Source organism: Gobius niger, assembly GCF_951799975.1.
Source record: "Gobius niger genome assembly, chromosome: 10".
Classification (NCBI taxonomy): Eukaryota; Metazoa; Chordata; class Actinopteri; order Gobiiformes; family Gobiidae; genus Gobius; species Gobius niger.
Window position 1 is genome coordinate 24,645,563 of NC_136861.1, and position 104,022 is coordinate 24,749,584.

At 41.7% G+C, this 104,022-nt stretch overlaps 3 protein-coding genes across 3 annotated transcripts; 1 reads left to right on the plus strand and 2 right to left on the minus strand.

Moving 5' to 3' along the window:
* Nucleotides 1–2,766: 2,766 nt before the first annotated feature.
* mast1b (microtubule associated serine/threonine kinase 1b) lies at nucleotides 2,767–39,190 on the minus strand. Its single transcript, XM_079564050.1, has 27 exons — nucleotides 38,558–39,190; nucleotides 30,787–30,815; nucleotides 19,096–19,190; nucleotides 18,876–18,951; nucleotides 17,532–17,604; nucleotides 16,410–16,570; nucleotides 15,974–16,049; nucleotides 15,236–15,445; nucleotides 14,827–14,928; nucleotides 13,678–13,810; nucleotides 12,898–12,965; nucleotides 12,495–12,571; nucleotides 12,164–12,372; nucleotides 11,802–11,940; nucleotides 11,528–11,660; nucleotides 10,177–10,342; nucleotides 9,933–10,034; nucleotides 9,731–9,853; nucleotides 9,405–9,514; nucleotides 9,157–9,326; nucleotides 7,673–7,911; nucleotides 7,334–7,537; nucleotides 7,000–7,229; nucleotides 6,732–6,854; nucleotides 6,471–6,604; nucleotides 6,014–6,201; nucleotides 2,767–5,026 (listed from the first exon to the last, which is right to left on the minus strand). The coding sequence occupies exons 1-27, from the start codon at nucleotides 38,594–38,596 to the stop codon at nucleotides 3,159–3,161; spliced, it is 5,277 nt and encodes a 1,758-aa protein (XP_079420176.1). The 5' UTR covers nucleotides 38,597–39,190; the 3' UTR covers nucleotides 2,767–3,158.
* Nucleotides 39,191–50,812: 11,622 nt separating this feature from the next.
* rtbdn (retbindin) lies at nucleotides 50,813–60,694 on the plus strand. Its single transcript, XM_079564258.1, has 6 exons — nucleotides 50,813–51,079; nucleotides 52,400–52,576; nucleotides 52,681–52,780; nucleotides 53,035–53,163; nucleotides 54,115–54,211; nucleotides 59,938–60,694. The coding sequence occupies exons 2-6, from the start codon at nucleotides 52,411–52,413 to the stop codon at nucleotides 60,259–60,261; spliced, it is 816 nt and encodes a 271-aa protein (XP_079420384.1). The 5' UTR covers nucleotides 50,813–51,079; nucleotides 52,400–52,410; the 3' UTR covers nucleotides 60,262–60,694.
* A 6,359-nt stretch (nucleotides 60,695–67,053) lies between these two features.
* On the minus strand, nucleotides 67,054–68,727 carry junbb (JunB proto-oncogene, AP-1 transcription factor subunit b). The gene has a single exon (XM_079564171.1). It carries the CDS (start codon nucleotides 68,428–68,430, stop codon nucleotides 67,429–67,431), a length of 1,002 nt encoding a protein of 333 aa, XP_079420297.1. The 5' UTR covers nucleotides 68,431–68,727; the 3' UTR covers nucleotides 67,054–67,428.
* Nucleotides 68,728–104,022: the final 35,295 nt, after the last annotated feature.

Consider the following 104,022-nt stretch of genomic DNA (forward strand, 5'->3'; position numbering starts at 1 on the left):
TCCCTTGTATGAGAAGATAGCGATAAACAGATAGTTTTTTCGAGCTTATGTCCAAAACAAAGTAGTGATTTTGATCTTTACTCGTACAATAAAAATTAGTGATTAAAGTTGTGTCAGCGGTCCATACTCACTTCCTGTTTATAGCCGTCACGTGTCTGCTCGACCGCGATTGGTCACGAGGGGACCAATAGGGATCAGGTCATAAATAAAAAGAGCTCAGTTTTGGTTATTGTCTAATCTTGTTTAATCCAGATGTAAGCAAACCTTTTGATGCAGAGTCCACTTTTTTTTTTTAACTCATCAACAGAATTGGGTTATTTCAAAAGTAGTTTACAATTCTCATATAGACAGTAATAGGTTGCGTTCACGTTATAGAGTTCTATTTTAGTTGGAGGGCAAGTGCCAATACAACTCTATGTTAGAGAAACTCCAACAAGAAAATGTCTAAAGGGTTTCCCTGGTCTTATTTGATAGTGATTGGATTCACAAACCTGCCACATTATTCTTATGGGTGAAAGTCCTTTCTTCTGACCAACACACTCTCCTCTCCTCTCCACTTTTGGACGCCTTTATGAGGAAATAATTAGTCCATAGTTTACATGAGCTGGAAGAGAGGCCTTTGAACTTTGTGACAGTTTTTGTTTCGTGTGAATTGGCCCAGGAATTACAGAGAAATTAGCAAAAAACTAAGACTAGGAATCTGCATTTTACAGTTACCATAGTGACCATCATGGAATTTTCACTTCACATCTTTCTGAGTCAATAACGCCTGACCTGCAAACCATTTCAATTGCTGAGTGTCCCCAAAACACACAGATAGAGCAAATACGGCAACATAATCCACACCAGTTACGTGGTGCCATTGTGTCTTTACACAAATAATATTGATATATTACGACTTTCATGGGACCCAGTAAAAAGAAGTGGGTGACCATCTAAAAAGTTGCAGGGGACAAAGGCCTTAAGGGTTAGGTAAAACTAAAAGAGGGACAGGAGCTCACTCTGCTATCACATTTACCCAGTACTCTGGTATATTCACCATACACTATTCTACTCTTATTTGAGTTCTTATTTGGATGACTACTTATGCCTCTATTTGAGAAATATTATCTTAAAATGAAAGTTATCCTACATGAATAAAACCTTTAAAAATGTACTAATATTTACCTACTATAGTACTTACTACTCATCAGTTTTATATGTGAACCGAATGTGTGTTTTTTATTATTATTATAAAATGCAAGCAATTCTAAATAAGTCTTCACATGCCACAACCAGAATTTTGAAATCATTTTATTTAATTTCTCCTAAAGTTTTTTTTTTTGCATTGTATTTTTCACAAGAATGGCTAGTCATTATGCAGCAATGCATGAAAAAAAGCAGTCGGAGATAGTTGTTGATGTACTAAACACAAAACACAACTTTCAGCTTCATGGAATAAAAACTTGCACAAGTTGGATGGATCTGTTAGTCCTTGGATATGAAAACACCACAACAAAAAATGAATACATATGTGGAAAAGAATAAATACAATGTAATAAATAACATATACAAAATAGTAACCTGCATATAGGTTACAAAGCAAAAAATAAAGTGCAATTGTAATCACGTCACACAAAATGAATCAGTGCCTTAATGATGGTTTCAAGGTTCAAACCATTGCATTATTACACTATGGAAAAAATATGGAGTGTGTGGTCATATTTTTTTTTTTTTTTACGAAAAGACTGAGAAATCCACAGGCAGAAGACATCGTTTACAATTGAGAACATTTTTGTACCTCTTTTGGTCTCATATAGTCTTACACAGCTCGGAGCCACCTACAGTCGACAGTACTATAGACAAACACTAGCTCACCACTAAATGTCTAATCCAGTTATTTTATGAATCCACAACTGACCAAGGTGCTCAGTTTGGTAGAACCGGGCACTGTTGGATTGCATATTATTCTACATTATATTGTAAACAAAAATATCACAAGATTCCTAAATAAAAACACTGGCACTTTTCTTCTTTACAGATAGCAATAAAAAGTACAACATTTTAGAATGAATAGAAAAAGAGTGAGTGGTCATTTGTAGCCTATTAGCCGATAATGATTATGTTTTTGCGCACTTTCTGGATTAAAAATAACTTTAAAATCCATATTAACATTTTGCTATGTATTCACACACTAGGCTATGATATAAAATTGCACATATCATGATGGATGTGTATTTGCTCGGATTATTGCAACCCTTTTCTTTCTCATGTACCGCCTCTCAAGAGTCCACGATGTAAACGTAAAACTGGGGTCACCAAAATTGTTAGTGAATTTGCATAGTGCCCCTGTGCAAGATCATCTCATCCGCCACAGAGATACAGCCCTTTCGACAGATCCCAAAACAAACGTCATTCGTAACAATTTGGTGCCTTGGTCCATGTACTGAGTCATCTTCACTGTATGATAAGACGCTTGAAAGATTTTTGAAAATGACTTATACTGGAGCAGTTTGAACTGACGCAACATGGCACGGGATTTGCCCGTATGAAAATTGGTTTCTATTATGCTTTTTTTTTTATGAGCTCAAATCGTTTGGTGTCTGATCTTTTTAAGTTTCATTCATTTAATTGTCATGATTATATTTTTTGGGAATAGGTTGTAAGGTTGTAACAGGCATGTGTCTAAGTCAGAGGCAAAATCAGCCCAATTTGACCTATGATATACTGTATGACCAAATGTTAACAGGGAAATGCCCAGTACAAAAAAAAAATGGTGACGATGAATAATTTCTTCATCCTGGTAACAGAAACCAGTTTTCATACACTTCTGAATGGTTGTATGTGTGTTAAAATGTTCACAGTGTTTACTCCTTTAAAGTCTGCTTTGTCCTTAATTTCCCTTTTCATTGTTATTCATGTACAATGTCAAACATGCATTAAGACATACACGCTTTACTATGCAACTATACACACTGTAGTGCACAGTACATACACAGGCCAGTTAAGGTAGCACACAGTAGCTGATGCTGCTTGTTCACAACTTTTTTGTAAATGTTTTTTGGTCTTTCTTTTTTTTTTCCTCCAGATTTTGTCCATTTTGATAAATAATGATATGTCAGTATGACGCTACAGTAAAAGGCATTACATGGGAAAGTCTCTTGGAAAAGTCTTTGTCACTAGTGATGTTTGGAGCCTCGGCTGTTTGCTTTGTCAGACTGAGCCGCCTGACCGCCTCTACGTCCACCGCCCCCCGTGTCAGATTTTGCTGTGGCGTTCCCCCTTTTCTCCTCACTCACTTTTGTACCGTCTTTGCCTTTGACGCCCTCTTGTAACCCCCCCTTCATTGGTCCCAGTACAGTTTTGGCAACACTTGTAAGCTGAGTAACAAAGCTGGTTTTATCTCCAGGAGACATAGGCCTTGACTTGCTTGAAGATGGTAAGGGTGTGCAAGAACATGGCGACATTGGGTTTTCTTCTAGCGCCTCTAAGTGAGCTCTCTCCTCTTTCCCAGTGCGATAGCTGCTTGTCGGACCTGACAGCTTTTCAGACTTGGCCTTAACCGGAGCCTGTGTGATGACAGCCTGGACCTGCGTTGGTGCTGGCGGTGCCTGTCCTTTAGGTTTCATAACCACATCAGAACTTCCCGCCTTTTCTGTCGTCTCTGAACCTTTGCGCAACTTGGCCTGATTTGGCTCTGTGTTTTTCTGCAAATTTGCTTTGTCAGGCACTGGTGTAACTTTAGTTTTATCATCAGCCTTGTCCTTTGCTTTGCTAGCATTGTCAACCGTACTTTGTGGCTTGCTGTCTGGTTGCTTAGCTTTAGCTGCGCCTTCTGTAGGTATACTCTGCTGTTTACCATCTTGTGTTCCTTGCTGACTGCACACTTTACCCTTAGATGAAGAGTCTGTAAGGCTGTGCTGTTTGCCATCGTGTTGCTTAGCCTTAGCAGTGTTTTCCACCACTACACTTTGCTGCTTACTGTCTTGTTGCTTACTTTTAGTTGTGTGATCTATTAGTGTGTTTTGTTTCCCATCTGGCTGCTTACTTTTAGTCATGCTATCTGTCAGCACACTTTGTTTCTTCTCTTTTGCCCCGCTGTCTGTTGCCATATTAGCTTGTTTGGCATCTTGATGCTTTGCTTTAGCTGTGCTGTCTGTTTGTGTACTTGGCAGCCTATCACTTTTCTCTTTACACTTTACAGCTACTGACTCAGAATGTGAGCCAGTATCCACATAGCTATTTTTTGTTTCCGTGGCGGCTGCTTCCCTTAGTTTTACCACTTCCGTTGGAGTTGCACTTTTTTCAACCGTTTTAGCCTCAACATTGGCATCTCTATTGCTTATTTTGCGCGCTATGAATTCTACTGTTTGACTATCTTTCTCTTTAGTCGTGAGTATTGATTCGCGGCTTAGCGGGGATTCTTGTCGACCCATTTTCCTTGAAGGCTTTAACCCTGTGATTTCTCCACCCAACGGTGGCGAGGGGGATGATGAAGATGATGGGGAGGGAGGGGCTGGTCCGTTTTCCCCCTCAATTTCTAACAAACTCTGCAAGCTGTGTTCACAGTGAAAGGACTCTCTCCTGTAGTCACCATGGGCCACCTCCAGGCTGTGTTTGCGTAGGGACACCCCGCCAGTTAGAGGAGAGGGCGAGGATGAGGAGGATGAGGAAGACGGCAGGACCGGGGCACCTAGCTTCTCTGCCGATTGCACCCGCTGCAGTAAAGGGGACCTGGGTGGCTCTGCGCTTTTGGGACGGGGCCGGGAGACTGGGGGTGAGGAGTGGAGCTTAGCGGGGAAGGTCTGCGTGGTGTTGGAGCTGCCCACAGTATGTCCCGTGAGGGGCGGAGGGGATGAGGTGGTGGGGGAGGGGGTGTGGGCCAGCGGCGATAGAGGAATGTTGCCGGCAGACTTGCAGCGGGCCGAGCGGTACTGGCGGTGCAGTTTGGGGGAGAGACCGTGGAGGGAGCTGGGCCTCATGTGGTGGGAGGTGGCGGGGGAGTTGGGAGTGCTGGAGGCTGGGGAGCTGCTCTGAGATGAGTTGCCTGAAGGAGAGACAGACAGAGATTATGTGTCAACACCTGGGTCCTCAATCAGCTTTCCAAATTGAAAATGTCAGACCTATATTCAGATTTTAATATGTTTTTTGAGCATGTCATTTGTGTTTCAATATGGGGCCGTGCTTTTCCATTGTGGCCCCACGCCTTTGGAATCAGTTGCCTATCGAGATAAAACAGGCTCAGTTTTTAAAGGGACTAGATAGAAGTTAGAATAGAATGTAATAGACAAAACTTTATTGTCTACCATACCGTTTTTATCCATGTAAAGCGCCTTTGAGTGTCTAAAAAAGCGCTATACAAGTTTGATGTATTACTATTATTATTACAGCAATAGCAGAAATTTGCCTTTAGCTTGCTCACACATTCATGTTCATTTGCTCAGTAAATATAATAAAAGCCATAATACATTAAAATACATTATAAAATCATCAAATTCATCTCATCAAAGGAATAGGGAATGGAACAGAATGAGCGACATTAGGGGTTACAAGTTATTCAGCTCCTGGATGGCAAAGGGAACAAAAGTATTCCTGTACACATTTTTCTTGGCAACAGGAAGTGTGTATCTCTGCCATGATGGAAGGAGCTCGAAGTGATGGGACAGTAATTTTTATACTTGCTAATGCCACAACTTTATGAGTGACAGTGCAGGATTTTAGTGGCAGTTGTGGTGAATGGGTCTGGCCTCATTCTTGAATGCTTTAAGTAGGGGGTAGATAATATATAATTTTAAAACATTTTTAAACTCTCCGTCTAGTCCCTTTAAGTGACATCTTAAAACAAATCTTTGTCAATCACGTGCCTTTGAAAATGTTTGATCCTATGTATTATTGATTTTGTATATAAATACATAATTGAAATGTATGTTTTATAATATTGATAATGAAAAAAAACTACTGAATCCAAAATTATACCTCAAACACATGTGCATTATTTGGCCAATACTGTATATATGAAAGGCCCAAGACGTACCCAGATAGGGTGACTCGATGTTGGTGCGGTAGCTCTGAGTGGGAGAGCGGGCTGACAGGCCATGTGTGGGGGAGCCCGGCAGACTGTCTCCTGACGACAGAGAGCGGTTCAGAGAAGACAGACTTCGGCTGGTGTGGAGCAGATTCGACTGCTTGGTGATTTTGCGAAACAGGGAGTTGCGCTTCTTACTGTAATATAGAAAAATGTATATGTACTTATGAAGACATGAAAATAAGTGAATTTTTTGAAAGGAATACCCAAAAGGAAAGTCTATAAATCATATTACACATTAAGGTTCTATAGTAGATACAGGTTCTAAAAAAACCACAACATTAATCCATAAATCAGCATATCCTCAATAGACATTCTCCTGCCCTCATCTCAGTCACAGGATAAAGAGATGTTGAAGTCATCTGAAACCCTGCAATAGCAATGATGGTATTATGTGGTGACTCACTCTTGTCCCTCCTTGGCGCCGCTCCTCTTACTGCGGCGGGCCATTTTGGATTTATAGCTGGTTTTGCGGGCTGGACCCACTTTAATAGAGGTGTTCTCAAATGGAGTCGTTGTAACGGTCACCTTGCTTCCGCTCTGCATATTAAGACAAATAGATTTAAAAATGTTCACACAATTGTGTATTTGTATTGTTAGTAGACTCTTCTGTACACTTGCTGTGAAATTGTCATGCTATTTTCTGCTAATTGTTTACTTTTCTCACCTTGAGAATGAGTTCCACCACCTCAGTGTGGACAAGCCCATGGACGGACTCTCCATTCACATGTGTGATGAGGTCACCTGCACTGAGTCCCGCCTCCTGAGCAGGACCGCCCTCCTCTACATGCTGAAAAACAAATAGAATCAAAGATGACATAGTGCATTTGTGCATATCCTTCATTTGGATTAGTACTAGATACAGATGACTAGATCTACAACTCTGTAAAGCCATCCTTTACAGCCTTTATAAACAAAACAACAGCAGCTCTTACCCAGACCATGTGATGCACACTGTACACGTCACTGTCCCCCATATAGACCCTGATGGCTCTGAGCGTGAAGCCGTACTTCTTCCCTGAGCGGTGGATGGTGATGGGGGAGTGTAAGACGCTGACCATGGGGGAGTAGTCCCTGCTGGGGGAGGAGTCCCTGGACGAAGCATTGGATGAGAGGGAGCGGGGGGACATGGGGCTGGCAAGAGGGGATGCTCCATGTTGCTCAACTAAAAAACAAAAAGATAGAAATCATCAGCTGTAGTGCGTTGTCTTGGCCCTGAATATATTTTATCCTATTTTACTGTGGAAGCATATTTCAAAATGAATTTACCTGCAGGGATGATGACAGACAGAGCAGTGGCGGAGGCAGATTTGATGACTTTACGCTTTTCCCCCTCTGTGGTGAGCTGGTGGTGATGAGCCCTGCGCAGGACCAGATCAGTGATCGCCCCTCGAGGCCCCTGAGTGTCTGGAAGCCCCAAAACTGTGGCGCTGACAGGAAGAGACACTGAAGTATCGGGTCTGAGCAGCTTGTCTGAAAGAATGAATACAGCAAGTTTATTCAAATGTTTTTGTTAAAATGAACCATAAAAATAAAATAAAAACTCATCTCCCTTAACTCAATTGGATGACAACAGGAAATTTAAGAGCCAATAAAAAACATTTTTACCTCCTGATGTGATAGAAGCACTCTCTTTCAGTAAAGCCCGCAGATCTCCCTGGCTGCTCCCAGCTCCTGTAGCGCCCTCTAGGGACGATCCCCTGGTCTTCCCGGCGCTCTGCCTGATCTGCTCTGACTCTGAGGCCAGTCTGTGTGGATCCATCAGAGCAGAGAACCTCCTCCTGACTCCAGAGGGCGGGCTGGAGTCACTTTCTGTGAATGATGACTCTGAGCAGGACAGACGTTTCCTGCAGAGACATTAACATTTATGAGAGATACAAATGACTTTTATGCCACAAAAAAACGTTTCAACCCCCATTTTGTATTAGTGTCTACATAGAAAAATGTGCCCTCCTCATCATTCAGCCAGTGTGTCGGGGCAACCTGTCAGGAGCAGTGGGCGACTGCAGTGCAGAGCTAGGATCCTGATAAACTAACTAATGATAAATAAATAATAAAAATACAGGACTGTGTTTAAAACTGAAACTGAATGGTGGGATCATTTATAAGATAAGATAAGATAAGATAATCCTTTATTGATCTCACAATGGAGAAAGTCACATGTTACAGTCGGCATTCAAGAAGATCACTCAGAGTGTGAAAAACAGACAGGAAAATGTGCAACCAGTTAAGTAGTATAAAAATGAGGTATCTTATGTACAATAAGTAAAGCAAAAATCTTAGGGGGCAGAAATATAACAATAGGGAAATAAACAAAAAACAACACACTATGACAGCAGCTGCACATGTTTAATGCAAGCTTCTTCTTTTAAAATAATAATATAAAAAAAAACGTTGTCAAAACTGTGTGCAGAACAAGTCAGTGTGACTTTAATTAATGAATTGAATATTTCTACAAGAGAAAGACTTTTATGCATGGTTTTCAGTAATAGTGATTAAAGCTGAACTAAGTAACTCATGCCCCTAGAGGCCAGAAGCGCCACTGCAGGTGTCGTAGCATGTTGCGTGTTTTTACTTATTAATTGTCCATGAGAGTAAATACTACTCTGACAGAAAATACAAAGAGAGAAAGGGATATTGTACATCCAATTACACAATGGAGATAATTCACTCAAACTTGGCTGTAAACACTGCTAAAGTGGCGCTAGCCCACAGTTAGCTTTGCCGCTAGCCTGTTAGCTTCTTCTTTGTGATTCCATTAGTGTGTATTGCGCCTCCGGGTCGGAGCAGGGAAAGCTACAAGGGTGGTTTTCTGGCCAGAGACACCAGGGGGAAAAGAAATACCCCAATCATCCCATTAATACTTGTATTACCCCCAGAGGGACTATGAACGGGATTTATTAAGGTAAACAAGTTACTTAGTTCTTCTTTAAGTGTTGTGAATGTTATTGACTCTTATTACTCGATACTGGATCTACTGGATTAAAAAAAGGATATTCAGGATAACATTATTTTTCTCTCAAGCCATTAATACTTTCAAACATAATTTGCACCACTGCATGGAAATGTCTGTACTTTCTTATAGCACTCACAGTTCAGGTGACCCAGCCCTCCAGCTCTTGTCCCGGAGCGTCAGGCTGCCCAGACTCTCTCTCTTGGCCATCCTCTCCACCCGGTCCTCCCGTGGGCCCTTGTGCTCTCTGAGGGTGACGCCGTGGGGCTTGTGTTCCAGCTGAGACAGATGCTCCATGCTGCTGTAGACCTGCGGGCAGCGCATACTCACTCCACACCTGTCCTCACCCATGAATCTTTAATACAATGAACAGATTTTTTTTGGTACCTTGCTGAAGCGCGGGGAGCAGGACTGGAAGTGGTGAATTTCCACAGGTTCATCATCATTAGTGTCATCCTCATCGTATGAGTGAATGTGGTGGTAGCGCTCGGAGCGGGCTGAGGAAAGAAGATATCAGAGAGGGCACCGGTGATTTCTAAATGAACCAATACTTTAAAATTGAGGTGGACAGGGCAAGTATTTTGACTTGATTTATGGTATATAGTACTGAGGGGAAAAAAACTAAATAGGCATAAATGTAAAAACTGGCAAAATTTCAATATATTCTCTATCTTGCGATACCCTGATACCCAGAGATGGCGCTGTGAACTTACTGTCAAAATAACTGGTGTCCTCCTCAGACTCGAGGTGAGGGATGAACTCTGCCTTCTGCCTGAGCAGGCTGTTCCAGTCCACCTCCAAGAAGAACGGGTGCTGCTTCACCTCGTACGCGCCACCTGCACCCACAAACAGAGAGAAGTCAAAAAACAAGAGTGGCACAGGGTTCAAGAGGGAAACAAACCAAGCGTTACTGACCTGTGCCCAGTCGGATGAGAGGGTTTGTCTGCAGCAGAGACGAAATCATGTCCTGCGCTTCTACAGGCAGAGCTTCATCCCCTTCAGGCCATTCTATATCATCTACAAGACACAAAAATGGAAGAAAAGAAAGTGTAAATGTGAGGCTTTTAAGTTTCTTTTGTATATAGTTGCTGCAAATGAATGAAGTCTGTTTGGGGTTCTGCTAGAGTGAATGGTCAAGTGAAAGTAAAAGTTGCCTTACCGGTGATGACTTGTCCAAACAGCTCTTCAGGCGTGTCCCCAAAGAAAGGCACACAGCCCACTAAGAACTCGTAGAGGATGATGCCCATGGCCCACCAGTCCACAGGTTTACCATAGCCCCGACGCAGGATCACCTCTGGGGCAATGTACTCTGGAGTTCCACACACCTGACAACACATAGACTCAACAGCGTTAAATAAAGTCTAAAATATGTGCTGTTTAATGTCAGTGAATCGCGTAGTAATGTGGCATAAAAAGACCAGGACCCAAACCTCCAAAATTGTGGCCCAAAGTACATCATATACTATACGTCCTAAAAGGGGGCTGTGGGGAAAATCTTTATAGTGTATTTTAACAAATATTGGATGATTGATGTGTATATATAAACAACTTTTTGGGCAAAGGTTCTATGCTGGAGGGTCAAATTTGGCCTGCAGGCTAAGCGTTGCCTTTCCCCTATATAGGGCTTACACATTGTACTTAAAGCAGAACTAAGTAAGCAATAGTCACTACATGTTGCGTTTTATTTTTTGCTCATCAATTGTCTGTGAGTAAAATACTACGCTGACAGAAAAGACAAAAGGTGAGAGTAACTTTGTACATTGTGCCACAACTCAATTACACAATGGAGACAATTTTTTTCTCTCAAACTTGGCAGTAAATACTGCTAAAGTGGCGCTAGCCCACAGCTAGCTTTGCCCGTTAGCCTGTTAGCTTCTTCTTTGTGATTCTATTAGTGTGTGGTGCGCCTCTGACCCGAAGGCAGGGAAGTTGCAAGCGTGGTTTTCTGGACAGAGACACCAGGGGGAGATGAAAGACTTCCCAATCAGCCCCTTGTATTACCCCCAGAGTGACTACGAAAAGGATTTAAGGTAAACAAGTTACTTAGTTCTGCTTTAACACCCAAAAGAGCTGATTAACTGATGGTACAGCCGATTTCAATGAGGCTTTTACATCTTTTCACTCTAACTTTACCGACAGCTTGCCAGTATAGATGCTAGTTCATATTCCTCTCTGCCAGAGCAGCCCACTTCTCGAATGCTGAGATGAAAGGACGTCTGAGGTTTTCATGTGCAAATGAACGGAACTGTGGCAGCCATGTTGGACAGGCAGTAATGAGAAACTCAGGAGACCGAAATATCTCACCTGACTGTACTAATGAGAGGAGAATACTGGCTCATTGTTCTGCCAACTGTTATTCCAATTGCACAATGACAAGGAATATGTTTGCATAGAAATGAGGACATCAAAGACCGATTTATATTTAAACGCAGCTTGGATCACACCATCGCGCATCACTACAGTCCTAGAGAGAGTGTCTTGAAGGATTAGTCTCAATGAATTATTCGTACCTGTTTATCCAGGAACTCCCGGGTATCCTTCTCGATGTGCCCTTCATACAGGTTTGTGGTGAGGTTCATCAGGCCGATTTTAGACAGGCCAAAGTCAGTCAGCTTGATGTGTCCCATAGATGTAATCAGAAGGCTGCAAACATTTATGAAATCATTAACTCAAGAAGTGCAGAAAAACATATTTAGAGGTGTTAAGTTGGATATAACATTCATAGCATAAGTACTTGGTAACCTTTAAGTAGCCATTAGCTTGTGCAGTGCTGTCTGTCCTTACTTGTCAGGTTTGAGGTCGCGGTGCACAATGCCATAGTTGTGCAGATATTCTAAAGCCAGGACGGTCTCTGCGAAGTAAAGTCGAGCCATTTCCACCGGGAGAGCACCAATGTTCTTCAAGAGAGTGGCACAGTCTCCACCTGTGGCCAAAACAAAAGCCATGGACATTCATAGTTGTACGATTCTGAGATATTGTTATGGTTTTAACAGTTTCACGATATTAACAATTGTGTTTTCCCACCTCCACCCTACATTCACATACCAGCCATCATAACCTGCTTTATTTTTGTTAATACGTAGTCCCCTCAACACACAGTTGAGTTGTAAACTAAAGTGAAAAAAAGAAGACTATCAGTTCCGTACCTTCCACGTACTCCATGACCATACAGAGGTGTCTCCTGGTCTCGAAGGAGCAGAACATGGAAACGACAAAAGGGTTCTCAGCAAAGGTCAGGATGTCCCGCTCTACAAAAGCCTGTTGTATCTGGTTCCTCAAGATCAGGTTCTGTTTGTTGATCTTCTTCATGGCAAAACGTTGCCGTGTCTCCAGGTGTCGCACCAGATATACAGCTCTGCACAAACACAAGTTTCACTTAAAAAACATTAAACAATAATAATGTACTTTTTTAATCATTATTGAGAATGTTGCATGTTTTGTGATCGGTTGTTCTATACCTCCTAATTAGCCACCTACCCGTACGCTCCATTACTGATGAGCTTGATGGTCTGGAAGTCGGCTTCTCCTGGAGGCTTCATCGTTTTTATTTTTCCCTAAAGATCACATAATTAACAGGTGAATTTTAATGTTTCATTAAAAATCCCTCATTTGCTTTTTAGCTTTGTCTGTGTGGGCGCCACAGGCTGGATTAAAAATATCGTTAAATTTTTGCCGACGTAGTGCAATCCAGGCAGCTGGAGCGGTGCCTGGAGCGAGCGGTGCTGTTTTAGTGCTGGAGCATAAATTAGCTAAATGAGATGGATAACATATGCTGAGTGATCAGCAGATGGAAGGCTGTTTCAGGCCCCGTCAGACGGGTGAGTGTGCAGTTAATGAGCAAAAAAGATTAGTAAATAATAATAATGATCTAATGTCTCACCTCAGCAGAGTCATCAGTTTCGGGCGTCACAGGGCCCTCGCTGTCGTAACTGTCCAGGTTCACCATTTCTGCCAAAACAGACGCATGCCACTTAATGTCAAAAGGATATTGAAACTAGAATGTCTGTTAATTGTAATACCTTTTTCACTGGTATTTCACCCATTTTCTCCCCATTATCAAGTTGAATTTAAACCGTAAGCCTTTCTTTTTTGCACATCACAATCCCTAATCTGTATTCCTTTATATGCACGTTCAAAACATTCAGACAGCGGAGAGAAGTTTGTGAGATTGCAAAACAAACAAATCCCAGTACATCAATGCATAACTCTGGATTTACGATACAAAAGGTTCATAATACAATTTAGGCTGCACAAGACTGTGTAATGGTGGTGTTATGCTTTCTTAATATACATATTCTATGGCGCACAAAGGATTTTACCGCAGTACTTCCACATTCAGTTATAATGCTGGTGAGGTGAATCTAGCATGTGGAAATCACTACATTGCAGCATAGCTATTTACAACATAATGCTAAAAAGCAGATACTTTGTAGTGAAAGCAAACAAGGAGCTGCTTATAGAGTGTATATAATATATTAAAAAATAATACTTTTGAGTTTTAATTACAACAATAAAAATAAGTGTAATAGGCTGTAAATGACCCTGTGGTACGATGAAGGATTTTGTTGTACTGTACATAATAGCATAGAGGACAATTTGGTGCATAATGTTTACTTGTACTGTGCCTGTCATATAAATTAAATATAAAGGTCGCTCTCACCTTCGATGGGGTCCCGGGTCAGGCCCAACTGGCTGATGATGTAGCGAGGAATGTCAGTCTTCATGAGGTGGCCCTCTTTGGCATGGTCCTCCGCTGCTTCCAACAGATGGTAAAACTCCTCTGGGTTAAACTCCTGCAAAATACAACAACGTTAATGACCCTGCACAGAAAACTACCGAGATACAATAGTTCACAACAATATATAAAAAGTACATGTACCATTTGCAACGCTCACTACTTGACATAATGTATAGATGCAAACTTTTATTCGAGTCCACTTAATCCACACTAAACTGTGATCTCATACAAAGTAACACAGCTATTAGTACAAAACTATGGGACTGTCATTTTGCTAACATCATAATCTTTGCCTCCGATCTCTATTCATTCCCCAATCAAAGCTGCATGATTGAGATTGCTCTGATCATTCCCCATTTGTCCTGTCAATCACAATAATCGGTGCGTCACAGCCCGTCTGACTCATCCATGGAGACGTGAGCGAATGGAACAGGGCCATATTGGGTCAAGCTCGAAGATCTGCACAATACAGAAAGTTGGCCGTCGTCACCAGCAGCACAGGGGGTGGAGGGGGGGGTGTCATTAGCCGACTGTAGCAAGGCAAATTTCCATCTAAATGCTAATGCCGTCCAGACAGCGTGTACAGGGGTCCTTTGTGCTAGCCTGGCTGGGTTCCGTACATCCCCCTCGTGGCGTAATATATCAGTGCTTAAATACTTATAATAGGCTGACAAATGAGACATGGGCTCATGTTTATTTAAAGCAAATCAATTTGTCAAAAAGATTTAAAAGGGGGTGAACTGTGGAGCTGTGTCACGGTGGAAGAGCTACTCTTAATCTGGCCTGGATTTGAAAATGAGACGTGTGGGCTACAAAGTGAGTGCCTTCTCTGGGTATTGCTTTACACAAGGCAATGTGAATCAGATTGTTTTGCTTTGTTATGTGGTTTACTTTATTTTCAGGTAACTTAAACTAGACTGTACCTCTGTCAACTTTATATAACATGTCTTTTATGACCCAAGAAGGGACTCTATTGTACATTTTTAGTAGTAGATGAACCCGGAGCACCCACAGGAAACCTTCGCAGACTCCACACAGAAAGGTCCCGTGTATTTTAGTTCATCTTCTCACCAGACATTCCAAGAGCCGAGCTGGTCTGGAGATGATGATGAGCAGTTTCTTCACCATTTCTGTGATGAACGTGACCTCTGCGCTCTCTGATCGCTCAATGGCCTGGTGACAGAGAAAAGATAAGGTGTTATGCAACCGACGCGGCTTTGCTTCTTACAAAAGGCGCAACGAGAACAAGATGGCAGGCAGTAAATTCTATTGCGATCAGACAGTCGGGCAGATGCAGACCGAGAGATACCCGTTATCCTCCCACCCAAATCACAGCAGCCTTTATGCCACATTCACCACTTATTCAGAACTTTATCCTGCTTTTCAGTCTTAGTGATGCTCTCTGTTTCTAACAAATCTCTTTGAAGTATAGAACCTAAACTAGTTAATGTACAGTATTTGACTTCACTGTCACACTCACTTCATGGATGAGTTTCTCCAGATTCTCCTGCAGTTCAAAGAAGTAGACCGAGGTGATGAGGGCTTCCTGTGCTTTGGCGAGGCAGTCCCGGGCCAGTTCGGCGATCTGGTGGTGGATGAAGCTCAGGGCTCCGTCTGCCAGAGGGAGAGTGTTCTCTGGAGAGTAGGCGTGGATGAACTCAGCCAGGCGGCCCTCCATCTGAGTGGTGGCCTGGTAAAAAAAAAAAAAGAGTGTCAAGTTTTAAAAGATGCTCTTATCCATAAACCGATACACAATTATTGTACATGCATTTGTATTCCTAACAAAAGGACAACTAAAAATCTAAAGTTGAATCTGATTTATATTAGTGACAAGGTCCATTATCTTAACAATCCAGCCGCATCCAAAACTCAACACCAAACATTTTGCTGCATCACTAAGGCTAAGGCTTAAACAGTAATTCAGCGAATGGCACGCTCCCAAAATAAGAACATCTCTTTGAACCCATAATATTTCATCTCATGAGAAAAATGAAATAACTTTATGACCTACTGAGCAAACACAAGGCTCAGCAGTGTCTCCTAATCCCATTTGCTACATTTTACAACCCCCAAGCACATTTAGACTTTTAGCTGCACGGTATTACATCCAGATGCCAAATCGCAGAGGATTTTCAATCCGTTTGTTATTGTGATTTTACGGGATTAGACATGACATTTTGTGCTTTTTGTGAAACGTAATGCTGTGTTTCGCGCTCACCTTCGGAAAGCGCTCTTTGTACACATGGTTCATCATCACTATCTCATTGTCGTAACAGGAAGACGACCGTCCTGGGCTGCAAATAAATTAATAACATTGATTAAAACAGTATTTAAAGCAAATCTGTTTAGAATATAGTCAGTGAGGATTCTACTCTTAACTGTGTTACATTTGTAAAAAAGTGGTTTAATCCTTAGATTAGAGCTACATCCATAACCAACTAACAAAGCACAAATCATTTGTTCATTTGTATTTGAATAACCTTTTAAAAATTATAAAATAGTGTAATCTTAATTTTAAGGCTTTACTTGAACATCTTGACAGTAATGTTACCGGGAGCGTAATCTGAAGCACGGGGCGTAGATCTGCTCTACAGGGTTATCAAGGGAACAACAGGGTCTTTTGGCAGAGTATACTGTTGATGTGCTGCACTGACCTGAGACTGCGAGAGCGCGGCCTCATGTGGGGAGAACAGCGCCCCCCATCGTCGTCCGTGATGCTCTCGGTGCTGCCAAAATGCTTGGAGAGGAAGTGCAGCTCGTCCATGGTGGGCTGGAAGGGCAGCTGGTGCAGCCGCTCCTGGGACGAACTGGACGACTGAAGGAAACAGAGAACGTACAGCACATGTTATGCATTTGAAACACCAAAAGCGATCCAAACTGCCACTACCAAGTTAGTGTGATTGTGTGACTAGTGTTGGGTCTGAGAAGCTTTTGTTTCTTTTTCACTTGACGTTTTAGTACGAGGTTATAATGATACAAAACACATCATCCCGCTCAGCATGGCTCCTCTGACAACAGGCAGTGGTTCAGCTTTTGCATTGCCAACTCTTACTTTATTTCTTCAAACTGGTCTGAAGATTCAAAGTATCATCATGACATCTGAGTGATTGGCAGCCTATTGGCTTATACATTTTAGACTTTTGACGTTTGAGATCTACGAGAGCCTCATAATAGTCTTACACAATAAACACATGTGTCCCGTAGGTGTAAATCTATCTGACAGAGTGGCCATGTTGGACTGCACCGTCCGTCTACCATTATCACACTGCCATCAATCGCGGATCAATCACAGTGACACTGATTGAACACACAGTTCAACAAAGGAGAGGACATTACTCCCTGCAGCTTTTACATTTCAACTAGTGCGTAAATGTGGCCTCTCTCACTTCAGTCTCTTTCAAAGAACATGTTTAGTGAAATATTCATCTGATACACCTTTACATCTACTGCACAGTAGTTATTAAGGCACTTAATCAAACTAAAACATGCTGTTGCATCTGCCAATATCACTGCTAATCTATTGTTGCAAAAATATATTGTTACTACGAACCTTTCTTTGGCATGGCAACATTTGAAATCTCACATAATCGATAATCCATTCACTTTACATGCAGCACAACCCCCTCCCGTCTTCCTACCCCCCGTCCCATTAGAGAAGTGGCCCCATTCATCTGACGCTGCTCTTATGTAATAGTCCAGTCAGACGCAGACTGAAGCGAAGGAGCGGTGACGTGATAAAGGTTAGGGAAGGGAGAGAGAGAGAGAGAGAGAGTTACCGTGGAGCTGGGAGTGTTGGTGCCATAACCGGACGAGGGCAGAGACGCCAGAGACCACCTCCTGCCGTCCGCTCTGCGAACACGTTACATCACTCAGCATCAGCAACACCACACTTTGTACGGCAGCACTCCGAATTATACTATAGCCTGCACGTCAACTCTTCTGCAGTGGCAGCTCAGGAAATAGGAGGAAGGATACACAATTTCCACCAATTCCAACTTTTTTCACTTTGACACATGGACCCGTGTGGAGAGTGAGCAGGTGATGTCACAGCATGAAAACGGGAGACAAAATGATGTGTGCTTTATTTGTTTAGAACCTCATAATATGAGGTTCAGCACAGTGCAATCATCAAAACTCAGCAGTCGACTGGAGGGCAAGAAAGTACAGAAATTGGCATAGCCTATGTTAAATACTGGCTGACAAAGGGGATTTATGGCATGGGAATATACAGGGGATTGTTTCAGACTCAGTATATCAAGGCATAATAGGCTCTTTTTCCTTGTACATCTGTTGAAGGCATGGACTTAAAGCACTGATATATTAATGAAAGATGAAAGTAGTGACAATAAATGCAGTAGTGGTGCCCGACGAGGTGTCCATTATCAGAAATAACTGGATGACACCTCGGAGTGCATTATCCCGCTTATGCCATGGTCCCACAAACTGAAACTGTTCATTGGGGGGCTGTTTGCTTCTTCTTTTTTTAAGTCCCAGGCAGGAGTGATTTCACTTTTTAAGCTGTTTTACCTGAAGCTATTTCCAGCTCAATTGTTTATCGTCACTATGGAAACAGCTGCAGTGGAATGATTGAACTGTTGGTGTAGATTATCAGAAAAAATCTACACCCTCCACTCCAGCTAATAAGAATCAACTATTCACCCAGACCATGGTATAAATTTACATAAATACAAGATTTCCACACAAAGCATGTTTATATGACACACAATAATCATCACTATTGCTGCTGTGTGGTGAGGAACAACAACAAATAATCCTGTCGATCTGCCTTTTCCTTCCAACAGTATACCACTGAAAACGTCTTATCGGCCCGACAATACTGGCAGATCAATATGTCGACCTGGCCCAAGAAATGGCTCAATAACATTTTAAAACTTATCAGGTTTCTGCTACACTTTGAGAGTTTGTAGAGGTCATATTGGTTCATTTAGGGTAGGGTCATGTTTATTTGTATATTTTGTTGTTGTGGCTCTGGATAAACTGCCTGGATCCAAGTTTAAAAAAAAGATAAGGCAAGATATAAGACATAGGACATGAATCGGCCTGAATCAGTCACCATCAATAACAACAAGTCGAATGGGTGTGTTATCAGCGGCTCTGACCTTCTGGACGAGCTGAAGGAGAAGTGGGCCGGGTTACTGGGGGAGAAGTTTCGGGGGCTGTCCAGAGGGCTGCTTCCTGGAGAGATAGATGAACCACAGTGTGAAAGACGGGCATGTTTAAACAACAATACGTTTCAAATTGGACGCCTATTAAAGACACTATCTACTGTTCTGATAACGATGATGTATGCTGGTGCGTGTGTGGCGTATTTGTGCATACCGAGGTGTCCCGGGAGGGGCAGGGGTGAGTGGGGCCGCGGCAGAGTGGGAGACGTGGTGGTGAGAATCAAACTCTTCCTGTTGCTCGCGCGACAGCTGCGGAAACACAGAAGAAAGAGTTCAGTTTTTCAATACTGGTCAATAAAAGCCTAACTAATATGCAGTATTAAGGGAAGTGCCTATGCAAATGCAAAAGGAAAGGATGAAGAAGACACAATTTCCCCAGTCATCCATCTTTGTCCAGATAAGAGCGCGAGTGTAGAAGAAACAAGGCAGGCAGAGATGAGGATCTGAAGGTTTAGTCACGAAGTAGCCTTGCAGTAAAAAGAGCTCCCACAGCTTGGTTTATGTGCCACAAAGCCAGCAATGCAGGCTTTCATTAAATGTAAATATGAAAATGTTCGGGACTTCGGGTCAGAGAATAGAGCTATGCAAAGAAGCCCATCTCATCTGCAGTGAGGAGACACTCTCAGCGTGATCACATGGGGGGCACATGTGAGAGACTGCAGCTCACGCACACACACGATATCACTGTTCCGCATAAATCGCTCTAATTGACTACAGGACAACAACACAATGAAATGTTCTCAAAAATGTGAAAAGGGCTTTATTCTTACTATTCTTTTAATTCATTCTGTACCAACTACCATTTTCCACAACAATGGCACAATTCCATTTGCGACCAAAGACACAGCTTCTGGCCCTTTCTTGTTCCTCGCTGATGGACAGTCTCTCAGACAGCACGGGGACAGCACAGGGGCAGCCTGTCAAACTGTCAACGCCACCTCCTAATTATAACTGCACTGAATGTCCAGCCCACGGTGTCTCACCAACAGGACGCCACTTTACACAATAAAGCAATAAAGTGGGATTCTTTTAACCTACAGCGTTTGTTAACTGTAACCAGGTGGTGGAAAGAAACAAAGTTTACTTAAGGTGTCCACACTGTCCACAAATCCCTTTACACATAAAAAAGATGTATAAATGCGCCAATGTGAACTGTGTGACCATGCTAGACATTTGCCGTAGACTCTATTCATTTCACCTTGATGATTAAATGTTTAAAGCACATTATTTCTTCCTGAAATACAGTAGAGCTAAATATGCCATGATCATATAGACAGTTTAAAAGTGATCAGCAGAGGTATGACAGGCAGCCACTTAAAGCTAATGCTATTGAATTTAGCGCCTGGTTTACAATAAGCTAATTCAACATAGTGATTTAGTGTTATCTGCTGCTGTGGCTAAAATATTACAGCGCAGTGACTGAGCTGATGTGCTGCAGCGCTTTCATTACATTCTTGCACACAAGAAATAGGATCAGTGGCATCTATAGCAGACTTATGTACATCGATCTGAATGGCCAAGGCGCTCCATCATTCCTTCACTCAAAACGCAGGGTTTAATCTTCAATGTAAGGCTTTTACTAAATGATTATGAGGATAAGAAAACCAGAGAGGAAAGGTAGCACAGAAGCAGTTTGTTAGTTTACTGTTGAGAAATTTTCTTTCTTCTTTAGTCACAGGCTTTTAAAAGGGAAGCAAAGTACTCTATCTTGAAGTGTTTCAAGTTAGGGCTCACAATAGGGTAGCCAATAGGGTAGATGTAGGAAATAATTCTCATTGGTAATATGAAATACAATTGATGAAATGTGGCTAGTTACAGTTAAAGTGTACTTCATTGTCTCTGTAGGGAAATCTCCATTTGACCGTCTTTCAATGCCACTGGGGCCCCTGTCCAGACTCAGGAGCACTGGGCAGTGGCTACATAGGAGGAGGATAAGCTTCTTGTGGACGTTGTAGGTTGAGGAATTGTATAATGGTTTAAAAGTTATGAGGTGAAAAAGGTTTCACATTTCTATCTACACAACCTCAGATACAACTGGTGCATATTTTCCAAGTGCGGAGCTGAACATTCTTTCAAATCAAAGCATTACTAACCGTGCTATTCGGGGCTAATGGATCCTCACTGCTGCGGGAAATCAATGCAAGCCCGCGGTAAACACCAAAACACTCCACGCCATTGACTTTATCTATGTAAACATGTAGGCACATCCCAAAACCTGTTTCTTAACACGATGCCTGTGGCCAAATGTTTGCTCAGCGGTCAATCCAGATGAAGATTACAACAAACCCTGGGTTATGCAAGGGGCTTTGCGAAAAGGGCAATATGCACGCACACACAGACGCTGCTGCCAATATGTCGCAATATTACAGGTTTGGTATGGATGAACAATTTACATGTGAACCAACCAACAACATGTGCGGTCAATTATGCACTGTGTGTTATTGAGTAGGAACATTTGAGTTTGCTTTGTGTCAGGACTTCTTTTGAGGAGACCGTCGGTGCTGTGAAGTCCACAATCAGCAAAAGCGATAAGGAAGCGATAGAGAATTCAACATGCTGGAGGGCAGAGAGTGCGCTAAAGTCAACATGACCCACTTCTGCACGTGCACAGCCCAGATACGAGTGGTGAGAGGCAGAACGCGGGTGTGCGCCCATAAAGCCAGACAAATGGGAGCCTTTACCGTCAGCATGTTCTGCCATGAAAGAGCATTAATATTGATTCAAACCTAAAACAGTGTGCAGGAGGTGATCTACAGCACAGGGCTAATAGACTGGGGTCCGAAGGGGCGCATTAAAAGGTTGTTACGTGAGAGTCTAAAGGGCAAAATGTATGGGGCATTTGTTGCTTCTTTACAATATGCCCAGAGATAAAGTAGAATCCGAAAGGGCAAGTTTTCCTCCAGACTTCTTTCCCCGTGCACTTTTGAAGTCCATATGTATGAGGATGTACTTGCAACACACACAAGATGGTACTGCATTAAGCTTATGGATGAAAAGTTGAGTGAAATTATTAGAAGAACACTGTGGGTGGAAGTGGCTCAGTTGGTGGAGTGTTAATCACTAATCCGAACGTTGGCGATTTGATCCCAGACTCTTCACCCAACGTTCCCCCTTTGTCTCTGCACACTGGCAAAGAGCTTGGAGTGCCCAGCGGAGGAAGAGGAAAAGGAAAAGGAAGAGGAAGAGGAAGAGGAAGAGGAAGGGCTCTACAAATTTGACCTTATCATTTCATACACCACAAGACTTGGCAACTTTCTTTATCACAAAGTAATCCTAGTCTGTGACCCGCCTCCGGATAAAGCGGGAAAAAAATGGACGGATGGATAATACTAATCACTAGAAACACACTTAATTTAACCTCTTAAGCCCTGCCTTAACCAAGCGCATTTCCTCCAGTTTGGCTTTTACCAAATCTAAAAGGTTCTCGGCTGGAGCTAACAGACTTAAGGCCAGTGTAGCGGCTCATTTGAAAGCTAAGACCTAGAAAACTGATCTGAACGGATATTTATTCTTGTGTTGTCACTTTTTTCTTTTTCATCTTTATTTGTTTTGTTGCTTTTTCGTGGCTTTTATTTTACTCTTCTGTTGCTTGTTTGTGCTTTTTTTTTTGTGTTTTTCTTGTCACATTTTTGTTGCTCTTTTGTTCCTTTTTGTTGCTCTTTTGTGGTTTTGCTTGACACTCTTTGACACCGTTTTGCCGCTTTTTCACTCTTGTTTTCTTCTCGTTTTTCACGCTATTTTGCATTTTTTTGCCTAGAAGCGTTTGGCTTGATTTGGGTAATGCCACTTTGCAGAAAATGAGCTTGGTTCAGGTGGTTCAACTATTTGAAAAACTACAAACATTCAGTTATGATTTCCTTGTTTTCTGACTTTACTTCTTTGTTAGCCCTCGTTTGAGAATTCATTATGGCTTTCTTTAGTGCTTTAAAAAAGTATAACTGCGATAAAAGTCGATTTCAGGGCGGAAGTTTTTTTTTATCTAAGACTATTCTGGGCTGATGTCATACTTCCATTTAGTTAGAGGTCCTTTAAAAGGAACTTCTGCTCGTGCCTTCCTGTCCAGAGGGGGAAAGAGGCGTGCGGTGAGGTCATGTGACGTGCCGTTGCTACGGAGACGGTGTGGGGAGCGGCTTTGACAATGGCACTAAGGGACCGCACGGGGGGGAAGAGACTAGTGCTATTACAGGAGAAACTCAAGTTCAGCGTGAGACGGGGTGGGTCGTTCTCACACAATGAGCGCAGCACAAAGGGGAACTAGGCCGTTAGCGGAGTGGCATTGTCTGATCGAAATGTCGCCAGTTGTCATTATGGCCGTGTACGTTCTCATTCGACAAACGCTGGGCCATTCTTTAAGCTCACCTAATACCCTGCGTGTTACCTTAACCCTGGCCCCTCACAGTCTGAACATCAAAACAAAGGCTATAAGGAAACCGGGACAGCTCATTATTAGTGTAGGTTAAAAGCTTAAGGGGCATAGAAAGAGTCATGAAGTTGCCACACAGAGGAGCCATCAAAAAAAAAGCCAGTGAGTTAAGTTGCACAAACAAACAGCTGGACCAAGAAACAGGCTGTGACAAGAGATTTCATTTGGGTCAGTGGAAGGAGGACAGCATGCAGACTTGCTCTACTTCTGCTCAAGGGCAAGTAGAACATTTTAATATGAATGAAAGTCAGACACGGATAGGACAGAAGCAAAACTAGGAAACTCAAAAGGGCAGCAAGATTTAGGAGACAATATGTACAATATAATGGAAAATGAACTCTTGGTAATCACCCTATAGTCAGTTGCTTAGAAAGTAGTCTAATCCATTCTTTCCTAAGTGTCTGTAATGAGCTTAAGCGGGCTCCACTTTGAAGCCAGCCTTGTTAGCTTTATTGATGTGCGCTTTATTGATGTAGCTTTATTAATGACACCTTCCTAAGGGAAGGTGTCATTATGCAAAGACAAGATGAAAGTTCAAGTATCAATGTTATACTTGCATTTCTACAAACTGTTATTTGACCGTCTCATTAACGTGTGTGACTTAAAGACAGTCGGATGCGGATGATGCAGTGTAGAAGTTGGCACAGCGTCTGGAAAATGATCTGATTTTCTACCAAGTCTGTAGCCTGAGGTCTGTTTTGTGACGTTTTAATTTAAATCTAACCTTTGAGGAAAATGAACTCTTCAGCTAACGCAAGACGCATGCATTTCAGAACTTGGTTGTCGAGGCGTAAGCTCCATGATTAGCAGGTTTTAACATACAGTAAGAAGATTACATGGAGACAGGATATTTATCGTATCGTTAAATTCTTAATAATCACTGTCTTTGTAATTCACTAATTGCGACCTCTGTGAATAAATAATAGTGTTGTCCTTTGGGTGCTCTGTTTTCACCCCATCTACCTAAGCAAGAGCAAAAGCAGAGATAACCGAGTTCTCCTCTACCAAACAAACAAATCATTTCCACAGACATTATACAGCGCAAAACCGAGTTGACACTAAACACACCTCTTTAAATGGCTTCTTGCTCCTCATTCATGTATAATTGGAGCAAATCCAGTGGCACTTCTCAGGTCTATTGTATGGTTAAGGTGGCTTGGCTCTCTTTGTGTTGCAGAGGTTTAATGCCTTATTTAGTTACTCCACGGGAATATGAGAGGCTATTGTGCGCAAGGCCGCATGACAATTGTGCGACAGTGAGTCTAAGGGCAGTCACTTAAGTGGGTGTGTGCTCATGTTTTCTGAACCAGAGCAAGTGAAAGAAAAACTGATGCGCTTTCATGGTTAAAACATCTGTACTGAAGTAGGGCCAGAGAGGGTACATGTGGTTGACTCACGTAACCCTAAGTGCAGATACATAGAGCGCTTCAGGGCCGAGCGCTTTCCCCTCCTCGTTCCCCTTTCATCTCCTGAGCATCCTCCTTCACTTTCATCCTCTTAAACACTCCTCCACTCCTTCGGACTATGTGGAGGACTATAATTAATTTTACATGGTTAGGAGGAGGGAGAAAAAAATATATTGGGGGAAAAAAAAGGGAAATATTACAGAACAATTTGTGGCAGTTGTGCTCAAGGCTCAAACGTGCTCCCCAGTCAAAGTGCTGAAGAATAAAGAGCTTTAATCCTTTACCAGCGGGACGTCTGAGGTCGCAGGCAGAGACGCAGCGGGACGACCACAAGAGGAAAACACCTGCAGCTCGAGTGTCACATTACTACTTCACAGCAAGTCAATGACAACAATTATCATTGTGTGGAAGAGAACTAAGAAAAAAGGATTTCTGACCACTGTCCTTTCTGCCCATAAGATGTCAATAAGGCATAAGCAGGGAAATTGTTTCTGATCACGGTACGAGAGTGTAACCCTGTCGATACGTGTTAAGCAACTTTGCAAACCTTTTATGTTAGAGATATGTTAGAAAAAACCCAAAGATGTTGTTAGCATTTAGCCTCTCCTCCTATGCGTCTTACTGCGCAGACGTCGAAGTGCTCCTATGCCTTACAATATAGTACCCCTTTATGTTCACTTAGAAAATCAACATGTAACTATACTTGGATCTTGTAACTACTCATGTAACAGTATTTAAATAGGGAAAAAGTGGAAGAGCTTGATCACTTCTAACTTCACCCCTGTTTGGCCCCATAGAGGAGAGGAGGAGAGGCTACTTTGGTCTTTTTGCGTGAGCGCACATGTAAAGACCAGACATTTCCGCATCGACTTGTCTAAGCTCAGGTAAGAACATATCAATCTCAGTATGGAAAACGGTGGCCTGTTCCTTCAAGCATCGGACATAACAATGGAAAAAGAATTCTGTATCAGCACAAATAGCTTTTGATTCCCAATTAGGTTCATTAGGTCTTTTAGTAATGATGACAAAATGTTGTTATAGCCAGGAAGACAGAGCCAAAAACTGTTAAAATCAGCTGACCAGACACATCACAGCAACACCAAGTGACACCTTTGTAGCCAAAACTGTCGGGTATGAAGTAACAGCTTTAGATTCCATTAAATCTATACATGGGTTTCAATCACGTGGCTTTTTGAGGACTTTTTTTTCATTCAATAGATAAAATATTTTGTTTTGAATCCTTAATTCCCACGTAACAGTCCTCATATTTCATCCGAATACAATATATCACTACTATAGTATCTGTATAGGTGACCATGGTAGCTTTTGCTCCGCCCTGAATTCATGCCCCCAACACGTGTTCTCCTTTTTACAAGCTGTGGAAGGCGGCTCAACACCAGCGTCGAAGAGCAAAGAGGTGTGAGTCAATCAATCATATTCTTTGACAAGACGTCTCGATCGGACCTCATTGACCTCGCGCTCATATGACCACTCTCAGTTGAGCGCGTGAATCAGTCGGTACCTGCAGCCCAGTCAGTCTCCCGGAAACAAACTCACAGTGCACTGAGTCACCGCTAATGTACCCGATTACAGGCTTCATTCACACCAGGATCGAAAACACAGCACATCCACAGCGGGAGATCGGAAGTATGTTAAAAAAAGACTAATCAGAACGGTTGTTTATGAGCACACAGCGAGAGTCAAGACCTCGAGAGGCTAAGAAGAGAATCTTAAGGCAAGGTTGAGTCAAGGTTAACAGCAATGAGTCATAAATTACCCCTAGTACTTGAATTTACTGTCGTCACAACATCTCTCAGTAGGGCCTGGCGCAAATGATCTTCTCTCACTACTTTGAAATGATTTTGTTCATTGTGAAACTTTCGAGTAATGAGGAATATATTTATTTTCATTATCAATAGAGACATTAGGGCTGTAAATAGAATAGAATCAAAATCGCAATTAAACAAGAGTGAATCACAAAGATCACAGTACTTGGGCTGCTCCACACTCAGGGCCATCGGCAATTTGAGGCTTAATTTTAATGGGAGGTCATTTACACCCAGTTAAATCCAATTTAGGTCTATTCGAAACCCTTTTAAGATCATTGTTTGTCTTGATTTGTTCTAGGCCAGGTGGTACGTGGGAGGCCAGATACTTCATAATCAATCACAAAGCTTCTCAGAAATGTCAAAACTAATACATTTGCAGATGCAAGACATTAAAAAAACTGGTATTAAGACTTTTAGCAGAATTGTGATTGTACAGCAGCTCATAACGTAACTTTCCATACTTGACACCCTTAGCTCACAATCTTTCACCATCTCCTGATTTCCAGCTAAACAAAACTGAAATCTAAAACCCCCAGTGCAGCACTCGATGACTTCACACTCTGCTCTCACAGTCGTCCCATCTGAAATGAACACCATCCCAAGCAGGTGAGTGAAACAAGTGCACAGCCAGCAGCACCACATCCTCCCCTCCGTACCTTTTAGTCCTCCGGAACATGTTCAGGCGTAACTCCAGGCAACAGTCGACGAAGAAAAAGTCCAAAAAAGCACTGTCATTTGGCGTTTCCTTGAAGATGAGCGGAGTGGTATGTCTTACTGGCAAAGAAGCTAAGGAGCGATTGAAATAGAGAGTGAGAGAGAGGTGGGTGGGTCCAAAACAAGAGGCAACATGGGATTACGGGGCATTTTGTCAACGCTAAAGTGCATCGTCATTGTGTAAGTTGTTGTGTGTGTGTGAAAGAGGATGGTGCGGAGTAAAAAGCTTGTTCCTGGAGGGTACGTTGAATAAGAAAGAGAGAGGAGAGGTTAAGTCATCCATCTCCACAGGGGGTCCAGACGGACACACGTCACGTGGTGTTGTTGCATAACGTCCAAGCAGATGTTGAATGAAATGCAACGGAACAGGCAGTGCCATTTAAGGAGCCGAGGGCCAAAAAAACACAGACAAGTGCGATATACGTAAGTCCCTCTCAACTTGTGCTGATGGAAGACAGACTCAATTACGGGATAACAGCGGAGTGGTTGGGACGGTGGGTCGAACATGAGATACAGGAGTGGCGGCAACATAAAAGGCAAGTGGAGAGACGGCATGAGGTAACTATCCCCCTATCACCACAGCAGAAAGGTCAGTTTTCCGGGTCATCTGAGGCCTTTCTCTGTGGTTTGAATGTTCTTCCTGTATTTGGGTGGGTGGGTTAACTCCCAGATACCTGCACAGTAATGTTCTCCAGCGAGGTACTCCTAACTAGGATCTTGGCTCAATCCGGATGAATGGTCGATATATCACTCAATTTAATTAAAATTTCAAAAGAAACTTGAAGTCTCTAATACCAGCTGACTATGACTTATATTACCATTAAAGACCTTGCATGTAGCTTTTGGCATCAGCAATGAACACACAAAGTCTCCTTCACAGACTGTCCAGTATCCACAAACATGATCTAATCTAAAACTCCTGCAAATAAAAAACAAAAACAATATTTAAAAACTGCTTTAAGATTTATTTGCTCTTTTTGCTACTTTTGCTTTGTTACAGACCTTTTCCCTCCTCTGACAAGAATACAGTGACCTAGTTTGGTACATTGCACCTGGGGAATAGCCTGTACGTCCACATGTGTGCTCAGTGTGGATGGATGCACCCATGGATGGATACATCAGATTGGATCCACTGGTCTCATCTATTATGGATTGAGCCGTGATGGTGTTCTGCCTCTACGAGAGTGAAAGTACAATAAGACCCAGTGAGGGCTAAGGAATGGGGAATGGTTTGGTAAACTGAGATGGAGCAAGCCTGCTGGCTTCATTTGGTGTGTGATTAGGCGTGGTGATGGGAGGAGCAGTGTGCGTGTTTTGATAGATGGGGCAGGGAGATGGGGAGATAGGGCCGACAGATGAGGACAGGCAAAGGGCAGCAGTCTGTACCCACCTGCGCACATGGAAACTCCTACTACTCACGATATGAAAAACAAGCTCATCTTTTGTCCCCTCATTTCAAAGTGAAAACACAAAACATACCAAGTGCACTTAATGCCTGAAACTAGACAGATGTCATATTCAGTCCTGATAAGACCGACAGACAATAACATCACCACAGGGCTGGTAGTCATTAATCACATTGGCACAGATTTATGTTTTTCCCAGTGGCTGCCCAGTCGAGCGACCGACCCACCAGTACAGCCTTCCAAACTGCTACAGTGGAGAATATATCAGCATATATTTACAACTACAATGCAGACGTGGTATAAAGTAGACCAGAATTAAAATTCTTAAAGCTACAGGGGTCAGTAAACAGCGACTGGACATCGCTGCGCTCAGTTACTGCAAGTTCAAAGAAAGTCACATTAAATCCCCACTTGGCATTGTTCACATGTACCACACTGTACTCCACCTGTCTAGTCAGTATTCTTAAGGATACACTTTCTGGCAATACAGAATGTGGATTAATATTATTGCTTTTAAGAGAGTCTATATAGCTATTTATTAGAGTCAACCCAAAGAGACTTGCGTTCAGCATTAACTAGAGATGCACCGATCCAGCTTTTTTGCTTCTGATACCGATACTGGAGTTGCTGTTTTCCGATATTAACCGATACCATGGGACTTTTTTTAATTGGCTTTCTCTAAGTGACAAAGTTGCCTTGTGTACGAAATGTGCGGTACAAATAAACCTGCCTTGTCTAAAGCGGATCACTGAATTTTTGACACTATCATTGGGACAGGCTATTTTACATTAACAGCTCACATGACGTCTTCTGATCGTTACATCTTGTGCATTACAAATGTCTTAAATCAGTCATTCTTTAACAGCATCTTATAAACTAAAATACATACACTTGGCTCCAGCAGTGGCCGATTATATTAGATATTTCTATCGTAGTTTCTGACCCAGCCTTGCCGTTAGCATTAGCATGCTCCCGCTAGCTTTAGCATACTGATGCTAACCACGGCATTTTGCGCGGTTGAACAAAATTAAGTATGCGATAGTTAAACCTGACTCAGCTATTCAATTCTCCCAGCATGTCCACATTCACTTCAGATTCAGTCGGAGAAAGTTGTGTTTTTAAGGCGGTGAGAGCCAAAACTGGCATCGGTTCAGTATCAAATATTTGTAGCCGATGCCCGATATCGCATTTTTTCTAGTATCGGCTCCGAAATCAGATACCAGTGTTGGATTGGTGCATCCCTAGCATTAACACCAATGTCCCATTATAGGTACAAACAAATAACATAAAACTATACCAAACCTGTTCCCAATACTTATGTTTGCTTATAATCTCATTTTGTTTCAGAAAGAAAGTCTTTTGGAAACAGAAATTGTTCTGCTATAACTTTAACTTCCTTAACCCAAACCAGTTTTAACAAGGAATCTCATATTTGCCATATAATTAACATAAATATAATAAATACTCATTGCTAGACCATTCCCGATTGAACAACATGCCGTACATTCAGGGAGTCCCATTCCTTCGCATTGACAACAAAGACAACTTCAACATTTTCCGCTCTGCTCCTACACATTTCTTGCTACAACTTTCTTACTGAAATCCATCCGTTTACACAAGAAACTTGACATGTAGTGCAGCATTCTGTCAATAAGATCTTTCATTTGATCCTTTTTCTCTTTTGTATTCTACACTGAATAAAACAAACGGTCAGCGAGAGCCGCGTGAGGGAAATCAAGCAGAGAACAGAAGCAACTCAAGGCACCACAGTGGGAGATGAGCCTGAGACGGCTGGAAAAGGCTTGAGACGAGATTTTTCAGCACCACGGACAGCACCCAGCCAGCGCTCCCCACTGGCTTCAATCACACTCCTCCCGCCGATCCACGCAGCAACCACTCACACCAGTGCTGCTCTTTCCAAAACACAGTCTGCCAATGAGTTATGTCAAGTGTGTTGTTTGTCTTCTTCGTGGAGCGATGGAAAGACCTGGAGTGGTTCCCCAGGGAGTGAGGCACAGAGGGGAGGGTGGAGTTTGAAGATGGGGGTGGTGCAGAGATAAGACTCACCTGCTGTTCTTGCGGGGCAGAGGCAAATCCTTCTGGAAGAAAGCACAAAGACAGAGGACAAAGAAGAGATCAGGGAGGGAAACCAACAAATTCAGAGAAAAGAAAAGCCTCTATCAGTGGTTCTAACCCATCTTCAACCTCTAACAAAAAGCTGCAACCATAATTCAAATTAATCTTTCAAATTAAAATTAGTTATGTATTACAATAACTAACTTTTAAATCTTTCTATATAAATATAATAAATATATATAATCTTTAGTGTTAATATTTATTGTGTTATTCTGATGAAACAGCAGCGTTATTATTGTCTCTCATTTCACTGTTATTCTTTGTGTATTATGGTAGGAACTATCCATTACTGACAACTGTATGTGCGAGCCATAAGTCCATAATTTTCTACTACTGCTCTTTCAAAACACAGTGTGATGAGTGTAAACAAGTCCTGAGTGTCCCCCAGGGGACACCTGTCTCTGCTGTGCATAACAGTATAGCATCCCTCAGGGGCCCAGTCTATAGTAACAGAAGCAATCAGCTGCTCCACACCTTTTTCAGTCACACTCCAGCTAACGCTGTTAAGATGCTGCTAGCTTGGCATCGACCGCCTGCTAACTGCGCTCAAAGTGATTATTAGGTTAACCTTCACGCACACATGTGGCAGGCAGCATGGAGCGTAACCTGCTGCAAGCATTTCTCTCTCACATTAAAGCTACAAGGACAAAGCTTAAGTGCCTTTCTTGTCAATATCCACCGACAACAGCACAACAGTGTTCTCGTCTTACCAGTGTTCATTTCAAAAATCATAATAGCCGTTTCCCTTGTATTTATGAACAGTGAGTTAGCATGAAGAAACCAGTATTCCAGAGTGTGGTCATGAGGCACCGGCATTGTTTAGCCCTAGCATAGCGTTAGCGTGAATCACACCGGACTGAAATACTTTTCATAATCTGATCACAGTTTGTTACATTGGAGCAAACAATACTCAAGTGTCAGGACGATGTGGCCCAAAAAGGAAAAGGGGGAAAAGGCAAAAGAGCAGTGGAGATAAAACCACCATCACACTGAACAGACACTGTTTAGTTCTTGGGAACGTATTTATCTCAATCCAGAAGTTGGATGTGACTTTGGATATTGGCATCCATCAATATGCCTATTCAACATGCCAGAGATACTGACTGAACAGGCGCAAAACCCTGCATTACAAGGACAAGTGCGTATCCGAGGCTGCGCTGATCCCTTTCACTTTGTCCTTCATTGATCAGGTTAATTGACCCGGAGCTGTAGGTACCCGGGGAGGATGACTTACAAAGCATTCGAACAGGCTTCTGTGTGATGAAAGTACGTTACTGTACAGACACTACAGGAACATGACATCTGCAGCTGGTGCAGGCCGCTGAAGCTGTCAGAGAAGAATAGCTTAAACTTCGATCTTGCATTTTTAATAAAGTCTTGGAAGCTGTTGTGTTGCTATGCTTTCGGTAATGGGCAATACTTCAGTAAAGTATCAACATATCATAATCCACCTGCCTTGTGTGGCTCTGAGCTATTGCACTTAATGTTCCCTCTACCCACCTTACAGTGTAAATCGGTTAACCCATTAAGATCAATCCATTATTATCCTTTAATTATGCTGTGATGAGCCTAGAACTAGACACATGAGTCTGCCCAGTGATGTGATGTCTTACAATAACCACAAAATAAGAACAAAAATACAGTAAGTCTGAATGGTATCAAATTATAAGATATTATACCAAATACTGTGAACATACAGACAATACATTTGTGCATAAATGAATGCCTTTACATTGCACAATATCTGTTACATTACATTCACCTGGTTTCATGTTCGAAAAAAAAAAAGTGTCAATCTATCTATCTATTTGATGATATACTGTGCAGCTCTAAAGAACACAAAAATGAGCAAAGATGAGCATATGCTGGCATGAAAAAACGGCAATATCCACAGTTCATCAACACAATTGATCTAGTGGATACTCATTATTACACATTTCACAGAATCCTTATCTCATCCAGCTTTTATCAACCTGGTGGATATTCAATCTCGAGCGCTCACTCATCTTCACGTTGGTGTCGTGTTTCGTATTAATCACTGTAACATTATTTCATTTACTGTATTCCTCAATTCAACTGCCTGCTCGGATTTGAGCAAAAGGTCACATGGGAGCTCATTCCTCCGCTTCAATCTTAGCCTTTGTAATTGGTCATTTGCATGGAATCAAGAGGGGACTGTTGAAACGTGAGTCACAGTACGCTGACAAGAGTCCCACACGGAAACGCTATATGTGCTGCATAAATATAAGGAGCCAAGATGTGTGTTTTTTTTTCCTATAAGTCCCAGGAGGTTCAATTAGTGAGTCACAAATCTTGCTCATTGCCGACTGCATGAGCGAATACCCAACGTCTTACACTGTTAACATGTTAAGGCCTGAGATGAAGAGCTGTTGTCTGGGCTGTATGCTGTGTGGCTGCGCTAATGAAGTCTAGAGAGGGGTGACTGACAGGACAGTAGATGGGAGGCTCTGGCGCAAAAATGACATGTGACAAAAGAGAATACCAAAAAAAAAAGCCATATCTGAAAACTGTCATGTTGAGAGTGACATGTTCTGGTACAGGGAACAACTCGAGGTCCCCAGACGTTGCCGTCCTCTCTACTGTTTCTCATTCAAACTGTGTCAAAACCAAAGATAAAAGTTGAAAATAGGACCAATAATTATACTATAATATATAATATATCACATGGTTAAGACTATATTGTATATCTGTCAGAATGAGGTTGTTAAATGTTACTGCCATTCTGTGTTTGACATTGTGCTAATATTGTGATAATGATAACTTTGTGCTTTGAGTTGCTGCCATAATTTGAAAGGCTTGATTGGCAGGTTGGGATGCTGTATTGTTCATTCTCTCTTTGACAGCATTGTATTGAAGATGTGGTGGCTCATTTCTCACTTTTAGGCAGTGTTTAAATGTACGTAGGAAAAACTGCTTTTATATATGGCCATAAATGCTGCACACGGTATTGGTTTTAGCTTCAGGTAAAATCATGATGTAGGTGTAGATTTAGATTTTTGTGCCTGAATGCAAACAATGCGAATGTCACTGACGGTGTCTATGCTCTGTATGTGGATGAATTGCATTGAGATTCAAAGACTGCAGGAAATGGGCCCACCAAAGGCTGAATGTTTAGCCACACATGAGCAGTATCAATTACCTTTAAGTGTGTACATAGGCATGTCACGATAGCAAATTTGAAGTTCGATATATTGATCCAGGAAAGTATCGCGATAAACCACATCATTGACTCTAACAATACTGGATGCTGTCAACTCTCAGGCATAAAAATGACAGTAAACCTTTGTTCTAAAAGTGCATAATCATATCCTAACAAACCACACATGCTGCAATAAACTTAAAATCTAATGTAACTCAATTTGCTTCAGTTAAAAATGAAGTTTACCAATAAAAATAGGGGGGAAACGCTAATAAATGTACAGACAATAAATATCGAGCCCAAAAATATATTGTTTATCTGTTATTTATAAACGATAAGTCGGTATTGTAATTATCGCGACCGCCCTATCTGTATTATTAGTTAAAACAGTATTTAAAACAGTGCTTAAAACAGTATGTAACAGCAGTGCATTACCAATTTCAAATCACTCCACTACAGTTTTTCCCTAGAAAAGCTACCAAAAAAGGGAAAAATGTATCTAGACGAGGTATAACATCTATATGGCCCACTTCTGTCAAAGCATATTTGCATTGGTAGATTGCTGGCAACTATTTTCTCATACTGTATCACTCCATGACTGTCACTCTACATATAGTTTGTGTGCAGCATCAACTAACCCCTGGCAAAGGCCAGACAAGATAAACACATAACTAATCCTTCAAGGCAATTCATGTAAGTGTAACAGATGGGACTTCAAATGTATGTTATGTATTGCTGATCGATCCGTGACTGTGCATCAACCTTAACAGTGCTTTTTTGTTGTTCTATGACTAATGTGAAGCATGCAGTTGGCTCTTGTAATGTTTCTTCCAGCAAAAATGTTAAGACTCGTTAAAACTGTCTTCTCTGCTGTACCTTCCAAATGCTCTGCTAAAAGAATAAAAATATCCCTGTGATAAAACAGCATTAGCTGATGCACATAAAGCTCTGTGCTGTTCTGTGGGGACATGCAGCGCTTTCTCTTTGTAGACAGACACAGAGTGGAGCTGGGCAAGGGGGGCCTCGAGACAAATTAACCATCCATTTGAAAGGGTCAGTCCGCGAGAGACAGTGACCACTGCGCTCATACATCCAAGTATACAGAGCTCTGGCTCGCTGATGGGAGGAGACAGATTGCCCATTTGGGTTGAGATAATGGCTATAAGTAATCCAATAAAATTAAACAGTACTCTGACTTTAATTGAAAATATAAATTTGGTGCTGTCTGAGGAAATCCAAGCAATATGGGCTTTATTGTTGTGGAAAACATGGGAAAAATATAGCTCATTAGACATTACCAAGAGGATCACTGATAGTGTTCCTAATATTCCTCAATGTTATAGCTCTAAATAAAAAAGCCATTATCATCAGCCACTCGTACAACACACTGCCTCTCAATCTTCCAAGCTTGTTCCAACATTCAGTTGGTCATCCAGTGATACTATCCCTCGTGGACATGACATTTTGTCTTATCTGACGTGCATTCTGTTCTATAAATGTCTGTGTCGCACGGATGATACAAAGATGTCCTTTCAGTGTTAGTCACGCTGGAGCAAAGCATCATGGGTTTGACTAAAGGTGGATGTACAGATGTTGAAGATTTCATATTCACATTTTCTGTGCATACACTTACAAATACATGTTTGACCATGAATCTACTTCACCTCAGTAGTTTTATTTATGTACATTTCCATACTCCTGGCCTTGAGTGCAGGAGAGGGGTGTGTCACCATATGGCAATGGGGGAGACTCACAGCAGTGACAGTTGGGCTGATGGCACCCATGGGAGGGCCCGAGCCAATCACACGTTAACACCGCATTTTGAACACAGGCACGTGGAGATGAAGACAAATGACTATGCAAGCTGTGAAGCTGCGGTAAATAAACCGCTCGGCTACAACACATAAAACTGGCTTTGCTGTTCAATATTTATTGCCAGAAAATTTATTGCTGAAGACAAAACTTGGCAAATCCCATTTAAGAGCAGAGTAAAAACTGGCAGCTGCAGTTCAGGGACAGGCATCACAGAGAGGGGCACATTGTGAAGAAACACATGAAAACCCCAGGTCATCCTGACAAACTGAGAAAGGAAAAGGTCTATCTTGATAAGCACTTTTTTTTTGCCTTCTGCCCATTTCAAGTTGCTCCAAGTCTTCGAGCTTGTTCTCATTCTTTCAGACCACGAGTTCACTTTTACAGCAGAAAATTGCATTATTTATACAATTTTACAAGTAATTATGCTGTCTTTGAATAATGAGCCCTGTTTTGAAGTAGAAAAGGTAAAAAACATAGATATGACATTCAGAACGCTGAATAAACGGTATCTGGTCTGATTTGCTCCAACCACCTGAGGGTTGATCAGTGTTGGTTGCTTCGTGTTAGCTTAAATTAAGATTAACTGGGGATTATCCACAGTGTACCTCACCTCATGTGGAAACAGCTGCCGGCTCATGTCTCCAACAGGAAGTTACAGTAGGATAAGTGGCCTATAGCTGTGTTATTGATCTAAATGTTTATCGCCAAAATTATAACTCCACTTCACTTTTTTGTGATTTTACTGACATTTTTACAATGACGCAGCAGTTTGCCTCTAGACAAACATAAGGCTTTGACCACTCGGTGTGACTTTCCCAAATATACCACCACTACACACTTGTTGTGGGATGCTAGGTCAATCAACAACAGTGTGTAAAGATGCTTTGGCTAACACTAAAACAAAATCAAGAAATAAAGAATGATGTATTCTGGCTTTGCTTTGACAAAGACAATAAGGGACTTACTAGAATTAATTGACTTGTATCAGAACATACAATCCTTAGTGCTGTATATAAACTGTATATTATAACAACTATGAGAGGCACTACCATAAATGTCAATTCATGTAATCCTGTAACTATTGACCCAATGGAATAAATATTGCGCCTATATTTTTGAGCCACTGTCAGTTCTTTGTGCCTGTGCTGCTTTGTTGATTAATTCTCCAGAAGCCGCTGTCATACATCACAGCGCACCTCATAACTAATCCCCCATGATCCTCTGCTCCCTCTGCACTCTGTAACTGCCTCAAGTTGATCTTTTTTACACATTTTATTTTCACTCTTGCTAATGCGAGGGGAATGAGGTCATACTCCGCTCAGCCGCTCATCTCTGCTTAGTTCACCCGAATGGGCCCGCCAAGATGGAAAAAAAATATACAGTGGGTGGGGGCAAACGTGCCAATATCGGCTGCTTTATGCGCTTTCTGATTTTATATATCCGGCGTATAAAAGGAAAAATCTGTGGAAAAGCGGTGCATAGAGGTGCAGTATGTTGCTAGTGGATGTGAATGACCCTAAAAGGAGTGCTTCAGGGACATGCAGAGGATAAATGGTGCTTGTATGGAAGTGTTTAGAAGAGAAAAAGGAGAGATTGTAGTTACAGCACAGCTAACAAGCCATTAAACAGGCTATGGCTACCAGAGCACACTCGGGCTACGGCTAATGCACAATAAACATTTTGGCTTTTGACTTCTTACCTTTTCAATGCACAGTGATTTGGCAGTTTTGTATTGAGTATGAATCCTACAATGAGCGAGGTATTTTTACATGTGATGTATTAACATTCTTGAGCAGATAAGACTTCCACCACACAAATTGCCTTTTAACTCATAACACAAATGCTTTGACTTGGTAAATGGCTGCTTATTGGACCTAATGCACGTGAAACAAAACGTAATTGAAATGTTGTTTCTGTCAGCACCATTTATTCATTTATTCATTTATTCATTTAAGTGAAAGTTATGAGGTCATGAAGCCGAGAACTGTTGGTAGCTGTACTTCTGGTTCAAAAAGACAAAAGAGAGACATCCCTATCTAAATCACTGTTGTGGGACCTCTGAAAAAAACAAAGCAGCCAAAGGGGGAATTTTAATAATTTATTCTCTTCTGTTTATTAATTAGCTGGTAGGGTGGATGAAATCGCTGCTTCAGATTGGATTAGCAGGGTGAGCATTTCAATACAAATCACTATTCACATTCTTTTCCCCCCATTTTTCCTACTGTGGGACAGGAGAGCCAGGGCTTTACAAAATGTAAACTCATTATGCAAAGAGTAGTTACATATTAATAATCATAGCACAAGAGTTTTGACATACAAAGTGCTTTGGCTTCAAGGGAATAATGTTTTAATCAAACAACAGGTCATTTGAATTTTGTAACTGTGTTGGACACTATGTTTTCATTACATTTGATTCACTTAATGGGAACCCAGAGGCAGAGGACAAACCACGCTCACATTTTTACTTTTAATATTAATGAAATCTGTTATTACTCACACTATTGCCACTCCTGCATCACACCTGTCAGGTCCTCAAAAAAATAAAAGGCTACATCAGAATGAAACAGTTCAAAGCAACTACGGTAACTAAAGTATCCCTTTAAACAGCCGCAGCGATAGGACGGCTCAGATTGCACAATGGTGTCTCTATGGGCAACACCAAACGAGTGCAGCAATGACCAAGCTCTTGGCTAATGTGTAGTGTAGCTATATGGCTCAACCACTCACCTGCAGCCGACGCCGTCTTATTATCCCAGAGTCATCCATGGCTGGGACGCACAACACACTACTCGAAGTCCTTCAGCGCGCCTCCGGTTCAGTCAGAGCCGAGAGAGTGCTCCGCAAAGTCCCGTGACACATCGGAGGAGCGGAGCGGCCATCCTGTCGTGGATAAAACACGCGATGCCGGAGTTTAGCACACTCTTGCGCAGGATGCCTTCATCAAGCGAAGAAACGCGATCCCCTTCTGCGTCTGGAGCCACAAAGAACGGGGTGTTCGGGACTCGGAGCGGGGCTGCGGTTGGATTCGTTGATCCCCCTTCGTCTCGTGCTCCGTATCTGTCCGGTCCCGCAAACATAACATGAAAAGCTTACGTTACGTCCCCCCGTTTAGCGAAATTAGAGCCGGTCGCGTTCATTCATCCTTAGTTTGTTTCGTTGTTTGCCTCCCTTCACTTCCCTCAAACTGCAGAGTGAGCCCGGGCAGCGGCAGCAACGCGATATTTGTAACCCCTTCCTGGGAATCCTGGCTGTCGCCCCTCCCCCTGCAGCGCACATGAATGAGAGACGTGAGGGAAAACCATCTAACCAACAAGAGGGGCGATGAGTGGCTGCCCGCGGAACAGGCGCAGCGCTGTGGACGTGCCATGGGTCCCAAAGCGTGACTCGTGCCAGTCCAGCACCACAGACAGCGACGCACAGCAGACCACTCTTCTGCCAGTGACAAGATTAGAGCTTTCAAACATCTCATCAACAATGTGTAAATGCAAGATTTGTACAAAGACGAAAGCAAAGAGAGTGAATCATCTATCCATCTATCCAGACAAAGGTCAAGAGTGTGTGTTGCCAGGTCTATATGCCAGCTATGGTACAGTTTAAACATTTTACATTCATATGCATTAGTTGTGTTGTTTATTGATCACACTTTTTCTCCTTTGCTTTTAGTTTCTGCTCGTTCCTGTTTGTAACTTCTCGTTTTCCTCTCATACTTCCTCTTTCTTGCTGTTTACCAACACTATCACATGTTGTTTATTACTACTACAGTATTACATTATGCTGGCACTGTCACCTCAGAGGCGGAAAGCCCTGAGTTTGACACTCGGTCCATGTGGGTGTTTGCACCGGTTTTCCCGCATCGAGCCAAAACAAGAACAGTAGGTTAATCCTTCAGCTGCTGGTACTCCCTGACCGAGGTCCCCACTGTGCCAGACAGGTTGAGGCACTGATTGAAGGGATCAAGTGTGAAGTAAACCTGATTTCCTTACAGGGACATTCATAAAGTCAACAAATTGCATGAAAGCAGCCCGACACCTTTAGCACACAACACCTAACAATCAATCAATCAATCAATCAATCAATCAATCAATCAATCAATCAATCAATCAATCAATCAATCAATCAATCAATCAATCAATCAATGTTTTCAATACAGACACGAGACCATCATTACCCATGGAAACATTCTGGACTGTGCATGCTTTACTTTTTCTCTTTTTTTTCTTTGATTATAAATTAATTTTAGTTTTTCTACATTTGGTAAACCAGGCACGAGGGTCTCCAGACTTAAAGAACACCTCAAAATATGGAAAATAACCTTTTTGCACGATAATATATGTTGGCAAACAGTGCTCATCGAGGTCCTAAGAGGGCAAAACAAATATGTGAATACAAATGCTGTTTAGGACCAAGGAACTCCGATAAATAAGAAGTGAAATTGTATTCACGCCAACACGTTTCAACTCAAGAGTCTTCATTAGGGCAGAATGTAACTGTACGGTTCAATACGTCACGTCCAATGTACGGCTGCTGGTTATGCATGGCCAACGGTCAGAGTGGATCCGCCTGAAAAAGAGAAAAAATCTCATATAAATTCAGAAGGTTTACCATGCATTGTAAGTAAAGGGATTTCTTCATACTAATAGATACATGTTGTAGTCTATAATAATACTTATAGTAATAGTAATATTATTATTAATGCATTCGTACATTCATGCATACTATTTCGTACATTATTCATTTAAACAATATTCGGTGGTGGTAAGCTACTATTATTAGCCACGGCTGCCCTGGGGTAGACTGACAGAAGAGAGGCTGCTAATCTGCACCATCGGGCACGCGACCACCAACAACCACTCACCCACATACACATACACACACACACACACATACACATACACATACACATACACATACACATACACATACACATACACATACACATACACATACACATACACATACACATACACACACACACACACACACACACACACACACACACACACACACACACACACACATACACATACACATACACATACACATACACATACACATACACATACACATACACACACACACACACATACACATACACATACACATACACATACACATACACATACACATACACATACATTCAGCCAGGCTTCCTGTTACCCAGCGGTGTCAACCGGGCTTTTAATTACAATTAAAAGCCGCTGACCTCCTCTGCGTCATGTTTAAAATCCTGATTTTATCAGCTTTTGGGACTTGCGTAACACCGGTTGTGGATTGGAACATTCACACTGATTTTATGTAACATATGGTCCGAGCTGCCCACACAGGCCTGACCATTCAGTGCCAATGACAGCAAGAGATCAGTGATTCACCAAACCAGGTCTCGGCCGACCAGACGGGACGCTGCCGGTGGCTCCAAAACACTGACTTATCATTTTAGTGGTAAACAAGCATCTGATTTAACAAAGTGCAGGGGATAAGGAGCAGAATGTCCCAATGATTTTACTGCTGTGCTGTCCAAATGCACAAATGAGTGGGTAAGCAGCTGCTGCGTGAGATTAGATGGACCGGATCTGGCAGACGGGCCAACTCTGACAGTGCTGATGGAGGATTTTTGGTCTCAGTTTAGTAGAAGTATCAGCATACCAAGACAAAACTGGAGTAGCACCACTGACGTCATGAAAACAGCAATTTATTTAACTACACTCTGTGTCATGTTGACCCACATAGCTGTTTCACACAGAGACCATTATCACTTCGTGCCAGTTGCAACGCCTTGTCTTCTGGACGTCACTGCAGCAGGTGTCACTGCAGCAAAAGCAAGCGTGTAAAGAGTGTGCTGTGCATAACATTAGTACGAAACCCAGTGCATGATGTTTATGAATGGGAGATGGGAAGTGCATATAATTACTTCTTTGTTTGGGCCTTTCTCATACCAGGTTACTTGGAGTACTCTTGCAGGAAGCGGGCACCTTTAGCTGTCCCATCTAAGTTTGAGGAAAAATCATGTCTTTGTGATACCAAAATAGACACAGATGTGCGTCAAAACGTTTAAAGCAGACAAACATACGGCCCACGGGCTGATCCCGAGATGATTTAATCCGGCCCCTGCCCGATAGAGCATAAATTCCAGAGTGGTCCAGAGAGTCCCAAAATTAATTGGACACCCCTGGTTTAGGCCAAGGGGAACAATATATGTAAGGCCTAGCAATCCGCGCAGTGAAGTGAGATACTACTGCGCGGACGTCGTAGTGCTCCTATGTTATTACGCCTTAAAATATAGTTTCCCTTTTATCCACTTAGAAAATCGACATGTTTAATTCTGTGTAACTAGACTTGGATCGCGTAAAGGCTCACATAACTGTATTTAAATAGGGAAAACGTGGAACAGCTTGGTAGCTTCTGACTTCACCCCAGTTTGGAGCTATACCCTTGCTGAGGGAGGCTAAATGCTAACAGTTGCGTGACTGAGCACATGCACAAAGACCAGACAGTTTTGCATCAACTCGTCTAAGCTAAGGTAAGAACATGTCTCAGTATGGAAAACGGTGGCCTGTTCCTTTAAAGGTTATTAAAGATGTGAACAGTGGACAGTTTAAAGATGTGGACAGTCACAGTAGACAAGGACTTGTAAATCAAACATTGACAATTACACATTCATAACAACCAGATTGAGGTGATGTTTGTTGTGTTTTGCTCATTTGCACAATCCTGTAAAACGAGTGATTTTGACATTAACATTAACTGATCGCGCCGCTTCCCAGACACAGCATTATGTCATAGTGATGAACAGATTTCACCTTGTAGTTTGGTAAAATGATAGAATCCTTTCCCAAGACGTGTGCTCACCTCGAGAAAGCTTACACACTGCAGTATAGATTTTCCACACAGGAGTCCTGGCTCTGGTTCAGCCCGTTCTGCAGTAGACAGGTCGATCAATGGAGGAGCGGCTGAACAGAAACTGTGAAGCGCAGGTGGAAGTCTGCTCCATTGGCCACCATGACGGGATCGTTACTCATCCCACAGACTGTTCAAACCCTTTTTCAGGTAATCCCAGTTTGGAAGGGCACAGCGGCTCATGTGGGTTTGGAAAGAGGGTCAAAGCAGGTTATTTTGTTGATGAGTGCAACATTGAAGAGCAGTTCAACCCGATTACAAAAAGATCTCGGACATGGGCAAGTATAATGAGGATGTCTGACATTTGCCTTTCATTCTATGACATGGCTCTTTATCTGATGACTGGTTCTGACCTTCAATCGTAAACTCAAAGGACGTCATTCACTGCTGAAGTCACAAAGGTTTTATACAAATTTATATTCCTGTTGTGAAAGATGCAATAGCAAATGAGCTGTACAGGGAGGCAAATCCACAGCTGTAGAGTCAACACTGTAAGGGAAGAGAGGACATTTGCACAGACTCTGGTTTTAACATTAACCCAGAGAAATCCATCCACACGGCAACAACCATGGTGCACTTAGAGACGCAACAGCATTAGTGCAAGTACCCGGATAGCAGTACAAATAATTTATTTTACATCATGCTAAATGTATTCCTTACATGATGGAGAATGTAAATGTGCATAACATGTGCATATGAATGGGGCCATAAAAGCCCAATGCCTATATTGACACATTGTCCTATCTGTGGTCCAACTTTCCAACAATAACAGATGAATATGAATTTATACAGAAAATAAATAATAATAAAAAAGTGTTAAAACTACTCAAGCAGCAGACTTATAAATTAAAGTGACAAAAGGGCTGTTCAAATTATTTTCTTTTGTCTGTCTTTTCACAATGAGGATTTTTTAACCAAGGACATGTGCTCTTTGAGTGAAGTCTGACTCTCTTCCTTTGTTTATGAAGGTCATATTCATATTGCATTTGAATATAAAATAAAACTCCAAAGGCATCAAATATAGAAACTGCGAGAAGGAACTAATAGAGTATGTCATAGTGACCCCTTGTGGTTAAAGGCGGAACTTAGGATACGTGTCAGTCTAGGGTTGTAGATGTAGATCTATCTTCAAGGATAAAGTGTTGTTTTGTTTTCTATGACTCTCTCGTGAGTGCAGTGTCTCAAACATTGAGAACTTTTGTTTTACTGCATTTTATTGCATTTTAATAGTTTTATGGCCAACATTGTCATGCTTAACAGATTTCATGATCATTATACAATTATACAATTAGAAAAAATGTGTGAAATATTGTACATTGTGTTGCTGGTTTCAGGTTGATTTGAACAACTGGATTTTTTGTTCTTGGTCATTTTTGCTGTAACCTGTACAGCAGGCAGGAGGACATGTTTTAGGTGTAGCTTGTAATTCTGGTTCAATCCACCAGTGTAGAGATGCAATAAACGTTTTTGACTTGTGCTTGCTTCAGTGATGGTGGTCACTGGTCAGTGGTTAATGTTTTGTGTCCTCATCAGACTCATTCTTCTTTTCCTGTGTGTGTTTGCTCACACTCTGACGTCAGCGATGTGGAGTGGTGTGGGCAGTGTAATCCAGTCTTTATTGTGAATGAGCCACATCTCCTGCCGGCAGCACACAGGCTGGGTCCGGTGGGACGTGGCTAAGCCCTCCTCTGCACTGCATATGGAGCAGTGTAAGAGGATTGGCCCATTGAGTCGAGCCAAGGCAACAACTGAACAAACGACAGAAAAACAGGCTGAAATGCAAATATTCGGCTTTCATCTAGATTTACATTTTCAGGTAACCCTTCTCTAGTGTTCATCACATTGGAAAATAAACGTCAACGTGCACAATAAACCAGCAGTGGCTTTCTTTCCCATTAAAACTGGAGTAACAACCTTCTCTTACATCTTTACAACTGTTATTGCAACAAAATATGAGTTTTCCCACTGATTTCTGCAAAACAATATTCAGACTGTATGTCAAATCCTTCCCATCAGTTTGCAGACAAAATAATTTAAAACAATATAGTAACACTGAGATAAAAGAATGATACAGGTACTACAATGAAGAGCAGTTTGGCATTGACCAAGAACAAAGGGTACATTTCTCTAAAAGCTTTTGGAAGCAAACAAGCTGCTTGCCGTCAGTGCTACAGTGTATTTTAGTGTCTGATGCCATTGGCAGAGAGATTGGGTTTCAAAGCAGCTTTGGCAAGAGCACTGATGTTTTTGAAGTCCTTCAGACAGATAAAAAAGGCCTAACCACTCACTAATCTTATTACCCTGACGCAAAGAGTAGACAACATTTTGAAAGTAGCACACAGCTGGGCTTTGTGCTTTCAACCCTGAATTTGTTTGGCAGTCAGCTCAGTGATGAAGACAACAACAATCACCTGCAAATGACAAATGCTATTGCATGTGCATGCACTGTTTCTTTCACATCTGTCATATTGCATCACAGCATGGTCACAGTCACTTCTCTGTATTAACAGTCAATTAAGATATTTGACAGGCAACCTGAGATGGCATCATTGTAATGATGCACAAGCGTTTTAACATTTAAAAATTGTGTTGAAAAAAAAATTGTCTTTGAAATGTTTGAACAACTGTGTGTTCTCTGGCCTTATGTTGAGGCATCAGGGCTCTCTCAGATCTTACACCAGAGCCTCTATCAGCGGGGACTGTATGCTGCCAAAGTTCAGAAAGTCTTTCAGACAGTCTAGCTTCTCCTTCAGAGGGGCTACACTGTGGAGCTCTCTCCCCACTGGACTCAAACTGCAGACTAATATGAACATCTTTACCGGAGAGCTCAAACAGTGGCTTAAATCGGGCCAGAGTTGTTCCCATGTGTAAAATGTGCCGTGGCTTGTCAAATAAAGTGTTTTATCTATTGTATTGTAAAAGCTGAAAAGCTGCTGAAAATTAGCACATGTGCTATAACATTATAAACAATGCATCTGGTTTGTCCATTGTTATTTCTATGTCCACAATAAATAAATAAATAAATACATTAAAATATTTTAAAATAGGAAGTCAATAGCCAATACAAGGCAACACAAATCTGACATGAAAGCTGCTGTTCCTCACTTACTCTTTCATATAAAGCCAAACAATCTTAACTCTGCCGCACCCCAACAGCCAAAAGTGTAAAGGAGCAGATTCTCAATTGTACGACTTAGTATCAACGCTGTAAACGCTCGATAAGAAACACTTGCAGATGAAAATAACAGCTGTAAATGTACAGAGTTTATACTTATGGGTCATCATGTTGAAAATAGGTTGGCACATTAATTCCAGGGCATATTGCACAAAAAGTCTATATTGCATATATTTATTGTCGTGGGTGAGAGTCTGGGATCAGACAAGCAACTTGCTGAACTAAAAAGCTAGCAGACATTAAGAGTTGTGATAGAAACAGATAGAAAATATGGACCCCCAATCAATATTACAGTTAAATAGATTTTCTCCACAAAGCTTACCCTTGTGCGGTATTGATGGTGTGAAGCTAATGTTTTTAGTTACAGACTTGACAATGTTTAAGAAATAATGTTCTTACCTGAGCTTAGACGAGTTGATACGTACCTGTCTGGTCTTTGTGCGTGTCCGTGGAAGAGCGTGGTAGCTTCTAACTTCACCCCGTTTGGAGCTATAGGAATATACTCAGAGAGACCAAATAAATGCTATAAACATCTTTGGTCCTTTTGTGTGACTGAGCGCACGCACAAAGACCAGACAGGTACACATCAACTCATCTAAGCTCAGGTAAGAACATATCTCAGTATGGAAAAACGGGAACTATTCCTTTATAGCAACTTTGCCTTGAGTTTATAATTCTTTACAATATAGATTTGTTCCTACTCTCATTCTATTTTGTTGAATGTTGAATTGTGCAATGTCAATATCAATGAAAAAATGATTGATTATTAAGATTGTGCACATCGTTTTGACTATTTCATTATTTAAAGTACTCATTTTGCTGATACACCGTACAGCGCAGGTGATTCTATTTTGACTTGCCTTCTGGACAGTGACCTCTTGTACTAATGGGGGACCTTGTGTCTCTCTGAGGCGCTGCTGACGTGATTAGGCTCCCAGCTGAGCCAGAGGACTTAATGGATCTAAAACTGGCCTGACTAGATAAAGGAACATGTTACAGTGGAGATAACCACTCGACTGCCAGACGATTTGTGGGACTGCTGCTTTAGAGTAAACGAGCTACACCATGGAGCGCGTGGTGCAGAAGACAGAAGCCGCAGAAGTTCAGACATACAGGCCAAGTTGGAAAATTGTGGCTAAACGTGGACCGTCCTCGCATTTCGTGGGAAGCACAATAATGATCCTGTCCACTTACGCACTCACAACGCTGACAATGAACATGGGAAAAAATCTGCAAGAAAGAAGAGCAAATGGTCTGTAGCAACAAGCAGCTGGACTTCATTCTGTCTAAAGGTTGGTAATGGTGTGGAGAGCACGGGCTAATGCCATGAGGCAAATACTAAATGCTCCAAGTGTCATTGTCCCTAATGGAAAGCAGTTACTGTCAAACTAATGGACGAACTGAACAGCGATGGATGACTTTTCTATGACAATGTATGCAGTGCTGTCATCTCACCACAAGATGGAGAACAAGGACCACCGCGCCATTTCAACCTGCAAAAGGTTTTGGACTTTAATACCCAATAATTGGACATTTCTTTGTTGTAAATCATAACTTTTTGTGTGAAAGTAAGAATGTCATTCATGAGAAATAAATGGTACATAATCTTACTCAAACGGAGCACTTTCTGTTTAAAAACCTTATGCAAAAGTTCATCTGGATAATAAAATCCTGAAGTAAAAAAACCAAACATTTTTATTCACACTGTATATAGAAAATAATAATAAAATATAAAATAAAGGTTGTCACTTGTCGTTCTCCAACAGTGACATTTAAAATATGTTGTATTTGTAAAAACCTCAATTAGCGACAAAGAAACATGGGATTTGGCCAGTGACATTTATGCCAAGAAAAGGTCAGTGAATGTGAACTGTAGTTTGCTCTGAAACATCCACTGGTTGTCTCTTGGTCATTAGCGGTGACACAAACCAAGAGTCGCTGAGACAACTGCTTATTATCTTTACTAAAGTAACACACTGTGGGTTTGAGGTTATTTCGAATAAATGTTAATGTGAGGTTCATATTCAGGTTAAGTCTACTCATATTTTAAAATTATGGCATCATGTTGCTGTTGCAAGTTAATAAAGGAAGAACCCAGCACCAAGAAACATCTCCAAATCTGTCTCTATCTCTGTCGAAGATGCAGAGTAGAGAAGGAGCCACGTTTTTAGCCAGTATTCAGCCATATTACCATTGCAAAGATGGGAGTCTGTATGAGTGGGAATACCAGGACCCAGTAGGTCAGCGGATCAAATCCAGCTTCAACAGGTGCATTCTGTCATTGTGTCACTTTAACCACCTCGTCAATGGATGCGGCGAGTTAGTGCGTGAGTGAGTGAGCTTGTGTGAGTGAGTGTGAGTTAGTGAGTAGGCCTGTCACAATAACTAAATGTAAAACTTGATAAATTACGGCAGGAAACTATCGCGATAAATAATATTATTGAAGACCTTATAATGCAACAGAAACTAACTCTAAACCTTAAAAATGACATTCAAGTCATTTCAACTCAACTTAATCTTAAAACATCCCACAATGAACATGAAATACAATGACACACACCAACCTTAGGGCAAAAAATTAAGTATTACATTAGGAAAATAGGGGAAAAGTGCAAATAAATGTACAAACGATAAATATTGAGCCCAAAAATGTAAATGGTCTCAACTTATATAGTGCTTTTCCACCTACATTAGGCACTCAAAGCGCTTTACAGCAAGGATCCACTCACCCATTCATACTCTCATTCATACACCAATGTACGCAGACACTGGGGGCAATGTGGGTGAAGTGTCTTGCCCAAGGAAACAACGACAGTGTGCACTGGAGTTGGGATTCGAACCCCCGACCCGCTCTACCAGCTGCGCCACTGTCACCACTACAGCCCTATGAGTGAATGAGTGAGTGGAATTTGGAGGTGGTCCATGGAGCCGATGGCACAGATTGGCAGATGTCTACCCTAGGATAGAACATAAAGGACAGGTGGTCAAGGGCTCGTCTAAGGTGCCAACCATGGCTCCAGCCCAATTCTTTTAAATGAGGCAACAACAACAACAACAAGGAGACAGAAAGGGCACTCACAGTCTGCTTTGTCCCATAGCTCATCTGTTCCCAGAATAACTCTCACACAAAGGCAAGAGCCATGGGTTGTCCAATTACTGTCTGTCACTCACCAAACTCACCACAACTACACAATAAAAATGTAGATTTTACAGTAGCTAATGATGTTGGCCAGGGTCCAGAAAATGCATCATGATTAGTGCTGTGTCAATGATCACAAGATAATATCAAACATATCATGGCTCAAGAGTTTTTTTTAATTGAGAGTCTTTTAAGATTGACTCCAGCCCAGACTAGTCACGCAAAGTGGTTTGGTACATTTTGGAGACAGCTAAGGGAACCCATAATCCGAACCAACGGTAAAACCGTCCTGTCCCAGAGCCGAGGGACAGGTGGCAGCATGATCAGGTGATTGAGAAGCTGGCAACTCTCTGTCCATTTTATTGCAGCTGGACAACCCAACTGTGAAAATGTTATATCCAACGCCCTTCATTCCTCTGACAGAGTGGATATTTAGGAAGTATGTCCAACAAAGGAAATCCCACCTTTCAGCCAAAAAACTGTCAAAAAGTCCAATAGAGATTTGGGCCTAATACTTGGGCTATCAAAGTAGTTCATGTGGAAGCTTTTCCTGAGCAGTTAAAATGATAATGATTAAGAAATGTTTCTATCTCAAAGAAAGAACATAATGCTGCCCTAACCCAAGCAGTGGTGGGAAGTAAAACTTAAAATTATATAGATTAATAGGAGCCATAGCTTAATTCTATGCACAGCCCAGGTCTCTGACATATTTCTTATGTAAACTGTGTACTGCCCCGTCAAAGTGTTATTGAGTCTAAAATCAATAGAGACATACAGTACACAGCTTTAGTAACCTTTAGCCAGCCAGTTCAAGCATGAGACTTCCTCGCTTTCCAAGACTTATAACTGGCTCCAAATGTATTATTTTTTAGCACTATTTCAACAACAGCAATCACTCAGTTTGTTTGGGGCTTCTTGTATAGTTTTGCCACAAATCACCATCACTTACTTCCCAGTCATTGTTTTAGACAGAATCTGCGCAATAGGACTGTCTCCATCTGCTCCTCTCTGGTCAAAAGTCTCATTAGGGCATGCAGCGAGGGATTAGACTGGTGCGTCAGGTCCAAGGGGAACTGAGATTAAAGGCAGAAGGCAACACAGTGTAGGAAAACACAGGCTTGTACATTCATCCATATTCAAACAAGGCATTAAAGGGATTTGACGGAACAAATATGTATCCTTATGTGGACAATCGACATGCAAGACTAGCAGATATTTGTCAAGGACAGGTTTCCACCTCAGACTTACACTTTTATTGTTGGGGCTCTTATGCACATCATCTGTGAAACAGCCCAATCCATATGACTATTTCTTTAAAACAGACTGTACTGTTGGTTCTCTGGGGAGAATAGTGCTGTGAGGCAGTGTCTCCAGCCCAGCCGGCTGATCCAGAGAGTGTTTGTGTCAGGACACAAAGGTGCTGTGCTTTGCAGTGTTTTGTTCTGCACAGATGTGAGTTCTGTGTCCTCAGCATATCCATCTCTCAGTATTAAATCTCCATTGTACCGAGCTCTGACCCTCCGCTCTGACCTCCAGAAGGACAGGTGTGACTCAGCAGCACCTGTGAATGCTCTGTGACTATACAACAAACAAGGACAACATTCTGAGCTTGTTTTACTTTAAATCAATTGATCCCAATCTCATTAACATGTTTCCATTAGAACTCAGCTGGAAGGAAGACTGTCATTTGGTAAACGTCTTATTTGGAGATTAACAAGAACAGAGAGAAGAGGAGCGGTGGGGAGGGAGAGAGAGACTGTTTTCCCAGCCCGGTCAGTGAAGGGAGGGGTGAGGCTCCCGCTGGAGAGGACAGACATGCCCTTCGTTTAATACTGTGACAAAGTGGTGAGGAGCCCCTGGGCAGCGGCGATCACAGCACACCGGACAGACTCACAGACAGAAAGACACAGGTGGAGAGAGAGCGAGCAGAGAGGAGCATTGGATTCACAGCCAAACACCACAGCGACAGAGCGGAAATACCGGGGAGAAGCTTAACAAGAGATCACAATCCAGGCAAAGCCTTTTATTCTCACACTAACAGGTAATTCAATCTAAAATCTAATACTAAGAGTAATATGAGGTAGTGAAAACAGACAGAAGGTAAACTGTATCTTCATTTTTCAAAGTAAGCATTAGAGTAATTCTTTTTATTCCAATATATTTATACCACAGAAGTTTGTATTGGATACAAATCTAATGAAATTTGATGAAACATCTTTTTTAAATCAATAATGTGGAGGCACTGGTATAGCTATCTTTTAAAGTGATTGTGTAGCTGTTTATTTTTTATTTTTGTTGTTTTTATTGTGTCCTGAGTCAATACTAAAGTTGAACTGAATAATTCTACATTTAAACTTTAAGGCAATAATTATGAATTTACTCATTATAGTATACTACATAGTCTGGTCAAGCAATGATAATCAAAAATCATTAATTTGATAAGTTATTAACACTGCGAAGGCTGTGGTCTGTGAAATTAGTCACATATACTGTTCTAGAGTGACGGTGTAATAGTGGGACTGTACAACATATTTTTGTTATTTGTGTTTAATGCAGCGGTGACTACAATAACTTTAGAATCACACTTTTCACACACATTTTGGTAGTGAGCCAGATGTACTGTGTTCAAGAATGCATTGTAGTCCATTTTTAGACCTTGCTCTCTGTTATGACTTTTCATTCACTCATTTTTGGGGCATTGGTGGAGCACAGTATGGACAAAAGCCAGCTGTTCCACATTATTTTCTTACTTTTGCACATTTGCTGAGTCGGGGGTTTTGATATATTGCACTAACTTATTGTATTTTCCGCTGATCATCACATGATGTGGTATAGTTGAGGAGAAAAGCTGGGCTTTGTCCACTAGTGGCAAACAAAAGAGGCCAGATTGTTGTGGTCATGTGGTCAAGTCTCACGCACAGGCTTAATTCTGCAGGATACGTTCCGGACAGCCTTCTGTCAGATTAAGACACCCCACCTGTTGTTCGTCCCAGGAAGGTGCCACAGTCTCACCTAATTAGGCTCACCTTGTAGACGAGGTCGCAGAGCACACTGACTACAATCCTCCGAGACTAATGACATCAAGGCACAGTGACACAAGTATGTCAACATGAACAGCACCTTTTACGGCCTTACTACTACAGCAACAACAACAACTACTACAACTACTACTACAACTACTACCACAACAACCACCACAACGACTACTACTACTACTACTACTATACTACACATTATATTGATTCCATAAAGTCCGTCCATTTGAGAGATTCAGTATTAAAGCATTGAAACAGAGGATCTTTTATTTGGATAGAGGGGTTGGGGAGATGATGTTTTTATTGTGCTGGATATTCTTTTGCAGAACATTACTTCATGGAAATGGGTGTTACCTGGCGCTTTCTGCTCCGCTTTGGCTTGTGTTTGTCGGCTGCGCTGATTGGTGGATCCCTGGCCGATGGGGTGTGTCTTCAAGATGGCAGACACAAGGCCACACCCAGCGCAGAGCCTCACCTGCAGGAGTGCTCTCTCTATGCTGACAGTGGGTATTCTTCCTCCAGGAGCCTATACAATATGACCAGATTTAATGTTTACAGTATCAAGATACAGCACATGACTGAAATGGCTTCTTATTTGTGTTAAAAGACAGCTGTTGCACAGAAGAGCACATTCAAGACATCTCCCATGTCCCTTCTGCCAGCAATAAGAACGAGCCCTGGGACAAGTGTGGACCACTCAGTCCAGAGTAAGTCCTATACTCAATATAATTAACATCTACTCTTAATATAGGCTGGTGAACAATAAACAATGAACACAATTTGACACGTTTGTTCCTCGAGTCATGATTGCGCCATGTTGCAAAGTTAGCAAACCCAACGCAATATGATCTTCTCTAACACGTAACAACCGTAATAAATGAAGCACATGCAAGTCATTAAAACACATAGATAAATGATAGCGTGTATCTGTATAATACCGGTGTGTCGTTGATGTTTGCAGGTGTGAAGGCTTCCTGAAGAGAGTGTCGTGTTTTTACCGCTGCTCCCCGGACGCTGCGCGCTGGCCTCACCCTCAGCGCCGCTCGTACATCCAGGCCGTGCCCTTGTGCCACAGCTTCTGCCGGGACTGGTGAGGCTGCCTTAGGCCGACTGATAAAACAAACCACCAATAAAACCTACCGATGAAATTACTATCTGCACTCATTCTCTGTGCACACTTGATTTTCATCAGTAGCCCACAATATTGAAATAGTGGTTCATATTGCTCTTAATTAGGCTATTAATCAGTAGGCTATTAGCAATAATTTAGGTTATAATATCTCATTTTGCAAACAGCCCTGAAATGACATGTTTTTGTGTAATTACTGATCAATTGTTTGAGTATAAAGCTGTCTAGTCAGACTTGTTGTTTCAGATGTCATTGTGCAGCGAATCAAATTGATCTTTCTACTTCAGGGGAAAATAAGATCATAAGCCTCACAGTCGTGTCTCACAGCAAATGAAGAAATGATTTGGACAAAAACCATGAGCAACACAAGCATAAACAGAGATCTTACAGTATAGTTTTCACTTTTCCTTTTTTTCTTTTTTTCTTTTGTGCATTTGGGATTTCAAAATGGAATTATTCTGCCTAAGCCCTTCTTTAATCTGCTATCCATACTAGATAACTAAATGTCTTTACTAACCTCTGTCCATTGTGGCGTGACCTTGACTAGATTAAAACAAACATTAAAGATTAAAAAATGCAGATTCGACCACGAACTGCAAGTTATTTGATTATCATAATAATCATGGCTTACACTTTACAGGCCTGTATTACCAAGTTTCTCAAAGTGCTGTGGTCATTATTCATTCACACCATACTCGGTGGTGGTAAGCTACTATTGTAGCCACAGCTGCCCTTGGAGTAGACGGATATATGTAAATCTACATATCTATATCTGTTTTGATTTTGATTTCTTGGTAGAGACAAGGGGTGGATGTTTTTTGTTTTTCTTGTTAACGTTTGGTTTTTTTAAACATGGAAGTATGCAGAGTGTTTTGTACGTATGTATGTAACTTTTATTATTTCATTCTTTAGGTTTGAGGCGTGCAGGATGGACATGACCTGTGCTCGGAACTGGGCCAGAGACCCTCGGGGACAGAACTGCACTGGATCCTGTGTTTCATATCAACAGGTCAGTCAACAGCCCTGAACGCTACTGTCCAGTTTCCTTTAGACAGTTTTATGGGGGTTCATGCTGATAAATGAGGCCATGGGTTTCCCTTTTATCTCAACTTAAAGGGGCTAGATGCAAGTTGGTCATTTTATGCTCACTACTGCCACCTCAGGTCTTATGCACAACTGCAGCTTCTATATTAAGCTCGTGCATGACGGCTCTTCGGACCTGAATGAACACCTTTTTGAGTGACAGTGCAGGATTTTAGAGGCAGTTGTGGTGAACAGGTCTGAGCTCATTCTACACATTAGAACATGGCTGGAACATGTAGGGGGATGAAAATACTTAGTTTTAACATTTTTACACTCCGTATAGTCCCTATTATATGAATTGATTTCTCAGGAAACTTCTTCATCTGTAATTGTTCTAACAGACTCTTTCGCCGCCCTTGGACTGGGGTCTGTGAGTGTGAGCTTGTTGTGGCAGGGCCCAGATCAGTGCTGCAGATGAGTGCAGTGGTCAGTTGGCGAGTGAGGGGTTAATGTGGCTGTGGACTCGAGCGTGAAAAGAGCGGTCTTGCTTCAGTGGACACAGGACACAGCCGGCCGCTGAGGATGGGTGGCTTAGAGGCTGAGCAGCTGGGACAAACAAACACACCTATCCATCTCCCTGCACCTCTGTGCCCCCTATCAGAGTGTGCACTGAGAGGAGATGGAATTATACATTTAATTTAGATATAAGCATGTTATCTATGCTTACTGTTGCACTTATATCTAATACCTCTTCTGTAATTCGTGTGATTATCCCATTGTAACAAAGGGCTAGTTTTATGACAGGCATAAGGGGCATTTAAAAGGCTTGTATGGCATGTAAATCATGTAATGTAAATTGGCACAATAAACAAAGTTCATCATACATATCACAAACAACACAGTACAAACTACACAGAGGAATATTGTAACTTGTACTGTGTATAATCACATAGATTATTGTATATGTCATGAAAGTGTCATTACTTATGGCCATTCAGTCATTTCATATTTTTGCACGTTTAGTTAATCATGGGAGCAGAATCAAACATTGCCCCATGTTTGTTTGTTTTCTTTTTCCTTCTTTATTGTCCTTTTATGTGTATTAAATAAAAATGTTCTCATTAGAAAGAAACAAAACAACACAAACCACATTCCCCCTGTAGAGCGCCTAATGCGTCTTTGTGTTTGCCTTGTTTTTTTGTCGGCATTGTCCTACTTCCATCTAGGGCACGCAGCTATTAGCTTTGACATTCCAGTAACTCTCTGAACACAGTTTTCTAGTGAGGGATGAGTCACTGTGTTGACCATATGAATTTCAACAGGTTTCTCTTTTGTTTCCAACATTCATGGCCTCGGCAACAAAACAATTTATTTTTTCTGTTTTGGTTTTCATTACAAGCTAAAGCCCCTAGAGTAAACATGAAAGTGTGCACACTCACTCCAATGACCTGTTAGTGATAGAACTAGATCTTCCTCAAGTACAAAGCACTAAAAATATGATATTAAAAAGATGGTTTTTTTTAGAACCTTAAGTTAAAATAGATGTCTGTTTTAAAGGCGCATATGAATGTTATTTTGTTGTCCCCGGACCTTTCGGCAGTGCTCTCACTTTTTAATATAACACCAAACACCCTAATTCCCTTGGAGTCCTCTAAATCCATTGTTTATCACCAGAGCGTACATCCCCCCACACTTCTAAAACCCCTGCCAAATAGAAAAATAAAGATGCGCTATATATTGAAATCCACAGAAGGGATTTGTATATGCCTACTGCAGTGTATGGCAATTTGCATAGAAACAAGCTCATACATCCACACAAAGACGTCCAGTGCATGCAAAGTCCGCTGGCACTATTCCCTCTGAGTCTTTGTGCTCTGGTCACATCACTGCAGCCAAGATCTGTTCAGCGGCAGCAGCGCTCTCTCTCTCTCTATTGGTGGGAAGTGGTGCTCTGGCCAGGTCTTTGAGCATCTATGAGAGAATGGCGGATTCCTCAAGAATTCATAAAGCAATTTTAAAGATGGTTTTCGAGCACTCATTGATTTATATGGGGCTTTTTAAAGTGACCGACTAACTACGTGTCTGTTTGTTTTCCATAGATGTCCGTTAGTGAAAAGCTGCATCAGAAAAGGCATCTGATAAATAACCTATATTTCCAGTACGAATGTGGCTAGGCAAAGTGAATATTTTCTAATGGCACACTTATAGAGAAGGAATTAAAATGGACTATATTGTGAGCATTTAAGACTACAGAAGTGCTCTCTTGTTGTATACAATTTTAATGAAATTGTTAAGTAATTATTTTTGCTTGTTTGTCTACTTGAAAATGTATCCATAAACCTGGTGCCACTCATGAAGCATGTGATGTGTCAACTTCAATACAAACATGACTAAAATTACAGCAACATTACTGCAATACAAAAGAAATAGTGAGCTGATAATTAATAGTAGATTTGTAATTTGGACAGTGATTGTATTTATAATAAAATGCAATTTTGCACCTCTGAAAGTGACGTTAGAGTGGACAGTAATGACAAGACCATATTTAAGTGTCAACTTCAAAGGGTTCAGCCAAGCCTGAAAGGTCTGCACCACACAACACTTGTACAGTGTCACTTAAGCCAAAAGGACAGCAATGCCGGATATAAATTAAGCTACTGTAGGAGACAGGGATGATGATTCTGCTCCTTTTAATGGCCACTTAAATCTCCAACTGAAAGACAGGGGCAGTTTGCACCAAATCTCTGCTGTGTTTGACGCTGAAACTGCATTAACTTGCTCTACCGAAGTCTGCTTGTTTTGGCCATCCTAATCCGCATATATGTCTTACGTTTTATGTGTGTGGTCGGATTTTTCATGCTCCAGAAAGCACTAAACGAATGTCAGCAATAAGTGGAATTAGTTTTCAAAGAAAGGTGCGTGGAAGCAGAGCCCCGTAATAAATGTGTTTCAAAAAGCAAGGTGACCTTTTTGACAACTTCTCATGTGTGCTTTGTGGCTTGTAGAATTGTTGGACAGTGGAGACAGGGCTCTGGTGGGGGCTCTAATTTGCTCTGCAGCCTGGAGCAGATGATGGAGGTGAGGAGGGCTCTGGCGCGGGCACAGCTGCCAGCTGGCCACATACCCCCTCCTCCACCCCCATCACACCTGGTGCACATTTTTAAACTGATAAGGTACATTTGTTAGCATCTCATTATTAGACTTTTCATAGTCATTGTAAAACAATCTTGGTCAGCTGTATAAATGGATTTCACAACCATAATGGCATATCTGAGTTCGGATTTTGAGGAGTGGTGAATGGATTCTTGATGAACTGTCAGAGCAGAAGGGAGAGTATGATATAAAGATAGAAATACTTAGAGGAAAGTGAAGATAGAGCAGAGGAGGATTGTATTTAAAACTGCACGATGATGAGAGATAGTTAATTTGTATGAATTATTTTAGAGGTGACAGGTAAAGAAGTAAAGGCACATACAGTGTTTTGGAATGAGAAGATATATACAATCTTCCTGAGGTTTAAGAATTCATTTGCAGTTTCAATAAGTGCTGGCTTAACGTGAAGTATTACTGTTTTAATGCTTGTGGTTTGGCTGTGTGATTGAAACTCTGATGGCTTTGACAGTGCATCAAGAGACTTATCAAAAGTCCCTTATGATTTTATTGTTGATTTTATGACACCCAAGATGTCAGCATGGACCAAGGAACAAACAATGTTGACATGATTCATGAACACATTCATTTTGACATCTGTCATGAAAAAGGAATGTTTTAAAACTTTTTAATAAGCAGGATATTTTTAACACAGTCAGTAGATTTCTGGAAAGAAAATAGATGGCAGCTGTGATTATCTTGTGTTACGGTTGAGGGTGCGTCGCTGAATCTTTCTATTTTTAATTCAGAAAGAGAAGATTGTGTCATCAAATTCTCATTTAGTGTAATGGTAAACCACTGAAGATTCAAAAAAATGGATGTATTCTGATGTATTTGCCAGCAGTGACCCTGCAGACATCTGTTCCACAGCTCTGTTGTTTACTTTTTTCTATATTTTTGCCTAATGCAATCACATGATGCTACTTGCACAAACTATTTTACCAAAAATTGATATTGCACGTTTATATCCAAAGCTTGCTTTGTAGAGCACCCAAAAACCCATCTATATTTCCTGTCTGTCTGCAGGGGAAGAATCTGTATCCAATCACTATTCTGAGAAAGAGGAGAGCCTGAATAGATGTGTGTGTCAGATCCATCTCTGTCACCTCTGGCAGCCTGTCTGGCTCTCAAACATGCCCCAGAATAGAAGCCCCCGCGTCACCGTTAGTATACAGCCAATGCAATAAGGACCATTAGTAGTCATATGGTTATAGTCATATAGTTTTGTTGTCATACGTTACAAATTTCACTAGCATAAGCTCAGAAGCAGGAGCATGTCTCAACTACATTCAAACAACACACTCGTATTGTATTCAATCCCCCCACCCCATTTTCATGACCATCCACTGTTTATTTCAAAGAACTACACTAGAAGGGAAGTGGCCCCTTTTCTTCTAGCTGTATCAAGTAATGACACTGATGAATGGATTCTTGACAATGGCATCTGAAAACTCTGGTTACTTTTCTTTAAAGCACAGCATTAACATTGTATTTCCATGGAAACACCTTGGCAACTAAAAGAAAATACTAAGAAAATCTGCATACACACAATTTTTAGGATTTGAGGTACGGTAACAGTTAGCTATATTGCCTAGGAAATAGATTTTGTTCTGTTTCTATGTAACATAATGACTATGTTAATATCACTCTTAGGTACTATTTTCATGATAGTTAATCCATGATGGCAGGTCAGATAATCGAGCCTCCACCCTTCCCCAGGGCCTGTCAATCAAAGGGAAATGCTTTAAAATTCCCCTGAACAAAAACTAGTGTGGTCCAAAACATGATAGTTAGTTATCACAGGAGAAAAACAATGATAATTCTTGGGAGCCAGGCTTTTAACTTGTTTTTGGGAGATGCAAATTACCCTTAAGATTCCATATTATAGAAAGCCGTCCAATGTCTCTCCTAGCCACTAGGGGGTGATATTGCAGCAATATCAGCATGCCACCATGAGGTAGCCTGGCAAGTCCAGAATAATACACAGGGCTATCATTCTGGGCCTCATGCACTCGTTTGCCGCTGCTGCCAAATTCAAACAGATCCGTGCAATCAGATTTGTTTGTTTGCTGCCATGTGTTTTTAGCGAGCAGCGTCACTCTTGGGATGCTGCAGTCCGACAGTAAATGACCAAAAACACATCGACAGTACGTCCGTTTTGTGATTCATAAGCCTGTTTGAATATTAACACAGAACCGCTAATAACCCTGCAACGACGACACACAGCCACTCTTCGATGATTGGTTTACTCCGTTTCCTGTTTGCTTAGGTATGTTCCGCTCTAGAAATGCTCCAGTTGATGCCACGGTCATCACCAGACTATATCATAGGTACAGTGGTGAATCTGGATTTTTCCAGGCCAGCCATGAGGACCAAAGAGAAGTGCTATTCTCGCCAATTGCTGCAGACCCAGTCCATTGCTTCCGGTCATAGTTTCTTCTGCTTTTTAGAACATAACTCTTTAGATCTGTTGCAAATTACATGACACTCAAAGTAGAATAATAATGTTTTCAGTTGGCCATCTCAGTCTTCCACATAATTACTGTATGTCCTTCCCCTCAGATGTACCAACATGGACGGGACCTGTGTGAGAGTCTGTGGGGCGATGCCTTCATGACCGTAGAGGATGAACCTGAGGAGCTGACGGAGAGCGCTCCCTGTGGCTGCCTGACGCTCAGTGCCTCTGACAGAGACAAGATGGCCGCACTCAGAGCCCAGCAGGACGACCCGGAGGAGCTGGACACCACCAAGACCGGCCTGCCCCAGTACCGCGCCCCCTGCCACACCCCTCTGCCACCCCCTCGCACTCAGAGGAGGGGGAACTCCGTGCTAAGGAAGCGCTCAGTGGGGGTCGATGACGGGGAGGGCAGCGGCAGTGGTTTGTAGGCACAACTATAGATAGTGATGTGTTAGAAAAAGCTGACTTCAGATCAGTTTGGAGTTGTAACCTTCTCCTGTAACTAACCACCGCAGCTGTCATGATCATGTTTTAGATAATTGTTTGACATATTCCATATCTAAGCTGTGAGGAATAGGTTTATAGAACAGATCACTGAGCCGCCATATTGGTTTTGGAGATACTGCAAATATTTATTGGGGAAAGGGATGAAGGGATAATGGAAAATGCCAGTCATTTGATTTACATTGTATGGACACTGTTTGCATCCCAAGACGTAATATAGTTTCGGGCGATGACGGTCCGTTCTGAAGACTGGACATGTGATGGAGTCCTTTCGTACTGCTCATGTTTTACTCCTGTTTTACTCAATGACAGTTACACATAGTGTTATTGCACGTTTATGCCCAAGGAAAACATGAAAAAGAAAAGCAGGGATTTGAATGTGTGCTCTGTGTTGAGGGCTTGTTTGTTACTTCCTGGAATAGGCAGCGATTCCTGGGGAGGTTAAAGACAACAGTTATTACTATTGCGCATTAGTATTGCGCGGTACACACACACACGCACATCCTTTGATTGGTATACATATACACATTGCACAGGCAGACAGCTGTGAAAGTGAATATCTGCTTCTGTACTTTCTCACGAGACCACCTATATTACGTCTTGGAAATATTATGTACATCCTTTCCCTATCATGTATCCATCAATAGGTTACAACTTTTCGTGCATTCTACCATTGTGATGCCGTAAGCGTACAGTCTGCTTGCCCAACATAGGCAGTGCAACAGTGGAGATGTAATAATGAATGTATTTTTGTCTTTCTAACAAGTCACGCTGGGTAGGAGCAGAGAAGATGTGCTCTGACAGTCTAATAAAACCCGGGGCAAGAATTCATATGCAGAAACAGACTGTGTGACTGGCCAGGGGTGGCATTCACACCAGATGAGGCTGCTCTATCATTCCTGTGCTCAGAGTGTTTTTGTAATGACACTGTAGAAATGGATACTACTAAATTGTATGTGATAAAAGTTAGAATGTGTTTCTTGTTCAAAAGGATGTCCCTGTGCTTGTCTTTACTCTCAATAAATACCATTTTAAATGTCACCACAGAATGCCACACTTCTTCAGGATCCAGTTTACGGGAAAGAAATGCCAAGTTACATGAATCATTTTCTTGTACCTGTTTTTACACAAACGGAGGACGTGGTGTGAATTACTGACGGAGAGTTTGTGCGTACAATTTATTGATGCAGTATTCAAAGGACAGACTTTATAAGAGCATTCTGTTTTGAATTGCTGCTCTGCTGTTGTGTTTTGAAATAGCAGACCGCCCGCTGAGCAGAGCGACTACCCTGCAGTTTGTGCGTCTGCCTCAAGAAAATGTGCTGGAAAAAAACGTATCATTTGCATAATTTGGATTCACATAAACTGAACCATGAATTGTTAAATTATGACCTGATCACTCATCATTTGTGTCACTGAGAACATCTTCCTGACCAAATTTTCAACAAGTTTTTAATTGAATTACTGATTGAACCAGGCTGATGAAACTTTTGACATCTGTCTTCACCTCTGATGACTACGGACACTCTTCCCTATGTTTTCCTAATACATCATGACAAGAGACCGTTACACATTCTCTCACAGCAGACATCAGTCACACTAATGTGCACCGCAGTATGCTTATGTGTTGTGTCCGGGATGACATTAGGCGTTGAGATTATTCAGCCAGACAGTTATTGATCTCACTATCTGAATAATTGGATGGAACGATGGCGCTCGTGCTTCACAGCAAGAAAGTCCAGGGTTCGGTTCCCACCTTGTATGTTCTCCTCGTGCCTAGGTTTCCTCTGGTTTCCCCTACCACTAAAACATGTACAATAGGGTCCCCTCTGGGACCAGGACTCCTCTGAAAAAGATATTCTTAATCTCAGTGGGACTTTCCTGGTTAAATAAAGGTAAAAGCCCCACTTTTTTATGTAATGGTTGCAAATAGGGCTGCACAATTAGTTGCAATCATATCACAATGACAATTTTAATGGTTGCAATTAGCAAACAAAGACTAAACATAAAGTATGTAGGTGGTCTCATTATATTTACTGCAAAGTTTATGCAGTCTACATTTCAGTCTTCTCTCTATTGTCAATTCTGCTGGAGATGTTTCAAATGAGCACTGGGCCCTATCTAGATTTTAAAGGGGGGGTATTATGCAAAATCGACTTTTTCAAGTCATTATGTTATTATGTCATTCCCTCATTAAAAACATGCCTGAAGTGTTGCCTTGGCACATTCACATATTTTTGAGTAATCTGTAAAAACTCTGATGGCGGCCATTTTAGGGATAGGTTTGCCTGAGTCCTCCTAGGAACGCCCCCACCTCCTGGAGACGCCTCCGAGCTTTCCTCACCAGCCGAGTAACCAACCACTGCTCCTCAGCAGAACCCCCTCCCCACTGATGCCACAGACAGTGTGTGGAGGGGGCGTGTCGGAAAGGGTCAGAGGTTCTTAAAGAGACAGAGGCATATTTCAAGACATTCACTACAGCCATTTTGAGAGAGCAATTTTATACAAGGCAGTTATTCTAATTTACTGCATTTACAGACCAACAGAAGGTTTCGGCATCATTGTAGTGAGATAGAGACTGGTGCTATGTGATTGAAAAAAGTATAATACCCCCTCTTTAAAGCATAAAACATTTCCAATGACAATTGGCATGTCTTGCCAATATACCACAGTGACTTTATACCATACATCCATTTCACATAAGGGCCGAGGTCAGGAAACAGTCCTAAAACACCACAGGTAAAATAAGTAAACAAACATTTGTGGTGTGAAAATGAACCAAACGTTTTCGGTAGTGTCGGTGTCGGTGATGGTCTGGATTGGAATGTGAACAAGTAGCAGGAACAATGTATAGCGCGCCTCCTGGTGGCTAAAACTGTGCATATAATGCCACAAATTCCAGGCATTTACTGTTCCAATGTTCGGCCACTAGATGGCACTGGGAGCCTACGAAATAATTCCATGTATTAATGTATTAATTTATTTTAGCTCAAGCGATGACACCTGCTACATTTGTCCAAGTAAGTATCGCTTCTTAGTGTTGTTTCCAGTTATAGCCTCCGAGAGTTTTTCATATGGGACTTGTATGGGATTTTTCGTTGACATGGGCTGGTATGGGCTATGGCTATGTGGGCTACATTTTAAATTAGAATAAATCACACTAGCTACTGAAGGTTTTTAGGCTTACAGTAGGCCATCAGTAATCACCACAACCTCGTTACACAAACTTTTCCTGTCCGCATAGACCAAACTTTCTCCATCCCACTTTTATAATGAGCCGACCCAATTCCAGCTCACTTTGTATTCTAATAACAGCCTCGGTAATCCAAACTGTGTAAGCGCCTCAGATGGCCGAGGCTGGTGGGAGGAATATTCATGCTTGTCAAGAAGAAGAGCCGTGCGCGTTTGTGTGTGGGAGAGGAGGGGGCTCGCAGGAAACTCGAGCGAGCCCACCCGGCAGCAGTCCTCGTGCGTACGTCAGCACTGTTGTTCCCACGGACGCTCTGGGCTGTGGGCTGTGAGGCCGAGCTCAAGTGGAATAGGAGAGCGTACGCGTTTTGGTGTGCGCCATTTGAATATTATGTAGGCCTGCTGTGCGTAGACAGAGAGGTGTTCGGAGGCTATTTACAGGAACAAATTATACAGTAGCAGTTCTGCCTGGAGATTTCATTTGTCCAATATAGGTTGGACTCTAGATCTACGGCTGAAAACCACTGTACCAGATTTTTTTTAAATTACAAACGATGCTGGGAAGATGGAGCATGTAAATTGAATTGTTAGTTGTTGTAACATCCCAGTTCTTTTATATGAAGGTTTCACAACTTGCAGTGTCACTCTTCAGGGTGACCATCATATACAGTGGGGGGAAAAAAAGTATTTGGTCAGTTTCACATAGACATTGCATTGGATTTTGGCCAAATACTTTTCCCCCCCACTGTAAATAGATAACTAGCCAGCAAGTTCATGAAATTGATACAAATACTTTCATGATTAGATGTACTGTATTATTTCCACAAATATCTTGACGGAGCGAGAGAGAAACAAATGTATAGGGCCGTTAATCTTTCAATAATCCAGACATTTTCAAATATGAAATCCCCTATTCACGACAGGTATATTAATGTGCAGAGTTAATTGATACACAAAGCTGTGAAATGTATGAAAACCATATCAAACATTTCTGAAAGTGTTATTTCTTAAATGTCTTTGGGCAAATGGTTCTTTATCATGCCAAAAGGCTAATTTACCAACAATCATCAGAGGAAGCCGCAAAAATTAAACCATGACGAAAGTAAGCAGCTACATTTCTTGTGAAGTTGAGTAAATGGGGCCTATTAATATTTCCAGCTGACGTTAACATGCACATGAACATGAGAAAGCTGCGTGTGACGAGCACTTCTTAAAGACAAGCCAAAACCACTTCAAGGGACTCCTGTTGTGCGCCCTGTGGTCTGAGCACTCTCACCTCAACCTGTTTTGGAGGAAGTCCTACTCCACACTGCTTTCATGTGCCATGTTTCCATCAATAACAAGGTTGCCTCTCCTATTTCTGTGCCAGGGACGTGGAAACAGAACCGGGCTCTCCCACACAAGAGACTCTCAGCTGCATGAAAGGGGATGTACACAGTCAAAGATAAGTATCTGTTATGTTTGAGAGCCGTCTTGTGAATAGGGTCAGCAGCCGATGCAGTTTTTGTGATGACGTCAAATGTCAATTTGTTATTTTGTGAACGTGTCCTATTTAACAATAACAACATTTTTTTTAAACAATTTAACAGCCATTAAGAGTTGATTGTGGGGGGAAAAAAACAAACCTGTGGACAAGACCCAATCCAAATTCATGACGTGCTTCAGGGCACTTGTCTGAGACATTATACTTTGGATAAGTTTTTTATTTATTAAGAACGTCCAACACTTAAGCTACAGAGGTCACCTTGAGAACATTTGTCTTTAATGGAAAACTCCTGTATGACTGACAGCTCACAATAGTGCAATATCGTTAAAAAGTGCATTCATTTCTGATATTCAACTTACACTGTGAAACTAATATATGATAGACTCATTACATGCAAAGTGAGATATGTATAGACTTTTGATTATTATGGCCCAGCCTGAAAAAACCCAAATTAAAAATCTCAGAAAATTTGAATATTTGAAAATGGACTGTAAGCCATAATCATCAAAATTATAATAAATAAAGGCTTGACATTTGTCACTTTGCATGTAATGAGTCTATCATATATTAGTTTCACATTTTAAATTGAATAACAGAAGTAAATGAACTTTTGAACGATATTCTAATCATGTGAGTTTCACCTGTAGAATGTATAGTATATACAAAGTTGCTATATTGTCTTGTTTTAATATTAACTGGTGGTACTGCTGTTACTGTGCCTCACCTTTTAAGCTTCAGTGGCCCCAAACCACAGAAGCGTTTGCAGACCCCTGGCTTGTATTGTGACCCAGACTTTACTGACTCACTCAGGTCTCTCTAACCGGGACTTTCCCCTTTCTCTGGTCTTTAGACACTCACATACTTGTCCAGTGATTCGTCCCATGCAATATGTTGTACTTGGCACCCTTCTATCCCGCCTGCACCCTGAGGACGCCCACGCCAACACACACCCCCGGCATTCCTCGGGACGCTGTCACTTCCCTCACAGATTCTGCCAATATGGCGGAACATGTGAGGAGCACAGATACCCAGAACGACAGTATTCAAATTATTTGATGGAAATAAATCATCTGAGTCCGAGTTCATCTTGATTTTTTTTTTTTTTTAATGATACAACGCCTCCAAGTCTATTCCACATATCATATCAGATTTTGGATTGGTTTCCCACAGTTTAGGCTAGTCTGTAGATTCATCTGTTATTTAGACAAGTCCTACTTTTGTCTTTTGCTCAATGGGTCTGGATGTGTCCTGATGTTTTATAAGCTGTTCAGTTGTAGCTCTACAGTGCCGAACCTTTGTTTTAGTCCAAGTTATTATCTCCTTTATCTTTGTACCACTTTATTACCCTTGTCAATAGTAAAGTGTTGCAGCTGTACCTTTTTGCACCGCTCATGTATTCATTTGCTGTGACTTTCTTACATTGTTCTTTTCCCCCAGAGATGTCATATGTTTGTTTTATTCAAAGATAAATGTCAGATTTGATCACCTTCATACCTTTTGATCACCTGCAGCCATATAGGCATATTTCAAGGGCTTAGTTTTAGAAGAACTGAAAGCTCTCATTTTAAGTTTGCAGTTGTCTTGTTTCTTGAAGTCCATTCCAGGCATCGCCTTTTCATTGCAAATAACAACCTGACCTCTGGACCCGTAAATGTTCAAGTTTTCCGTTTTACTTTATTGTACTTCCTGTTCTCATTAAAACTCGTCATCTCCGCGCAATAACGCTGTTAGACTTTGCAACTTTGCCCTTTATATGCAATGTTTGGAGGAAGTTCCACTGTGACCGATTCTCTGAGACCTTCAAACCAAATCTGTTTACCTGGGCGGGGGTTCCCAACAATCCTCCTCTGTGACGGAGTACTCGCCAACACCACCTTTTATGGAAAGCCTTGTGCGTAATTACAACGTAGGCTACGTTTGGTGCGTAAAAACACGGAAAAAGAATCCGCTTGTGTAAGGGGTTCTTCATGTGGCCTATTTCCAACCCCGGCTGCTTGTTATAACTTGTGTAATCAGACAACAGGAGAAGAAAGAATTGATTCAAAGACACTTTACTTAAATACACACCACAAATAAAAAAAGACATTGTAAACATTTTGACGTTATTAATTTGTCTGGGTCAACCAGGCAAAGAAAAAATAATTTACACATTGAATAAATGCAGCATTGCAAGACAATAACATTTGTAAAAGTACAAAGAATTCTCATGTTATACCATTATTGAACCAGACAAAATTGTGCCAGGTCTGGATGCTGCCATAGTATTTTTCAGGTTGAATGGTCCCTCAAGCGGTGTCCAGCATCCGGAAGTCCCATTTCCCCCAAATACAGTCCAAAACACGAGCCGGTACAACATGACTCCAGTGTTATTACTTCGTCTCAGTCTCTTATTATTAATATTGTTAGTAGTCCGTGTTTAAAACGCCTCCATTTTGCTGGTGAGCATGAGCTGACAGCCGCTGCTTACGTGCGTCAGGACCTTCTGCTTCAGCTGCGCCACCTGGTCCCGCAGCACCGACGCCGTGCTGGACAGCCCCGCGTTGTCACTTTTCAGCCCTTTGACCTTTTCCTCCAACCGGGCGATGCGCTCGAGCTTGCGCCGCCGGCATTTGGTAGCGGCCAGCCGGTTCCTCAACCTCTTCCTCTCGGCTTTGATCCGCTCCTGCGTCTCCAGATCGATCGGGGACATTGGCGGGGAGCCGTCGCTGCTCAGGAGGTCCGGGACGGTCTGTGGCTCCTCTTTGAGCGCGAGGAGCCGTTGCGGGTGCAGCGCGGAGCCGGGGATGGTCGGCTGGAAAGTTGCCGTGTTTGTGTGTTGCTGGTGCGGGGGCAGGTAGCTAATGGTGGCGGTGGGGTAGCTCGAAGCGGAAGAGAGGCTGGTGTTGGGGCAGTAGGCGTTCAGCGTGGTGTAAATGGGAGGCTCGGGCTGCAGTGTGGAGCCGAAGACGCTAGAGGCCGCTGCAGAACACGTTGTTACGCCGCCCGCTCCGAGAGAGACGTTCGGTGGTGCCATTTGGTTCATCTTGTGCAGCTCATCCAAAGCCTTGACAAACCCCTCCGCGAAGCCCTCCTGCTCGTCCGTAATGCCCCTGTTGTAGAAGTACTGACCCGGGGTGGGAGTGGTGATGACCCCGTTGCTATTTTGGATGATTAGCCGCTCTAGTTCTGGGGATGCCAGCTTCAGGGACTCCTGCTGCCCCCCTTGGTGGTGGTGATGGTGGTGGTGGTGGTGCGGCTGCGGATGGTAGGCGTCCGCTTCACTTCTCAGCTGCGACTTCAGATTGCGATATTGCTCTGTCAAGTTCAAATTCATATTCTGCTTTAGCACTTTGTAGTCGTGCATTGTTGAGTCTGAGTGGCCATAAGCCGGCAGAAACGAGTCGTCATGATAAAAAGGCTGTTCCATCTTTGTAGACATACAGTCGTAGAAAAATCAAAATTGGAGCTTACCGGCTGTTTTTAGAAACTCACTTTGGATAGTGAACAAATCTCAGCTGACAACATGCGTCAGTTTAGGCTCCGTCGTCTTTAACACTGTCCCAAGTTCAAAACAGTTCTCCAAAAAACTAACACGACTGTCCAAAGTCCAATAGAAAGTGAAATAAACTCGTGTCCAGGGTTGTCTTGCTCCTGTCAGTGCGTATTCAAACCGGGCTTTCCCTTGAGCCGCCGTGCTTCTCCTTAGAGGTCTTGTTGAGGTGTGTTCAGGCGTGCGACTGTCAAACCTTTTATACAGCAATCGCACGCGCGTGCTGCCAAGGACCGGTGCGCAGCGCGATTGGCTGAGCTGCTCGCGCACCACGCCCCTCTGACGTGACGCTGATGCCGGGAAGAGGCGACTGTAAACAAGCCTGTAGGCAAGAGAGACGCTGAGGGATAGCAACCGACACCACCGCCAGAAATTAAGGGAGCACACTGTATTTCTGCGTGTTCTGGGCTCAGTATGACATGTTAGATATGGAATCATGTAAACTTATTCCACTGAGGGCTGTGTCATAGGCATTCTTTGAATCCTACCATTTCTTTACATATAGGGCAGGGTATTATTGCCATCTGTTATATAGCACCTAAACTATGTATATAATCAATTTCAGAAGTCTGTCTCCGTATGATCCTCTAAATGCTGGTCTACTCTGTCTTTTTTGAAAGTCTTCATGTGGAGGAAGTCCTCATACCTTATATGGACATGGTGACGTCGTAGTTCCTCTCTGGGAGAACCGGGAAGACACGCCCACTTGGGCATTGTTCCAGCAGCATTCCTGCCTCTCTCAGCGGCATCCATGTGTTTGGTATGTAGGGACTTTCTGTCTCAGCGGGAAGGCAGGGTCCTTATAAGCTCTGCTCTGTCACAGGCAGAAGGACACACACTGCGGACCAGATATAAAGTCCTTCAGAAAATGTCATTTCAAATAAGAGATCTAGCTAATACAGAGCAAGGACTAGCTATATCATTATAATATCTCACCTTAATTAGCTACATTTTTCTTCATGGTTGAGATACATTTTATTCTCACTGTAGCAGTTCAGTTTTCAGTTTTAAGATCAAGTACAAATATTGTCTAGTTTGTGTTGCATATTTAACATTAATTGATTAACCGTAGGCATAACTGTAGCTTTTTTCAGTAAATATTTATTGAGGTGTACACAATGAAAATGATTACTTTACTAACTGGTAAATACAATAGAAATCAAAAGTACATTGGCTACAATAGAGGGTAATATAATAGAATAGTTCTTCGAGTTCTGCTGTTTCTAGTATATGCACTGGCATGAGCTTTAACACCTGTGTTATTTTGTGTTTAGTGTCTTAGTGTGTTTTTTTATACTGTTTCCCTCCATATTCTTGTCCAACTTCCTCCTGACAAGACCAGGAGTAGCTCAGTTGTTCGGCACAAGCTGGCATTTCTAATCATACGACTGAGACTGGCTTGCGCTCTTTGGCAAGACACACCCATTTGCCTGCTTGTCTGTGTTATTGGTGGTAGTTGGTGAGGCCATAAGCTCAGAATGGCTACATCTCTGTCCCAGGGCAGCTGGAGTAGAGAAGCAACTTAACTCCACCGTGTGTGACAGGAGTGAGTGGAGCTCAACAATCCTGAGCATCTCGAAACCCTCTCTGGTTTTGTTCGTTTTTCTAGACACTTTCTTAAAGAAAGGCAAGATAGAGGTCAATAAGTGATGTGGGAATTACTGATAAACAAAACAAAATCCTTTTATAACCTTCAGGTTTATAGTTTTTGATAATACATTTTCTTATTTGAATTGACTGTTTTGAGCTACCACAAAGCTGCTTAGTTTACATTATTTTTTTCCCCTCATGAAAATTCAATAGAAAAAATGAGAGAAAACACTTTTGATTCCAAACCAGAGCGTGGCTCCAGGTGGGCGGGCCCTGTTGAGCTTCATACTTGATCATTGCAGCACCTTGAGATGCTTGTCATGGTTGTAGAGCGCAAATGAAGCTTGTATGTCCAAATGAAGCATATCACTTTAAACTAAACAAGAACGCTCTCTACCTGAACTGGCTTTTGAGACTATTCTACTCCAACCTGTTTTCTCTGTAGGAGGCGGCAGAGTTAGAGAGCTGACTCCTCGAGCGTGCACCTGTCTGAAGAGAACTTGTTTGTAATTCTTCCTCCGCCCACGCCAACGCCGACAAATGCCTGCACTGCATCTCACGTCTGTCTGTGCATGGTGAAAACAAGTCAGGTAGGATACTGAGCTGCAGCAGGAGCATATAATCCCCTGGCTGCACCTGGGAGATGAATATATGAGAGCGCAGTGGTAACATGAGATACAGAGCCAGGCTTTGAAACTACATAACAATGAATATGTAATGTGGAAGAACTGGGTTAAAGGGAGTTCGATTAACTAACATTGGGTTAGTTGGTTAAACCTGAATACATTTTGAGTGGAGTGTGAGGCTCAGCATTATTTTCATGTCACAATTTATTCATGATAGACGATCATTTTCAAAATGATCATAACTGTCTCTGCCCGATCCCGTCAGACCTTGGAAGCTAAGCAGGGAAGGGCCTGGTTGGTACTTGGATGGGAGACCGTTTGATGACACCAGGAAGACCAGCAAATGTAGTGTGTGAATGAGTGGTCGGAGGGGCCGATGGTGCAGACTTGTTGCCTCGCGTCCGTCAGTCTACCCCAGGGCATCTGTGGCTACAAATGTAGCTTACCACCACCAAGTATGGAGTGAATGAATAATACAAAAGCATCTTTGAGTGTCCAGTGAAGCGCCATATAAAACCGATGCATTATTATTATATTGTTATTATTATTTTAAGCCTTTAGAAGAGAGCACAATATAAGAGTATATAAGAATATAAGAGCTTTTTAGCCTATCACATATCATGGTATAATATTTGATTATAGAGTCTTTAATTGGTTTAGACCAGGAAGAGTAGTCGTAGTAAATGGTAAAAATGGCTTTAACTGTAGAACTACTGCTAATGACATAATAATGATAGCTGTAGTAAAAGGGTATGAGAAAACTCCTTAAAAGGTTTGTGGCAGTAGAAGAAAAAAGTAGTAAAAATCGGTTCAGGCTGTGTCTTAGTACTACAAGTTTGTCGCAGCTGTATCCTGTTTGTGTTTATGTATCTTATTAGGATCCATGACTCTTACTCAATTCCGACATGACACATATTATTTAATCGAATCAATGTATCAGCCTCTGGAGCTTGATCTAAAGCACATTTTGCGTCTGTCCCAGCCTTAACACATTGTTTTGCACTCTCATTTGGCTGTATGGCACCGTGCCACCTCACGAGCCTTCCCGAAAACACTCACCGCTGCAGACCCTATACTCTGGGACACTGCCAGCACCATCAGGCCTGTGGTCTACCGCCAGCCTCCCCTCTCCTTCCACAACCCATGTACAGCCCACAAGAGGAGAGGGAGACTAGAATTTATATGGGAGGTGCCAGGAACTGTTGTTGTACTCTGTTTAGACATATTCCTATGGAAACACACAAAAAGCTATAGTCAGGAATGGATACTGTGAATGCCATACCATTACCCGATATTAGGTTAGCCTGATTGTGGCTTATATATATAGTTTAGAATCTTCTGTCAAGTCAATCTAGAAACAGCTGTTGTCATGCAAAGTCAATCTTCAAGACTCGTTAAATAAGGTAGCATTGAATTTGAAAAACACAACCTGTAGAATGAGGTCACATGTTATGTCCAGACCCTGAATATCCCGGCACTTATCACCTCTAAAGCACTTATCGACTCATGCCAATTGACAATCCATTTTTTTCCTGACAGTTTTACGGGCAGTTGAGTAACAGTAGGAGTGTTCCCTGTAGGCTCAAACAGTGCACAGGCCAGAGCGCTTTTTATTTAAGGTGAGTGTTGACAGCCGAGAGCTCGAGGGTAAACAAGCTGCACGCTGTCCCGGACTTTGCTCATGATATTGGCTCATAAATCACGGTGTACCGCCTTATTAATAATGGTTTACACTGTCACATAATGTGGAGACCATAGTCAACAGTGTTTACTGCCAAATGTTTATATCAAGGTATCGGGGTAATATGAATGAATGAATGAATGAATGAAAGAATGAAGGTTTATAGAAATAGAAGGAGTGGTAGTCGTATACGCTAGATCGAAGAAACAATGATGTAGAAGATGCTTAGATTTTGACCAGCATATTGATGACATGTTTGTGAAAGCTCTCAGTCGTCCAGCTGAGTGTGAGTATGTGCTGAAGCAGTTGTGTTTTTTAGTTAAACATTTTAAGGTATGTAATTTCTCCAATCCCCATTCTGATTACTGATTATTACACCACTGCTCGGTGCTATGGGGGTAGGCATATGCGGGCATACTCTATCTATCTGTACTTAGGTCACTTTCGGAAGAAATTGTACTTCTTAGAGTAGTTCTTCCAATACAATACTTTATTAATATTATTTTGAAGAATTAGTACTCTTGCTTAGTTAACGTTATTCAATAATGATAAACAAGTGGCAAAAACTTTCTGTTGACATAAAAACAATGTAATGTGCGTTTCTTGTACTTTGTCTAGTATCATTTCTTTTATGGTGCCACGTTGAATATATCAAAGTTTTCACATGTTGGATTGTATCACGCTAATGATTTTACGCTCAAAAGTTATTCAATACTCAAGTTGTATTTTACTAAGTGCCTTTCTACTATACTATATTGCACTGAAGTCCCAGTATGTAGAGCCGTGGTTTAAAACTGATGGGTCAAGGAACCTACAGTGGATCACAGGACAAAAATAATTGCAGATAATAATTTTAATAATGATAGTTTTCGTTGGTGTGATGATCCGTGCTCTGATCTATAGAACGGTGTGAGAAAAGACTGTATTTTCATATAGAAAGTGGGCCTCGGAGCTTGATCAGTTGGAAATGACTGATGTGTAGATCCTTCTCTGTTACTAATGTCAGCTAATAGTCTTTATCCAGTTTTCAGACAGTCTGAGCATTCTCTTTTGGTCTTCATCCAAAACAAGACCATGTGGCGATAAGTTCAGGGGACCACTTATCAGTTTGTGAGAGCAAAATAAACTGTCTGGCTGTCTTAGTCACATCTTAGTCACCTCTCTGTTTAGTCTGTTTACATTTGGAACACAAAATCCAAGACTTCTGCTTTTTTTCCCTCACTTAGCGTCGGGAAATGCTGCTGGCTTTTTCTGTGTTGACGTTGTACTTAGAAAATGTGTATTTCTTTTGGGCAGATTTTCAAAGCAGTCCAGGGGCAGCTACTTGGCAGCGATTTAGCTCTCAACAGTCAGATCTGGTGGAATTGTGCCAAAACCAACTGCGTGTTACCTGGGCTTGGGAAAGGCAAGGCCGCAGGGTTGAAGCAGCCTGTTTACCAGCAGATTATGGACTGGAGTGGGTGTGTGTGTGCGTGTGCGTGTGTTTGCGTATGTGTGTGTGTGTGTTTGTGTGAGGGTGTGTTTGTGTGAGTGCGCATGTACAGGGAGGAGGAAGCTTTGCAAAATGTAGCACATCTGCACAAAGGGAGGAATAGAGAGGGAGAAATGTGAGTGACCCGCGATTACTTCATTACAACCAGTGGAGGTTACAACAGAGTGACCACATGACACATGAGGTCATCTGGAAAGCAGTTATGTATAGATTTATTACTCATTTACATTTACTTTACATACTGGCACCGAGTGATGGCCCACATTGCGTCAAATTGATGATTTTGTTTTTTGCCATTTCATTTTTCTTTTCTAGAAAGAAGTGCTATGGTCAGTTTGGACACCAGTAGTATGTGTTCCTCATATGCCGAAACATTGTCAATGGTAGATGTTTAGATGACCAGCAAAGTCCAAAACATTATCTATCTAAAGTGGAAAATCGCATGTGTTAAGTTCCTCAGAGGGAAAGTCCCCTTCGTTCTCCGCCAAACAGTGCGTCTTCTGGACAAAGCTTCTTCAGTGTAAGGTGCTGTTGTCGGGACAGGGCCGTCCTCACCTCCTCCTCCTCTTGGACTGTCCCATTGTGTCAGTCCTCCTCTGCATAAGCTCTCTTATGTCCGCGCCCGCAGCAGCCTCTGCTTCTGCACGCGCACCACGCCTCGGCCCTTCGGTCAGAGGACTGTGAGTCAGAGCAGTTTGGGCAGTTAGGGGTCACGAAGGGGTCACACAGAGGTCACGCAGGGGTCACCGCCCGGGGTCCAGGCGCTCCAGAGTCGCAGTCCGGATCCCTCGTGAAGTCAGCAAAGTCCCACTCAGCAACAGAGCCGAGGCCTGTGTGACTGAGGCGCTTGGACATAATGAGGGCTCTCTTCTTGTTCTTCACTGTGGTCACTTTCTGACCACAGCTATTAATAGAGAGATCCATCATCTTCATCATATTCGTCAACATCACATGATGAGCTAAAGCGATCTGGCTTGGTCCAAAACACCAATTCATTTCTCTGGGGACACTCTGTTGTGTAGTTCATTGTTTCCTTGCAGGGGATACTGGGGGCACACAAGCTCTTATCAGGGGCTACTCCCAATTGTTTCAGGTACAAAAAAAGAGAAAAGAATATTGTATAGTATTTGAAAGCTATTGATAAATGGATGTACTTTGAATTAAGCTTTTATTATTTAACTTTATATTATTTACAGTAGAGCGGGTCGTCTTGTGATCGGAGGGTCGGCAATTCGAATCCCGCAGGTGCACACTGTCGTTGTGTCTTTGGGCAGTGTCTGCGTAAACCGGTGTGTGAATGAGCATAAGTGGGTAAACTGGAGTTTTAGTGGATCTCTTAATCAGTAATTGGCTGTCCCTTTGGCGAAGAAGGTACTCAAAAGTACAATATGCACAAAAATAAATAAATATGTGCTGCATAAAGCCATCAACAGCAAAGACATGTATGTAATGTATGGATGTAAATATGTCTATAGTTTTAGGGTTACAACTAATCAAAATATCAATAAACTAGAGTCATTCTAATCTTATCGAAAATACAAATCAAAAACAAGAGTACACTTTTCCAGGTCCTGAGCTAAGATCAGTCAGGACTGAACATGTGCTGACATGAACACCAACCCAACACTGGCGCTACAAACAGAACATGCAAACTCCACACGAAAGCAGTCCTGGCATAAAAACCAGAGACCCTCTCGCTGTGAAGTGAAAGTCCTGACCACATTTGTTAAGTGATATTACTCGTTACATGTGGAAATATTTTTGAGAATGCACAAATGAATTTGGCCTGGTGTCGCCTCGGGGTCCCCCCAGAACAGCTGGAGGAGGTGTGTGTGGATCGGGAAGTTTGGGCATCTCTGCTGAGACTGCTGCCCCCGCGACCCGGCCCCGGATAAAGCGGAAGAAAATGGATGGATGGATGGACAAATGAATTCCAAACTGCAGGATGGATTAGCTTTCCTGTTTGTGTAAGCTCTCAGTCAGGAGATTTTCATCGTAAACAAAAGATCTCAAAAGGTCATCTATACTTTCGCTTTCACTCTGAGTTTAGAGTTTATGGAGTTTATTCAGATTCTTTATGACTGACCTTGAATCCTTATCGAGATATAGTTTCACTTTTGGTCTTTGCGTTTGTAAACATATTCATTCTCTACATTTCTTAACTCTAGTCTTTGTCGACCTAAAAAAAAAGTTGCAGAGAAAGATTTTGCAGACCCAACATTCAGATTATAAGTGGGATTATGTGAGCTGTATTTTTAGCTGTTTGGCTGTGGGGAGAGATTTGCGGCTTTGCTCTCGCCCAAACAGAAGAAACTGCAGAACACTGTTGTGCCGCGGCATGTCCTCATGTGAACCCGTGACTTTTCCCCTGGCCACTGTCATTATCAGGCTGACATTTGTAATTTAGAGCTGGCAACGCACTGACATTAGACTGGAGCTGCACACTCAGCCAAACCAAGTGCACAGCTCGTTTTTTCATGTTGGTTTGTGACTGCTGTTACTGTTCAAACTTGTGTGAACAAAATGTTACAAATACATCAGTTACAACGTAGGTAAAAGTCTGAGAAGCTTTTTTCTTTTATCCTTCAAACTGTGACATATACAGTGGGGCAACAGTGGGGGATTTCAGCCAAATACTTTTATGCCCCACTGTATTGAGTGGCACTTAAAGGCACACTGTGTGACATTGTGAATTCTACTATTGCCAGCAATAAATCTTTCTCCATGACCAGCTACACACAGAAAATGCTATTTTCACAGTGGGATGTCAAAGAATGGATTTGGAGGAGGACCTAATATAATTGAATCTCATATTTAGGTTAGGTAAGGTTACTTTATTTGTACCCGTGGGTGAGTTTGTCTTGCAGTTCTGAGAACTAGTCAAACATTAAAACACATTATACAAAGATAAAACATCACACATGTTTAAATAAAAAGCTTGTAAGTGCTCAAGATACTAACAGGATGTGCCTTTGCTAAAGGGGCAAAGGCTAAAGATACAGCAGAAATTTAAGCCACTGTGGACTGTAAAAAAGATTAAAAAAAGCCGTGCCAGGGGCAGATAGATCCATACTTATTCATCAAGGAAAGGGCAGCGGGAACAAAGCTTTTCTTAAAACGATTTGTATGGTTTATTGGCATCATATTTGGCTTCTATTCTATTCTATTCTATTTATTGGGTAAAATGATACGCAGTGTGGGTTTAAGGCTAAATGATAATAGAAAAAAAGGAGCGATATTCAGAAACGTTATTGCAACATTTTACTGAACTGTTTCAACACAGTGCACATTCCGAGTTTAAGTAACTCATGCCCCTAGAGGCCATAATTGTCCGTGAGAGTAAATACTATTCTGACAGAAATGACAAAGGGAGAGCACAACCCAATTACACAATGTAGATCATTTTTTTCACTCAAACTTGGCTGTAAACACTGCTAAAGTGGCACTAGCTTCTTCTTTGTGATTCTGTTAGTGTGCATTGGGGCCTCCGGGTCGGAGCAGGGAATGTTGCAAGTGTGGTTTTGCTGGCCAGAGACACCAGGGGGAGATAAAAGACACCCCAATCATCCCATTAACACTTGTATTACCCTCAGAAGGAATATAAAAAGGATTTATTAAGGTAAACCTTTGCAAATAGCTCATATATTTGGAACACATTTTTTGCTCCGTAACCCATGTCTTTACATTGCGAACCTGGACAAATGGAGAAAGGAGTTTTATGAAGGGCATTTTGGGTTAAAAAAAATAAACGAGGCAAAGTAGCTGGACATGAGTGATTCCTTATGGCAGCAACTCCCAAATTAAAAGGAGGACCCAGCATTTTTAACCCACTACTGAGTTAATGAATGAGCAATGTGCAGAGCGTCCCATCAAAAAGCCAATACGCCTGTAGCGCAGAGGGACATTTCCTACAGCTTTCTCATTCCCAGATTCATCTCCGTTTCCATCTGTGCATCTTACATTAGGCCCATAATGCAGGAGAGGTGACATTTAACCTGGCGCGATACCAGAGACATTCCCCTGCGCATGAGTTCCTCCCTCCTCATGGGATCCTGTTCTATGTGCTCGTGCCAAACTGCTGCGAGATCTGTTAGTGGCTTCCTCTGTTCTGGTTTGGCTCAGTTGCACCCCACTGATTTTCCCATTTGGTTCTTTAAGTATCTACCACATGAACTGAAAAATGATTTGGCGTCTGTAAAACCAAAATGGCTCTTAGATATTGCAGGAATTTAATATTGGGAGTCACCAACAAAGGGTAAAACATAACTGAAAGCCACGTCAGCGTATAGTTGCTTTTTTTGATTACCGCTGCGAACGATGAGAAAAGTATTCCCTGGTCATCTTTTCCCCTCGTCATGTTTCTATCAAGTCTATGTGAACCACTTCTTGTTTATGTCTGATCCCCAGTTTTTCTCTTGTGTCTGCTCCACTTCCTGGTTTGTCCACAGCCTCGGTTTCTGGGATCAAAGCAGTGGAAAGTCTGCACTGGATCAGACGGGTCAGTCAGGGATATGATTTATGAGAAGGCGGTGACCCCTGGGAGATGACGTACCCTCTTATCCCAGGCAAAGAGGAGGCCAAGAGGGCAACGTGATCAGAGGAAAGATGGGGATGTTAACAACTAGAAGGTCCTGGGTTTGACTCCAAGATCAAAAAAGGTAGACACGTTTTTTTGTTTTCTTTCAGTGGGGAGTTTGTCTGTTCCTGAATGTCCTCTCCATGGAATCTTTCAGATGAAAAAAAAAAGAAAAAGAACGAAAGGATTGGAGTATTAACCTCTTACCCCCCCGCCTGAAACGAGCACATTTTCTCCAGTTCGGCTTTACCCAAATCTAAAAGCTTCTCGACTGGAGAACAACAGTGTAGTGCCTCATTTGAAAGACTTACAAAAGTGATCAGAACTTTTTTTGTTGCATTGTCGCCATGGTTTTGTCATGTTTTTGTTGCTTTTTCATCTTTTTTTCATTGCTTTTTTGTTGTGTTTTCACCCCGTTTTGGTCACTTTTTTTCGTTTTGTTGTTGAGTTTTTGTCACGTTTTGTGGTTTTTTTTATTGCTTTTTTGTCACATTTTCATCACCTTTTTGTCACTTTTTTATCGAGTGTTGTGGCTCTTTAGTTGCTTTTTCATCGCTCTTTTTCATCGCTTTTTTGTCACGTTATTGTCACTTTTTGTTGAATTTTCACTCTCGTTTTCGGTTCAGGTGAGGTTAAAGATCATTTGCATTGTGGAGCCATTTTAAATTGAAATGTGCTGTAACAGTATGAATGTTGAGGTTTTATGGTGCACCATATTTTTTCTTTTTACTGATACATAGTGTTTCAGTCGATCACTTTAATTTCCGGCATTCTGAGGTGCGGCTTGAAGCGTAAATAAAGGCCCAGGAGGTGTGTGAGATTACTGCTACTGCATAATGAGCTCACTGTAGTTTTGTGGTGCGTGTCTGGAGATACAGGACCATTCCTGAAGGTGCAGTGGCAGCTTCCGGAATGACAAGTGCTCACATGGTTCTGCTGTTTCCCTGGACACCAAACGTGTTGCTGTCTGGTGTTATCTCTCTGGGGCCTCTGTACTGTACCCCCATGTCTGCAGGACTGTGGGGTGGAGACTCAGCAGCACAATCAGCTCTCTGCGGTCGGCCTGCGGTTCACTAATTACCTCATGTTCAGTGCACTTTACCTCAAGTAGTGCATTGAGGAAGCGCACAGTTAAAATTAGACTCACTTAGCAATTAAGAGTCCGTGCTCAGTCACAAGCAGTAACTGTTTACAGGGCTAAGTTGTTTACAGCCAAGCATGTACAGATGTTTATGCTAACAGTAGACATTATGAAACAACAAACAAAACCAGCCTTTCCTGGTCTGTATTAGTTTGAAGCATTAGTTGTTATTATGCCCTATTATGAGATGTGATTATTAGATCTAGTGATAACCATAAAAATGATATTGGATTCCTCTTGTAAACAGAAAGAAACATCAACACTTTCAGAATTGTCAAATCAGTTTCAAATAAGCCTGAACAAACAGGTCATGCACATTGAGGCCATGAAATTTAATATGAAAAATATGGATTGATTCATCACAGCGAAGCAGAGTTTGAAGTTAAAGGGAAATTCAAACTTTAGAAGTTCAGATTTCAAAAAACTCCAACAACTTGCAGCTTCTCTGCAGCTCTGCAGCTCTGAAAGTCTTAGTCATCTTCACAGTGCTTCACAAGCAGTTCACTGTGTGTCATGGTTCATCACTGTGAGGCCAGCCAGCCCATGTGTGCCCATCCATTTGCACTGTACCTCAGAGAAAAGTAGACAGCAGCTTTGACATCGGATCAAAGGCTGCAACATGTGATTATTTAACATCTCTGAACATATGGGGGGAATTGTGTATCAGTCACATAACATACTTTTATAACTAAAGTCTTAGCTCGGACAGGAAATCTCAATGCCTGTTGAGATTTCCAAACTGTTGACGTGAGAAGTTTAGAAATTGTGTACATTCTTGGAACTAACATTATTATTATTTTTTTCAATCTGCAATGTTAATTTATATGTGGCAAATACTTTTCAACCTGATGAAACTACACCATCTAATAATGAAATACAGCTTTGGAATTTGTCACATTTCTGCCTAAATACCTCATAATATGTGGTCTGATCATTATGAAGCTTGTGTAGCTTGTGTCTGCTTAAAGGAATAGGCCACGTTTTTACATACTAAGATATGTTCTTAGCTCACTTTAGTCGAGTTAATATATCCCCGTCTGGTCTTTGTCCGCGCGCTCTGTCACGCAAACGGAGCACATACGCAGCCTCTCCCACATGTCACATAGCTCCAAAAAAGCTCACGATAGAAGCTACCAAGCTCTTCCACGTGTTTCCTATTTAAATAAAGTTACGTGAAGTGTTTTCATGCGAAGTATATTTACACAGAAATGTAGCATGTCGATTTTATAAGCAAATAAAAAGGGGGACTATATTGTGAGGCGTAATGATACGAGGAGCAAAACGTCCGCGCAGTAACTCCTAAAGACTTCACCCGCTCACTTCCGTCAATAACCTTTAGGAGTTACTGCGCGGACGTTTTACTCCTCGTATCATTACGCCTCACAATATAGTCCCCCTTTTTATCTGCTTATAAAATCGACACGTTACATTTCTGTGTAAATATACTTCGCATGAAAACACTTCACGTAACTTTATTTAAATAGGGAACACGTGGAAGAGCTTGGTAGCTTCTATCGTGAGCTTTTTTGGAGCTATGTGACATGTGGGAGAGGCTGCGTATGTGCTCCGTTTGCGTGACAGTGCGCACGGACAAAGACCAGACGGGGATATATTAACTTGGCTAAAGTGAGGTAAGAGCATATCTCAGTAAATAAAAACGGTGGCCTATTCCTTTAAAGGGGCTAAATGCAAGCTGGTCATTTTATACTCACTACTGCCACCTCAGGACATATGTGTAACTGCACCGTCTATATTAAGCTCGTGCATGTGTGCAGGATTTTCATTCTACACATTAGGACATTGTTAGAACATGTAGGGGGAGGAAAACAATTAATTTTAAACTCTGCGTAGTCCCTTTAAACTAATACTACCCAAATATTTAAATTTTATCATATTTTTATTGGTAATAGCATGTAAACATTCACAAGACAGCGTGGCACAAGTAAGTGAACCCAGTAATTGCTGAACTGCAACAGTTTTGTAAAGGGGAACGGTCCAAGGGTTCACTTACTTGTTTACATGTTATGGTCATAAAACATATGATAAAATGTAAATGTTTGGGTGGTATTAGGTTAAGCAGACACTATTTACTCATTCTTATGATTTTGATAAAGATCAGACCACATTTTATGACCAATTCAGGCAGAAATGTCAGAAAATCCAAAGCGTTCACATACATTTTCCTCCCACTGTACATAAACAATAACCAAACAAAATGTATTTTTGTAAGTTTATTCAAAAGCATTTCCTCATGAACCCTTCTATTTTGCTTTAGAGATTCTGACAGTGCACTGGTCCTTTGAGTAACGAATGTGTTGTTACATATGACCATTCCTCTTTCCGGATACACTAAAGCAGACTTTGATCTTCAAGGCCGTCCATTTCCTGTGGTGCCACGGTTGAGTTTTTTTTTTTTTTTTCAAATTTAGTCGGGCCTTTCTGTCCGCTGTTGCACTGTAAAACACAGAGACCGAAATAGCAGAACAATGGCTGGCGGCGAGAGGCTGGTAATGACCCTGGCCCTGAGTGAGTGAGAGGCCCCTGTTTGAGCGGAGCAGGTGGGAGTGTAGGTGGTCTCCCCCAGCACTCTCGCTGCGCTCATGTGCTTCACTCCGCTCTTACTCACGCTCACGTATGTAGCAGATATAAACACACCAGTTCAAATGGCGCATCGCCGCAAACGTTTAGCCTCAGACAGCTCTCGCACAAGCTATTTTTGTTTTATACTGTCTTACAAAACATAGTCTAATAGGCAAAAAAAATCATATTGGAACACAAGTGGAATGTAGAAAGTGAAAAACGGAAAATTGTGTAAGTCACTATCTACTGCTCACAAAATGCATCCCGACATTGTACATTTACAAAAATACCTTGTTGTTCTTGTGCTTTCAAACTGAGTCGGCAAAACATTCTCCACCGTGATAAAAAAAACATAATTTTTTGACAAACCATTGCACTAGATGACTTTTCTCCCCAGTCCTACACAGAATAGCGTAATGATTTCCCACTCAACTGAACTGTCACAAGTGTAACCAGAGACACGAAAGTGTTCATTGGTTATTGCTGGTTTTGTCTTAAGACACAGCATGAACTGTGTACACCTACGACTCCTGCAGCTTAGTGTCGAGAGACCGAATGCAGTTCAAAAGGTATTGAAATTAGCAGGAGAAGTTGACTGATGGGGTTAAAAAAAAAAGAAGAAGCAATGATTCATAGGCTACAATTGCCTCTCAGCGTGCGCAGTAGGTTTTTGAATGTCCGTCATTTTTAACAGCTCCCCTTTGATCCAGCTCTAATAAACTTTCCCCTGTGCTCTTAGTAAGATCGCACTTTTTCATGTGCTGCTCTTAACATCTGCTGACCAACTAAATGAAACACTTCTGAAACTTTTATATACTGTATGAGTGAGTAGTTCTTGTCTACGCTTTCGCCTAATCACCTGCAAGCCGCCTTCTGCCCGGGCAACCCTCTTCTGAGGCGGCAGTGTTTGATGTTATCAGCTGTAATAAGAGCAGAAAGTGAGTCACGGCCCTGACCTGGGATCAGATCTGAGACAGACTGAGGTTCCCGTGTGTTCGCTGCGGCTCTGCTAAAATGATGATGAAGTCCTTTGAGTTTAGTAGTTGCAGGTGGATCTCATCTCTGTTGGTGGCACTATATCACCTCACACGCACACATGATGACCCTCCACCACACTGCAACAAACTATGTGGCGTCAAATAACACAGCTGTACTCAGTGTCCACATAAATTATATACATTTAGAATTGTGAAAAGATAGTAATTCCTTGCCCGCTATCAGTCTTGGACTCAAGGGTTAGCACAGTTTTAGACATATTTAGTGCTGCACAAGCCTTATCACTGCAGGATATTGCATCAAAACAGATTACACCATCTATCTTCTCTTTTTTAATGATGTTTGCTATTCCAATGGCTTAGCGATTGCTGTCTCCTGTGTTCATTGGACCAAAACCGTTAATTATTAAAGCCACACTGTGGAACATTCCAGTTAATCTGTTGCTATGTTACAAGAGCAGCTAAACTGTTGCAACACCCCAATGAATCAACAAGCATGGCAGCAATGCAAAATATGCTCCTAATGATCGGCCAGACACAGACCGGGATTTTTTATTGCAGGTAATCAAAGTATTTGGATGAGGACCAAGCGTATCTAAACCTTATGTTAAACTGTAACAACAACATCTCCATGGAAACGAGCAGGTGATGCTCTGCCACAAGCAAAGTGACGAATCAGGTCTGAGGAGAAACAAGCTCACCCAAACCCAAATTATATCTTGTCTTTTTTTAAAAAAGTCCAGTACTCATAATTAGTTGAACTGTTGACGATTGGATGTGTGGTGTCCTCCTACATCTCCAAAAAGGTCAGACATACAGCATAAACAAAAGTGGTGAGCTGACAGACACCACCTGCTGAGATGGCTTTTTCAGACGTGGATTCTTAGTGTCAGGATTGTAAAAGTGAAGTTGAAGGTGGAGGGACAGCCTCTTGGCCGTGCTCGGAGCTTGCACTGAATCATCGTGGCCTTCAGCTCAGGCAGGGTGTGAGACGGCGTATGACTGGGCGGCGCTCCTCGCTCAAAGAGCACTCTCAACAGCTTTTAATTTAGCAATATTTTATTTACCAAGTTCAGATTTGGCTGGCAAAATGTTGCAGCTGGAGTTTGAATAATATTTATTAAAATAAAACCAAAATGAAAGTATACATGTCTTAGTATACATATCTCTAAGTTTAACAAGAAGTGTATGATGGAAAAAATCAAAAGGCTATGTGAAGAAGGTGTTGGGACTAAATATTTTGAGCAAGTTTACTTTCAAAGAAGATTTTTTTTATTTATAGCGAAAGATATGAATTAACATTGCTGAACAGGCAATTTCATACAGCATTTCCCCATTTCAATATGGATATTTCTGTTCTGTGTTTGCAGATTAGGCCTGATTGTGAACTGTATGGGCTTGCTTATGTACCCATACATACCCTCATACGAATACATGGTCCTGAGTCTGGTTGGAAACCGAAGAGCACCTAACACGGTCATTTTAATTTGTCCATCTTCTTCAAAGTTATCAAAGTGATCTGCTAAGAAGTCTGTTTGTTTTCTCCCTCTTCTTACCCTCTCACGCACACTGTGCACCTGTGGCCCATCTCTCTCTCCTCTCTCCACTCCCAACATGTCTCCTCCTATGTCCCTGATCAGAGCCGTTTGTAAGCAAACTGGCGCCCAGCAGGGGGGACTGCCTGCGTGACTGTAAGCACTTTAACGTTACCATTCATTGCCATGTGGACTCAGCAGGTGCCCATACTAAAAACAGCCAAAACACATAACCACAACCTATTTTCTGTCTTGTATGCATCTATGTATCAATTAAGATCAGAGAGAAGGCAAAGCTACCCCGGGCAAATCATCTGCAGATTTAATGGCATCAACTTTTAGGTTTTATGCACACTTTCAGGCTGGCATATGGAAGCGAGGAAGGAAGTGCTATTGAATGCTTAAGCCATTTAGCATTGATTGCACTTGTGTCGTTGCGCGTCACTCATTCATTGGTCGGTACCGTGTGTCCTTCCTCGCAGACGTGACTTCCTTTCCTACACTCAGTACGTTTGGGGGCAGAAAGGATGTTCTGATAGAGCATCCTGTCTGGTGTTTCAGCGCAGAAAAGTCGTTAAATACAGGCTTCAGAAGTGTGAAGTGATCAGGCCAATGGGATGTGAACAGCGGTAAACAGCCCACATTATGATTATTATCAAGGCGCTGCAGAGGTCAACGTTTCTGATTAGGTGTTGTTGTGGGAGTTTTTGTCTGATGCAACAGACTGAAGTTACATAAGACCACCTAAAGAAGCGCATTGGTGAAATTAAAGAGAGGATTTGCGCTGTGAAGTGGTGGAAGCATAATTTTATAAAGGAAAATCTCCAAATGAAGAGAAAGCAATTGCCTTTTTATTTTCTTTGGTTGGGTCAGTGTGTGTTATTGAACACATATAAGACACATCTATACACGCTACCACAGATTGTAGTTGCTGTGGGTCGATTTCTTTCCGTTGTCCCAGCCTCAGAGGGGAATCTATTGTACATGTTTGTAGAGGTAAGGGGAAACTGGAGCACTCAAAGGAAACATTTATGGTGAAAAACATGGCTACAAGTTTAAATTTTTGTGAATGCTTGCCCTGTAAAAATTATGTTTATTTGCTTGGTTTCTCACCTAAATAAGATACAGTCTTGTCTTTGAAATAACAACTGGCTCAACTTTAGACATGTGAGTACTTTACAAAAGATACAGTGGACAGAAGGGAGGCTGACATGATTATAAATATTCTTGTATCACTTTGCATTTTCTGTTCTAAGAATAGGGAACTATTTTGCCATTGTATGCCACAGGGCAGGAAGGCACTTGAGAACTACTGTTTGGTTTTCCCAGTCTTTCCTACAGCTGTATAATCACTTATACGTAATCTTCACTGGAACATCACCATGAGCACCAGAAAGCCCCCAGCACACACCAGCTCAGATGAGGACAGGCAGACGGCATGGCTCCCAGACGCGCAGACAGGAAGGATACCGCACCACAGTATATTGTCTGGACAGAAAAATATTGGAAAACTCCACGAAAAGAAAGGAACAACCAGAGCCACGGCATGATTTCCACCTTCTTTATCCATCTGCGCTATTGTTACCAGGGGAGGCCAGGTCACGGGTCACGTAGGAGCTCCTAGACAAACCTCAAGCTTTTCGATGCATTGGAATATGTGTGGGCGTCCTCCGCGGCCCCTAGGAACAACATTCATGCCGTAAACGCCGTGTTTAAAGCGATCAATAACATCTTCTGACGGCGAGCGAGTGTGTGAGCGGGTGTGTGGGCTCGGGGGCCACCCTCACCACAGCTGCTCTGCAAAAAACAATGAAATAATGCAAGTCTTTATGGGAGCTGACAGCCTGTTTTTGCTCACTGCACTTGTCCACAGCAGCGTAGCCTCAAGTGCATGCATCTCGCACACCAAATCCCTTCCTCTTGCTCTTTTTTTTTTGATGTGGTCTTGGGAGAACCTTGTTTAAAGACATTCTTCAGCAGCTTTGAAGTAGCTCCGCGTTGTTTCTCCCCATCGCTCGTCTTTTATCTTTTTTCTTTTACGTGCAACAAGACACTAGCCCCGACGCACGCTATTTACCACCTCGTTCTACCTGGGAACTTGAGCTGCCGCGAGCGCAGGAGCTATTGTTTCCTAAAAGATCTCCCACACAGAGGGAGAAGTTTTGATCTCATTCCAGTATTGAAGGCGTTGCTGGCGATTTAGGCCTGGAATGCCTGCCTGGGCAAAGATGCAGTTTTGTCTATTGTATTTGGGACTGGTGGTTGTAGAGACAGAGACACAGTGACTCGGGAGCTGTTGTTCTCCACAGGTTCACTCACCCACTCACCGCGCTGTCACACACCACCACCACCACCGCGGACAAGTGAGAAGGTCTCTGAGAAAATGCAAAACAAATGTAACAATTGGGAATGACAGAGAAGTAGTTTATTGAAGCTAAGGCCTTTGCTGCAGTGGGAATGAGATGTGACTGATATAGATATAGGAAGAGTGGATTTATTTAAAACGGTTTAGAGCAGGGCAGTTTGGCGAAGGGCCGATTTTGTTCATCATCAAAAGACCGAGGGCCGAACTTCCCAATTGTCACTCGAAGTGAAGCATCACTTTTAACAAATGGCAGTTGTACGTCATATATGACTAAAGTGGGTGTTATGCTCAGGACAGTGTTTCAATTACGTACACAAAATACAGCAACACATAAGTCATTACAATTCAAGTTGCTCAAGTTACAAGTGCAAAAAATGCCAAACTCCGCCCAAAGAAAATGCAGCTCCAAATCAAGTTGAATAAGATCTGCAGAACGTGTAGCCAACGAGAGAGAGAATGGGGAATGAAAGTAACTTAGAAGTAACTCAAAGTAGTGTAACTCAGCTACATTTATGAAAAAATAGTAATAAAAACATATACAATTTTTAAAGCTGTAACTACTAATATAGAATATATTACTATCATTTTAAAGTAACTTGCCCAACACCGGCACATTTTCTCCAGTTTGGCTTTACCCAAATAAAAAGGCTGCTTGCAGCCTATAGGCCAAGCCTGCCTCATTTGAAAGCTAAGAACTGATCACAATTTTTCACATTTTTGTCAACACAAGAAAACCATGAAAACACGACAAAACCAATAAAAATGGTTTATCATGTTATCATAGTTTTATTGTCTTGTTTTTGTTGCATTTTCATCCCTCATCTTTTGTTGCTTTTGTTGTCTCTTATTTGTGGCGTTTTCATCCATAGTTTCCTTGCTATATTGACACTTTTTTCAAGAAGATTTTAGATTTGGGTAAAGCCAAACTGGAGGAAATGTGCTCGGTTCAGGTGGTTCTCGGTTCGGTTAAGAGACGACAGGCCTCTGATCTCTGATTTGTGTAAAGTTATTTCTCAAAATCATCTTGAGGACCAGAGCTTCTGACGTTGCCTACCCCTGGTTTAAAGGAAAATCTAACTGCCTGACAGAGACAAGTGAAAGCTATGTAGTAGAAAATACATTCTGGTTGAATGTGCACCACATCTTCATAACCAAAAGATTGAGTGTATTTGGTTATAGACGTCGGCGATATTGAAGGATTGTCATCTTCAGATCCTTTACGGGGAATTTTGTTCTCCTAGCAGAAAAAAATGCACATTATTGCAAAATACATAATACCACAAGTGACTTAGAAAGAGGCATGACCTTGCAAATTGTATCCAGTGAGACAGTTTCCGAGCTTTAAGTAGAGCTCGATTCCCACGTGTCCAGACAGTAAGCACATCAGCAGTTTGCTCTGTTGTAACGTCACTGATGGCTGTTGTTGAAAGTTGAACCACTCACTTTGGCACATTCACATTAAACGCAGTAACAGATGTTGTGGCTTCATTATGACTAATTCAGTCTCTCATTGCCTGTACGCAGCTGCAGTAACTGTTTAAGCTCACAGTCTGACTTCAATCAAAAAACACTGGCTATTTTCTTCCTAATACGGTGCAAGTTTAAAAAAAAAAAAATCAACAAGCATTAGAACCTGTTTCATCGATAAACCAGACTATATTTACAGGCTGGCAGATTCTGAACTTTACTTTTCCAATCATATTTTATGTTTGTAACCAGGCAATGCATAGAAAACCTTTGACTGCACAGAGAATGCTATTTAGCTGCATTATTATTACCATCATAACAGATAGATGTGTCATGTGGGATGCAATTTAAGTTAAAAGATATCTGAAACTTATGTACGTGTTGCTCAACATGGTCAAAAGATGAATAAATTGGGCTCTTTAAAACATACCTTTTATCTTAGATGGAGCTATTCCACATGGACAAAGTTGTGTATGGAGTTGCAAAGCAGATCCCTTCACTCAATCCACTTTTGTTACAGTAAATGTCATAAAGTTCAGAGATTGGGGTCATGTGCCAAAGGTTAAAGATTGTACCATAGATTGTTAGCTCTTCACAGAATCAGTTTAACAGCAGCTCTTCCTAGTTCTGCTGCAGGCTACACTCTCCCGATAAAACGCACACCAAAAATACTCATCCTGCTCTTTGAACCTGATCTTACTCCAGTTTTCCACTTGTATTTTATCCACTGACATTAGTATGACCTGACCTCACAGTTGCCTCAGAGGCTCCTCGAACAGATGAGCGTGCACCACTGACAATCCAGCAAACCTTGCTGAAAAAGAATGGGCATGAAAGAATACACCTCAATAAAGACTACACTAGAGTCTTGAAGACAGTCAGGCCACAGATGTTAATAAGGGTTTTGGATAGAATAGATTCAAGAGCATTTTTATGTAGCGTTTCTTACGTAGGCGAACAGACAGTGAACCAAATGTCATGCCACATGGCGTTTAAATGCGTGAAACACATATGCCTTGGAAGGTAAATGGGACGTTTAGCATACATCATACAGTGAGACACTTAAGGCGTCTCCCTGGTGCCTCATAACCATATTTTGGAGGTTTATTTTTTTGTCATTGTGTAGCCTGCAGTGAATGGGGTCATCGTGATACATGTCGTGCCCAAAAAAAACACAATGACAGCATGGGCTACGCAAATAGTAGAGTGGGCAATATGAGAGTGCTGATCACAATTTAATTTTTATCTCAATTCAAAGCTTCACAGTGAATTATTGAGTAACTAAAACTATCTGCTTCTTTTGAGAGTTTTTCTTTGTTTCAGTTGTACTGATTCTTTCTTTTTTACATAAAATAACACCCATAAGAACAAGAAAAAATGTTTCATCCTCAGACAATTGAAGAGAAGCACAAAGAAGACAAACTTATATTATGTGCCCCTTTCTCCAAAAGAAACAAACAATATTTTGAAGATTGTCCGAAGTAGCAACATGTCAGTCACCAAAAAAAAAAAAACACACACACAACGAGCAACAAAGTATTTCAAAAACATATGATAAGTAAGTCACAGAGTGAATCTCATGACAGAGGAGAGAGGGTGCAGAAAAACACATGTCATGTGTCTGCATCAAGCTGCATTTAACAGAAAACACCAGAATCATGAAATCATGATCTATAAATGGGCAGATAATCGATCACAGGGTCAAGAATGTCATGTGCAGAATGGTAAGGCATAAATCCACCATGTTTGCTTTGTACTGTTCGAGAATGTACAGTATCGCCATGACGATGTAAAAAGTAGAGAGACTGCCCTGCACCTGCTAAATACACCAAACACACTATACTTAATACTTTAATTGTAATACTCTCTTTTTACATATCTTAAAGTCTCCATTGGTTTGTCGTCATGTAATGTAATTAGCAGTTTTGATTATTAGGCTGCTATATATATATATATATATATATATATATATATATATATATATATATATATATATATATATTTGCTGCATTTTCTATCTTTCTTTTCAAGCTTTTTATTGATCAAACCTTTTTTTTTTATGTTTACGCTTTCAATTAGACCTGCTGCTATTTGGAGCCACTTTGTGTGTTACAGCTCTACCCATTACACTTCCATTGCAGCCCCCACCGGCACCATCAGGACCCCTTCCTCTTCCTCCATGGCAACCGGCGGCCAAACAGGAAGCAGCTGTTACTAGGGAAACCGGCTGGAGCTACTGTACGGAGCAACTGATGTAAAAGGTAACAAAAAAAACAGGGAGACAGGAGAGCGAAATGTAGCTTGTGGGTGCTGTGCTGGCCCAATCTCATTATAGGCTGTGACAGAAGCATAAAAGGGGGCAGCAGGACTGTGATAATGCTCTATATAGGCCTGTATTCGCATTTGCGCAAGCTACTGTACCTGCGTGAGAGTCTGGGAATAGGCTGACTGACGCACGGAATGACAGACATGCTTTGGCCGCGATTGGACCATTTATCCGGCTAGTCCTCCCTCCACACTCCCACACCTCATGCCTCCCACCATCTCTCCCCGGCTCCACGCTTGTCGTCTTCTTCCCCCGGTGTAAAAAAGATTGCGCACGGATCGTCACATAATCCGATTCCATCACTGAGAATAGCTCCGATTTCCCCTTGACGGGCTTCTCAATTTTTTCCCCCCACCCGTTCCATACAAATTAACAGGATAAACCACCAGGGAAAGGCATTAGTATTCACGTCGCCGATGTGACACTGTGGGGAATTAGCTTCACGCAGCTTGACACGGATCTCACCTGTGAAATGTGCGGAGGAAAGTGGATATTGGAGTTTTTGGCTCGACATGAAAGGGTTGGCTGGCTGCGCGCTGACATACAATGCTAAAGCCTCAGAGCTAATTTTAAGGCCACCTAACTTTGATCTTGTGCCGACTAAACAAACAGGAATCCGAAGAGAACTAGAGGCAACTTTAAAGCCATGTAAAAGTACCGTATTTTAGACGTGAAATGGAGAGTGTTGTAGCAGTAAGGAAAGCCCAGTATTAATAGATAACGCAATGATATGCCCCATTTTATTTTCAAATATAGGTTACATGCCCACTAGCTATATTTTTGCATTGCTCTTCCCAAAAACTGCAGTTTTAAGCATGGGGCTTGTGAGGCAGGGGTGAAGTAACAGTACTTTCACTTTTATAGAGTTTGGGATCAAATATTATAAATGTAACAATATGGTATAGCAACCTACAGAAGGCCTACATTCAAAGGTAACAATAGAGCTTGTTCTGCAGGCATAATAAAGCAGTACTTTTAAAGCAGTACTAAGTAACTCTAAGTAACCCTATAGAGGCCATAAGCGCCACTGCAGGTGTTGTAGCATGTTGCCTTTCTTTTACTCATTAATTGTCCGTGAGAGTAAATACTATGCTGACAGGAAGTTTTTTTCACTTGGCTGTAAATACTGTTTAAGTGGCGCTAGCTCACAGTTAGCTTCGCCCGTTAGCCTGTTTGCTTCTTCTTCGTGATTCAATTAGTGTGTATTGGGGCCTCCGGGTCGAAGCAGGGAAAGCTGCAAGTGTGGTTTTCTGGCCGTCTCTGGCCAGAAAACCACACTTGTTTTCTGGCCAGAGACACCGGGGGAGAAAAGACCTCCCCTTGTATGACCCCCTAGAGGGACTATGCAAAGGATTAATTAAGGTAAACAAGTCACGTAGTACTGCTTTAGTGTCAATGAAACTCCAGTATATTTTAAGTCTCCATTGGTTTATTGTTAAATCATGTGTGCCGCTAATCCCAATTGGCCTATAATATCGATAATTTTTTGTGCTAGAAATAATAGAAATTTGGTTTGTGATTTTTTTTTTTTTTTTCAGTTTTGGGGAAATGGCCAGTTCCTGCCTGTGTTTTCCTCCCCCTGCTCTCTCTCTCTCTCAGCTGTAGTCACGCTCTTGCTCCCCTCTTGGTCAGTGGCCCTGCAGCTTTCAGTCTGAGTTTAGTGGGATGACCCCTCTGCAGCAGCATGCCCAGTCCAATCCACTCTCACAGCGCCCTGAGCAAAGGCAGTTAGAGAGCAGCCGCCGGCTCGAGGCACGGTCAAAATAACTTTAAATAATGAACTGGGACTGCACATAAATACAACACCTGGCAATGTGAGTCAATGTCACAGAGAGGACACACTGAGGTAGCCCTCGACCAAAACCTGCACAAAGAGAATTGCAAAAAAGTGGGCAAGGATCTGTTTTTTTTTTTAAAGCTCCAATCACTACTTGTGTGTAGTATAGTGGAAATCTGGAGAATTATATGAAAATTTGGAGGAGTGTGATCTTTAAGTGCTAATGACTTACTGAAGGGTTATTTTCACTTGTTTTTGGCTGAAGTACCTGTTGCAATCAGACAGTTGAGATAAACCACTGACTTTCCTTTCGGGCATCACGCAATTTGACACATGACAGGACAGGAGTTTGCAGAAGCACAGTCATCACTTTTTTAGTTGTACGTCAGTGAGCGCTATTGCTCAATCATCTCACCAAACCACAAGCCAGGGCCGGTGTGAGCTCAGTGCTGTCTGCTCTGTGCAATCTGTAAGCAAGGGAGATGTACAGGAGCGACAATGCACAAATTTTCCATGTAAAAAAATGTAGGGTTAGTCATGAGGTTTCCATTCAAGAAAAAAAAACAACCTCATAATTTAGAACAGCTTGTTTCCTGTAAATTATTTCACAACATTTGAAATTGTTTGAAATTTACTCTCACATCCCGGAAACCTTGGTAAATTGTGTCAGAACATAAGAACACTCAATTTATTCTGTTTCACTAATTCTTCTTAAAAAATCTGATTATGAAGATATAAGCCACCAATGGCAAATGTCTGAAACACAACTACTCATGGCAATTAGTAATTTTGACAAGCAAGCAAATCACATTGCAGAATGTGGTGGGAAATAATTTAGCACCATACACAATCATTCATTTACTTAATTGGACAATTTTCCTGCACAATTGTACAACTTAAAGGCTATAAAATAAAAATAAAACTGGGCACATAACAGTAAACCAGTCTAAAGTTATTCTTAATACTTAAGTTTACCAGTTTAACAATTACATTTAGGCTATTCATTTATTGTCATAATCAGCACATAAATATTATTAAAATGAAGTTTCACCAAAAGAAGATTAAAGTATCCCCACAATTTGGACAAAATGACCTGCTGTACATTTAGAAAGTGCTTTTTTCCAAAGCCTGACATGTGACTGGACTGTCCTCACTCGTAAAGCAGGAGGAACATCTACTGAGGCTTTAGCCGACATGACGTAGGCACTTGATGGTAGTAACTGTTTTGTGTCGGACAGTCCCTCCTAATCACTGTTCGCTGTTGCTTTCTTCATGTTAAATCTGATTGAAATCTAGGAAACTTTATGCTCCTCTCCTTCCTTCCTTTGCTTGTGTCGCCTATAGGGGCGTGTGTGATTTTATCATATTTAGCACGATAAAAGTGTTCAGCTAATTTCTTATGGAGTATGAAGGCCTGCGCTTGCCTTTTTCCCTTCAGTCGGTGCCGTGGTTCAGAATCACATGCACATAACGTCACTCGTCAACGTGCGCATATTGTCAACTCAGATATTTGTGGATATAATACTGGGCATCTACTTATAAAGCATTTGTATCAATATTATTAACTTGCAGGCGAGTTTTCTGGCATTTCATTGACGGTGACCCTGAAAAGTGACCCTACAAGTTGTGAAATGTTCATATAAAGTGTTAGGAAAGTTAAGAATGAGATGCGACCACAACTAATAATTGAATTTACTTGCTACAATATAACAATAATAATAAAAATCAGGTATAAAGCCTTTAAGATGACATTTTGGAGAAATTGTGTCACAACTGTAAGGTAGCTCTAACGATATACATGTGATAATGGAAACAACAAACTACGTAGGCCTACTGTATGTATGACATCAATTATTGTACAACACTGATGCAACTGCAGAGTGAATGTGTAGGAAATGATTCCTGTAAGCTACATTTTTTTTTAACCTTCATCATTGAAAAGAAAAGTGTGGAAAGTGTAGGAGTCTTGAGATGACATTTTAAGTGGCATTAACGGTTCATGCGCTCACCTCGTCATTCACTCCTCTTCCTGGACATTCTGCCGCGTCCTCAACACTATCACAACATCAAGGAGGATCTGACCACAACAACACTATTTATGGATATCTTCATGAGTAATTGCTGAAAATAACATCAGAAGGAAGTGATAGACTTCTGTTTAAAACGGCAAACCATCACTCCAGTCACGTCAAGCTTTTGAACATACAATCAATGTATCTGTAAAATGTGTGATTTACAACACCAAAGCATTTCTTATGAGTCCATGAATAAGACAGCTTAATGTCAACATATACCAGGAAAAATCTAGCTGAAAGTAAGAAACCAAAAAGAAATAAGGAAGTCCTTTTCTTAGACGGCCTGGACAGCAGCGAAGTAAGGCAGGGGTGTCCAAAGTGCGGCCCGGGGGCCAAATGCGGCCCTCAGACCAATTTTTGGTGGCCCTCTGCCTTCTTGCTGAATCGGGACACATCATCAGAGATTGTCCTTTTTATTTGAAATGTAATAATTCTACACAATTCTAACCAAACAACTTACCTTTTGCTGTGAGACAGAGCTGGCATGAAGGTTTTGAGCATAAATAAAGGTGTGGGGCGCAATTTAAACCTTTGCGGCACTAACCACCGATCTATGGCCCTTCACCCTGTGTACGCTTCAGTATGCGGCCCCCCATGAAAAAAGTTTGGACACCCCTGGTGTAAGGCATGATGCTTGTTTCAATGTTTATGTCTTAGGAATTGTAGCTGTATGTTGCCGTGTAGTGTCATTGTTTTACATACTGTATGACTCAAGTCTAAAAAACAACATTGTGTCATTTCTGCTGGGAATCAATGGGAGAGGCGCATATTGGCCAATCGAATGCTACAGGTTTTGTTAAGAAGTATATTTTGAAAGAGTGCTCGACTGTATTACTGTATTAATTCGAACTCTACGGGCTCCCTCTTTTTTTTTTTTTTTTTTTTTACAAAGCCTTAATGTATTCTTAGTCAATCAGCTCTGACAGCAAATGTTTGAGTGATTTTTAAACCAAAGCCTTAAATTGTGACTTTTTACTTTTTTTACTTTTTTTGCGATCATTTGGAAACAATGCCTGTTTTTTAGTCTCAGTTCGAAGAGCTTTCTTCTCAACAAAGCTGTTGTAAATGCGGCAGGCGCCCCCATCGCCTCCTTGTTGCCTGTAGACAGTAGGGGCCCTGTTGCTCTCTGACTCACTCAGGTGAAGCCCCTCTTTTCTGCTGTGACCCCGGGCCGACCCCTGGACCACACAGGTACAAGACCGACGCTAATGATGCAGTCAGACCACCAGGGCGATGAGGGAGAAGAGACAGTAGGGAAACCGGGGGCAGTGTCAGGGTTGAGTGGAGGCACTGCTGAAGTGAAAACATTGACTTCAGTAATGGGACAGGTCAAGTCATGCATTACAGCAGTTCAAATCTATTAAAACCAATTTACATTTACACTGAAAGTTGAGATCCGTTGAGGTCCTAGTTTTTAGTAGTAGTAGTGGTTTATTTGAGCATATTTTTTTCCTTTTTTTCTCAAAATTTCACAACAGTTAAGGAAGCTGGAAGGGAGTAGACCGAAGCAAGAAGCTTATAAGTGCCTACCTCTTCATGTAAATTACACCTGCATTTCATGATCTTACAGTTAGACATTACATTTACATCAGATCTAGACAATTCTTTCTGAGTATACTGTATCAGTTTCAAAACACAACTATATACATGTACATATATGAGTTAACTTTTATACTAATGGAGTTACAAATGTCCACATACAATCAACAGAACTAGCTTTACAAGTAGCAGCAATGGCAAACAAAGAGGTTTTAGCTGATTTTCACAGCATGCTAATCAAAATGTATAATTATAGTTACTATTTATTTTTATTGAGCTTAACCTTTATCCTTTTTGTCATTGTCCATGAAAATCCGATTTTATTCTATAAAGGCATATTGGATATTATATTCTGTCATTTTCCTACTTCCTTGTTGTCATTAGTATCCACTATGTATTATTATTATGTTGTTGTTGTTGTGATTTTTAACTTTATTTTGAGCTTCCATAATCAGTGATCCTCGCTCCTTAGGCCACCTCGTGAGATTAACCCACCAAGAAGACCCAACCCCCTGAGCAACTGTTGCTCCAAATCTCAACTTTTTCAATAGTTTCAAAATGCACAACACAGTTCTAAAAAATAGAGATCAATCTTTTTTTCAAAAGTTAAATATATTCCCCTTGAGCCAAGACCTGCCACATCCACACTCCTCTCTCTCTAACTAACCAAATGATAAAGCCGCAGTTCTGGCAGCTGGTGGTAAATGAGATACGCTGTGATTTCTTCAGGTTCTTTTGGACAGGTAGATTATGAGAACATGGGCGTATGATGTACTGAATGTGACAGCATGGGCTCTGGTGTCAGGGGAGGCCATATTGTGTCCTTCACACCTCTGCCAATCACCCAGCGTTTCTGTCCTGGCCCCAAAACAGTGCTATCACTCAAATCCAACCATTAATAATCATCTCCATATTGTTCTCTTGTAGATGAAAGCCGCACAGTTTGTCATATTTTTCCCTCTCCATCACATAACAATATGAACTTGATTTCAGTTCCTTATTCCAACTGTATACTATATACAGCACCTATTTAAAACAACTAGTGTATACATCTATTCCAGCACAGGATTGTGTTATGCAGCATGTATAGGCCTAGTTAATTACTGTGTGTGAATGAGTCGTGTTCGCCTCACAGCAGCGATTGGTCCCGCTGACTCACAGGTAAGTCCTCAGTTCTCACATAGACCTCTCCGTTAGAATCATGTTATTGGAATCTGTCTGCTCCCTGTTTATGACAGCCCACTTCCTCTGAGCGACTTAGCGGTGTTTACTCTCACAATACTAGATCTAAACTAGGCTTCTGGTAGTTGCTCTGAGTGGATTTGTCAAATAAAATGATTGCAGTAGTCATAAACAGAGCTGACAAAATATGACTTTTTTGAAAGTTAAAGGGGGTGACTCTGGAAACCACATACATTTAATGTACTTGACCTGGGACATTTGATGAGTACGCTTCAAATATGTTTACTGGCTACATTGACGGATGTAGGTTAAGCATTTCTTACCATTTTGACTAACGCCGCTGCAAAAGATCGAGTCAGTCAAAATACTAAGAAGCAAGTTAGAACATGGGGGCGACAGTAGAGGGAGAGCGGGTCATCTTACGTTTGGAAGGTCAGTGGTTCAACTCCCGGCTCTCGCAAGTGTAAACTGTCTTTGTGTCTTTTGGGCAAAACACTTCACACGTGTGAGTGTAATGTGTGAGTGGTCGGGGGCGGACAAGGTCACAGATTGGCAGCCTCGCTTCCGACTTCCCTCATACTACCCCAGGGCAGATACCACCTATGAGTGTGGATGGACAAAGCACAATACAAGTGTCAGACATTTTTCATATTATTATTTATTACATATTCAGGGTATGGTTAAACTTCTATTAAGATATGAACTTATCATTTTTAGTATGGACTCGCCATCTGCCCTGCTTTAAGTCCATGGATGTCAGTGAAAAGAAGAAATGAATGAGATATAGCTAATGGCCTATAAGGTGTATAGTTTCCATAATCATTGGATGAGTGTATGGCACGCGTACACTTCACTGAGAGTGGAAGGAAGTATGCACGCACCTAGCAAACAAGCTGCCTGGCTTTTACTGCTCTCCGGAGGAGCTGTTGTAAAGCCTGAATCCCCTTTTACATTCTCGCTCTTCCCCGCTGTTAAATCACAAGGCTCTTCCCCATTAACGAGCGACACATGCTCCGCTATTACATTCATTACGGCAATCGTGCTCCGTCGCCTCTCTCCGCTCCTCTCCTATACTCTGAATCAGCCTTTCAGGGCCCATCTGCCAGCTCTAATGTCTTCCAGACCTCCATCTCCCCTTCCGCCTCCTCCCCTCCGCTCTCGGCCCAAAGTGGAAATAGAAATGCTCAAGCTGCTGAGTCACCCACCGTTCAAAAGCAAGCCGCGGGTCGGCAGTTTGAAGAAGTAATGGATTTTGTTTTGCTCACATCTTGGTTGGGGTTTATCTAGAGTGCTTTGATGACTGGATTAGTTAAATGTGTAGATGCAGAAAAGATGCATACGAGGAAGTGCTGTTGATATCATTTGTCTTTACTGGAAACTGAAAGTGCTGCCAATAAACAAAGTGAGATTAAAGCTTCTGTCTGGAGTTTCTTTTTGATAAACAGATGCCTAAGTAAATGTTTGTTCAGTTCACTGTATTTGTAATCCTGCTCTACAGAAGCAAGAGGGGCCTGTTGTGCTACAGAGTATTTTTGTCTCTCAAAGTCGCATTATTCATTCACTCCTCACAGTGATACACTAGCTGTGTAGCCTCTGACAGTGATGCTCGTGGTTGCTATTCTCCACCGAGAGCCTCTGATTAGCCCTGGCCAGGTGAATGAGGAGTCTTGTCTAAAGACACAGAAGCTGTATGCCCTGGTTTAGATGAGACCCCAGTGATATTACTGTCACTACTAACTTTTAAAGAAACAATTATGAGAACAAGGAGCTTTGTATGCGATTGAATTTAGATTCAAAGACAAAAGCCTAAGTAGAACAGAGGCAGGCGAGGAGGCAGCAGCGGTGCATAGGCTGTTGTTATGACTATAATGCATGTTTATGAGTGCTGATGGACAAACGCCGCCTGACAACAACTGGCACTTTCACAAATGGATCTGACAAGTGACGCAGAGCCAATCAGACCTGTCTCTAACTCACTAATATGCAGCGCCAACACTTTCAGCACTACCGCAGAGTGGGTGTGCATTCGGTGCAAAACACAGATCCCTAAGACAGCTACCAAAGGTTTTATTCTTCATTATATGAAATTATACTGTAGATTCAACATGTTAATTTTATTATTAAAGTTGCACTATCGACAGCCTCTATGACACTGCTGGACCAATTGTTTTGTCAGGTTTTCTGGTTGGTTTTCTTGAACCATCTTTGTGGTTACACATACATTCCATCTATAGAGATGGTTCCATCAGCTGCTGCTGAGTCTCTAAAAGGAACAATCTGCACTAATATCTGTGTTTTTTGCCTAAAAAGTTCCATAATGCACCTTTAATGAAGCTGTATCTTAAATTCAAATAGACGATATTGCTATTTTCTGTCATCACACAGCTTTTGCCTCTTGGCTAATCTCTGGCCATTCATCCTCATCATCTTCGTCATCATCACCTTCATCCTCATCAGCTTCGTCATCATCATCCTCTTCATCCTCATCAACTTCATCATCATCATCATCATCATCATCATCATCATCATCATCATCTTCTTTATCATCCTCATCATCCTCGTCATCATCATCCTCGTAATCTTCCTCATCCTCTTCCTCATCCTCTTCTTCATCATCATCATCATCATCCTGATCATCATCATCTTCATCATCCTGTAGATACAGCTCTCCTCTGCCCCATTTCCACTGCTGCAGCAGAATGATGTACCTTCACAACCTCTCCATTTCCTCTCCTTTTTCACACTTCTCTTCCTATTGTGGACTTTGGTTGCTACATGCTCCTCTTCTTGACTCGTGGTAGGTCCGGGTGCAAATTAAGGCCAGAGAAAATGCAAACGGGCCATGCACTGATGCAAAGTACTGCAGAGGTGTTTTCAGTATGAAAAGGATGAAAGGCCACGTGAAAATATCTCCTTGATGTAGATTTTGCCACATTGTCAATGGGATTAACTATAGCCAGAGGATGTACATATACCAAACATTAATGGAACAATGCAATGATTTGGTTTTCTAGACCAAGTCCGGGAAGTCATAGATTTGAGCAAATACTTAAAAATAAAACAAGAATAAATTTCCTTTTAAAATCAATTGTGTTCAATTTATTGAATTACCCCACTTTGGGAACCACTGTTCTAGGCTATACGTAGGTAATGGCTGTTACTTAGACAGTGGTCAAACTAAACTATGACCTTGACCTTAACATCCTGGTGGTCATAATGTTAAATCTTCATGCTCCTGTCTAGGATAGCCTGTACATTCACTCTTTGTGCAGTGTGCCTGTTTTCATCCACTGTTTGCATTAGTCACTGTTACTCATCAGGGTAGCCGCACGAGCACACAGCACTTGAGTCGCAGCCGCACAATGAAGCCACTAAGACGGAGACCTATCAATCACTTGTGGTCCAGAGGAGAGTGGGCAGTTGTGGCGCGGTCTGATGACATCACCCTTTGTTGAGTCTGTCATTAGAGCGATAAACAGCCCCATGTGTCGGCCCGAACAGTGGAAAGCAGCCTAAACGGCCCCCTAATGGAAGCGTCAAGGGTGTTATTGTGGAGCGTGTAGGGCCCCCGCTGTGAAGAGTCCCTAAACCGCAAGCTCATGTTATGTCAGTTACTACAACAAGCAGGCTATAAGTGCCCGAGAGTGGTGACAATATAGAGCTCAGATTAGAAAAAGACAGAGAAGTAGTAAAAGTTGTGGTTGAGTCAATGAGTATTTAAGCACTTTCCATTACGGGCTGCTCATAAGATGTAGTAAAAAGGGTTACATTTGAGCTGGGTCTGGTTTACAAGCATTCATCAGCAGGCCCGGTGTCACAGAAGAGGGAGTCATAAATCTCAGCACAGTCATCTCACTCGTTGTTTTAAAGCTCCTATATACTCACTAATGCATGTAATAGTACAGGCGCAGTACTCATTCATGTCTGCTACTTTGCATAGCCGGCTGCCTCGGGGCTGACTCACAGAAGGGTGGCTGCTAATCTGCCTAAATTGCCTTTTGGATCACCACTGATCAACAAAAAACAAGAGCTACCATCAGGCTACCATCAAATTGTAATAAAATGTGTTCATCTTTGGCTTATTTCTCTTGTCTCTTTATCTGGAGTGTTGCTGAAGAACAAGGTCCTCAAGTGCAAATCACTCTTTATTTCTTTATGTAAGGATCAACATTAGTCTTTACCAAAGCAAAGACTGCTCTTCCTGGGGACCATTCTCTTGACAGGCTAACACAGAGGACACGGGACAGACAGGCATACATGTACATTGTTATATAAATAATAACAATAATGCACTTCAACATAAAGGTGGCTTGAAACTGTATCTCCACTGACCTGAACACTGATTGCTACAGCTTTAGTGTCCTACATGAGTGGAGCATAAGGGTGAAGATAAAGAGATATCCCTGTCTGCTTCCGTATCTATAACTCGATCTTGAACTTCATGAACACACACTTGTCTGAGTGACAGACAATCGCGCCTGCTCAAGCCAGTGCATGTTTACAGACAGGGTTTGGATGCGGTTATCTCCCGAGATTTCCCAGTCGCACAAAGCCTGTTGATAGTGGTGACAGATGCCTGGACAGCTGCAACTCACCAACTCTGCTGCGCACTGTGAGGCGCCTGTCAACGTGAACAGGGCCCATTGAAAACATGACTGGGCGATCTGCCGTGGAGGTACTCAAGTCAATGGTGTAATGCCACGGGGCCCTCGCCGGTGCAAAAGAAAGTGATGACTCACGAAAGTTCCCAAAATCCCCCTCCCTCCCCCCTTCCTGGCTTACGGGAATAGGAATGCTGTTTTTTTTCTAACCCAGTCTCAGATGTTCATCTTCTTGACAAGTGGTAGGGTCATGGCCCGGGTTAATGTTTGTCTGGGGGGGGGCTCTCATTATGTGAACGGCTGTTTGAAAGTTTGTTAGCGCTGAGCGGCAGGACATGAATTGGAGGCAGTGGAACAGATAGTCTTTGTTCTGTTGATTTACAGCGGTGAGGCGGGGACTTGCCCACTGCCAAGTTGTAACTCAAAGTTAATCTAAAAAGGATTACAGTGCCATCAGATAAGAGTAGAGTTTAATGTTTCCTACGAGTTTTTAATCAACAGTAGTAAAGTTCCTCAGGGCTGCAGTTAAGCCATTTGACTTTTTATTGTGTTGCTTGAATTCAATAAGAATAATGACATGCAAGACCTTACTAATAAAGCAGTTAATTACTGACATTGTTCTTGCAGTCCAGTGGGGATCCGCTTTGTATTTTATTGTTTATTTCACACCTGCATGTTAGGGTTTAGCTGACACATAAATCAAGACTTGAAACAAGTGAGTCACAAGAACATTGTAAATCAGCGCACTCTGTGGGAGATGATTTGCTTTGGAGGTTTACTTCGAGGTGATAAACAAAAAAACAAAACACTGAAATTAAAAACAGAAAGATTGATATAATGCAGAGATTAGGTTTTGTTGTTTGTGTGTGCTATCACTTATTTCTGTCAATCTGAGTGATTTCATTAAACAGTCTTACAGTTCAGTCTAACAAACGATGAAAATTGTAATGCTCTGAGTAAGCGCTGCGTGTAATCGTGTGTGCATTGACCTTTGACCATATAGTTCCCATAGGGGGACAAAGCTCTTTCAGTGCGGCACCTCCTAATAGTGCATTTACTCCACTTGTCTCTTTGAGCAGATGAGAATGGTCGTGTGTGATGTCATGCTGATGTCATGCTCTCCCTATGGGGGGTCCCTGAGGTGCTTATAGGCTTATGTAATGGTTTTATTCTTGCTTTTACTCTGTTTCCAGAGGATCACCTGGAAAAGTGTATTGATCTGTTAGGAGCTGCCCCCCTGAAGATGTAACTTAAGTGCGCCTTACTCATTATTGCATTTATTATTATTATGTTTTTAAGGGGAGATATTGTTTAAGAGAGAATATTGCGAATAGAAGAGCTTTCAGATAAAGCTTTAATGCATACTTGGATTAATGGGGCTCTGAGCATCACAATAAACTGCATAAGTTAGCGTCTATACAATCTATTTACATAATAGAATATATATGATAAAACAATTCAGGGGAAGAAATTTGTAATATATTTGACAGTTTAGGGACGAATAACTTCATCCTGTTATGGACATCATTTTGAAGAGAATCTATTGTTTCATTATTAATTGCTATGACATTGGTCATTATAGTTCATCAATTTGTGGTCATATTGAAGTGACACTTTTGTTGTACATGGAAATGTTTAGCTTTGTCCATGTCTTTAATTTGAATTGAGTTTTGAACTTTATTTACTCTGTGCTTCCTTTATTTCTTTCCCACTAATCATGAATAAACAGCTCTATGAATTAGCTCATCAGGCTTGAGGGAGAGCTCGAAGAGATTTCAAACCCTTCTCTTTGCTCAAGAACAAATGGGCTGAGCCTGTCAAACTTTGCTCATCTTCGCATTGTATTTGAATAGAAAGGCATGTCCCTAGAGGCAGATACTGTGATCTGGGTGTGCAATCGCATTAAATTCTGTGGTTAGCAGCTGTCAACTCC

What these genes read in the sequence shown, in the direction of transcription:
- mast1b (XM_079564050.1), bottom strand. Translation starts at nt 38,596, where the DNA reads ATGGATGACTCTGGGATAATAAGACGGCGTCGGCTGCAG. An exon ending in TCCTTCAGCTCGTCCAGAAG is followed by an intron (nt 17,605 to 18,875) that starts GTCAGAGCCGCT and finishes ACGTGTTCGCAG; the next exon opens with AGCGGACGGCAGGAGGTGGT. An exon ending in TGGTGGAACTCATTCTCAAG is followed by an intron (nt 6,605 to 6,731) that starts GTGAGAAAAGTA and finishes CTTAATATGCAG; the next exon opens with AGCGGAAGCAAGGTGACCGT.
- rtbdn (XM_079564258.1), top strand. Translation starts at nt 52,411, where the DNA reads ATGGAAATGGGTGTTACCTGGCGCTTTCTGCTCCGCTTTGGCTTGTGT. An exon ending in TGTGGACCACTCAGTCCAGA is followed by an intron (nt 52,781 to 53,034) that starts GTAAGTCCTATA and finishes TGATGTTTGCAG; the next exon opens with GTGTGAAGGCTTCCTGAAGA. An exon ending in CCTGTGTTTCATATCAACAG is followed by an intron (nt 54,212 to 59,937) that starts GTCAGTCAACAG and finishes CCTTCCCCTCAG; the next exon opens with ATGTACCAACATGGACGGGA.
- junbb (XM_079564171.1), bottom strand. Translation starts at nt 68,430, where the DNA reads ATGTCTACAAAGATGGAACAGCCTTTTTATCATGACGACTCGTTTCTG.